Raw genomic sequence first — 137214 nt, 5'->3', positions numbered from 1 at the left:
AACTTTTAGACATGAAGCCCAACTTCAGTGGCCCAGCCCAGCCCCCCTTGTCTGGGGGTCCAGATGCTTATCTCCAAGGCAACATCAGGATGACCCTGGAGGACTCGGAGCTCTGGAAGTCTTTCAGTGAAATAGGAACTGAGATGATCATTACCAAACCTGGCAGGTAAGACAGTCACAAAAATATATCTTTACTGTTTACTGACAGTTCATCATGTATTGAATGGAAAACGTCCTGGTATTTTAACGTTTTGGACACTGATCTCACTCTTGCATTTTTCAGGAGAATGTTCCCTCACTGTAAGATCAGCCTGTCTGGTCTGATTCCTTGTGCCAAATACATCTTATTGGTGGACATGGTACCCGAAGATGGCTTTAGATATAAGGTAAGTCACATCTGTTCCCTCTGCTAAACCTCCAGTAGTAACCGTAGAAACCCCCCAGACTTCCATGTAAGTTCCTGACATTAGTCAGGATCAGGTGAGGTCCAGCCACACTAGCCTCTCTATCACCTCCCTGACGTTGGACATCAAAGGCTGTTATCTCTTCCTGTTTTTCTATCCCCTGTTGAGGACCTACTGTACTGGCCCTCCTCTCTCTGTGGGTGGTATAAGCCAAACCACTGCTCTTCACTCTGTCTGCCTTCTCTGGCTCTCTGGGAACTGAAGCCAAAGCTTCCCTGGTTCTCACCTCTGCATGATAGTCTCTATCCACCAAAATACTGTTACGAAACTGGAACTGTGCACATCTGATCGTTGATTTCCTTCTGGACTTTCTCTAGGCACTATTTGCACTTCCCTTTTGGATAAAAAAAAAAAAAAATCGCCTGCTCAATGGCGATACAGATTTATTCACCGGGAATGTATTGATGAATAACGTGTCAAGGATGATGTTGGTGTATTGACTGTCTCTCTGTCTGCAGTGGAACAAGGAGAAGTGGGAGGTAGCAGGGAAGGCTGAGCCTCAGCCCCCCTGCAGGACGTACCTGCACCCAGACTCCCCAGCCCCCGGGAGCCACTGGATGAAACAGCCCGTGTCCTTCCTCAAACTGAAGCTCACCAACAACACCCTGGACCAGCACGGCCATGTAAGTGCACGCGTATATTCATGCTCTGTAAAAATGCCCTGTCAAATTTGAATGCAAGAATATTCGTTTTGCTTAAGCTTAAAACAAGTGTATTTGGATGCCAGTGCAGGAAGATAATTTCACTTGAGATTTCTCATATTAAGTCATTGGATAAGCCATTTATATGAGAAGAAAGTCCAACTAAATGTAAAATCTAAAAACAAGATTATCACACTTAGTTAGATGTAGAGATTTTACAGTGGGGAATTTATGTTCCACTTTGTAATCATAAATAGTAGTTACCCTGCTAAGGAATAAATATGCTACGGTCAGGCTGAACAGACCCTCTCCTCCTGAGAGATCACGGAAGCATTTCGGTTCAGACTGTGATTGTTGATCCGACCGTTAAACGTGGTCAACCGTGCCTCTTCCAGATCATTTTGCATTCCATGCACTGCTATCACCCTCGGTTCCACATCGTCCAGGCCGACGACCTGTTCAGCGTTCGCTGGAGCGTTTTCCAGACCTTCATCTTTCCGGAGACTTCTTTCACCGCCGTCACTGCTTACCAGAACACCAAGGTCAGTCTCACCCACCGCCGACCACACTGTGGCAAGACAGCCATTCTGCCTCCCATGTCGTGGGTATAAATGGTGTTTTAAAAATAAATGTTTCCCGACAGATAACCAAGCTGAAGATTGACCACAACCCCTTCGCAAAGGGCTTTAGAGATGAAGGAACCAATTCGAAAAGGTATATCTGGCTTCCATACTTTTCACATGGATTGCAGTTCGATGTTGTTGATTCTGATCGTTTGGTCTAACAAACCCCGCTGTGCTTCCCTCCGCAGACGAGCGAGTAGAAACCCAGCTTGCTCGGAGAAAAAATCGAAGAAGCCAAACACACAGAGCAGAGACACTGACGAGGACAGTCCTCCAGGTACTGATTCCCTCCAAATTGCTAGCATCTCTTTCTCAATGATCATCACTCTCTATCTCACGAAGGGTTAGGGTTATCTCTTTTGTACTCGAGTCGGTCTGACGCCGTGTGTGTTTCCCTCTAGACTTCCGCCAGTCGTCCTACGACGGCTTCGAGGAAGAGCAGGCCGACCTGTCCAAGAGGAAGGAGGGAGAGGTGAAGGAGGAGCGTTACTCCCCCTGGGCCTCCGAGAGGGAACACGCTCACGGCGGGCGGACCGAGTCCCCCGCGGGCGCAGACACCAGGGACCTGTACAACACGGAGCAGCTCGTCCCAGCCCCGGCCTCCTACCAGCCCTACAGGTGAAGCACCACATCTCAGGAGCGATCTCTACGTGAAAAAAGCCAACTCCCAACATTGTTGTTTTTGTCGAACGCACAGACTGACCCCCCCCCCCCCCCCTCCCCTCTTTATTCCGGCAGGTTCCACGAGCACGGCAAATCTCCGTCTCCGCCCTCCAGCGTCGGCAGCAGCAACGGAGGATCCGTACGCTCCGGCTTCGAGTCCAGGATCCACGACGTGGCCAGGGTCCCCGAGCACGAGGCCTCCAAGCCCCCGGCCGAGCAGGGGCCCTCTCCCTGCCTCCCCCAGCCCCCCCCGGGCCACCAGGACTACGCTGGGGTCCTCAACATGGCCATGGCCCAGACAGCCAAACCCGGGGGGGTCCTGGGCCACCACATTTACACCCCCTACAGCGCCGAGCAGTCCCTGGGCCAGTGGGGTGGCCCCGGCCCCGCCCAGTACCCCCCCCCTCCTCCTCCTCCTCCTCCTCCTCACCACCTGCCGACCGACTACACCACGCCGGCTGTCCACCACGGCTATCACCATGGCAACGTGGCGGAGTGGAGCCAGTACCCTCTCTTCTCCTACTCCTGCTGGTGAGCGCTTCTCCTGGCCGAGGGAGAGTACCTACAGAGACTTGACGAATGCCCGACCCCTCTCTTCTAACCAGGCCTCGCAGACGACTGCTGGCTGTGCCGTGTTCACTGCTGCTGCGTGAGAATGATGCATGCCCAGGCCAGACTGGGGAGACAGACACTAGAGAGAGAGAGAGAGAGAGAGAGAGAGAGAGAGAGAGAGGAGAGAGAGAGAGGAGATCTTGGAGCAGGTCTCGTCTTCCTCAGAGATTCGTTCGTCCGTGCCGTACCGTTACTGCTCACAATCCAATGTGTGTTTGTTGAATTGTCTATTTATATTGTTTTGGGGTTTCATCTCCTGCTGGTCGTAAATATTATTTTTGTAAAAAAACAAAATAATAATTTGATGTGACAAATTGCTTTTATGAAATTGTGATGTGATCTGTATATAAAGAAATGACATAATAAAAGAAACAGATTTTGAAGGCTTTCTCGAAGACATCATTTTCTTGAAGTTAACATGAACAGACTTACCTGTCTGTATCCGTGGCTACAGGTCAATGGAGAGATTCCTACAACAACAACAACAAAAAAACAACTTCCTGCAGTGTTGTTTGTTTATATTTTGTCTTTGTTGATCTAACGAGGACCACACTCTAGCTTCCACAGACCCAGCATGCATTAAAGACCCGAGTCATTGTGCCCCTGGCCCAAAGAGACAGCTAGCCTGCTGGGTTTACACACCAAAGTTATAAACCCTGCCCTGGCAATCTTTCTCTCCCTCAACGAGCGGTAAACAGCAGGAAAATGGGGGGGGACGGACGACTCGGTTCCTTTTCACCATTAAAAAACACAGAGAGGTCTTCATTGCCCCCCTTGGTGGATGGGAACTACTAATGACTGTCGTAAAGGTCACGGGTGGAGGAGGGAGGGGACGGGGGGGATGGGGTGGTGTGGAGGGACAATGAGGATGTGGGCGGCTCAATTCATTAGTCAGTCTGAACATTAGCGAGCCGAATCTCATTCTTTCTTGCCCTTTCGGACCCTGTTGATGATGCCGATATGAACACTCATTGTTTACTCAGTCTAAAAGTGAGGGTGCTGGGGGGGGGGGGGGGGGGCGGCAGACCTGGACAGCCTCTATAGATGAAGCTCGGTGAGTCATGTCACAGGTGACTCATCCCAGTCATTACTCATTATTAGACGTCAGGGGACTGAGATGTCAATTGAGGCCGAGGTAATGAAGTTGCAATCCTGGCCAATCACACATCGCTCAGGACTCGGGTCCTCGAAAGAGAGCAAATGAAAGTGAGTTCCCTCAGGAGATGATTTGAAATGATTATTCTGTTTCTCGTTTCTCATTTCATCTCAAGCCACGGTCACGGCCTGGAATCAGAGCCACCCTCTTTGCTCGCGGCTGATGGCTTCCGGAAAGACGTTATGATGAGAGAAAACAACAAAGAAAGAAAAACTTGAGCTAAAAACAACAAATGGCTGATGGAAGAACGTTAAATCTCCATTAAATCTCATCTAACACCATTTAAATACATCTGGCAAGCAGATTGTTAATAAAACCTCTCCAAGGAATATGGAAATGAGGAAATCTAACAATGACCTGCTATTACAGTTTGGGTGCATCAGGCGGCATAAAATGCAAATGGACGGCACTCCAAAGTTCATCATAAGTGCCAACAGCCCAGAAGCCAGTGATCTGAGGAGCGTTGTGTGCTGGAGGTGTGACGGCCCAGCCCTCTTCCTCCCATGACAGACGCGTCTCGTCAAATGGTCAGCGGAACCCTTCTGGAAGTGCAGAGCTCTTCCTGACTCCTTGGAGGTCACCTCTCACGCGCCCTTGTATTTCACCCCCAACCCCTAACCCTCCCCCCCTCCTCCCTCCCCCCCTCCACCTCTGGTTCCCATCTGTGGCTGACTGGTGGGTTCTGTCGATGTAGAACTGAACCGAAACACTTCCAGAAAGCCCCAAGACCCTCGTACCATAGATTTGTGAATCAGCTTTCGAAGACTGCTCCATTGGGTAATACGTGTATTTTTTTGTTGTGTTTTTAATTGCTCCAATAACGTATAGCTAAGAGCGCTACATCGACCAGCACTTTAGAGCCTGAGAGGACTTGTTAGCGATGTTAAGTGCAGTACAAATGTCTTGACAGTCCCTCTGGGAATCTCTGGTGTTGAAATGAATAGGTTCTATTCACTGACACTATGAAAACATGGCAGGCTGTCCAACCTGCGTGTGGAGCAGAAGAGGGTGACCTCCTTGAACGACGCTCTGGGGACTGGCACGGCAGTGTGAAATAAAGAGGGGGGCACCGACGAGGGGCTGGAGAGGGTCTGAAGATGAAACAGACTGAGAGGGTGAAGCAGCCGTCAAGCTTCATAAAGTCAAGGGTCTAAAGCACCAAATGGAGAGGAACCTCTGGAGACGGGGCGGGACTAACACCGTGAGACAACAGCAGCCAATCACAGCCACCACAGTCCACTCGGGCATCGACCGATGTCATGTCACTCAAAGCCAATTGAGGAAGTAAATTAGCCATAGTAAAAAAAAAAAAGCAATCCATTTCAACAATCTATTTGTTATTGTAAGGTCTCTAAATACCCTTTTATCTGAAAGACAGTCAAAGGATAGCACAATTTACAAAATTCTAAATTTAGAGACACTTTTATTGTGTTGGGATTAAAGATGTCAGTTAGTAAAACCTACTTTGTAATTTATTGTAGAAATTAATTAATTAATGTTGTGTCTATTTCATATACTGTGTACGTATTTCCCTTCGGGTTAGAATATAGTAATTACAGAAACTGTCAACAATCTATTTGACAGTAATAGAACGTATGATTCACACAAAATGTAAATATTTGTGTGTTGAAAGTGACTTGAAGGCATTGTAGTAACAGGGAGTGAAACTGAATGATTGATTCAGTAGGTAAATCACGAAAAACTCAGAATCAAAAGTATTATAATGTTCTTTATTAGAGACATAGTACGTCTTATAGGTGTATTGTAAACAGTGGTCATGTTACTTGTGATTTGCAGAACAGAGTCTTATATTCTTTCCAGATATGTCTGGTGGGACACCAAATACAACCTGCTGCCGTGTTTCGAACCGCATCATACAAAATATCTCAAACTCCTGCAACACTCTTTTCTACATTACAAATGACCTTTTTTTTATAATAGAGGAGATAGAGGAGGCACACCACCAAGAACAAACAAAAGCAAATGTTTTTGCTTGTCGATGTGAATGATGAAACAAGGCAAGACGAATGAACCCTCCAAAGTGCATGAGATCATCTTCAAGCAGGGTTCTCCAACCCTGGTCCTCGAGGGCCGCTGTCCTGCATGTTTTAGGACCAGGATTGGAGAACCCTGTCTTAAAGCATGCGGATCCTGAAGTTGCCAGGCCCAATCAGTAAACAAACATTATTACTTTAAAGCTGGACAATCAAATTCTTGATTAAGGCTTGAATGCTAAGCATTTTTACCACAGTATTGCAACATGAAGTATAACATCACACCTAAACAATATTAATGAATTGTTAAAACAAATCAAAAAACAGGAAAATAATATCCTTTTTTTTGTTGTTGACCCAAACTTCTTATCACCAGTCCCAAACAAATAAATCACACACTAAAACAAAATAAAAGATATTAAAAGGATACCAACCCGTAAAAAAAAAAAGTGTTCTTGCATAGCCAATGCCAGCGCTGTATCTCATTAGAGCAAGATGACTTACGCCGACATGAGAGAGCACTGCATCGTTATCAGGATTTCTCTTCAAGAAACAAAACTGTTCCGATTCTCTATGTGCTTCCAAAACAGATCTTTCTGTTCTCAGCTCTGCGGCGGCAACAGTGCGCTGAGAAAGCCAGGAGAGTGCCAAGAATGGACCAGCATAAATAACATCCCTTACGTTTTTTTTTTCAAAAGGGACATACCCACAAACTTAAAACTCAGGACAGGCTTGATGGACAAAACGTTGGGGTGACACAAACACACACAGAGGAAAAGGGCAGAAGGCCTTGATAACCACCCTGGTTCAGAAGCACTCTGGTCTCAAACTGGCTCGCATGCAGGGGCAGAACCCATCCTCCCCTCACCAGTCCATGAAGAAGAAAAAACAAAACAAAAAACCAAGCATCGAAAGCCTACCGTCACCGTCACATGCCAACACACGGAACACCCTGACGCTCTGAGGACCCTCAACCTCCCGTGGAGAGACCAGCGTCACCGCCCGGCCAGCCTCACCCCGTCACCTCCGAGGGGGGAGGATCGTCAGTCCTCGTAGTCCGTGGACTCCTCCGAGTTGTCCAGGTCCACCTCTTCCCAGGACGCCTTGGTGCGCTGCTCCCAGTTCTTGGCCTGGTGGAGGACGTGGCGGGGGAGGAGGGCCACGCACGCCGCCAGGCCCGACACGCGGTCCTCGAACGCCGTGCCGCTCTCCCACAGGTCCTCGTCCACGTCGTACACGTGGACGTACTTCATGCGGTTGCCGCGGTTGTGCGAGCGCCCGCCCAGGACGTAGATGCGGTCGTCCAGAACGGCCACGCCAGGCTCTCCGTGGCCCGATTGGAGCGGGCTCACCACGGACCAGGAGTTAGCCCCGGGGCTGTAGCTCGCCACCTGGAAGGGGTTAGATTAACAGGCAGATGGCTGAGCGGTTATGGGAATCGGGCTGTTCATCAGAAGGTTGCGGGTTCGATTCCCGTGGCGTGCCAAATGACGTTGTGTCTTTGGGCAAGGGACTTCACCCTACTTGCCTCGGGGGAATGTCCCTGTACTTACTGTAAGTCGCTCTGGAAAAGAGCGTCTGCTAAATGACTGTAAATGTAAACATCTTTAGTCTTCCAGACCCCTAGGTCGGTTATTAAACCCCCCTCCTTTGCATCGCTTTGGATTTTAAAGTCAGCTGTGTGAATCATTTGACATATATGAACTGAGACTATGAACTGAGCCTGACAGGGTTGTGGATGGTGTGTTGATTCACACCCCTTATGTTCGATTGGATAAAAGCGTGTGCTGCAGTACAACAGTGCCGAGAAGCAGGGCTGGGCCACGATACCTTGAGGACGTCTCTCCTGTAGCCATGTTCATCGTTGCTCCCTCCGATGACGTAGGCCCGGCCCTTGGCCGATGCCATGCCGTGCCACGCCCGCTCCACAGGGCCCTCGGCGCACGCCGCCCACTGATTGGCCTGCGGGTCGTAGCAGTAGGTCTCCTTCAGGTAGGCCGAGCCCCTCCGCCCGCACGTTATATAGATCCTGTCGTCCACCACGGCACCCGCGTGGGCGTACACCTACGGACGGATCAAGCGGACCCGCTCAGACGCAGTCAGACTCGATCGCTCTCTCTTCCTCGGAGGCAGCCGAAAGTGAGGTAACGGCGTTCGTCATCAAAACACCGCAATAGACCTAACATATGGTGGTCTGGTTGTTTGTCTACATGAAACATTTCACACATCGCTGCTATGCCTCTCACATTTGTCCTAAAAAGGACTGGCGGTGCCTCGGCACTTAAGTGGTAATGTAGTACCCTCTAGTGGACGGTGGCAGTACTGCATGTGGATTATTTCCGAATATTTTGAAGGATCGCAGCGGTCGACATACCTCTCTCCGGAGGGCGGCCACGTACTCCCAGGTGTTGGTGTGGGGGTCGTAGCGCTCCACGCTCTCCAGCTCGCTGCTGTAGTCGCGTCCGCCGATGGCGTAGATGTGCCCGCCGGCCACACACACACAGTGGTCGGCGTGCTGCTGCAGCAGGGGTTTGATGGAGCACCAGTTGTTGTGGCGAGGGTCGTATCTGAAGGGGGAGAGGCGGTGGTCATCCAGAGAGAAATCACTTTCTTTGGTGGTCAAATTCAATCAGCGGTAAGCAGATTTCTGAGCGAATTAAAAGGTCAAATTGAATCAGGCGCAGGGCCGTCTGGATAAAGAAAACCACAGACCATCTCTTCAGATCAAAAGACTTGTTTGTGTATTAGATGGCTGTTGCATGACAGAAACGTAAATAACATCTGTTTCACAGTGTGTTTCGGCACTATCCCGGGTCTCTACCAGTTCAAACAGTCATGTGTGTATTATTCCAGAAGCCTATGACAACAGAGCGACTAAGTAACAGGTGGACCTCTCTCTGTCTATCTAGATCACATTAAAACGTGTCTGTACCGGCCCTGTGGTCCTACCTCCAGCATCGAGTCTCCGCCCGGAAACCACCAGTGTTTTTGTCGCCTCCGATGAGATAGACGAAGTTGTTGAGCACGGCGATGCCCTGGTTGGACATGTGAGGGGCCTGGGCCGCCGCCAGGGACCTCCACTCGCACCAGCTGGGGTGGTAAACCTGGAACAGGTCCTCGCTTTCGGTGAGGGAGCCGGAGGAGAACATGCCGCCGAAGGCCAGGAGGCAGTGGAAGCTGGAACGGGGCTGGGTGAGGGGGCCCTGGAGGACGGGCTGCCACACCTCCTGCTCGTGGTAGCGCAGGGCAGCCGTCACAGACTCCTTGAGGGGACAGTCGCTCAGACGGCCCGAGAGCCTCTGCAGAACCTGCTCCTCCATCAGGCAGAACCGCACCGCCTCCAGCATCTTCAGATCGTCCTGCGGGGGGTGGAGAGGGGCAGGGGTGGCCCAGGGAGGAGGGGGGATCAGGGTGGAGGTGTGTGTGGGAGGGGGGATCATATACTCCTGAATAGACAGTTTCATGCTTTCCTTCCAAGCTCCATCGGCGAACCGGTTAGAAACTTGTTCTTCCGTCCACATAACACATAGTGCAGCAAACACAGTGACGTAATGACGCGGCTCTCCATCGCCACGGGAACATATTCTATTGGGGGGGGGGGGGGGCTGGCGGCGGGGGGCTTAATGTTGCGGGGCGGTGCCGCGGTGGTGGATTTTCAAGTCATATCATTTTTAATTCTCGTTCTGTCCTCAGGGGGGGCTGCTGCAGAACCCTCAGCACCCCTAGTTCCCGCCACCATTCAGCTCTCAAGCCCGTGGAACACAGCCAACCTGCTCTCCCAATCTTCCCAAGTTGAACCAACCGCAAACCGGCACAAGGCCACAGGGAATGTAGTGTCTGAGAGGGGGGGCGGGGTGGGGGATGGGGGGGTAGGTAGACAGGACGGCCTTACCTGCAAGCACACCTGGTCCGTCTCCACCTGCTCCGGGCTGTAGTGGTAGTGCAGAGCTGCCTCGTACACCTCGTTCTCCGAGGCCACCTCCAGCTCGTTGCTGCACAGCACGCTGAACACCTTCTCTGGGGGCAGCTGGCGGTACACCTCGGTGCGAGAGAAGGTCTGGATGTTGTGGAGGATGTAGGAGTGCACCTTGGCCCCCAGCTGTCGCAAGCTGTAAATGTCCGCCAGCTTGTCCACCTCCAGGATGTTGCTGTCGTCCAACCAAGAGAAGAGGAAGTCACAGCAGAAGCCAATCACGTCTTCGATCTATTAAAGGAACCAGGAAGTGAGGTCTATTAAAGGAACATGTAGGAAGTGAGGTCAGTGGAAGGGTCACAGGTCACAGGCTACGAGCCATAACCTCCAGAGTTACCCAAACGCTTGGATTTCCTTTTGGGGGATAATAAAGTTAATTTAATGGATACCTACATTACATTTACATTTATTCATTTAGCATAGGATACCTATGACAGCTAGAAGGCTGAGAAGATACCTGCATGAGAGTGGCGGCACACAGGACCTCCTGCACGTTCTCCAAGTCCAGCTCCAGCTCAGACGTGTAGATGAAGTCCAGAAGCTTGGTCATGGCTACGAACGTCACCCCGTGTACTGGGATGTCGGTCTGTTGAGTTTCTCTGAGGCCTCCGGCAAACATGCCTCTGTAGAACATGAATGCATGGTCAGCAACACACCCAGAGTCCCTTTCAACTTGAACTAAGAAGGAAATGCCAGGTGGGTGGCAGCGAGCCTACCGGAAGTAGTCACATGACGCTGCCAGGAGAATGCGATGGGCTTTGATGGGCTTGCCCTCTACCAGTAGCACCACGTCAAATAGGATACCGTTCTCCCTCAAGGCAAGCAGGCCGTCCAAGAGACTGCGAGAGTGGACACTGCTACGGTACGTCTGACGGCCACAGTTGCTTGATGAGCCGGCAGGTCCACCCATCGTGCTCAGTTTGCCATCATCAGCCATTACTGGACAATCCTTCTACCTCACATTACTGGATAGTAACCCCTGGTCACATACACTGACGTCCGTATGGGGTTTACATCCTGCGGTTTGGAAAGCAAACATTAAGACGTTAATCTTAACAACTATATGCACATGCATTTAGCACTCACAAAGAACCGAACTGCAAGCTACTGAGTAAGAGCTAGGATAGGAAAATAAACATTATACTGAGATGTGCGACCTACCACGTAGGACAACTAGATCTTGATAGATACCTATAGAATGGCTAGACTAGTTGAGCTGGTTTCAAACAGGCTGATTTACTCTATCTAGATAGCTAGAGCTAACAAGTTAGCCAGCTAATAGACGAAAGCGAACTTTTGAAGTCACACACAAGTCGACTATGAACAAGCAAAGGTTATCGAAGAAGCCACCGACCGACATTGAAGTCGGATCGGTTTAGAAGTACGTTCAAGTTCAACTACAAACGCGTTCGATTTACAGCGAACTATTTGTCTTAATTGTGAGAAACGTTGTTGGTTTACTGTACTACACAATAATAAATAACCTGTGTTTACTTCTTATGTTTTCACCAGCTGGTACCACACACATACGCCCATTCAGTGTGAGATCACATCCGCCCAAAATATGTTATTTGCGCATTTTTCTCTCTCAAAGGGTAAATTACCTGGTCGTCTCGGACGTCCTCCAAGCACCAGAAAGTAAGGAATATTATGTATAACTGATGATTAATCTAGCTTAATGTGTTTGCCACCCTAAATTACAGGGTATTGTTATTGGAGCTATCTGTTTGTTTAAGTTTTCTGAAGTTGTCATTGGTTAGAAATAGCGTTTTCAAGCAGCGTACACCAAACTCATTGCAATAATATAGGGAGTCACTGGGCATTATATTTCGTTCTTTCCTCTTTTTTCCCTCCAAGGGCAGTAAATGTCGCACTGTTGCTCCCCTGTTGACCAGAAGAGGACACTCTTTCTACATTAAACATGAACAGTTTGATTAATCTGTTTATTTACCATCTGTTGGCCAAAGAAAAAAATATGACATTTTAGAGCTCAAGATACAATTATCCTAGAACTGTTACACATACATTTCATTAACAATGACATGCTTGGGCCTAGACTATCCATGTACATATTTGCTGGTTACCTACAGTGTTTATGACTTAGGCCAAGTCATAAATGACTTAACCATGTTCTACCATGTGATTTATACTATGACCTTTATTATATGTCACATATAATAATATAATAAAGGTCTTGTAGTGAAAGGCTTGCCATCCTTGTAGATTAGCAGAGTATCAGAGGTGTTTTTATCGTCATTCATTGTATATCTGAATTTGTTTTGGAGCAGCTGTCATTGTGTCACAGCGTGACAGATGTTGAACCATGCTTCGGTTTTACAGTTGCAAACGCTGTCTGTACTTATCTTCGCTGAGCTGTCAAACAAAAGCAAGACCTCTAATATTAGACATATCTAATCAGCTTGTTTAGACAAAGGGGTTTTTCCATAGCTTCATATTACGAGTGCTGCACAGGCTCATAAAGAGTTTTCTCCTGCCCTGCTTTTCCTGTTTCATCAAGGCCTTCGTTTATGACATCATTCATCTTCGCGAGAAGCACTTTTACATACTGCGTGTTGTGACACAGGGTGTACATTTTACACTATAAAAAAAACCCGGACCTGATGTGTTCAATCGCTTACTTCACTGGATGCTTGACACCATAAACCATGTTATTATTGATCATCGTTTTTCATATTGTGTCCTTGTCTTCTTCACTTTCAAATATGTTTGAAATCTAATCTCTAGGTCTTGTCAGTTTTATTATCACGATTTTGCCTTTTCCCAGGACCATGTCTACACCCAGAACAACTCCTTCCTCAAGTAAACTCGAAGGCTGACAAAATCTTTTGTTTGGTCTGAACAAAGTAATCAAAGCGACCACAAATGACTGAAGGGAACATAATTCAGTCAATATTAAACAGTGTTAATCTCTGAGTCAGTTGTCAGGTTCCTGCTGTGAAATTACAAACTGATATGGTGTTTTGCAAAGATAACAATGACCCAATTCATAGTCCTTATGAAATATTGTCTTATTATACACGCCGTCTATAGATAGTGATGAGAAAGGCACATGTTATAACTGGTATAGAGAAGCACAATGTCTGATTCCTGGAAATTATTTAATTAGATTTGTTTCCATGATTAGTTTTATGGTTGATCATGTCAGAAACATAAGCTAGCTCTATCAACATAAAGACAGACAGAGTATTTTCTAAATTGTAAGCATTTGACATGTCCAGCATAGCATTGTTAAACCTGTAAAATACAGTCTACTTTTGGCTTGAAATTCAAATATTTGACCATTTGACCAACTGCATCTGTCCCACCTTTGTCCACTCTCCAAGATCTCAGCAAAGACTTATGGGTAATTTTCCTCAGTTTCAGAAAGAGAGGCCAGAGGTCACGGGGAGAGTAGGAAAATATCCTGTCAACTCAAATCCATCTATTATGCCCTCAGGCAATACAATATGTTTTTCTTAGGTTAAACAGTTGCTGACGTCGGCAAGTTGATATCAATGACTAGGAATAATGGGGTTCTCATTGCATTGATGTGGACTGTATTGTGTCTGCAGGCAGAGCATATTCTGTCATGTGTGTTTGTAGAGTTTGTTATGATGAGTGTACAACACAATCTTATTCCTTTAAGGGCACAACCACATTAGTATTTTAATAACCCTGATGGATATCCACACTTTCTACGTAACTCTACATTTAGAGGATCTATCGAAGGATAATAAGAGAAGGAACATAACCAGTAAGGTCAGACTGGGGTCACTGAGTTTTGAGTTACAAGTGTCCTTCCATTACATTTTATTGTTGCTGTTCTTTGAGAAGACTTGTGCGAATATGCTTGAGTTGTTTGTTTATGTTGGGCCTCAGTCAAGGTCAAAGTACATCTGCTATTGTCATTAATATCTGCACTGGTCAGGAAAGGGACAGTTCAGCCCACTTAGCAATTGTCGTTGTTGAACATGAAGCAGACATGAAAGACAAACTAGTTTGGGTTCTTTAGAGGGACTTTCCTGGCCTTGACATCTTTAATGGAGGTTTTGTTTTTTTAATGCAGTAGCTGTTTTCTGGGATTTAAAAATCTGTCTTTTTTTTAAAATGTGGAATCTGCAATATAATCCTTAAAGAATTAGGGAGCTATCCATGAAGTTCCCTAAATCGCAATGGCCATCGCACGCAACCCAGAGCTTTTCCCCTTCAAATTCCTCTCAAGCTTAAAGTATAGCGATGGTTCTGGGAATAACTGAACAGAGTCTTCTCAAGCTACAATAAGAACTAATAACCCAGAGAGAGGCCCCAAGGTCATCGAGGAACAGGCAAACTAACCATGCCTCACAGCACGGTGGTGCTGCTGGAAACAGGCGCAGGAAGTTTCTATGAAGAGGAGGTGGAAGACTTATGGACAATACTGCTGATTAGCACAGGGCAGGTTGGCAGCTCCGTCGTTCACTGTCAGCCACGGAACACGGTTTCCATGCCAACCAGAAGGCATGGATGAGCTGACTGTAAGAGTGTGGTTTATTATTATTTCAATTTTTTACTATTTGGATGAAAAAGACCATATACCTCACACCTCATACTGCTTTCAATGCATGTACTCAAAACAGAAACACCCAAGGAACATTTCAAAGTATATGAAATGGGAATGGAGGGAGGAGTACAATCTGATTGACTGAACATTGTTTGATTTAAATGTTAAAATGAATAAACTTATTATCTCTGTTGGTGAATCAGAGGAAGAGTTGTGTGGAGATTTAAATATGACTCCGAAAGGTTCTCTGTACAGTTTGGTGATTGCGAACATGCAATCAGTTTTCCTCCACACTAACATACAAAATCCCAAAAGACTGTGTTTGATTATGGCTATTCTCAGTCTCAGTTGACATTCTCAGACTGATTCCCTCTTTTTAAATGTTTGTACAATGTCTTCTCTACCACCTTTTACAATGTAATCTCAGCCATGATTTGGACCAATGCGCCTGGTATATTTTCACGATCATAAATCACCTGGTTAAAGACTTACCAGCTATATTCCCTTTGTGTTTTCTTATCTATTCAATGTTCCATAGAGTTTGAAGGTTTAATTTTTTTTTTTACTGTAATGATTTTACATATGGATCATCCATCTAACGGTATTTTGGGTGTGTTTTTTTTGGATTGAAAACTCTGTATTGAATCAGTTGATAGTAGAAGATATGTAATATGAAAATACTATTCCATCATTGTCATTTGGAAATATTTTTCAAATATTTAGGGAGTAGACACTGTATGTCATGGTAAGAGGTTTCTCTTCCTTTCTGAAATCTGTGTTTGTCTTTGGCCAAGGGGGTCAATGCTATAAGCCTGTGTCATTCTTTGAAAGGCCAGGACATTTCCATGTCTCACAGGGGAGTTAAAGAAGGGGGAGCAGTTAAGATCAGTGTCACAGAATGAGTGGCCAAACATTTATCTTATCCTACAGCAACAATTCAAGGCTATTGAAGATTCGAGGAATATGTGCTTTAGTCCATTCATCTTGAGGCTAAATTATCATTACATAAACAAACTAGTCATGCTATTGTGAGAAAGCTATTGTTTCTTTAGAAATCCCTACGGTGTTACTGTGTTCCCTGTGTGTCTGAGGCTTCCTTGGCCCTTTCGCAAGCCTTCTCCACAACGCCTCGCCTGCCCTGATTGTAAATTGCTAGGCTGGTTAATGACTTCCCCGAGAGAGAGGCGCTGCATTGCAAGGTGGCTGATGAGTTCTCCTTTGGTAAATTTCCGCATAAAGGGACCATGTGTGGCAGGAAAAGGACATTTCCCTGTGGAAGTGTTAAATGAATTGCAGAAGGCGACAGGCAGATTGGTCCAGACTTCCACAGCATATGGGGAGACGGGTGAAGGTGAATACAGGAAAGGGCGAACAGAAGGGTGGGGTCTGAGAAACGAGGTAACCAATGTCACCCTTTCCTTGTTTTTCCCGTTTTTCCCATTAACACTTTTGCAAAGCTCTGTTCATTGAATCGTGAATCATTTAAATGAATCATGTATTCAATTTGCTTAAATGATATCTAATGTACGAATTCTCTTTGTGAAACATCCGTCAAGTTATTCTCTAATTTTATAAATCGTTTTGTCTTAACATGCACCAGAGAACCATTAACAACCACCAGGCCTGCAGACTCCGGCAAGGAAGCAAATTATAAGATTAGACTGATGACCCCTTAAGAGTTCTCAGGTGCTAAATTAAATAAGCTTTTAATTTTCGCTGTGCCAAGACACATCAGTCAGCAGCTGATAATATCTCCCATGTGTCAGCGGATCTGGCATCAAATCTAACTTCTTCCTGGGATCAATAATATCTTGTTCTCTCCACCTCCATCATAGCACGCTGCCAGACAATTCAATTCTCACCCCTCTCTGTTGGAAAAATGCTATTTTCAGATCTTTGAAATGTATCACCTTATTCACAATGGGGGTGACACAGTTTGGTTGGAACACAATCTATTCAACAGAATCAAGTTGTGAAACAGGAGATTTACAAAGATAAATACGGATCAGCAATACAAATGGAACATGTTTATTCAGAAATAAAATGTATTCCTTCTCTGGTTCCATGGAATGCTTCTGTAGGCTTTAGAGATCAGGCAGGCTGTGTAGAACATTGATATATATTACACAAGGGGAATCAGCAGGGCTAATACATGGTAGATTGATTATACTTTTCTATTTGATAATGTAATTATCTTTTAATAAACCTAGGATTGCTGTTTGACTGCTCTCTCTCTCTCTTTAAGTCTCTCTCTCTCCCTCCCTCTCCCTCTCTCTCCCTTTCTCCCTCTCTCTCTCCCTTTCTCTCTCTCTCTCTCTCTCTCTCTCCCTTTCTCTCTCTCTCTCCCTCCCTCTCTCTCTCTCTCTCTCTCCCTCTCTCTCCTGTAAGTCCTACTTTAATTCCACATAAAAAATGTTGCGGTGCTCCATCTCATCGCTTCATTGTGCCTTTTCATTTCAGAATATTGAAAATGATTTATTACACAAGTCTATAATGAGGCATGATTACAATAAAGTCATCTAAATTAATCTGTTCTATTACAGAGCACTATAACATGGCTTGAAATCTTTCCTTTAATGATTTGTCATACAGTAGTAGCTGATGTGTGTCTGTCGGTTGACTGAGGGTAGGTCAAGTACAATGTATCTGGAGTAAGAAATTCAGGAGGCAGATGTAATGTAAAGAGGGGAGAGGGCGGCTGTATTTGAACCTGCAACCTCTTAGTAAACTGCAGTTGAATGCTCCACCAAAAAAAAAGACAAAAAAGTCTGCTTGTTTCCCAAACGTTATTGCGAGAGAACTTATTTTATTTTGTTTTCTACACAGGAACAATCAGGTAAAGGCACAATGTGTTGTGTTTTCTGGAGGCCGCAGGGGAACAAACTGTGTCGGGGTAGGCTCAATGTCAGTCGGCATCCGCACGCCTGAAGGAGCTGTTTGTCATCCCAGGGCACAGGAGGCACCGTGGCCTCTGTTCTAGGCCAGGGTAATTTACAGCCTCGTGGGATTTATAGGACAGAGTGTCCGAGAGCTTGTGTCGAGGATAGTTTTCAGCTGGGGTCCATGGATGAGGTTCTGGGTCTTTAGTGTTGTGGTTCTCCTATCGGAAAGTAGCTGTTTGTGGATGCAGTTACCACGAATCGAGGGTGACTGGAAGGAAGTCAGGGTTTAAGAAAAACAATGTTCTCATCGTTTTTACAGTAAGTGTCGCACAGAGTTCATTTGGTATCGGCCAACCAGGCAACCATAATTAGAAGCCTATTGATTATGTGTTCCTGTCTTCAAAAGACTCATTAGAAAATGAGAAATTCAATTTATGAGATCACGCCTGTGTGAATTTACGTAATAGGCTAATGGACATTACACTAGTTACTCATGCACCTAATGTTGCAATAGAACACAATACGTAATGACACTCATGGGGCTTAAGGTGTAATTGTAGGGAGTAGTTTGAAAGTGTCGTCAAATAAATCAGGTTAACCGTAGCATCCTGTGGGATTACAGAATCGTGACCTGTCGGAAAGAAGTGAGAATAATCGGTATCTTGGGCTGCTTGGAGCATTTTAATGTCCGTGGGGGAGGATACATATTGATTTACACAGACGGTGACACAAAGAATATCTTATCCCACTCGAACTGCATGTTCCACCGCTTGCTTGTGTAACATGTGTCCTCTCCCAAATAAGGTCACATATTTAAGAACAATCTAAATGTGAAAAGGAATTTGCAAATGTTTGGTGGGCAGCCTTTGAAACAGCTGATGGAAATCTTTAAACAAGATTCTAAATGTTTCAAAATATTATAAAATATCAGAACATCTCCTTTCATTGTGACAGAAGGCAGCCAACGCTTGTTTCAAATGTCCTGTGTGTTTAGCTATAGGACTTGCTGATAAGTATGGCTGTAAGTGTAATATTTGGATAAAATTGCAAAGTTTACATAAGAAAGATATGTGTGCCTCTATATTTACTGAGTACTTAGTCCTCAACGCTGAATCATTCTAGAACCAGTTTAGTTTAGTGAAGGGTCCTCTCTTACCCTGATAACAAGGTATTCAGACAAGATAAACAGTTGAATTGTACTTCATTCCCAAGAATATGGATGAACTGTTCAATGATTCAATCATCAAGTCAATGATCTTCACCCACACCATCTCTTTTCAGATTTAACGAAACAAAACTTTTTTTTAAAATCCCCCTCAGTACTCCACGATGAGGCCAGTTAAAAGCAGTGTGTCAGGGCCGAGGGCTGCTTGAGTGACAGGTGTGGAGATTGTGCAGGGGAGAGGTTCAGCACTGCAAGCATCACCTCTGCAGTTCATTACTGGAGATATTGAAAGCTGGCTCATTGGGACAGCATTGTCTAGCGCTCCAATAACCCACCTGCAAAACAACACACAGTCACGCCCCAGTGTTCCAAAGAAAAGCTTCCTCATCTGAAGAAAATCTCAACCCGTCTTCCGTTCATAATCACATACTCAAAACTTCCAATGAATTGATTATATCGTACGTGTAGCCAGCATGTTTTGGTTCCCCGTTACAGGATCTGTGGAGGCTCAGTGTGTCTGTGTTTCAGACGTCTTCCCAGTGTGACTCACATTGCAGTGCCTCCTCATCACATCCCACTGCAGGAGAGAGAGCGTGGGGACGGTGTGAAACTGTCATCTTCTAGCTTACTGAGCCCCAAAAATCTGTTCACGTCGCTGCTTCGCATCGAAACCATGGGAGAAACGCTGTTCCACACCAGCACAGATGTGCGAATGAAAATGGAAAAAAGAGGATATAAGAATCTCCTAAATGAAATTGGCCAACATTGGTATGGCAATTTAGAATTTTTATTGGGAGAGGAGGCAGGTTGGGAAAATTGTCTTTTGAATGGGACGAGATGGTTTCTGATACATACTGCCAGGGCTGACAATATGTCAGAACTCTTGCTCATGCTTCATAAACTCAGACCGTATCCACCACAGCTGTTACCAGTTGATGGATGTTGAATGGGGTAGACTAATGTGTGTACACATTAGTGAAGAAGAGGAGATTCGAACCCTGAGTGTGAAATGGTGTACAGCAAAGTGTTTCAGAAATTACAATACAGATTGTTAAATACATTAGATGGAAAAGGACACTCAGTTCCAAACTATGTGCTTTTCAAACTGTGTAAGTCTCACTATAGAAACTCTCCTGAGGTAAAACATTAAACTGGAGTCAAAGACCTTTCAGAGGGCTTAGCCCAGTGGTTCTCAACGTGGGGTCCCCGGACCCACAGCGGTCCGCGAACCATAGCCAAGGGGTGTGCAAAATAATTTTCCATAAATTATAATGTCAAATTGTGCTGTATCATTAAAAAGTGAAAAATATATTATAATCTACAGATGGGGACCATTTGCACCAATAAAACAAGCATATTGTGTCCACTTAAGAGCACAAAGGGTATGCTGAATGGGTGTTATGATTTTGGGAGGGTCATTGGAAAATGTTCACCCCTGTAAGAGGTCCCTGGCCCCAAAAAGTTTGAGAACCCCTGGCTTAGCCTACCGCTAGACTTTTCACTTTTAATGTTCCTGATGTGCAGTTTTAAAACATCTGGGCTCTGGCTGTTCATGTGAACCGCTAAAAAACAGCAAGTTGATCTTCTGGCAACTTCTGAGTCTATATCGTTTTGAAACCCCCATTCTCTGCAAACGGACTGGTGGGTTATTAATTCCCGTGCTATAGAGTAGAATGACGTCATAGCCTACTAATCTGCAGTTTTGAAACGTTTGTTCTCTGATTGGTCATATATAGCAATTTTGTCAAAATACGGTCTAATAATAAGACTTTATTTATATAGCACGTCATACAAGAATTGCCACTCAAGGTGCTTTACATAAAATCAATAAAAACAATAATACAAGTAATAAAAGTAATAAAACCCTTCTTGCCAAAGGATTGTTTTGAAATGCATCGCACATAAAACGGGGAACGATGTGGGAATACAGTTTACCAGCCAACAGCATGGTAAACTGCAAACTGCACCAGACGCCTGCTACAATTGATTTCTTGCTGTATAGGCCTACCCCGCTGTGTCTAGCTCGTCCACAGAGGATCGTGTCTGAAGTTTGCATGAAGGGATGAGATGAAATAGTATACTAACATCACTGTACCTGATGCCGTTTCTAGATTGAGTAATGCAGTACTCCATGGGTTGTTTACTTGTGTTTGCATGGACCAAATGCAAGAGCTGCAGTTGTTGTAAACTGTTATCTTGATGAAACACGTCACGTTCTCCTCGTAGCCGTGACAGAGCTAATTAGGCTGGGTTACATTCAGGTTTCGCTTCATTCTCACTCTTTCCTGCCGGTCTTTGCATTTATAGGAACTTGTTGCTCTCCGGATATTGTTCACTAGTCCAACTGGGTTAGGCTAATTATTGACAGGTGTTGGGGAAAAAGGCCATATTTATGCCCCATGTGATGTCTTTGATTGGACCATTGCACTATAAACGATTCCCACTTCACCCTACTTGCCTTGGGGGAATGTCCCTGTACTTACTGTAAGTCGCTCTGGATAAGAGCGTCTACTAAATGAGTAAATGTAAATGTAAATAAACGGATGTGTACAGTCTGCATTGCCATAATAGAGGGGGGAGGAAGCGGGAGCGCGAGCACGAGGCGCCTCAGCGAGTCAAAAGCATTCCTTCTAGAGCGTCTGCTTCATTTGGTTAGAGAAGACAACCTCGGATGGAGGCAATGAAAGCGCATTCCTGAGAGAAGCAGTGAAGAGACTCGTCGAACGAGGGTATGAATGAGTCTTTTATGCACTTTTACTTTTACGATTGTGGCTGTAATTGTTATAATGTTGACTTCAATAGGGTATAGGTGATTATCGTTTATTTTGTCTTTGTATATTGTGTGAATGATGTTTTCTTCTCTTTTTGTATGTAATCTGAATCGCCATGGTTGTCATGTTTTATGACATATCTTCTCAGTCACAGAGCAGCTCGTTGTTTCTAAATTGTTCCTCTCAAAATCTGAACTCATCTTCAGTTAGCTTATCTTTCATTAAGTAGTGCCAGTAAGACAATGAAATGAGGATTGCATTCAAAAGTACGTTGAGTCTAATGTAACATTCAAATATTTAATACTAATTAGTAATTACCCACTTGTATAAACCTCTTGAAGGACCTTCTCATCAAGAAGGCGTCATTTAGGGTGTGTTTGAGCGTGCTCATAAATCTTCACCCTTGGGGTTTCTACGGGGTGTAATATGAACACATATCACTGAGAATGTAGAAAACATCAATTTGGGCGTCATAATTTGATCATAGCTCTGAGCAACAGCTCAGAACTGGTCCATGAATAAATAACTAGCAGTGGCAGCATAATAATAATGTGGCTGCAAAAACATCGTTCACTTCAGGGTAAGTAGCAGCGTTTGAATTAAACTTGTGATCCCTTCAAGGCATGGAAGCAAAACAACTATATCCAGAGAAGGATACAAATTAAAATAAGCAATAGACAGAATGTGTTTTTGTTGTTGCATTCAATAAATTCTAATTTGAACAGAATCAATCTGTTATATTAAAGCTTGCAGTACACAGAACACATAAAGGCACCATCTGGTAGAGACAGCTTTTTTTTGTAAATATGTTCCTTGTAACAATACTTACACATGTTGATTATAATCGTGGATACTCTGACTGGACATTGCTTGCAGGCCTAGAATGACATTATGGGCCTTTCCTGAATTGCTTGTTCATTAAAACCCTTGTGCTGCCTTCGGGTCACATGACCCAAAGGTTCACAACGAACCATCGTTGTGTTTACCCAATTTGACCCAATACAAAAACAAATAAAAATAATTTTCTTTTAACCATTGCAATGTGGGGGGTCTGAGACAGCCCGACAGTTAAAAGAAAATGCTTCACTTTGTTTTTGTATGAGGTAAATTTGTCGCAATACGACAGTGGGTCACAATGACTGATGGGTCAGAATGACCCGAAGATAACACAAGGGTTAAACCAATTGTTCTCAAAAGCAGTTGCAGAGCCTTGGTTTCAACATCCTGGTTATCAGTTTTACGTCCATCTGAACTCCTGCCTTCCTCCCTCTCATCCTGCATGTAGAGTCTGGTCAGCCAGTCGCTGTAACAATGTAGTGTTTCCCCCGAGCTCTGCCCTCCTCTGGGACCGCACTAACCCTGAGGGACCCATGATGACCAGGGTTTGATTTGTGTTACGAACGCGAGTTAGAGCGCGTTTTTAAAATAGAGCCTGCAGGGTTCAACACGGTCGACGTGTTGGGGTATGAAGGGGGGGAATTGGCTTGGAGCAGCCATGGTGTTGGTGGTGGTAGTAAATGAGATATATCATGTACGCATCCCCCGAGAAAGGGGGAAGAGAGTGAGGAAGAGAGGGAAGTCATTAGCATACTGTAATGAATGTTAGGATGTTTGACTGATGGGGCTCCTTGCCATGATTACAGTCACTGGCATCGTGGTTTGGCTGCCATTGGCATTGGCCACCATAGGACCTCTTTAATGACTTATATCTTGATCTACAGTCCAGTCTAAATTCCAGTCTAAAATATTTTTTCCACGTTTGATTTCAGACGGGTAACCGTATAACAATTTGATGGCACATACTTGTTCTAAGACAGCCTATGATATCATTAAGCATTTTACAACCTTGGAATGTGAAGTGTTTTTACTGTCAAACTCCAATGGGAACAGATTTACAGTGTTGTTCATAATTTTCCCACATCTAAAAATTGACTTTTGTTCTGTTTTCTCTTTCAGAAAGTAAACAAAGGCTAGAATCCATGTGGTTCCAATAAGTGTATGATGAAAAAGTAAAACACACAACACAGACTGAGAAAGTAGTTCCCTGGGGAGCTGAAACCACAGGCGACTCGTTTAGATTCCAGCCTATGAAATCACAGTTGATGCTTCTCTAGCATGGAGTTAACCAATCACAACCTGTCCTTGATTGAGGAGGCGCCATGGGAAGACAAATGTCCCACCTCAGTGGGCGGCACCACCTTCCTCATCATCACCTACAGCACTATGATGGCAGTGGGCATTATCGGCAACGCAAGCCTGGTGTTTGTTATCACACGGCAGAAGGAGATGCGAAACGTCACCAACATTTTCATCGCCAACCTCTCTTGCTCTGATATCCTGATGTGCATCGTGAATCTGCCCACCACCATCGTCTACACCCTGATGGATCGCTGGATCCTGGGCGAGGCTCTCTGTAAGATCACCAACTTCGTCCAGTGTTTATCCATCACCGTGTCCATTTCCTCTCTGGTCCTGATAGCCTTGGAGCGCCACCAGCTCATCATTCACCCCACTGGATGGAAGCCTGTGGTGGGACACTCCTACCTGGCTGTGGCCGTCACCTGGATCTTGGCCAGCCTTATCTCAGTCCCTTTCCTATCTTACACAATCCTCCATACGCCTTTCAATAACCTGAGCATTCCATTTAACCCCTTCACTGACTACCACATTTGTATGGAGGAATGGCCATCCCAGCACAACAGACTGGCCTACACCACCTCTCTCCTGCTCTTTCAGTACTGCCTTCCCGTCCTCCTCATCGTGGTGTGCTACCTGCGCATCTTCCTGCGTCTGCGGAGGAGGAGAGACATGGTGGAGAGGGCCAGGGACCCCAGTCAGAGGAAGATCAAGGGGTCCAAGAGGATCAACGCCGTGCTGGGCTCCATCGTGTTCGTGTTCACGCTGTGCTGGCTGCCACTCGTGGTCTTCAACGCCGTGTTCGACTGGAAGCATGAGGCTATCCCGGTCTGCCAGCACAACGTCTTGTTCTCCGCCTGCCACCTCACGGCCATGGCCTCCACCTGTGTCAACCCTGTCATCTACGGGTTCCTCAACAGCAATTTCCAGAAGGAGCTCAAGTCCACCCTGTATCACTGCCGTTGCTGGAGGTTGACGGAGCGCTACGAGACTTTCCCCCTCTCCATCGTCAGCACCGAGGTGACCAAAGGGTCCCTCCTCAGAAAAGGATCCATCAGCATCAACACTTAGACGCAATCGATACGACTCCTCCTGACCCGTGGAGCTGGTGTGTTTCCGCTAAGGCTGGAGGAAGGATTGATCTCCAGTTGTGCTGTTCAGTGATAACTAGCAGGGAGAACGTGTAGCTCTGAGACGTGTGTCACAGGCTTCTCTTCACGGGTTTTAGCGCTCGACCAAGAGGAAGCTGATAACAGAATTACGGTGCAAAGGTCTTAGTAATGTAAAGGATTCTAGAGAAAGGGCTTTGCAGAGGCATGCTATCGTTGTGTTATTATGTATATTACTAAATGTGTGGTGGTCAAACTTTTATTACACAATGGTATTTAAAGGATTATCTCAGAGATCCTCTGTATTGCTTTTTATCTTCTGTAGACTCGTTTTTAAGGGTCCGTAAAAATAATGATCTTGAGTAAAAGCTGGGGACAGTTCTATGAATATGAATCTATATTTCAAATGTTTTATTCTGTCATTTTCACTGTAGAACTCTTCTGGTGGGGTTCCTTGAGGGACACGTAGCACTGTAATGCTGTCTAAAATTCACATTATGCACATATTATCCTTGCAACATTGTTGTTTGTTCCTGTTCAGGACATTTTTGTGAACAACCAAGATTACTTTTTGTTGCTGTAAGTATTTGTGGTATCTATCCAATTCTAACCAATTGCGTCCAGAGGCATTTTTGGTCTGCGTCCGTTAATAACGCCCCTTGGAAATCGAACATGAACTGAGAGGTTTCAGACAAATACACAGTGGAAAATTGGTCTGGCGTTGCCAGTTTGTCTATTCATCCTTTAAAAGAAAAATCCAATATGACAATCCACTTCAGTGGATAAACTCGTGGGGATGAAGCACTAGTTCACTGATAGTATTCAGAGTGTATTATTTACTACCTTGTCTCTATCCAGTACCTGAAGTACCTATAACATAAATTACCTATTTTCCATTCAAAATATTCATGCATGATTTAGTGGTAGATAACATAAAGTCGATTTATGTTCAAAATAGGTTCATATTTTAATAACTTTTTACAGAGAAAACCTCGCCAAGGACAGACATTGAGAAATATTAGCACAGGCCACCATTGCTGCCGCAAACCATTACTGCCATTTTTCTTTCTATCCACAAAGGTTTACAGTCAAATATATCACTGTGTTGGGAAGGTTGCTGTAATAAAACCTATGTGCCACAACACAACTATACATCAGTGCCTGAGACAAAACAAGAAGCAATGAATGTATGTGTCCCCACTGTAAATAATCACCTTTTAGAAGCACCCACTGTAGATCTGGTGTCCAGTCAGACACAATGTGAACCGTATTTCATGTAACTTGTACAAAAAGGTCTCAGAATAATAATGAAACAGTTCTCTAAATGTTCCTCGATCCTGCTGCTTTACATGTGAGGTTCATCTCTTCCTCTGGTCATCCCACAGGAAGGGGGTCCATTTTGAATAGCTCACCCACACCCCTGAGGCTAAAGCATGGATGTCTTAACATGTTTGAATATGGTCCATTTATATGGTGTTAATGAATCACGTCAAATTGAAATTGGTGAAATACATTTAAAGTGTTATGCATTTTCTCTGCCTACACACTTGTCTACTGACATTGTGTAGACATGCATTACCTTATATCATCACCCATTCATTAGTCCCACTCAAACACATTTAACAGTGTTGTCAAGATACCACAATTGTTCGTTAAGATATTCAACCTCTTCAAACTTAAACCTCATTATTTTTAATGAGTAACTGGCTCATAAGTTATTCCTGGTTCTAAAATAAGACAGACCACTTTGTGCTATTTTAAGAAAGATTGTTGAGTACACCATTGATATTTTCTGAGTTTATCATGCAAAGAAGGTTTATCATTTGTTGTAATTACGTTGCCTGGTTGGGTATGTACATACAGCTCTTCAAAGATTGTTATAATGTACTTATGGTTTATGATGGCTTATGAAGGATATGTTTTATGAAAGTGATATTTAAAGCTTATTTTTGTTATGTTTAATGAACTGCCGTAAAATGTTTGGGCACTTGTGGTATATGCTATTGATAGTCATAGACATTATGTAACTTTTAAGTAAAGTAATACAACAAAACAAGACTGTGTGTTTATTCTTCAAGTTCAATTTAAGTTCAACAACTACATATAAGCATGTACCCTGTTGCCAATCACTTTTTTGGTGTCAAACAGCAGGGAACCTCCTGTACAGGATGAGTTCAAATGTTAATGAATTTTCTTTGCAGCCTCCTGTGGTCTCACAAACTCACAGCGACCTCAGTAACTTTGACTCCTTCATGGAAAAAAGATGGACAGGAACACGAGATTTGTTGTTCTGGCTCACCAGTAAAATAAATCACATAGAACAAGCTTAACTTCTTAAACTCTAATCTAAAGTACTGTATGTACAATAATGCAAAATCCACCTCAAAGGCTGGTGACGCCAGGGTCAAACTCACTTATGACCTTAGGTCAGACTCTAGTTCCTGTATTGTGTTTATAAAATTGCCCTAATTGGCTACAAAGTGTTGACCACTCTGATGCCCTTAAACATATTTTGTTTACTTTCGAGTTTGGATCCGTACCTCACAAGGACGTGCTTTTCTGAATTCTCTGCGTCCATTCATCATGCATCATCAAGATTTATTAAAGAGTCTGTGCCTGCTGAAACATCTCAAGAATATATTTCAGCTCAACCTTTTCAAGTAAAATTCTACGGTGTGTAGAGTATTATTTTGTGTTAATAGCATCTTAACCTTTTAAGGAGTGAGTTATTTTTCCAAAACGGAAGCTAGCTAGTTTTAGTTAGCTTCCGTTATAGTACCTAGCAACCTAGCATAATACTCGTAGCAATGCTACTACCTGCTAGTGTTACTTGTTAGCCTCCTAATTGTAAATTTTGAAGCCATACTATAGCGTTTGTCATATAGTTTTTGTCTATCGGAAAATAGTCGGTTGGAATGTTCAGAATCACATATGTGTGACGCTACTCCTTTTAAATGCGAATGAAAAGTCAATTGAGACAAGGGTATGAAACAGTCATGGCAGGAGGGTGCTTTGTCCCACTGTGATTGTGTATTGAAGTACAGCATGTCTTTGTCTCCAGTCACGTACCCCAGGGGATCTCCCAAGGCAAGAGAGAGGAATCCAAACAGAATCTCCTCATGGGAAAATGACACATATAAAGAGATTGGGCTACAGTTTACTCAGAAGGAGGTTGTCTCTATTTAGTACATTGGACTTTGATGATAAAATGTGACTGGCTTGTATATGCGTTGCATTAAAGAGAGCCCAGTACTACCATATATTTCAAATTGCTGAACTCAACTAGTCAAATAATAATATGTAACTTACATTATATATGATACAGTCCTATGTCATATGAAAAGAAGAAAATTGAATGAAAAGGATAATCGAGACAAAAATGTTTTTAATATCCTGGCATGGTTGAGGAAGTAGAAAAACCATGACCATGTGCTAAATGTCTTTTTTTATTTATTCTTGTTGTCCCACACAGAATAAATAATGTAATTATTTACCAACTATTTTTGCATACAGTCCTTGATCAAAGCCTTGCCACTCTATGCATTAATTTATGTATGTGACTATGTTCTGCATAGGTGATGCTTAATCACACTTGTTGGCTTGGTGGTACTAGTGCTGGGTACCACCTGTGCTTTCAACGCACACACATACACACATTTGTGTCTGCAAATATCTATTCCTGTCCTTGCGTGTGACAGAAAGTCAAGTTACAATATTAGTATCATTCTACTTCTAATTTTTTAATGAGATCTTATTCATTTTGTGTTTGGTCCATTGTATAATCTATGTCTACTTAAGCTGTGGTCATTACTTTGCTTTATCCTGAAGTATGGCTAGAGAGGTAATAGACCTTGGACTGGTTGCCTGGTTACAGCTTCCACAGGTCCACCAGTAGGTAACCTTGTAGCTACGGAGCAAAATCTATCAAGCAGTCTTATTGGACTCTGCATCAGAAGAACTAGCCCAAGCAGATGGCCTATCAAGAGAAGCACTCCATCTGATAACAACAATGTGTTTTCAGAGATAGGCGGGGGGGTTTCAGTCATCGCGACTGCACAGCCTTATGTGAAAAACAACCCTCTACCTAAACTGTACCCCTAAAAAACGAAATAGAAATTTCTCTGCCAGGTTCTTAGCAATTGAGACGCAATATTTAAGTGAGAGTCCTTAACTTCGATGGTTATCCGGTCTTTCCTCACCAGGTGTGTTGTTGTAGAGCTCAACAGGTCTCTTTCTCTCCAGATCTTCCTAGCTTATTTCCCCCATCTAATGTGACACCACTGTGGGAAACCAATTAGAGCAACCCTGAAAGACCTTGCAGCTTTCAGAAAGCTTACCAAGTGTCTGTCCCTGGAACATGTGATGTGTGTTTGAGGTAGACTGTCCTGGCAGATCCTGAGGATATCCATTGTCTTCTCATAATGAACAGTTAGTTATCATCTTGACTAAATAGAGTCATTACTAATGAGTTTATTTATTGACTCACTATCACAAATTGACTGTGTGACTTTGCACCTTATCGAATCGCTTTCAATAAAGGAGAATACTCCATATACATGGTTCACGGTCTTCGATGCTAGTGGGTCACATTTCATCAACAGGAACTGATAATCTGGCTTGTGTGTTTGCCCAGAATCAGCAGGGTGAGAGATAGACTGAAACACTTTGAACACCACCATTTATTTTGGTAGATAAGACTATATTCCCCCAACCTGTTCAATTGTCAACAGGATATTAAATGTAATTGTTTCATTGTCAAATGTATTTTATGCATAAAAGTGTAGTCCCATGTTTGAGTTCCATGTGCTATAAGATAATAACAGAACAACCTTTGCATAGTCTTTTCATGAGTCTTGATACACTGCCCAATGTCATTCCCAGACCACCCATTTAAAATCACTCCTAACAGTCCTGTATTTCTTCCGTTTGAGCAATAAACCTCCCTTGTATCGTGCTTTACTGTGTGCTGTGCCATACGGGGAGTTGTACGAGACGGGTAGGCCTACTGCTGAGTGAGGTCCAGGTTTGACGACACTGCATAAGCGGATGGTGTGCTCTGTGCTGTGCCTAATTATCAATGCCACTTGCTGAATTCTCACATCTCCATTCGCTGTAACGAGTCTCATCAGGTGTTTTGCAGTGTCCTCTAGTGGTTAAAAGCTGTAAGTACACCAGTCCCGTCCCTAAACATGCCATCAATGTCTTCTCCACCTTATGATGCAAATATTTCTTGCCTTGATTTTTTACATATTTATCCATTGTGTGGCAGTAGTGGACTGCTGGGTGTGGGAAAGTAGGCTGCTTATATGTGTCGGACACGGGCGTCAAGATCCCCACTAGAGATGGCGCAGATAGATATATAACAAATAGAACGCATTATGGCACCTTCCCGCAGTCAAATTCCATGTAGCTACAGCGTTTAGAATTGTATTTTTCTACATCCTGACCAGGCAGGTCTGGAGTGGAAGGGTGTATCGAGTCTAGTAGAGAGTGGAAGGGTGTTGCTAGCAAGTTCACAATGGAGTCCTACGATATAATAGCAAATCAGCCGGTCGTGATTGATAATGTAAGTTAATAACGTCAATTAAAAGGAACAGTTAACGCTATGCATGTTGCTAGGCTAGTTTAGCTAACGCCTGGCGATATCAATGCATATACTAGCTCTAGCTATTGTATGCTGCTGAAACGCCAGTCTTGAACAATCAAAACGTAGTGGTGTCTAGCTAGCTAGCCTAGTTTTGTTGACATACTAGCTAGCTCGGTGGCTAAAGTTGGGTAGCTAGATTACGCCGGTACTGTAGCTAGCTAGTTAACGTTCCTCACTGGTGGTGCTGGACTATTTAACTAGCACCACCATATTCTACGCCCCAACTAAGCTTATTCGTGAGGCTGGCTAGCTACATTAGCCCATTCTCATCAATTAACATTATTTGGGGATGGAGTAGCCTCGCTAGCTAGCCAGACAGCAACGTAACGTGAGTGTTTAGTTGCTGTTTAGTGGCGTTTCTAATAAACTGTATGTTGTATGACACTGTCGCCTATTTTGTGTCGTCTTATTTTTTTTCAGGGCTCTGGTGTTGTTAAAGCTGGATTTGCAGGGGACCAGATCCCAAAGTACTGCTTCCCCAACTAGTAAGCCATCTCCATCTCAAGCATCTGCAGGCCCCACCTTGAATGAACCAAACCCCAACAAGATCCAAGATCCTTGCACGATAAGATATTAAATGAATTATGTTTGATTTTGTTTTAGTGTGGGTCGACCCAAGCATGTTCGGGTGATGGCAGGTGCTCTGGAAGGAGATCTCTTCATTGGACCTAAAGCTGAGGTAACTCGACCCCATGACTCTACTGGTCTGTTATGTTCCTGACGGTGAGAAGTGACAAGTGCGGTTATTTTGGTTTTCATGTCTGACCATCCCTTTCTGTCTGTGGTTCTAGGAGCACCGGGGACTTTTGTCTGTGCGTTACCCCATGGAACATGGAATAGTGAAGGACTGGAATGACATGGAGAGGATCTGGCAGTACGTCTACTCCAAGGAGCAACTTCAGACCTTCTCTGAAGAGGTAGGCCGTCAGGTGGCTGAGCGGTTAGGGAATCGGGCTAGTAATCTGAAGGTTTCCAGTTCGATTCCCGGCCGTGCAAAATGAGGTTGTGTCCTCGGGCAAGGCACTTCACCCTACTTGCCTTGGGGGAGTGTCCCTGTACTTACTGTAAGTCACTCTGGATAAGAGCGTCTGCTAAATGACTAAATGTAAATGTAATATATGATGCATAAGCATCCTCGCACCTCAATGATTCACATACAGTAACCTTTGGATGTCCTGTCTTCCTAACATGTTTGGTATGTTCTACTTAATCCAGCATCCTGTGCTGCTGACAGAAGCCCCGTTGAACCCGATTAAAAACCGGGAGCGGGCTGCAGAGGTGTTCTTTGAGACCTTCAACGTACCGGCCCTCTTCATCTCCATGCAGGCAGTGTTGAGCCTGTATGTTTATATATACACAACATGCAAACTATGAGTCAGAGATGACACGTATCTGTGACCTACACCAATGCGCGGGGTTTCCGTTTTACAGCTATGCCACAGGGAGGACCACGGGAGTGGTGCTGGATTCTGGGGACGGGGTGACCCATGCCGTGCCCATCTACGAGGGCTTCGCCATTCCTCACTCCATCATGCGGGTGGACATCGCCGGGCGGGATGTCTCGCGTTACCTGCGCCTGCTTCTGCGTAAAGAGGGCTATGACTTCCATACATCCGCAGAGTTCGAGGTGGTCCGCACCATCAAAGAGGTACATACTTTGCAGTGACATGGGCAGTCAGATGGCTGAGCGGTTAGGGAATCGGGCTAGTAATCAGAAGGTTGCCAGTTTGAGTCCCGGCCGTGCCAAATGACGTTGTGTCCTTGGGCAAGGCACTTCACCCTACTTGCCTCGGGGGAATGTCCCTGTACTTACTGTAAGTCGCTCTGGATAAGAGCGCCTGCTAAATGACCATGTAATTACATTCTGTCGAACGATGCATGGCACATTTGAATTCCACACAGTCTTTCCTACAGTTCACATGGCACAATAAATGGTACATTTTGCTTATTTTGCTTTTTTTTGGGGGGGGATAAAAAGTATCACATACAGCAAAGGATTAAGAAGCTGAAGTGCCTAATTGTGACAGAATTTCAGTAGTGAAGTCCTCTTAAGCCCTGTCACATTTTCTTCTGTCCTTCTCCAGAGAGCATGCTACCTTTCGTTGAACCCACAGAAAGATGAGACCTTAGAGACCGAGAAGGCGCAGTACACCCTCCCTGATGGCAGCACCTTGGATGTGAGTCATGTCTGTTGTTGTTGCCACAGTTTCAGTATTGCGGGGGGTGCTATGTTTCCTTTCGGAATTCTGAATCACATGACTGTCGTGCCCCTGCGTAGATTGGTCCTGCCAGGTTCCGAGCACCTGAGCTTCTCTTCCGTCCAGACCTGATAGGAGACGAGAGCGAAGGAATCCATGAGGTTCTGGCTTTTGCCATCCAGAAATCGGACATGGATCTGAGACGAACTCTCTTCTCCAACATTGTCCTCTCCGGAGGCTCCACACTTCTCAAAGGTATTCGCTGAATTTCAGTGTTTCATTTCTTCCTGTGACAGCAGCCCACGTATCAAACATCGCAGGCCAAACTCCAAAGCATTGGGTCGGAGTTCCTAACTCTATTGTTTTCTTTCTATTCAATAGGTTTTGGAGATCGTTTGTTAAGTGAAGTAAAGAAATTGGCGCCAAAAGATGTAAAGATCAAGGTACATACTTAGAAAATTATCAGAGAACGTATTCATGTTTTATTACATTCCCCTTGGGAGTTTCAGCGGGACAGAAAATACGTTGAAATTCATCAAGTATAAAACAGAACCCCTAACAGCACTAAACAAATCAAATTGCTTTGATTTGTCCACTAGAAATCACAATGGGGAATTTAAGCTAAATAATAGATTTAGATTTATTTCCGTTCTGAGTTCTCTCTGATGTCATGTCTACTGTGTTTTCTCCATTGTAGATCTCTGCGCCTCAAGAGAGACTCTACTCCACTTGGATAGGGTAAGTAAGGTAGAGGGGGGTGCATTTCACAACAGGCTTAATGCACCCCCTGCTAAGCCTGACTAGGAAAGTGTTACATGCCGGAAACTTACTGTGGTTACTCATACTAGTGCCCTCAGTGTACACTAAGAATCATTTGATGCTGGGATATACAGAACAGACAATAGAGGGGGGTGCATTTCACGACAGGCTTGTTGTATTCCTTCTTGCCATGAAATGCACCCCCTGCTAACTCTGACTAGGAAAGTGTCACTTGCCTGAAACTTACTGTGGTTACTCATACTAGTGCCCTCAGTGTACAGTAAGAATCATTTGATTCTGGGATATACAGAACAGACAATAGAGGGGGGTGCATTTCACGACAGGCTTAATGCACCCCCTGCTAACCCTGACAAGGAAAGTGTTACATACCTGAAACTTACTGTGCTTACTCATACTAGTGCCCTCAGTGTACAGTAAGAATCATTTGATGCTGGGATATACTGAACAGACAATAGAGGGGGGTGCATTTCACGACAGGCTTGTTGTATTCCTTCTTGCCATGAAATGCACCCCCTGCTAACTCTGACCAGGAAAGTGTTACATGCCTGAAACTTACTGTGGTTACTCATACTAGTGCCTTCAGTGTACAGTAAGAATCATTTGATGCTGGGATATACAGAACAGACAATAGAGGAGGGTGCATTTCATGACAGGCTTGTTGTATTCCTTCTTGCCATGAAATGCACCCCCTGCTAACCCTGACAAGGAAAGTGTTACATACCTGAAACTTACTGTGCTTACTCATACTAGTGCCCTCAGTGTACAGTAAGAATCATTTGATGCTGGGACATACAGAACAGACAATAGAGTGGGGTGCATTTCACGACAGGCTTAATGCACCCCCTGCTAACCTTGACAAGGAAAGTGTTACATACCTGAAACTTACTGTGGTTACTCATACTAGTGCCCTCAGTGTACAGTAAGAATCTCTCCATCTAAGGTTTACAACACAAAAAAAAACACATTTTAATTCCACATCTGTTCTTTTCTTTTGTTCTTGTTGCATGTTCTAGGGGCTCCATCCTGGCTTCCCTTGACACCTTTAAGAAAATGTGGGTGTCAAAGAAAGAATATGAAGAAGACAGAGCTCGTGCCATCCATCGGAAAACCTTTTGAAGAAGAGAGAGGGAGGGAGAGAGAGAGAGAGAAGGAGAGAGCTCTGTCTACAAGCCTCTGAATGGAGTCCACCAACTACTCTACACTGTAATACCCCTTCCTCTTCATCTGCAAGGAGAGGGATGGCATGCCTTCTACAGAACCCCCTACACACATCCTAAACTGGGGAGACAGGACAGGACTGCCGATGTTGAGCAGAAAGATGGACATCTTGACACAAGCGGGCATCTCTTGATTTTATTTTATTTTTTTAACGTTTATTGTTTAATGCAATGCTCATCATCATTTGAATGCAAAAGTATAATTTATTGTGCTTCTGGTTTACTCCATTTCAAGTAGAAGATTCACCAGTTGACATTGCTAAGTAAACAAGCTGCTTTACTTTATGGATTCCGTTAAGAAAAAACGTGCCCTGTTTGGCTTTGTAACTATGGCACTGCGTATATACTGTAGATCCCTAAAGAGCATGTTATCACTTCTCCTTTCACACTAAGACTTGACACAGTTACAGTGAATTGAAATTATACAATTATCAGTCACTTTCTGTTCCCTTGTCATTGTATGTAGTACCCAATGAACGGAAGAAGAAAATAAATTACAGAGCAGAAGCCATGGCAGCTTGGATGATGGTGGTGGTATTATTAGATGTTTAGAAGTACAAGCCAAGTGTATGAAACCTGTCCTGTATTTAGGTGATCATCATATAACCGTGTTGATAACAGTAGTATGGTTACAAATTCCGGAGGGTACCATAAAAAAGGCACTTTATAGACAGCGAATCAAAATAAAATGTAAAGTTGCTCCACAGTCGTATACTGGATGACAAGATGCACCTCAATGATGGTATTTTACAGTGTAATTGGAAATAAGTGTTAAACCTTGGAATTAATAATTTGACCTTGAAACATTTTGAACATATTCTTGTTAGTTCTCTTTAGTTTAAGATTTAAGTTTAAAGTTGATGACTGCTCTAAGTGATGGTTATTCATGATTATGTTTTGTATCATGGCAAATAAAGGTAAATTCACGTTTTATTGTGTTGTGGTTATTTTAATGGTACGCATTTATGAATTGGACTATTATATATACGGTGTTCTGAACATTATCGAAAAAACAATAAACCGTTCTCTGTCTGGGTGTCACGGACCACTTAACAATGCCCAGGCAACAATGCCCAGGCGTATTAAACGAGTATACGTTCATTCACTCGGGCCAGTGATTGGTTCACATAGTTTCTGATTCAAGATTCTGTTGGTCCGTGATTGAGCATGAAAGTGTACTTCGTTTGCAATCACTGACCATTCCGTGGTGCAAATGTCTTGAAATAAATAGCCAAAGAAATGTTATGAGGTGCTTAAAGGACATGTTTACCTACCATGGGCATACATAATTGCTTTTGAAATTGTAAATTTCGGATAATTTTTTTTAGGTATTAACAATACCTTCCCGAAATATTTATATTCTTCTTTATGTGACCGGGTCGCACCGTATCATTACCCAGTTGCGCAAAACGAATAAACCTTAAAGAGGTGACTACTGTCATGTCTTGTCTGTGGCGTCTCTATTACTGACTGCGTACAAATAAAGACTCGATAGTTTTGAACTAGCTAGCTTGTAGAGCTACATTTGTTCACACGTTGCATTTGATAATCAGGACTTGGTATAAAGAATGAGAAGAGTTACCTTATTTGCTAACGGTACATCCAAAAATGGCAAGGTACGTAGCTTCTAGCAAGTATGTATCTAGCTTGCCCCACACACATAGCCTACTGCTGCTGTCAGCTAGCTAGATGGTTTGCTAACGCGGCCCATTAACGCATAGTCTATATCCATGTTTCGTGTACCCAGACTTTATATTTGAGCCCAAACTTAACAGTTTTATCACTTTGCCTTCTCCAACAGGTTGTAGCTGTATATGGGACCTTGTCCGACTTGCTATCTGTAGCCAGCAATAAGTTGGGAATCAGAGCTTCCAATTTTTACAATGGAAAAGGTGGTCATATAGATGATATAACTCTTATCAGGTAAGGCTAGGCATCTTTTCTTGCTCTGCCCAGGACTTAAAATATTAGCGAGTTAGCATAAATATAGTCAAAAGTGTCTGTAGTTTGTTCAATTTATCTTTAGCGCGTTGCCTTGGGAGCTGAACTGGCTTCCAAGAAAGTGATGATTACAGCGATATTGACCTGACACGTGAGCGTGTGTTTGCTTTTGGTGTGATCTGTCACTCTTAAACAGGGATGATGACGTGTTGTATGTCTCAGAGGGAGATCCCTTTGTCGGTGAGTTTAGGTGTCTCTAATCATGCTTATTCTCTCATCCTCGCAAACCACCTCATTGAAAAACTAATAACTCCTGTATACTCCTGTATACGTGTGTATCGTAGACCCACAGAGTGATATTAAGACGTCCAGCTCACAGCCTGGGGCACAGACTGATTGGTTGACTCTAAATATTGGTGGACGTATTTTTACTACCACACGGTAAGATGAAGACCTTGTTCCGTGATCTACCCACACAGTAGTGTTGGTTGGTTCACCCTGGTGTTCATGAGATCTCACCCCTTCACAGGAGCACCTTAGTCAGCAAGGAGCCAGAGAGCATGCTTGCACACATGTTCCGGGAGAAGGGTGAGTTAGAAGTCAAAGATGAACACGGTTAGTGTTTCTCCGGTTGTGTTATTCATATTACTAAGTTCAGCTGTATGTTTGTGTCCACTGTAGATGTTTGGGGGAACAAGCAGGATGAACATGGGGCCTACCTAATCGACCGCAGTCCTGAATACTTTGAACCTATTCTCAATTATCTGCGTCATGGCCAGCTCATTATAAATGAAGGAATTAATTTACTTGGTAAGTGTGGCATGCAAATTCGGGGGATATGCTTAATCACTGAAAGACTAGACCACTGGAATTTTACCATCAGCAATAAACTCGCTATATCTTCCAGGGGTATTAGAGGAGGCACGCTTTTTTGGAATTGAACAGCTTGCAGAGCAGTTAGAAGTAGCAATGAAGGTGAGTGAACTGCTAACATGCCATGTTTATGTGCTGTTATAATTTCCCTAACATATTCAAGGTACCTGACCTATTTCCGCTGTGTGTCACTTCTTAGAACATCCAGCCGGCTGATGACCACTCCCCCATTTCTCGCAAAGAGTTTGTTCGGTTCCTATTGGCCACGCCCACCAAATCCGAGCTTCGCTGTCAGGTATAGGACAGGACTATTGCTCTAAAACCACTCCACCATTTAATACATATTCTGTCCATAAGGTAATAACAAGTGCCTTTCTCCGATAAGGGTCTGAATTTCAGTGGGGCGGATTTTTCTCGGTTGGATCTGCGCTACATAAATTTTAAGATGGCCAACCTCAGTCGCTGCAACTTGGCACACGCCAACCTGTGCTGTTCTAACCTGGAGCGAGCGGACCTGTCAGGGGCCAACTTGGATGTAAGTTCCCCCTATCGTGGTCCAGCAGAAGACTGCCATCAACTAATACAACACAGATTCACTGTCCGCTGTACTCTCTGCTTGCTGTTATAGGGTGCTAACTTACAGGGGGTGAAGATGCTCTGTTCCAACGCTGAGGGGGCCTCGCTGAAAGGATGCAACTTTGAGGATCCGTCTGGATTGAAGGCCAATCTCGAGGGTAACCTATTGTATTTACATACCTACTGAGAGGCTATTTGGGATTGGTAGCAACACTGTTAAAACTGGAGGATAGGTACAGTATAGCCCAGTGGTAGAGAGATACACTGCAGATCAAGAGGTCGCAGGTACAAATCCCCCTGGGCTTTGAATGAAAGCATATGCTGAATGATTACATTACATAACAATGACATAACCATCACATAACCATGACATAACCATGACATAACCATGACATAACCATGACATAACCATGACATAACCACCGCTTGTGGATGTCTGACTCCTCAGGTGCTAATCTGAAAGGTGTCGACATGGAAGGAAGTCAGATGACGGGTATTAACCTTCGTGTGGCCACTCTGAAAAATGCTAAGCTGAAAAACTGTAACCTGCGGGGTGCCACGTTAGCAGGAACAGATTTAGAGGTAAGAAACATGAAAGGGCTGTTGGAGGGGTGAAGGATTAATGGATGGTCGGTCCTCACAACCCATATCTGCTTTTTAATCTTTCATTTAATATATTCGGCGGGCACCGTTTCAAGTTTCCAGTCTTACGGTGCCATCGTTGTGTTTGCTGACAAATTCCAGAACTGTGACCTGTCTGGTTGTGACCTACAAGAAGCCAACCTGAGAGGCTCCAATGTGAAAGGAGCCATCTTCGAAGAGATGCTGACTGCACTGCACATGTCTCAGAGCGTCAGATAAGTCTGCTCGTTAACCCCCGACACATTCCACCTGGGCCCAGCCCAAACCGCCAGCCCTCCCCCCGCCCAATCACACCTAGACGCCATGGAACTTCCTGTTCCTCTACTTGATGCACATCCATGGCATTCCACCCCGTTTCTTAATTTTTTAGCTTTAAATCTCTTGCACTGTAGCACTCTCCATGGTTCTTGACCCTTAGTTGTCCCCAAAACCAAAATATCTAATGTTGGAACGTGTGTTTAATCCTCTGTCTACCTTGCAATCCTAGCAGTGACATTTTTTCATAGTTTATGCTTTGCACATAAATATCTATTTTGTAACTTGACAGCATTTGTGTAAGCAAAAAATGATGTTGAGAATGGGATTCCACCCTCCAGGCTCGGCTTTATGGGACATAAATCTAGGCTGGAAAGGCCAAAGACTGATGTGATGAGTAACTGTCGCTGTGCAACTACATTTATATCAAAGAACCTATTGTTCAGGTAGCCTATGCTTTAAGATGACATTTTTTTTTATGAACAACAAGCCATAATAAAACATGGTCAACTTGGCCAAATATTTTATCAGAGTGCACCACACAAATACTATGCTATGGAATATTCTGGAAAGAGGCTCTAAACAAACTTATGCAATGTACTCTTTCCAGCGTTCACTTGTCGGCTTGTGATTCTCTTGAATAGTATAGTCTGTCTTTTGTTTTTGTGTTCTGTGAATCTACCTCCTGTTTACCCTGCCAGACTGATTTGTATTTGCATGCATTTCACTGTGGTTCTGCTTATCGTTGACGTGTTACATTGCATCTGCCATTCTCTATATTCAAATGTTATAGCAAATAATTCACCTGTAATGTAGTTTGATGGAAGGAAGAGTTTATGTTATTATATACTGTCTGTGTCATGTTCTAGCTCTGTTAGGAGAAGGATAGTTATGGAACCACAGTCGTCCAGTGTGGACCAACTAATGGACTGGGCATATCATTCAATCATGTTTTGAACTTAACGCTTTGCACAAATATGTACAAAATGGTCAAACTGTTATGTCACACTTAATCAAAAACACCAAAAATGTGTATGGTGCTTGTAGATGGTAACCTAATGCATTTCCAAACCAGGGCTTCCAAGCAATCAACGTCAGTAGGATAAATGTTATTACTGCTGGACTGTGTTAGTCACAGAAACAATCGTATCTTAGTTCTTTAAGGACAGTGTCTGCATTTTTTAAGACTGAGTGTAATCATCTTTGATGAGTGAAGTTTTCTCTTGCTGTAGCATAAAGCTCTTCAGATGCAACATTTGCTCTGTTCTAAAGTAGGTGCCCTGCCTATGCAGATAATGAAGGCAATCATGCAGAATATTGCACCTTGAGTGTGCAGATTACACCAGGAGAATGTTATTAAACGAGCCATGGAATTTGTTTTGACACATACTGTATTCAATATGGCGAAAAGACAGTGGATCTATGAAGACTGTGGGATCCTCCCTGTCTATAATTATTGCACTCAACACGGAAATGTATTTCCATAAATAAAATGACTGTTATGAGTAAACAATGTGTCAAGCTCCTTTTTTTTTATTACTAATTGGCGAGTCATTTTTCTTAAGGTTGCGGTTAATGTCTGTTAGTCTACTTTGATGATCAGACCTGTGAAGATTAAAATGGCCGCAATATACTGTTCACTGTGTAGCCTTCCATTTGTATTGTTTAATGAAAAAAAGGCATATATATATATTGAAGAGCACTATCATACGTAAGTATACTTTAATCCTCTTCTTTAATCTTTTATAATCTTTTGAAAGTCTCTTCGGGGTGCCAGTGTGGGGTTTAGGACCTTGTGGATAAACATGTCTGTAATCCCACTTTGTTTTCACCTGCACTGGTGAAAGGTGAAGCTAGTAGGATCCTATAAAACCTCAGAGGGAACCGGGGGCTGTATCACTCACCCAGGACAGGTTAGAGAAGAGCCAGTCAGGTACAGTATCATACTACCTTGTTGTTCTGCCTTTTTAGTCAATGTTTAGCCTGTCTAAAACAGGTGATGTTGTCTCTTGTAGGATGGGAGAGAGGAACTTGGTGTTGTGGCTGCTGCTGTTGGGAGCACTGATTCCCCAAGCCTGCTGTCAACACTGGTCTTTTGGACTGAGCCCAGGGGGGAAGAGAGCTGCTGATGGCTTGTCAGAAACACTGGAAAGTGTAAGTACCGAACCTTGATGTTAGAGCACAATGCATTAATGCTGATACGTGGTTTAGTTCCGCTGCCTCTAATTCTGATGATGCATTTCTGCAGATTGTCGAGGACCTTCCCAAGATGGATGGACCCTGCAGTCTTTATGACTGTACTAAAGTCTGGCCTAATGTCAGACTGTACAGACTGAGGACATTGCTTGTGAGTTACAAATGATCTGATATATATTTTAAATTAAAGTATTTGCCTTGGATTCCTACAGAACATCATGACCTGATCTGCAATTGATGCATTTTTGTTTAGGCTGGCCTCACGGAAAAAAACAGTGGACGCCAAAATATTTAGCAAATTGTATGCAACATTTCTCCAATAAACTTTCACCGAATCCTTAGTGTGTCTATTATTTTTGCACCCAGGAAGGACCTGTAGTTCTGAATATGGATAATTCTTATGCATGTAATTCATGTACTTTACGACTTACGCAGGACCTTTATTTTGAAAGTGTACTAGGCGAACACTAGGCAGGGAGGCAGACAGCTAGCTAGGTTCGCAAATGCATGCTCTCAGACTTTTAGTAGGCCTAACCTACGTGTGTGAGTAGTTTTTCTTAGTTCATAAAATGCCGTGGATGTTGCTACAGTTAAAATCCGTAATTAGTTTGTCTTGCTCAAGCCCAAGGGGTTTCCAAGAAAGTCATATGGCCGCGGTTTACATCTGTGGTGTTAATTCAAGCTGACACTGCAGAGCTAGCCTCTTCCTCACAAAGTCTACTCGTCTTACACGCCGGGTTTGCCCGAATACGCAGATGATATAGGAGTCTAGTCTATCTTCTATTCTCAGGATGGAGTCTAGTCCGCATTGTGCGCATTGTAGCCTCCAAGCTGCGTCCGCGAGTACACACCAAACACTAGATGAGATGGATTTTGAAAGAGGTTAGTTTTCAATCTAGGCTACTATTTTATTTTACACAAACTGAGGCCCTTAGTTCTAAAATGTCTGTAATTTAAAAAACATGCAGGTATATGGTCAGCTGCAATGAATGGTGACTTGGGTAGGACACAAGCACTTCTCCAAAAGGGAACAGAGCCAAACCAAAGAGACTCCTCCAATTACACCGCCTTGGTGAGGATAATTTAGTCAAGCCGTTAAATAATAACACAACTGTTGCGTTCGGGATGAAAAAGAAAAGCGTTCTAACTGCGAGTGGTTTTGGGATTTGTTTCAGCACTATGCCAGTCGTAGTGGCCATGAGGCGGTTTGCAGATTGCTCCTTGACAGTGGAGCATGTGTCAACGCCTTGACGTTAGGTCGAGCTACTCCGCTCCATCGCTCTGCCTACTGTGGGCATGATGCCGTGGTGAGGATGCTGCTTCGCCACGGCGCTGACCCTCAGCTGTGTGATGACGATGGATCTTCTGCCTTACACAAGGTACAGCAACAAATCCAATTGTTGAAAAAAGCCGTGTCATTGGCAGCAATTTATCCAACCTAAAACAATTGCGGTGTTGCACTTAGCACAATGTTTTTGTGATCTGTTTTAATGAGCAGGCTGCGGCGCAGGGTCATCAAGAGGTGTGTGACCTTTTGATCCAGCACTGTCCAAATCTACGGAATTTAAAAAACAAGAAAGGACATTTACCTTACCAACTTGCACCAGAAGGACACCTACTGCAGGAACTTATAAGACCGCCTCTTTAAGTACAAGAAATTTCTGATGACAGTCACAACATATAGCTATAACATTTTATATTAACTGCGACAGCCAATGATTTCAAGGGCACCTGTTTGGCCAATGTCATACATGTCAGTGATTTCTGTTTAGTGTAGCCAGCAGGGGGAGCTCGTATACCAGCTATCGTTTTTTACAGTCTCGCATACGGATGTTGGCATGTTCACAAAGTTCAATGTCATCAGAAGAAACTTGTGTCTGTGAATAAAGAAATGTAGCTATGAAAAAGGTGGACAAAGACAGTAAATGAAAAAGTGAATGAGCTATCTCGTGAGAGCATTCTGTCATGTAACACATGGTGTCAGACCAACCTACAAAATAAACAGTTCAATATATAGTTTTCTTATATTATTTATTATACTAATATGGTATGAGGAAATTGTTTAGTATTTGTGTTTGGTGTATTGAGTGTTACCTTGAACGGTCTGTGATGCTACAATAGTTTATGTCTCACAGGCCCTGGATGCAATATTTGTTTACCAGTTGACCGGATGTCTTTGGGTGCTTATGTTGCCTTGGCTTGGAAGGGCTGGAGGCACAACATTATACCCTGTCTGATGGCTTTTCAGACTAGTCTCTCCTCATTGCTTCACTCATGTAAAACTGAGAATCCTGTTCTCTCTCTTTCTACTTCTCTTTCTCGCTTGTTTTTTAACCTTATTTTCATTTATGGACTCTTCCATCCAGTCTGACTCCTCCATCCAGCATCCCACCTCACCCTCATCCCTTCCTTACCCTCATCCAGTCCTTACCTTCACTCTTCCCTCCTCCTCCTCAGCCACCGCGCCTCCCTCTGTGCTCCTAGCAGACGCCGTGAATGTGGACACATGACAGAAACCACACGCTGGATTCGGGGGAACTTTCATTGGGCCCGCTGGTGGGTGGTGTTTCCACTGTGGCCGGCTAACCACATCCAGCGCCGTGACTGGAGGGGTGCCAGGCCACATCTGGAGCTCATTGCAGCTGACGCCACGCTGCATAGGGGAGGGGGGAGGGAGGAGGGAGAGAGTGAGGGGGGGTTAGGGTTAGGGACTTAGCAAAGGGGTTCTTAAGCCTCAGTGGCAAGGAAGTCCTTCCATGTAGCTGTGGAATATAGGCAGAAGGCATGGGCTAAGCACTCATGTCAGTTCATTCTGTTGTCCCTTTACGGTTCATAGCGAGATATGGTATATGCACGCTTACTGCATGCAGTACAGGAATAATCTGCGTTTGTTCTTTGAGGTTTCCATAGAAAGCATCATGTGCCACATGAAATGGCTGACTTCAGATGGCACACAGATTATCATAGCCATTCATATTTGATTGTTCCTCTGCCAGATTCTGTGAGAGTTAAACAATCACACTCAAGAGCTTGTGCTGTCTGAGGTTGGCCAATAAGAGAACTAATGAAAACCCCATGTGGAATCGGGAAACCGGAGGAATGTTAAAAAGCTTTTCTTTCTGAAATTTGTTTTCATGGGCTGGTTTAAATGGTAGAATTTCTGTCTTTGATGTGTGAAACTGGTGGATGGAAACTGGCTTGAGTTTAGCCCAATCTACTCCCTGTTTTACATGGATATGGCAAACTGTGTATACTGTACATTTCAGCGAATGCTTTTCACTTGCTCTTGCAAAGCCATAATAAGCCTCGTCGCCACAAACTGTGCTCATGGTTTTCCTGAAACCATCAACCAATCGGAACATTAAATGGGGACTCCTCACCACAACGAATGGGAATATGTCTCTTAAAGACATTTATTTGGAAAGCTTTGAAACGTCCTGGCTGAAGATCACACTTACTTGACAATGAGCCAGAGTTAAACCAGAACTGGAGGTTAGTCCTCATAGAGGTAGGTCTGAGAGCTTTGGTTGAGACGTATTTAGTTAGACCTGGAGAACTTACAAACAGACCACTGGGTGATGAATAACAGTGTTTCTTGGACTTCTGAAATTAAAGTGGAGTTTAAAAACACTGTTGACACTTCTCAACACCAGAGTTTGCCACGAATATGTTGCACTTGTGGGTTGGTTCGCTTTCACCTTTCTGTCCAGTACATCCCAAATCAGCTCAATGGGGTTAAAGTCTGGAAATTGCTGTCTGACTGCGTCCCATAATTTGAAGCCAAACCTTTTGTTCTTTTCTTCTAAGGTAGCTCTGACATAGCCTGGAGGTGTGACTTGGGTCATTATCTTGCTGTCGGATGAACCTTTGACCAACTAGAAGTATACCAGAGGGTATTACATGGCACTGCAACATACTGCCACAGCCTTTTTTATTTCAAGGTGCCACTCACATGGTGCCACTTGTTTACCATTTCAGTTCATCCACTGAATCTGACCTGCTTAAATTTAAACAAAAACGGGGGTGTTCTTAAACCTTTGACCGGTAGTGTATATGTGTGAATAAAACCGGTCTCATGTGTATTGGATGAGCAGTTGTGAATGAAAAGGGCCATCTGGTTTAGATACAACTTACTCCATGGCCTGGTCTCTGTCATCTTGACTGTGGGAAGCGTTCTTCTTCCACCTGTTCAGTTCCGGAGCCTGATCCTGGTCATACAGCTGCGGAGCGGAGCAGAGTAGGGCGTGTGTGACAGGCTGAGGTAATCAGGTAAATAGCTGGCAGATGGACAAATGTTTAAAAAGAGAGTGGAGTTCCAGACAGTGGCACAGAGTATTTCCCTCATATTATCTGATGTACATTGTAGGGAGGCTGGGGTGGGCTGGAGGGGCATAATCAAATCTAAAGACAGCTGCTGCTCAGAGATCCAACTTAATCTAATTGTGCCCCCACTCTCCGCTTCAAAGCAGTATGTTTTCTGATGATTGAAGTGATGTGGGAGATCTTCCCTTCCTCCTGTCCAGGTTAGCTGAGGATGGAAGACACGGGTCCAGAGGCGGATGGGTAACCAGGGGAACCTGGTTGCCACCCGGGTGCCTCAGGGGTGTTCAGATAGTCATTTCAAATGCACCTCAGGTTGAAGACTAGTGTTGCCCTGCCTCATCACGACTGCTCATTAACACGATGAGAACATACAAAATTACCATGAAATTCATTAGCACTCATTTCGATTTTCCTAAATGGGTTAATAGCATTGACAATAAGGAGGGAGGGACACACATTCTACTCATTTGAATAATAATTACACCTAAAAAGAAAATGATGTGTAAACTATTACGACAGCAAGTTTTTGTCATACTAGTTCCCAGATGTAGGGAATAAGACTAGTTAACATGTTGAAATACAGACTACAGACCATAGCAAACTTACATTCCAAAGCTATCAGAAATGTTTCTGAAACTCATTTTGTTTGTTCACCCTATTTTCCTATTTTTACACTGTGAAACCTCTCGAGAAATGTTGTCAGTTGTTAAAAGTTTCATGGATAATAAATAATCGTAGTTTCCAGACACACAGGAGTAGTTTCACGGTATTGATTATGGAGATGCAATCTCCTCAAAAGCATGCCTATACAAGTAAACCCTATCCTCTTTACCATCACTCAGAGGACAGCTGTGGTGTTCCTGTTGCATCACATGGATCATATATCTCCTTTCTGGGTTCCATCATGCAAAAGTAATTGACAATCGATCATCCCCTTATATAAACATTGGGGATGCCATGTGAAAATGAGACCCAGCTTAGCAACTAACCCAGGTTGTTGTCATGTTTAAGACAGTGGAAGAACACTAGTGCATGACTGGACTGAGCATGCTTCAGTATCTTTATCTAAAAACACACTTATTTTGGGGGGTAATTGTTAAATTCTTTGTTGTTTGTTTGTTTATGTAAATAGGTCTGGGGACAGGGAAAAAAAAAACTTTTGTTTTCCCAGGTGTCTTTTTACAACTCACTGTCAAGCTGGCTCTACATATTGTATGAAAATTAGAAAGGCACAATGGTTGACTACATGTGTGGGCAAGATACTGTCAAAGAGAACTTCAGCAACACCCTACTGTTGTCCTCCTCCTCACCTCGGATTTACCAAGCAGCTGTCCTTTCACAGTCATGTACTGCCCAGAGCCTAGAGACAGATAAGGGATGGTAAAAGAAATCTGGGGGAAATAGGCTCATTGAAAAAGGACGATCTGTTGCGTCAAGTGACATTGACCCCAGTTAGGACAATGAATCATCCAGCTGCATTCAGCACGGTAAGATCGAAACAAAACAATATGCGTGTAAACAATGGGGCCGCCTTTCACCCTGCGTACATAACAATTCCATGCTACACATGTAATTGAAAAAGATAATTGTGCTGATGAACTGAGAAGCGAAGGCACACAGGCCCTCTGTCAGCAGGTGCTGAGCACACACTAGGCCATTCATATGCGCATTCCTGTCCCTCCACTCTCTCTGTCCCCGGCCCAGCAGGTTCCCCCTGGCCACTCAGGACAGGGGCTGACACACAAAAGGGTCTTCAATCTGTCTTAGACAACAGCCTGCATAAAAGCCCGGAAAAGCCACAACAGCGTGATGTCAAAGACCAGCGTGGGGGTGGGTGGTTGGTTGGAGTTGGGGAGCTGCATGCGGGATGGGGGTGCTACTGATGGATGGATGCCGGGCGCGTTTGGTCTGGGCGTCGTGGCAGGACTGACGGGGGGGCTTTTTGTTGTGCATAAAAAGGATATTTGTACATGCCTAGTGACAAGGGAATGCAAACAGGGAAGGGAAGGCATGGACGATTAAACACCCCTCCTGGATGTGAGGAGCTAGGTAAATCAGTATGCAAACCTACTCTGGGCAGATATTGTTCAATAAGTACTCCAGGGATCCCCTGCTTGTTCTCATGCTGATGAGTAGTTTTCCATCTCTTTAGGTTTCTTTAGTGGACAGCGTTCGTGTATCAAACTGTCTCCTGGGTATTTTCTTACACTGAACAGTGGAGAGGGGTTGAAAGTAATGGGGTGCTCCGCCTTGTCAAACAAACTGATCATCAGTCCCATTGTGGCATAATGAACGTTCAACTGACTTTTAGACTGACTCAGTCGAGGCCCACCTCGAATGGAGATTCGACTCGATCTCCACGTGTGAGTAAACGCACGCTCATAAACCAGTTGAGACTTTTATGTTTCTATGACCACGGGGACATGAAAGCATTAGAAGAGAGAGTGGTTAATAATTTGTTAAAGGTGCATTTCAATAAACCTCCGATAACACAGGGTTCGGATTTTAATGGCCCCCTTGCATCACTCTTGAGCTTCTTGTCTTTGTTCTGTCTCCCTGTGCTGTAGTAAACCAACATGCCGGTCAGATAAATCTATCACCATTCCACTCACACCACCATTCCAACCCCCGCCCCAGACTTCAGTTACCATCATAATTCCTCATTAACTCATACTGTGTGCTACCCTCCTTTAAATAATGCAGAGGGAGAAGTGGGAACAACAACAAAAACATCTAAATGAAAAGTTAGGCCTACTTCTCTGCTCTTACAACAAACTGGGTAGTTGGCTAGCTTTACAGGGTGCATATCTGTCTCTTTACGTAGCAGATGTGGTGGCTTTGAATCTGTCTCTCATGTGTCTGGTCGTAATATATTTATTTAGAAGTCAAGGAACTCGTGCAAGATTGAGGGGTCCTTCTTATGAATAAGAACAAACAGAAAGCATATCTGGTTTGAAACCATCCTGTTTCCAAAAGCTTTATGTGCTGAACCAAACGTTTGACACTGTGGAGGGTTGTGAAACAATCCGGGGATTTAAACTCCCCACTACTCTGCACACTTTAGTTTTTTTGAAACGCAAGCATCAGCTCAGCTTTCTGTTTATGATCTGCTCCCAGGTTTTCCTCCTCCTCCTGTTTGTGTGTGGACACTGAAAGAAAAGATATCAGGGTTTTGAGGAAATGGATCTGTCCAAAAGAAACCGTGTGCGCTTGCCTGGAGCTGTAACCAGTCCAGAATCCGAGAGAGATTTTGTTTGTTCACTCTCTCATTAAGCGTAAGGGGAGCACAATGCCATTGTCGTCTGTGAGATGGCTGGGGGCTGTTTCCACTCATGAAGCTCCACACCCACGTTTCTCAGTGTCAAATCATACTTAATCTTTAGCCATAGGGTCCCAACTCCCTAACACGCACATGAAAACAACATTATCCACCTAAGGATGTCTATAAGGTTTGTTGAATGGTGAAATTATGATTGGTAATATAATAAATGAACCCCCTCTCATTTGGTAAGCTGAACTGGGATCCAAGTCAGATGAAAATAATTAAATAATTGGAATGTTAAAGAATAGAACATCAAAAAGAGAGAACACATATGCCATCCCCCAGTATAAAGTATGTGTTTGATCAGCCAGCACTGGTTAGCGTTAGTGAGTAACAGGATCATAGGCCAATATTCTGATGGTATTTGAAATGGTGCCAATGTTCATATGATGTATTTTTGTACTACTTTAAAGATGCCATATGCTTATTACTGTCAATGCACATTGGTGATGAATGGATTTTTCTTCGTTTCATATCCAACATCTTGATCCCTCAGAGATCCATTAAGTACTGCTCTGCTCCACGTTAAAGAATGATATTCTGTTCTATTCTACTCTATATAGTCTAATGTGATTTCCTACAGACCATAATTCTTCATGCCGCATGCCCCCTCTCTCCTGACCTGTCTAACTGTGCTCCTCATTAGTCTCTGTTGGACTAGTTCACACCTCATTGCCACCTCCATTCACTGCTACATTTAGTGATAAGCGCTCTTTAGTAGGTCAATAGGGGTCTTTAAGATCCACATGTATGCTCTCAATAAGAGTAGGCCGGGATGGAGTGTGGGGGACAACTCCATAGATCTAATCTTTCTTTTACTTAGGAACTGTCCTGATTTACTCTTCTTCCAGAGAAGAGCAAGATCTGGAAGGTGATTCTCAAATTGTCTTCATTGCAAAAGTATTCCTTGTCTGGTGTGTTAATGTTGTGATAGGCCTTCATTATAACCACACTCAGCATGGAAACATTTAACACATAAAGGGATTTCTTATCTAACAGTCTGACTTCCACAGACATGCACTTTCCCTCCCAACTATTTTTTATTTCTGTTTCCTTTTCCTTTTTTAATTATTGTTTATTTTATGTTTCGAAATAATGTCTACCAAAATCAAGACAGTAAGATATGGGCTTCTCTATCTGTTCTACAGATTTGGGTATTTAAGATTTGTAAGCACAACTACAATCCCATAATGCAAAGAGGGTAAAATGTGATGTCTGCACGATTTGTATACCAGCTCTTGCCTAATGAAAAGTGGTTTCCAGCGGGCAGATTGACTGATAAAGCTGAAAGTGGCACGGACAGTGTTTATAGGGAATAACAGAAAAAGGAAAAAATTAGGTTAGATAAAAGAAAATGATTTCCTTCAGTAAAAACATGAATGATGATTCATCTATGATCCTAGATTTAAAAACTAAGGTACATACGATGCCTTCCCGGTGACAAGTTGGCTGTCTCCGGGATACAAAACGTGTACACCCTCTTCTACAGAGGTGTTACGGATGGCAGGGGTTCCTTCCATCTGCTGCGAAATTCAACCAGGCTGTGCGATATTAGTGGGGGAGGCATCCGCGAGTACGGAATCTTGTTGTTTGAAAACAGTAATTTGCCCCAACGACGAAAACAAACTATGATTGAAAAAGTTACAATTGAACATCAAAGAAAGAAATGACCCATTCTTGCATATATCGTTAACGGTCAGTTGATGCACTTTAACTTTTGGAGGACCGATTTACTTTTTGTCAGGACGCATGAAACGACCGACTGAAGTGCTCTGCCGTGGGTCATATACACTGTTAGCTGCTGCGGGATTCTCATCTTTGGAAAGACAGCCAGTAGGTCGATGCATTTATTAGTGGGCAATTCTGAAAAGTCTGTCTGTGCTTTCATGTCCCAAATATTTTTGCGGTCAAGTAGTATACTTTTCCCCTCCAAGCCAAGGGAATCAAGTATTCTTTTGATAGTAAGCTAGCTAGCAGTTCTTCTTGCGCTTCTTTTTGTCGTTCTTCCGAACTAGTAGGTTAAAGATGCATAGAGGTTTTGAGTTAGCTTAAATGTTTCATGTGTAGGTACAACGCCATTCACACTACTTTACGGTGGGAGATATACTGTTGGATATCTATTATCTTTTTGTGAAAAGTTTACCATCAAATCTCAGACTCGGAGTCCGACATTTTTCTACGCTGGCTGTTCCGTCGCCCTCAGACAAGGTAAATTCGTTTCAAGGTGCAGGCATGGCTATCTTTATAAAACATGTTTTTTCTTTTTTTTTTTTTCTTTTTACATATGTTGTTTACAGTTTTGGGAAGAATAAAAATATAGACATACTCAGGATGTAATGTAGTTTAAATGAATCTTGTTTAGTAAGGACTATAGATGGTAAAACAAGTTTTTTTTAACGCGGTTTTAATTATTCGAGACTCAGTGTTTGGCAAACCAAGATTTGTTGTATCAATTATTTACATTACAAACGTTGTTTTAATTTAAATGGTGTTTGTTGGCATTCATTCCCAAAACAATGTTTGGAGACCACTTCAACGCACATAACTTCCGATCAACGTTGCATTCCGTTTATTTGCTTGCTGGTCTTTATCAACCTCATCACATAACACTTAATGAATCTTTCTGCTCTGATAATTCAAGATAAAACAGGTTTTGTGAAATTAGACGAGCCTTTTGCCGTTATCGTTTACAATGATTAGGGAATCCCGGATCTTAATCAGTCGGCCAGTGAAGGAGAAGATGAAATGTGGAGTTTAGCGCCATCTCCACCGAGAGTTCATCAGGAAAAAGTCCTCTTAAATTAGTCTGCAGAAGAGGAAGTGAGGAATTTTCGTTCCCTCTAATTTACCAGACGTCTGGATTGGCAGACTTATTGTTGCTTAAATTAATGATAGTCTGTATTCTGTAGTGAAATATGACATTAGCTCAGTATGTCTCATCTTAGAAGACTTTTTGTGCAATTAGAAAGTTTTGTGACAGTTCTTAAAACATGATGTAGTCCTAGACCAGTTTATTTCATGACAATAGATTGCATGTAAACATTACCAGTTGGAACTTTCAAACTTTCCCTGAAACAGTGGTGACATATTTTAGGTGGAATAGAAAGACAGAGTAAGTATTGTAATAAGTATTCTAGTAAGTCGAAGCACTACAAGAGCAGAGCTTAGTACTGTAGGCACAGACAGACTGCTCTGGGAGTGGAGGAATGACTGGGGTTGTGCCACAGAATCAAACAGGGGAGCTGAGGAATTTTATGCATGGATGGCAGCAAACAGTAATTATGGGGCCATGCTTGAATCTCTTTGTACTCCCAAGGAGGGGAAAAAAGTGTCTTAATCCTTATCAACGAACAGGACCCTGCCCATCCCCGTTTTCTAGATTTGGACTAGGCTACAGCGACCTGCTGTATGACCCCTGCAGGTTGGGTCTCGTTACGGAAGGCTTGGTGCCTCCAGCTCAAACACAGTGCTGTTTAATCAGCCCTTATGCTGGACTGTTGTCTCAGCGGCCGTGTTGTTATGGGAGCCCAGGGAACGTGGTTGTGGCTGCATGCTTTTCGGCTCGTCTTCTGTCTGGCAGCAGAAGTGGATTCCTGGAGCCCGACCAGGCGCTGAGTCTCTGTGATGACCGCTCGTCTTCAGCCCCGAGGACCTCCTGATTCATCTCAGCTGCCGGAACAAGTCGTCGTTCTTGGAAAAAGTGAAATTCAATTGGTTTTTCATGAGGGCACACTCATCAAGGTTATCCGACGGTGTCTCTAGTTTGTGAATGAATATCATGAGACATTTCCTTTTGGTTTGTCACAGGTTTTTACCCTTTGGCTCTAGACCATAGCAGCTACAACTTTCAAGTAGATGACGATATAAGTGACTCAACCACCTCGAGTGTAGTGACTCATTGGGTAACCACCGTAGCTTATTCATCCCAAACTACTATAGGGTTAGGGTCTGGTGCATGACTGTTCAGCCATTTGTTTGTTTTTTGCCGTTTCTCAGATTGAGTGGTTTTAAAGTTGATTCTCTGCTTTTTTTTTCTTCTTCAGTAATGATGTGTTCTCTGAAACAAACCCCCTTACAAGAAGCATTTGTTCCACCCCAACTTGACAGGCATGAGAGCAAATGGGGGTTAGGGGTCGGGTCACGTTGGGGTTGGGTCCAAAACCAACTGTTAGGTGATAGATCTCAGAGTGTGGAAACGATGTCTCGCCGGCCTCCCTACAAGGGTGTCGCGTAACAGGCCTTCGTTTTGGGTCCTTCGAAAAATTCCTCAGGGGGGATTATGAGGGTTACTGGCAAAGTGTTAATCTCGGAGGCCAGATGCAACAGGAGTGATGGTGCAAGCAGATGTACACAGGAGGGTCGACCGCAGCGCCGTGCCCACTTAGAACACACAGCCCTGCCCTCAGTGGTCTGTGCCCCACAGGAGGAGGGTCCTACCCCAGTGGTCTGTGCCCCACAGGAGGAGGGTCCTACCCCAGTGGTCTGTGCCCCACAGGAGGAGGGTCCTACCCCAGTGGTCTGTGCCCCACAGGAGGAGGGTCCTACCCCAGTGGTCTGTGCCCCACAGGAGGAGGGTCCTACCCCAGTGGTCTGTGCCCCACAGGAGGAGGGTCCTACCCCAGTGGTCTGTGCCCCACAGGAGGAGGGTCCTACCCCAGTGGTCTGTGCCCCACAGGAGGAGGGTCCTACCTCAGTGGTCTGTGCCCCACAGGAGGAGGGTCCTACCCCAGTGGTCTGTGCCCCACAGGAGGAGGGTCCTACCTCAGTGGTCCAGACAGGAAATGTCATGAGAAACATCCATACTCATAGCCTAGCGCTTCCTCTAGGAATGTGTCACTGCATCAACCAAACGGCAAACAATCCGGTGTCGTTAATGTGACACATTCATCGATGGATCCGTGTTTGTTTTCAGACTCAACATGGCCTGCGTGATTCCTCTCTGTACACACTCTTACCTTGTAAGCTTGTTGCTGTCCGCCAGTTAAAGTGTTGCTCGCGCACTAGGGTTTACATCTAAGCTCCTTACGTCAAAGCAGCGTTCTGGCAGCAGCCAAGAAAAAGGAGGTTTTTACACGTTCCCATTGCATTACGGCTCATTTTGAGTTATCGGTGTCATCGGATTGTTCACTAAAACTGTTGGCTCCTTGTGTGTAGGATCGCATCATGATGAAACTTGCGATTTACACCCCCTAGCTCCCCCGCTCTCTAGATCCCTGGTGTGACCCTTTGCTGCCCTTCTGTCTCCCTCCGGGCCCTCTGGGAATTCCTCCTTGTCACTTTATCATTTTGAGATGGAGGTGTTCTGCTACAGCATAGATGACCTTCCGTGTAAACTGTTACGGCGTCTTAAGCCGTAAAGACAAACGATCTAAAAAGTTCTTTGTGGATTAACGAGAACGCAGACATGCCAGTTATAGCGGCCCAGTGTCTGTTAGATTCTTAATTAAAGTTGGACATCCCCAGGTTCTTTCATTCCGTGTCGTAAAAGAAGGTGCTCTTCCTACAGGTGTTCAAATGTATAGGAAATAAACCGCTATTTAATTTAATTTAAATTCGAATGACCCATTAAAGGTTGGTGTCTGTTTCCCCCCCCTCCAGGTTGTCATCGTGAGCGGCCCAGTGCTGAGGCCCCACAAGTCGTCATGGAGTTCCTGTCTCAGAGTGGTGAGCAGTTGTAGCACCGTCAGCAGCATGCTGGTGTGGGCCCCTCTGCTGGCCCTCGGACTGCTCGCCCAGGTCCAGCCAGCCCAGGCCCGCCCTGCCGTCATCAACGAGGGTAAGACCCCCGAGCCTTCACCCGGAGCTCTCCATCTTACATTTACATTTAGTCATTTAGCAGACGCTCTTATCCAGAGCGACTTTCAGTAAGTACAGGGACATTCCCCCCGAGGCAAGTAGGGTGAAGTGCCTTGCCCAAGGACACAACATCATTTTGCACGGCCAGGAATCGAACCAGCAACCTTCTGATTACTAGCCCGATTCCCTAACCGCTCAGCCACCTGACTCCTACGTCTTCCACGTAGACTCGCTCTTTTCCTGTACGTCAATCCCTCTTCTAGATATTTTGAAAATGAATCAGCTGTATGTTATTATTTTTTCCCCTCCAGTGCGTGAATTTAGAGATGAGACATGGTTAGGGACATAAACTATGGCCCACGTATATGACTTCACGTCTAGAGAGCTCCATCTCCGTACACTGCTGAAGTTCATTTTGCTTGTGGCGGTGTAGAGTAATGAGAGGCGGTGTCTCTGTGCGTCTGGTCTCTGTGTGTCTGTACTCTGCCTCTCCAGACCAGCATCCTACGTTGAATGTTGGATTAGCTGAGCTTGCCTAAAATCTGTTACACTAGGATAGTTCCTTGAGCAAAAAAACAGTGTTTTCACTGAGCTGTTCGTTGTTAAAAGTATGGTCGAGATTTTGGCTGGTGGATTTCTTTATGTTGGAAGCAGCTTGACTTTGGCCGTCTTGTGTTGGTTTACTGGTAGTACATCGGAAACTGAAGAACTATCATACTGTATGTATAGTTAGGTATGGGGGAAGCAAGAGGGGTATTTCAACCAAAACAGTAATTTACCTGTTTATTAACAACAACCCTTCCCCTCCCTAACTTAGACACAGTCTCTGTGTTCTTGAACAGGCTAGAAGGCTCAACTGGATTGCCTGCCAAAAGGCACCCGAATGGTTACACAAGTTCAGTTGGGGGGGGGGGAACCCAGAAAAGGCAGTGAAATTGAATCCGGAAAAATGTATCACTTGGCCGTGTTCCAGTAGTGTAGCCCGAAGGCTGCCTGGGCCTGTGGCTAGGAGCCTTGGGATGTTTACACCCAGCAGTCGGAAGTGGAACGCTACAAAAGGAATATGATAAAGCCCCGGTATTATAATGACTGTAATTATGAAAAAGGGGTCTCTCTTGGGCAGAAAGTCTTAAAATAAACTAGGCAGGCCTGTGTTTATCCCTGAACCGAGGCGAGCGGGGAGTAAATGGTGGCCATCTGTGGCTGAAGGGAAGTTCTACCTGGCAGACCCTGCCCCTCTCCTCTCCGCCCTTTTGTAATGAAGAGGGTTTTGTTGTCGTTGAGAGAAAAGGGAACTGACAGGGAAACTATAAATTAGAGAAGGAAAAAAAAAAAGAAGATCTTTAGTTGGAGCCCTCCCCACACCTCAGAGATAGGGTTTCGCAGAAGTGGATTGGTTTACGGACGAATCTCTTGGATATATTGCAGGGTGGGGAGAGTGATGCATTGTCTCTACAGCCCGGTTTTCAATCACCAAATGGCCAGGTACTATCTATGCGCTCCCCTGCTTATCCCCCGCCCCCCCGCCCCCCCCCACCCCCAACACTGCTTGGGTATGCATCACTTTTCCTCCGCACCCCCGTTGGGTGACTGATGGCTTCAGCTGTCGACAGACAACCACAGCAGAAGCATTTGGTCACATTCCTTTTGTCTTGGGGCGGGGAAACGAAACTGCTAAATGACGTGGAAACAGCCATGTTTTATGCATGTCTCTTTGGTGGGTTTCTCTGTTTGTCCCTATGTTCACTTGAGAAAATATTTAAACGCCTGTCCAGTTACCATCTGCTTCACATTTTTTAAAGCCTGATATCTATTCAAGGATCATATCATGAGCTTGCATATTTTTTTATTTTTTATTTGGCCATGCGAACAGTTTGACAAGCACTCTTAAGTCAATTAAATACCATTACATTTTTAATTGCAGGATATTCTGACTGCGACCTGTGTCGTTCCCCCCCCCACCCCCCTCAACATATTCATTTATTGTAAACCTTATGAAAGAGTGAACTCTCTAAAGGAGAGGAGTCGTTCAGAGGTCCCCATGGGAACCTTGCTCATCGAGAGTCCCTCTGGCTCCTAGCTCCACTTCCTGTCTGGAGCCCTGCAGCTCTGTCAGTCACAGGAGAAGTGACCCTGCCTCTTCACTGAAGGGCCCTGGGAGCCGGAGAGCCGGTTCTGGGCCTTGAGAAGGGGCTTGGGGGGGGGGGGGGGGGAGTGGATTGAAGGGCCGGGCTTGTGGCCGTCCTGTTCTATGGAACACCTGTAACCATGGCATTCTTACAAGGCTGAGGACTCTATGGTAGTCGTGAAGGACTGTTCTAAAGCACAGTGTGCTTTTTTTCCCCCTGTAGGACTTTGGCTCTGCCTTGCAGTAGTTTTCAACAGAGGGAGTCGCCTCATTGACAATGCTAATGCGAGATAGAAAAGGCCATGTGGCTATTGTGCCTCTAGAAGACCCTCTTCTTGCCCCTCCACCCACTCATCTTGAGAATGTTCTTTCTGCCAGGGATGTGCTAATGTGAGAACGTAGTTTTAGGGGTATTTAAAAAGTTCAATACTTTAAAGAATTCAGCCTTAAAAAAAGAGAACATGGATTTAAACAGCTTGAAAACGCCATGAAATATTATGTCTGGGTTTCCCTTTAAAAATAAAATACAAGGAAGTTGTACGTTTTATAGTAAATGTTATTTCAATATGGTCGCTGATTTAACGCGCATCCTTAGTACTTTCGCATGTGCCGTGTCTGTGCTCTGCCTGTCGCAGAGCGCAGCAGTCCACCATCATTCCAGCCAGACCAGGAAATCTCTACGGTCGTTCACACAGCGTATTACTTCCTATTCTGAAGCCTAAGCAGGTTCTAGAAACTGCCGCCAACACGCTCTGTTTTTGGAGTCTGTCTTGAACTCGCCACCCCCTGCCCCCCCCCCCCCCCTCACACACACGCACACACACACTAAGCCCCACTCCTCCAACCCCGCAAAACCTGGGGTTGCAAGTTTACTTCTCGAAACTAAATCTCTTTCATGGTTTGTGTGATTAGGATGATTTTCAGGGATGTCAATCACTATTTGTTTTCTCAATTGCTTGGAAAGGATGCATGAGAGCCAAACTATTCCAGCTGGGTTGCTCTCTGAAAAAACGGTCCCAAATCTGTCTTAATCCCATCATAGAATAAGAAGAATTTACAAGAACAAACTTCCTCATAGACAGACTGGAGTTTCACCTAATTGTTTCTTTTCTACACACCTTGTGATATTATAACAGGAAATGGTGGGGGAGCAATAGTTTAAGTCTTGTAATATCGTGCTCTTTGACTTGTATGATCACACACACCCAACTGGAAGTATAATATACTCATAAGTAGGAAGTGTTAGGTGTGGAGTGACTCCAGGAGCGGGTGTTGGACCTCATACACAAAAAAGACGGCCTTTGCCAAAGCATCAGGTCCATTTTTACAGCTCTTACTGGGTCTTTATGGGATGTCTGTGGGCTAGATAAATAGCTGGGATGTTGACATAGCCTTATCAGTGACATCAACATTTAGAGGGTGAGAAGGGGAAACAAACTGCATGGCCCGCACACACCGCAAGGAGAGCTTCAGTTTGAAGCCGCGTGTCTCTTCTGGATGGTTCCCTAAATGCACCCCCTGCTTTCCTGTCCCCCTTCTCTTTGGTTTTGTTTTTGAGGAGAAAGTTGATCCTACCCCCTGGCCTCCTTCCTGCTGGGATTAAGGGGCTGTCAGACATATGGGATCCAGGAAATACCTTTACTAGGCCCAACTGGGGTCACTATGGCAACTGGCACTGGAACCTGCCGCTGCAGGCTCTCTCGCGCTCGCTTGCTCTCTCTCTTTCTCTCTCTCTTTCTCTGTCTCTCTCTCTCTGTCTCTCTCTCTGTCTCTTTCTCTCACTTTCTGTCTTTTTCACTTTGGTTTTCATTCAAAGTCCATCTCTTTCTGTCTCTTGCCTGTCTATCTGTCCGTCTCTCTTTCTCCTTATACATCTCCAGTATAGAGATATCTGTAGTGGAGACACCATATCAGCTCCCACTATCCAGTTCTCTGTCTCTCCCGCTCTCCTGCGCACGCTCTCGCCCCCACCCCCCACGCCCCGCTCTCCCCTTCATTGTTTGGATCCCTTTGTTTTCGACGGGAGGGAGGGATTATTGTGATCAGGTTTGCTCATGTTGTCCTGAGGGGATGCCGCCAGGGCTGTGCTCTCTGTTTGGACGGACAGCCCGGTTTATGTTCCAGACACGCACACAAACCGTGCATACCCAGCCTTCGGGACATTAGATGCCGTCAGTAGATTTTTTCCAAACACTTGTCGGCGCCCGTAGCGACGTGCCTCTCCGCCCGCCTTCACAACCTATCATATCAAAGCCCCCCTCAGTGATTATAGGCTGTCAGCGTGGGCTACTGGGCGTGCGGACATCGATCCTGCGGCACGCCTAAGCAAGGAGGTTGAAGGCAGACGGCGTTCGTGGAAACGATGGCGGACGCACCACGCCCCCCCCCCCCCCCCCCCCGCACGCACGGAGGAAGAATCTCAGGACGCGCTCGGCCTCCGTAAACAGAAAGACGACACCTGATGGACATTGTGTCAGCGTAATCGGGTTACACCCCTTTCCCCCCCTCCACCCCTACCCCCCCCCCCCTCTCCCTGCCTTTCCCAGACTCAGTAGCTGAAGAGGGGACTCAGGTGTCTAGCTACGTGAAGCCGCCCCCGATCCATTCCTCTAATCTAATTCCACCTTCCTCTCACAAGGAGCTCCCTGCCAGCCTGGCGATTGGCCCCTGACTAATTCAGGAAGCGATTTAATTTGGGGAGAGATGGGTGAGGGGGGAACGGGGGTTGGGGGGAGGGGGTGTTGGGGAAGGGAAGGGGGAGCGGGCGCTGCTTGGTGTTCCGCTCAGCGCGAGGCCAACCAGGGGTGGGATTCAATAAGCCTGGTGTGAGGGGGGATGGAGAGAGAGAGAGAGAGACGGCCGTATGTCTGACCCCGTCTCTGGGATGGGAAGGCGACGTGCCTGTCTGTCTGACCCCGTCGCTGGGATGGGAAGGCGACGTGCCCGTCTGTCTGACCCCATCTCTGGGATGGGAAGGCGACATGCCCGTCTGTCTGACCCCATCTCTAGGATGGGAAGGCGACATGCCCGTCTGTCTGACCCCGTCTCTGGGATGGGAAGGCGACGTTCCCGTCTGTCTGACCCCGTCTCTGGGATGGGAAGGCGACGTGCCTGTCTGTGACCCCGTCTCTGGGATGGGAAGGCGACATGTGGTCTGACGTTGTGGACGGCTCCCTTTACTTTCGGCTCACTGGATCTTATGATGTGCGAAGGCCCGCCCTTACACTGTGTGAGTCTAGTTATGGCTTATTGACGTTGCGGTGCAACTCGACTAACTTCTGACTCCCGTCGCCCTGGGAAGCAGATTGTTTGACCTCCATGCTCCCCCTCCTCCCCCTCTTGGTGTCCTGCTGTGACGTTTGCCCCTTTGCCGTGCTGCCCCCCCCCCCCCCTCCAGTGCCCCCGGAGGCCCAGGCGGAACAGTACACCCTGTACCCCGGGGACCGCCTGGAGCTGAGCTGCACGGCCAAGGCAGAGTCGCCCCCCCAGGCGGCCAACTGGACCAAGGACCAAGCGGCCGTGCTGGACGGCGAGCACACGCACCTGCGCAACGGAGCGCTGGAGATCAAGGGGGTGGAGCCGGCCGACTCCGGCCTGTACGTCTGCACCACCTACGGGAACCACAGCCTCTACTTCTCCGTCAACGTTTCAGGTGACTGACCCGACCGACAAGGAGAACGTATTATATTCGCTTTTTGAGCTTTGAGTCTTTGTTCATAAGTTCCTGGTTTTGGGGATGTGAATCGTTTTTCGTGTCTCCTCTTTCCCCTTTCTCGTCGTCCCCCCCCCCCCCCTAGTTGACGTCCACGTCTCGTCCGAGGACGAAGACGAGGAGGAGGAGTCGTCCTCGGAGGAAGCCAAGCTGTCCAGCAGTCAGCTGTTACGTGAGTACCTCACCTGACCCCGCCCGGCCATAACATTAGCATAGCCGCTTAGCGTTTCCCCCCCCCCGGGCGTGCCGATGAAGGAGCCACATCTCCATCGACCCTGTTAATGTCGCTCCGACAGCGGGCAGGAATGTCCGGACGGCGGTGACTTACCGCTCGGCGCTGGAGTCTGCGGGGCGTTCTAAAGGCAGCCAGGCGTGCTCGCCTGACTGGCCGTCATGCCTGTGCCCGAGGGGGGGGTCACGGGAGCCCATTACCCCTGACCGTGACCTTCAACAAGGGACTCATTAGCTGCCTCTCGTGTACCCTCCCTCCTTTTCTAACTCCTTCCTTCCCTCCTTCCACATTTTTTCCCCTCTCTCTCTCGCTCTCTCTCTTTACCTTTCTCGCTCTCTCTCTCTACCTCCCTCTCTCTACCTCTCTCTCTCTACCTCTTTCTCTCTCTACCTCTCACCCTCTATCTCTCTCTCTTTCTCTCTCTCTCTCTCTCTCTCTCTCTCTCTCTCTCTCTCTCTCTCTCTCTCTCTCTACCTCTCTCTCTACCTCTCTCTACCTCTACCTCTCTCTCTACCTGTACCTCTCTCTCTCTCCTTCCCTCCCTCCTCCTCTCTCGGTACCCTCCCTGTCTCTGTCCCAGCGATGGCCCCTCAGTGGGCTCAGCCAGAGAAGATGGAGAAGAAGCTCCACGCCGTTCCTGCCAGTAAGACCGTCAAGTTCCGCTGTCAGGCCAGCGGGAACCCCACCCCCACCCTCAAGTGGTTCAAGAACGGCAAGGAGTTCAAGAGAGACCAGCGCATTGGAGGTTTCAAGGTAAATGACGACAGCTCAAGAGGTCACAGGTTCAAATTCCCAACATGCACCTTGCCTTGGATAAAAGCAACTGCCAAATCAGTATATTAAATACAGTATTGTATTGTAGTATGGTTTCGTAAGTGTGTCGCATTGGCAACAAACTATTGTGCCTCTGGAAGCTTCGTATCACAATACACCCGTTGAGTTTCTGTGAATATATTTTGATTATAACTTTTCACATTTATTTTGGAAGTCATATTTGACTGTCTGACATGAAAAAAAAATAGACAGACGACTCACTTCCCATCATATCACCACAGTCTCGCTTCATCGGAGGCTCCTTTCTTCCTCCCCTACCCAAGAGATACAAAGGGGTCGTAACAGCCCTCCTCTCTAAGGACCCCCAGACGGTCCCTTGAGTTCCCCGTGACCCCGAGTGAATCAGGCTCCTGACCGTGGACGGAGATATGCTGGAGATCTCATCCCCACACTAGCTCTCTCCCTATCCCCGCAAAGTTAGCCAGTGGAAACCAAGAGGCAAAACTCACACCTCGCTGGGGGAACAATGCTAGATGAAACCCTACTCCACGAAGGGAGGGGCCGGGCGAGCCAGCCTGTCCAGGTGGAACACCCCTGGATGTCCTCATTACCTGGGCTGGGTGTCTGTTGTTGCCAACCTGGATCAGTTCGCTGTACTGAAACAGAAGCCTGCAAACATGTCCGAAAGCAATGAGTCCTCTTACATATTATACCATGGCCTGGGTGGATACTCGATTCTGATTGGCTGGAAATGGTGTGCATTCTTTTGCTGCATGGTTGGAAACCTCTTCACGGTTCAAAATGAATGAGCTTGTTTCGCTGTCTCAGCTTGATAATGTACCGCTGTTTAATAATGTCAATGATGCCACGACTGACAGTGATATAGCCAACGCATATTTGACATGGAAAAGTTCTTGATTTTGGGACGTTTTTGTCAAACGTACTGTCAGATCATATTCACTGTTAAACATAGACAAAGTTATTGACAGGTTTGCTGTCATAAAGTTATTTTTGGGGGGGTCAGTGTCACTGGCATCAGTCAAGATTTCAACCGGTTGTCGGTTCTGAGCGTGGAGAAGAACCATTATCATCCTCTTGAGAAGGATGGAATCTGCATGCTGAGTCCTTGGCTTCCCCCTGCACCCCATCTGATACTGTCTGGCCGTATCAGGATGTTTTCAGGGGGCTTGTCTCCCCCAGCCCCCTCCTGCATCTGGTCTCCCCATCAAGGTGTTGGCCAGCCTCCCCCCCCCCCCCCCCCCCTCCAGCCGGGACACATTAAGGCGTTTCCTCCCTGCTCCCCTGCTCTCCCCGGCTCAGCCAGCACACGCCACCATCTGGCTGCTGTTTATTCAGTCAAGGTGCAAAGGTCCGAGTCGGCGGCCAGGGAACGTCTACCAACACCCCCCCCCCCCCCCCACACACACACACGCACACCTCACTTTTACAACCACGGTTCTATTGTTCATACGGTCAGAACTTACGGAGACGGGAGCGACGCAGAGGGGCAAGACCACGTGCTTGTTTTAGCCGAGCTCCACCACATCTGGCCTCGGCTCCTCCCACCTTCTCGGGTCTCTCCGATGCTGAGTGAGGGGCCGCTGTACGCCAGGGCCCGTGTGGCCGTTTGATGTTTCCTCTGGGCCCGAGCGGTCTCTGGGAGTTTAATCATTCACTGCCGGTCTTGGCAGATTTGTCGAAAAAAATCATAACATAAATACAAAGAGCCGAGCTTGCGGCACATTAGCGGAGGGGGTAACAAGGCAGGCCCCCGCAGGAAACTGCAGTGTCTGTCTGGAGTCGTACAACCCGCCTCCCGAGAACGACAGAACGAGCTGTAGGAGGGGTCAGACAGGCTGTAGGAGGGGTCAGACAGGCTGTAGGAGGGGTCAGACAGGCTACAGGGAAACCCTCACTCCAGAACCAAGACTGTGGATTCATCTCATGACACAGCACGAGACGTTTGTACACATCAGCCCCAAATTTACTACCAGGATAAATGTAATATGTTCTCAGGAAGTTAAAATGCTGTAGATTGTGATGAGATATAACTGGTCCAGATGGTTTTCTCTGGCCTGCTACTTGTACTACATCCTGGGTGGGGTAACCGTACCTTCACATATGAAGTGTCCTCACATGGACTTTTTGTGGTGCCACACCTCCTCATACCCCCTCTCGCTCTGACCTCTGACCTTCGCAGGTTCGAGAGCACATGTGGACCATCATCATGGACTCTGTGGTGCCCTCCGACAAGGGCAACTACACGTGTGTGGTGGAGAACCAGCATGGCAGCATCAACCACACCTACCAGCTGGATGTCGTGGGTAAGCTTGCTCCTCCTCCTCTCCCTCCTCCACTTCCTGCTCCTCCTCCTCCACTTCCTGCTACTGTCCTTACCAAACACCCCGACAAATAATACTAATATGGTTCTAGAATCGTGTTAGTTCTAGAACGGCGTCACAGCACTGGGTCATTGGTTCAGTGTGTCTTAGCGTAGTGGAGACCCAAACCGAACTAATTAGCTTCAAGATGTCCTTCAAACCAGAGGACCAGAAGAGAACTCCATTTGGGAGATTGTTTACTTGTGGCCTGATGGATGAAGGGATTTAGAGGAGTGATTATCCCCTCCGGGATGTTCCCTGTGAGGTTCTTGCGCACCAGCGGTTCTGTAAATCAAAGTTCCGCTTCCACAGACAGCAGAGTCCTCTGGGGCTGTTCCTGGCCTGGTGTTTCGGCCCCCCCTGCTTACCTATCACACTGCATATCTTATTTTACATCTTATTTTATATTGTATAGTATTGTTTAGAATTACTTAGAACTGTTGTACATTTTCTACATTTTATATTTAGTCTTTTATGTTTATCTTCTGCACCTTCCTGCCACAGTAAATTCCTTGTTTGTGTAAACTTACTTGGCGAATAAAGCTGATTCTGATTCTGATTGTGAGTCACAGAGCCGGTGAATGGGTGCTAGAATGTTCCAGGTGCCAATTTGAGCTGAAAAGTAAACAGGCTCACCGCATGTGTAGCTCTGCCAAATGCAGCGTTCTCAAACGTGGTTTTGTCGAGTTATCAGTCATCAGAACGGCGCCGGCACAACATTCTTTTCTCATGGCAGCAGTGTAATTCCTACATTTTAGGCCTAATGGCAGCAATTAGACTGAAAGACCCATTACCCTGGCTGTGACATCGCTGTCTGAAAGTTGTGATGTATTTTTTTCACAAAGGCAATTGTCTTTCTATGACTTTAGGCATCATCTTGTATCAAACTGATCTGTGTATGTGTTTATGTGTGGGTGTGTTTCTGTGTGTGGATATATCTGTGAATATGTGTGTGTGTGTGTGTGTGTATGTATCTGTGTGTGTGTGTGTGTGTGTATGTATCTGTGTGTGTGTGTGTATGTATCTGCGTGCGTGTGTTTCAGAGCGCTCCCCTCACAGGCCCATCCTCCAGGCCGGCCTTCCAGCCAACCGCACGGCAGTGGTGGGCAGTGACGTGGAGTTTGAGTGCAAGGTGTTCAGCGACCCCCAGCCTCACATCCAGTGGCTGAAACACATCGAGGTGAACGGCAGCCGCTTGGGAACCGACGGCCACCCCTACGTCCGTGTCCTTAAGGTACGAGCTAGCCCCGCCTCCGCCCCTCAGCCCTGACTCCGCCCCTCAGCCCCGACACGTAGCCTTTTAGCATGAAGTATGTAGTCAAAAAGATGTAGTCAGTAATGCAACTGAGTAGTGTTGGATGTCAACTAAACTGTTTAGTTCTTTAACTGTAAGTTCAGCTCTTTGTTGGGTTAGTCTGGATACTTTTCACTTCCTGTTATGCCATCCTCATTCATCTCCTGAGGACAGGCTGCCAGTCGAGGGTGAACACCATCACTCTGCAGAGACTTGATCCCTCGGTTTAACAAGGCCTTTCCTCCGCCCTGTCATTTCAACCCCTCGTGAAAGGAAAATGGAACCCCGTGCTGACAAACGAAACGTCTTATTCAATACCGTGCCCCCCACCCTCTCCCCCCCACCCTCTCCCCCCCACCCTCTCCCCCCCACCCTCTTCCCCCCCACCCTCTCCTCCTCCCCCCCCCCACTTCATTTAGTTAATGTAACTAACAGATTTTGGTGTGCTTGTGCGTGACCTGTTTTTGTTTCCAGCACTCTGGGGTCAATAGCTCGGACACTCAGGTGCTGACTCTCTACAATGTGACCGAGAAGGAGAGCGGGGAGTATATATGTAAAGTGTCTAATTATATAGGGGAGGCCAATCAGTCGGCCTGGCTGACCGTCACCAGATATGAGCCCCAAGGTAACTGCCCGGCAGCGGCCCAGCACCCTACACCCTTCCTCAGGCAGGTGGGGCCCCTAGGGGCCCCCTGGAGAGCTAGGGCCCCATGTAGGGACCATCTCAGCAGCTCCTCTTCTCCCTCTCTCTCTCTCTCTCTCTGTCCCTCCTCGGTGCTCCTGACTGTAAATGACGCGATGGAAAATTCTCAGCAGAGCGCTTGAAAGTGTTTGGGGGCTAAGGTTTATGTTGGACTCCTTCTGCATTCCTGCCCCTGTGCCTCTCCTCGCTCCCCTCCCTAACAAGGGCCTCTCCTGCCATCCGCTCCTCTTACTTTCACTCCTTTGCCCTTCACAGTCCTGTGCTCCCTCTTAACTGCACCACACACACACAGGCTTCTTTTCCAGCCGTCTTACTCTTGCCTCTCTGTTTCTCCCTCCTTCTGTGTTTTGTGGCCAGACTGTGTGTGTGTGTGTGTGTGTGTGTGAGCTCTGATGGGGACTTCTCCATGCATCCTGCATGTCGGGATGTGAGGAGGAGATGGGGAGGCGTGTCATGTCTGGTGTTGGTCCGCCACAGTCTAACCGGCGCGGCCTCTACCTAACCAGCACCTCCGCTAACCAGGCCTGAACGGCCCTTTCTTTCAGCGCCGCCTGTCCTCTGGGGTTTATATGGTGTTTGGACTGAAAGGTGGAGGGGGGCATGGACCCCCCCCCCCACCCCCCCCACCCACCTGCCTTCCGTCCCCTCCTATCTCCAGTCTGTCCCTGTCGGAACTCTCTTATACTCATGGCTGTCTCTCTCTCTCTCTCTCTCTTCCGGGGACATCTGTTGGTTCTCCTTCCATTGTTCTGTTCTAGACTGCGGGCCTTAACACCACGGACAAGGAAATGGAAGTTCTGCAGCTGAGAAATGTGTCTCTGGATGATGCTGGGGAGTATACGTGCTTGGCGGGCAATTCTATCGGGTTCTCTCATCATACTGCATGGTTGACCGTGTTCGAAGGTATTAGTGGTTCTCTCTCTATCTCTCTCCCCCCCCCTCGTCTATCTAATATATCTAACTGTCCTTCCTCCCCCCCCTGCTCTGTCTCCTTGCTGTTCATCGCCCACATTGGTCAGAATGGGGTTCTTCACCCCAGGCTCTAATGTGAGAGAAAGCTACTAACCCCCCCCCCCCCCCCCCTTTCCTTTCTTTCAACATGGCTTCTGACCCATCCAGTCTCTGTGGATTGGGTAGCACAATCCATGAATAAAACTACCTCTGTGTATATTGAAATCTCAGCACATGCCAAACAACCTCCCAGACTCCGGATCTCTCAGAACGTTGTTTATTGACAACCTTTAAATCCAAAAAGCCGAAAGCCAGACTGTGGCCTATTTGTCTGAGGTAGTGAGCAATAGAAGCCTGGAGCTGGTTGTTTGGCAACGCTGATTGCATTTCTCTCTTATCTGTGTCTCCCATTCTGGTTTCCAACTGGTGTTTACATTTGATTTCATACAAAGTTTTCTGACAAGCATGACGGATGACATGTATTCGTGATGTCATATCCTGCTGTGAAGACAGCGCCTCGCTTTGATAATTGGGCTGGTCTCAGCGGATGCCTCATTCACCACGGTGGGAATGGGCATCTGGCCAATTATCCTGCTGCTCGTCATTAAACCTCTGAACACAAGGCCAGTTTACTTGTGTTGGCGGTGTTGTGGCACTATTGATTGTTGGTGTTTTCACCCAAGGGAGGAAAAGCATCTGAATTGGATTGATGAAGGTTGTGTTAGGGTATATAAAAACAATTCCACCTTCCTTAATTTTATTACCAATAAGGAGACTCCATGTCAATTTACTATTTGTATATTATTAGGCAGTTGCTGAAAGGCCTAGGTCAATTTATTGCTGAATCATAGACAGCCTATTACCAACAACCAACACAGTGATGACTAATCCTTACAAAACACAGTTCAGACCTCATCAGAGCTCAGAATGGGAGAACTCCACTAAGAGGAGCAGTTATTACTGAAACAGATTTAACACGTACTATTGTATACCTTGTGGCATGCCATGTGAATGAGAAGATCTGTATTTGTGATGGAATTGATGTGCAGTAGTTGTGTTTCAAGCGTGGTTTGTGTGTGTGTGTGAGTGATGTTCCGTATAAAAACCAGAGCCTTTACACCCCACTACTGCCCCACACCGCATTTCCGCCACGCGATTTCCCCACCAAATTCCTCTGGAACTCTTCCAAATGATCTGGACCTCGGATCCACTTCTAGACCACCTCAAATCGTCAAAGCCTTTATGCAAGTCCTGTGGGTCCCAGCCTTTTAAGCCAGCAGGTCGTAGCATGTGTCCAGACGGCAGCTTAACGACACCAGGGTCTAGGAGTGCTGACAGTCGCACTGACAGAGAACGTGGAGTGAAACCCGCCGCTTGTAAGAAGCGACAGTGCTGCCGCCACCAGAGTCGGAGCCCCCCCCTCCGCGCCAGACATGTCCCAGGCTCTGCTTTTCATACCGCGACCGAGTGCTCTTTTGTGAACGCGTCTGAATGCCGTGTTTTGTAGCGCCCTTGAGAGAGTCCCTGCTGGGGAGTGGCGTGTCGTACAGTGTGTGTGTGTGTGTGTTGTGCTGCGTAGCGTGATTGCTGAATGTGTCGCTGTACCTGGGGGGTCTGGATTGCACAGACCTCCCAGCGTTTTTTTCATTTGACCCCGTGTGCCTGACCTCCCCCCCCCCCTCCCCCTATCGCCCCTGGTTACCCCTCACCCAGCCGTGCCTCGCTTCACCCAACCCAGCCACGTTTACCTGGAGGTGGTCATCTACTGCGTGGGCTTCTTCTTCATCGCCGTCATGGTGGCCGTGGCCATCCTCTTCAAGATGCGCAGCTCGTCCCGGAAGAGCGACTTCCACAGCCAGCTGGCCGTGCACAAGCTGGCCAAGCGTATCCCGCTGCGCAGACAGGTAACAGAAAGTAGATAGGGGGTTTGAAAATCTTTTTACACCTTTTTTTCCCCCCTTGCTGTCCTTCTATAACCCCCCTCGGCACCGGGGGAACGTTTCCGTCTAGTGAATTCAAACACGCACGCAGAAAATGTGTATTGCAATGAGGTGATGCCATTTTAACACGCTGAGCTTCTGACCCCTCCCCCCACCCCCCCTCCCCCCACCCCCCCTCCCGGCCCAGAGAGTCCATGAGGTGAGTCAGGTGGGTATGTTTAAACACCACATAGTCCTGTCCTGTCTTGAAACCAGGTTCACGGTTAATGAGCCATTTTCCTTTTACCACGCTCATGTTCGGACTTTTCCGTCCACTCTGGACACCCTTCTGACGCTCGTCCTCTTTCTGTGCCCGTGTTCCTCTACGAGAGAGTAATGTGAGGCTCCCCTCCTCCCCCCTCAGGTGTCCGTGGACTCCAGCTCCTCCCTCCACTCAGGGGTGATGCTGGTGCGCCCCTCCCGCCTCTCCTCCAGCGGCTCCCCCATGCTGTCGGGGGTGTCTGAGTACGAGCTGCCCCAGGACCCCCGCTGGGAGCTGAGCAGGGACAGGTACCGTACCCCCCCCTCCCCACTCCCCCCCCCTCCCCACTCCCCCCCCCTCCCCACTCCTCCTCCCCCTCCCCACTCCTCCACTCCCCCCCCCCCTCCCCACTCCTCCCCCCCCCCCTCCCCACTCCTCCCCCCCCTCCCCACTCCCTCCCCACTCCTCCCCACTCCCCTCCCCACTCCTCCCACTCCCCCCCCCCTCCCCACTCCCTCCCCACTCCTCCCCCCCTCCCCACTCCCCCCCCCCCCCTCCCCACTCCCCTCCCCACTCCTCCCACTCCCCCCCCCCTCCCCACTCCCTCCCCACTCCTCCCCCCCTCCCCACTCCTCCCCCCCCCCTCCCTCCTCTGCCACCTCCTCCTCTCTCAGCTCTGGAGGAGATGCAGAAAACACACCAGCACACCACCATGATTACACAGTCCCTGGTCACTTACTGTCACTTAACCGCCTGATTAGGATAGACTGCTAGGAAACAGTCGAGGAGGGAAGGACGAGAGAATTCCATGTACCTGTACTTGTCACAAATGGAAATGGAAAATAAACGATGATGCATAATATTTACACCACCGTTCAAATCATGGTCAAGGCTGGTTTCATACAGCAGTGACGTCAGTGGTGTTTTGGTCTCCAGGCTGGTTCAGGGCAAACACCTGGGAGAGGGCTGCTTCGGCCAGGTGGTGATGGCCGAGGCTCTGGGCCTGGACAAGGAGAAGCCCAACCGAGTGACCAAGGTGGCCGTCAAGATGCTGAAATGTACGTCCGCCCCTTTTCTTACCCGTTTGTCATAGTGATGCTGATCAGATTCTGTGTGTTAGTGGTGGTGGTTGGATTTGGACGTTTCTGGAAGGGCTTGGCTTTGACGGTTATGTTGAAAGGGGTTTGTTACTCGAGGCGTTATAGCCCTTATTTAGGGGAGGGTACAGTTCAGTAGTTAGAGCACTTGGCTGCAGATCAAGAGGGCACAGGTTCAAATTTCCCCCTGTACTGCATGTCGCTTTGGTCGAAAATGTAAACGGATACATTATTATGATTATTATATTTAGTAAGAGCCTCAGTCAGACTGGAGGTACCCTGAACTTCTTCGAAACACCCAGAGGAACTGATATGACCACACACGCACACAATCACACAAACGAGTCGAGGTGAACACACGCACTCCGAGCTAGTGACCGGAACTCTGGCCACTCTACAAATGAGAGACCAGAGCAAAACATTTATGAGAGCCGCTGACTTTGGCTATACGACAAGGTTCATAAAACGCTGGAGAGCGAGGGAGAGCCGTTTACTGCCTGGTGCTTTTCTAAGTGCCTCTCCCCAGAGATGTCTGCTTCCCCCCCCCCCCCTTTGTCTCTCCGATGCATTGAAGAGATTCTGAAAGTACACACTCTGCACTCCTAGATTATGGCACGAGAAAGCAAACTATTTGAGTTGTAAAATATCAAGGAAGCAAGGCAGTGCTAGCGGCTCGGATCCCTCCCAGAAGTTTTAGTCTTGTTCACACTTGTTCCTCCCAGCTACTCAGGATGTGTGTGTGTGTGTGTTACTCTCATCACTGACCCACTTAAGCCCAATGTTCCCCCTGGGGAAAGCGCACTATGGCCTAGCCACGTTTACTTTTACAAGGTTTCATTGGGACCCTTTCTTTTACTGTTGAACACCAGAGGGTTGATGAACGTGTGTCCTGACGCTGTGTTTCTCTACCTGCTCAGCTGACGCTACGGAGAAAGACCTGTCAGATCTGATCTCGGAGATGGAGATGATGAAGATGATTGGCAAGCACAAGAACATCATTAACCTGCTGGGAGCCTGCACGCAGGACGGTAGGTCCCCCTGACCCCCTGATCAGCTTCTTGAGCTGTTTCCTGGGCTCTCGTGTTGGTGAGCTGAATCAGAAAAGGCCGGGCCTGATTTTATCACAAATGGGGAGGCGTGCGTGTGTGTGCGCGAGCGTGTGTGTGTAATAGCATGAGTAAGCGATTCTGACATCGGCTTCCGAGCTCTCAGTTTGAGATGACCACAGCTGCTACCAGGGTTGCCAGATCTTTCAAATCCCCCCTGACAGGCGCTGGCACCAGGCTCTCGTTCCTGCAGAAGGAGAGCAACATTAGCGTCCACTCTGCTAAACACACTCTGGGAACCTGTTCTCTGTTCCGCCTGTTGTGTGTGTGTGTGTGTGTTATTGTCTTCCGTTCCTCTCATGTGCCAGACCCATATGGAAGTCCTCACAGTTTCTGCCCTTTGAAAAACGTTCACGTTTGCATTTAAAAGGAAGCCATTTTGAAATCGAGTTGTCCCCCGTTACAGCACGTTAAGTCCTAATGGCTGAATTTGTAATGCAGTTTTTACCCATGACAATTGGTCATGGGTAAAAACAGTCCCTGCTGTTACCCCCTCCCTCCTCCCCCTTAGCCCCCCTTCCCCAGTACCATTAGACGTAGGGCACCACTGGTCACACAGCTGTCAGAATATAACTCAAGTCTTCCACATGACTTCTCAACCTGGAATGAAACCCCTGTCCAGTGAGAACGAAGTCGAGCCCCCCTCGTTGTCCTCCGTCCAGCGCCGTGGTAACAGGTCGCGTCCGAGCGACCAAACCAATCAGAACGTGTTCCTTTTCGGCAGGCCCGCTGTACGTGATCGTGGAGTACGCCTCCAAGGGCAACCTGAGGGAATACCTGCGTGCCCGCCGGCCCCCTGGCATGGAGTACTGCTACAACCCTGACCAGGTGCCCGTGGAGAACATGTCCATCAAGGACCTGGTGTCCTGCGCCTACCAGGTGGCCCGGGGGATGGAGTACCTGTCTTCCAGGAAGGTGAGGACGGGCCGGTCCCACAGCTGCCTCCCTCCTGGAGACACGCTGGTCTACCTCACCCAGATCCAGGGATTCAACTGAACTAAGCTCATTCTCCTATCTTTTTTTCTTTCCATCTCTCTCTCCGCGTGTGCGCGCGCGCGCGTGTAGTGTATACACCGAGATCTGGCGGCCCGTAACGTCCTGGTGACCGAAGACAACGTGATGAAGATCGCCGACTTCGGCCTGGCCAGAGACATCCACCACATCGACTACTACAAGAAGACCACCAATGTGAGGACCTCAGTAGCGCTGGTTGTTGAGCGCTTGCGATTTTCACTAACACTGTAGGCACTGGTCATGGTGATCTAGCTTTTAACCCAGTGATCCTCTATCTCGCTCGCTCTCTCTCTATCTCGCTCGCTCTCTTTCTGTCTGTTTTTTTTAACCAACAGGGTCGTTTGCCAGTCAAGTGGATGGCCCCAGAAGCCCTATTTGACCGCATCTACACTCATCAGAGTGACGTGTGAGTATGGACAGGAAGCTGCGACCGGTTGCTGGAATACAGGGACGAGGGCTTTGGACTTGTGTGATTGGGTCTTAACCTGTGTGTGTGTGTGTGTGTTCAGGTGGTCCTTTGGGGTGCTGCTGTGGGAGATCTTCACCCTGGGGGGGTCTCCGTACCCGGGCGTTCCTGTGGAGGAGCTGTTCAAGCTGCTGAAGGAGGGTCACCGCATGGACAAGCCCTCCACCTGCACCCACGAGCTGTAAGCTGCCGCCATGACACCTAGCTATAGACCAGACCCAGTCATAGACCAGACCTAGCTATAGACCAGACCCATAGACCCTTCTCTGGTCCTTTTGACCCTTCTCACATTAGCGTTTTCTCCCTCCCTCCCCCCCTCCCGTGCAGGTACATGATGATGAGGGACTGTTGGCACGCAGTGCCCTCCCAGAGGCCCACCTTCAAGCAGCTGGTGGAGGATCTGGACCGCACCCTGGCCATGACGGCCAACCAGGTGAGGAAACACCCGCTCCTCCCAGCAGGACGACGAGAAAGCCTCCGAGTTCACATGTAGCCAGCGTATCTAACCACAGGCTTGTGTGTGTGTGTCTGTGTGTCTAGGAGTACCTAGAGCTGTCCGTGCCCCAGGACCAGTATTCCCCCAGCTACCCCGACACGCGCAGCTCCACCTGCTCCTCCGGAGAGGACTCGGTCTTCTCCCACGACGCTGCCGCAGAGGAGCCCTGCCTGCCCAAGTTCCCACCCAACTCCAACGGCGTGGCCCTGAAGAAGCGCTGATACCTCACCTCCCTCCCTCCCTTCTCCCATCCCCCTCTCCTCCAATAGCAGCTGGGCTGGACTCTTCCACACCATCCCCTCACCCGCCTCACCCCGGCCCCCAGAGATGAAGCTAAACACTGGTGCTCTGAGAGAGAGGGGGCTTGGAGGCCCCCACCACCCCCCCCCCCCACCTCCCCCCCTCTGAAACTCTCACAGCAGCCTGTTACAAGGACTCAGGAGTTTCCTGCCTCCTCATGGCTGAAGTGGATATTTGTGTGGTCTCTTTTTCAAAAAAAATTTCGGGGGCCCTTTCTATCGCTGAGATGGGTTTTCTCTGTCCTTGTACTGGAGCAGGACAGAGCCCTGCTGTCTGCTCCCGTCTTGAGAGTTCTACAGGACGAGAGTTCTACAGGACGAGAGTTCTACTGAGGAAACGTAGAACAGTGATCTAGGTGCCTGTTATTGTGTCTGATGTATTTTTCCAACTGTTGCTTGTCGGTGATGTATGAAAGCGTTTTGTTTTCCAAGACCAAATTTTCAGAATATATTATCAAGAGACATTCATATCTTGTATATGTTAGGGCGGTGATCCATTTGTTTCATTTAAATTACAATCTTCTTGTAAATACAGTTAGAAATTTATAAATATGAATATATATTTACACTTTACCCTTATTTTGTATTACCATATTTGATTTACTATTGTTTTTGTACAAGGATGCTAATGTTTTGTTCTTTTTTGCATATAGTCCATAGGGGCCATTGCTACATGAAATTGTATTGAAGATTACCTGGCCAGTTTTTTGCTATTTGACATTTCAGCTTTGCTTTTCTCTTTAGTACTGGTTAACGACCCTAGGAAATACGTATTAATTTTCCGTGTATTCAGGTCCGCACATTTCTTTCCCACGACAACAAAACTGCATTCTTTAGTGTGTGAGGCTTGTGTAAAAAACGTTAAAAAAGGCAGCCATTTTTCCTTATTAAAATCCATGCTGTAGTGTGCGTGTGTGTGTGTCAGTGAGAGATGTTGTGTGTGTGTGTGTGTGTGTGTGTGTGTGTGTGTGTGTGTGTGTGTGTGTGTGTGTGTGTGTGTGTGTGTGTGTGTGTGTGTGTGTGTGTGTGTGTGTGTGTGTGTGTGTGTGTGTGTGTGTGTGTGTGTGTGTGTGTGTGTGTGTGTGTGTGTGTGTGTGTGTGTGTGTGTGTGTGTGTGTGTGTGTGTGTGTGTGTGTGTGTGTGTGTGTGTGTGTGTGTGTGTGTGTGTGTGTGTGTGTGTGTGTGTGTGTGTGTGTGTGTGTGTGTGTGTGTGTGTGTGTGTGTGTGTGTGTGTGTGTGTGTGTGTGTGTGTGTGTGTGTGTGTGTGTGTGTGTGTGTGTGTGTGTGTGTGTGTGTGTGTGTGTGTGTGTGTGTGTGTGTGTGTGTGTGTGTGTGTGTGTGTGTGTGTGTGTGTGTGTGTGTGTGTGTGTGTGTGTGTGTGTGTGTGTGTGTGTGTGTGTGTGTGTGTGTGTGTGTGTGTGTGTGTGTGTGTGTGTGTGTGTGTGTGTGTTAATGTCATCATTTGTGGACTGCACCAGAATCTTGTCTATTCATGATTGGTCCTTTTGTTTTAAGTATGGTCACAACTGTATAATTTGTGGTTGTTAACCGTGCTTGTATAAGCTTCATAAAGCAGAATGCACTTTTACTGTGCATGCCATGTAATGAACAGATCCTTTAAAGGCTTTAAACAGGAGACTTGTCAGACAACTTCTGGTAATGGTTTGCAGAGCACATATGTCATTGTAAAAAGGATTACATAAAATAAAATGCTATCAAGAAAACAAATCGTTAAAGCTTTCAGAGTTTGAAAGAACTTAATAAACGGGTCCATAAATATCTTGACGTTGTCGTGTTTGTGACGTAAATCATTGTTCGTAGAGATTCGCCGACAGCCATTTCAATCTCATACCCATTTAACACAGGTTACCAGGGGCGATCAAATATGATAATGCGCTGCTGACATCAGAAGAATCATCCGCTATTTCGCGGATCCGCTAAGTCGTAAACATGTAATTTATTGCACGGGGAAGTGCCCGGCCAGTTCTGGCTGCAGCACCAGCTCTCAGGCTCCATCCATCAGAGGCTCCGGTGCCCACGCCCGACGCTGGCTGTCTGCCACGGATTGATGCATCACCTGGACTGCCGTCTCCACGCAACAGGCTAAAGCCGGCCACACAGTGTGAAAACCTCTTTGTTTGCCTTTTTTAAGAGCTGGATTTTTACTGCGGGGGCCAATGAAGCTAGTTTGTACATCAGTAGGGAAGAAGAAAAAGCATGGAGGGGTGCAAGATGGATTTCCAGGCAGGTTTATTTAAGGGAGTGTGGTGAAAATACGTTTTGGCCTCGTGAATTGAGGTACGCTGACCAAAACGCCCAAATGAAATAGCCTGGAGGGAATAGGATGCAGGAGATAGATTAGTTTGGTATCACCATCTTTGTTGTTCCATTACCTCCCACACTGCCCAGAGAACCTGCCAAGAACCCCACAGGCGGAGAACAGCCTCTCACCTTTCTGGTTCCTGAGAGCATCAACAATAAACCTTCTTCTGAATGTTGTTGTTGGGGAGGGATTGTATTGATCCCTGGAAACGTGTCCCTATAAAAGCTGCTTGTGTGCGCGGTGACTGCGGCGACCATGAAGGACTCTGTATGGAAATGGAGTGGACCTCGGAAACGGCTCTATGACAACATAATGGACCAGAGAGAAGGCAGGAAGTGGCTGTTAGGTAGAGAGGGTGTTATCACTTCTGACAGATGGTCCAGGAAGAGATTGCTGGGGGCAAAGGTCGTCGAGGACTGTTTGAAGTATGTTACCTTAATATCATCTGTGTTCTACTAATAACTCTCTACCTTACAGGTACAAGTTTTAAGAGAATACAAAATCACAACTTGTTCCAAATCTTTAACTTTGCCTTGGCAGTGTAACAATGGGGCTAGTTGGCCATTGGTAATTGAGGCATAGTTCAGAGGAGGTAAAAAGCAAACCGTATCTAATTATTGACGAATGGTCTATGAAAATGTACAAAGACAAACTACTGGCCAGAGGAAAATCTGATTATGGATGCTTACTGATTCTAGAGGTTTGGTATGCTTATTGATGTCTCAACACAAGTCCTGCCCACGGCCCTGACGAATGACCTTACTTCCTTGTTTACTTAAGTTGACTTGATTTATTCAGGTGGGCGCCCCACCTGTCTGCTCCATGTTTACAGATAAACCCCCTCCATTCTTTTCCACACTCTGTGGCGTGTCAGTGCTGACAGATGCCCTGCCCTTCACCTCGCAGGCACCCCTCTGAGGTGACGCTCTGTCAGTCAGGGGGCATTACTCTGCCTTCATGGAGAGTGGAAGCCTGAGAGGGTGTGGTGAGGGAGGGTGTGTGTGTGTGTGTGTGTAGAGGTGGGGGTGGGTGGTGGAGGTTGGTTGGTGTGTGTGAGTGGTGGCGGCAAGGAGGGGGGGTGGGGGCACTTGCTTATTAAAGCCTGTACTTGAGGGGACTGGTGACATCAGCCTGTTGTTGTGCGCCTCTGACACTGCCACCTTTGCAATCGAGCAGATTATTTATGGGAAGAAAGGAGAGAAGTGAAAGGGGGGGGTGGTACATGAGGAGTAGAGGGGGACAGGAGACAGCAGGGCAATACAGAGACTCATGAATACCAGTCTGGCCAGCTTCCATCTGCTGTGTGGAGGAGACTGACTGGTGCTCCTGGAGAAGGTCCTCCACAAGCTGGGCCGACCCCTGAGAGAGAGAGTCAGAGAGAGAGTGAGAGAGAGAAATAGAAAGAGAGACAGAGATCCGAGGAGCTCACTATGTCGACTCCTTCAATGTTTAACTCCACCCAGACAGTATCACGCTGGATGGGGGTGTTGGAACTAACCAGCACAAACATGTTTCTTTTCAGTTCTTAAAAAATTGTTGACATTTCTAAATGACAGTGTTATAAATGGAAATCATTGTTTGCTTGGGTTGTTTCTCCGCCCTCTTCAGTGAGGATTTGTCTGGTCCTTTCTCCACCATGACCACTGTGGTACTGGGTGGAGTTGACTTGCTGCAACACAACTTGCTGAATGGGACAGAATATCAAATCCTGTTTTATTGTAATAGCACACACACACACACACGCACACAAACACCGGAGGAAAAAACAGGAATCTCAGCAGCCAGGAGACTGTGTTGAATATGTAAGTGCGTTCTGTATCTGAACTGACAGGCTCCAAGGTAGTCCCTGCCCTTTGGTCGTTTTGGACGTGTGGCTCTGCGAGGAGGGCTGGGTCCCCTGTCTGTTGGATGGCTCTGGGCGTGACAGATCCCCGCTGCCCTGCAAGCTCACTGGGACCGAACTGACAGATGGGACAAGCCCAGAGCAGGGCCTGTCACTCAGCGAACGTCAAACTATTGTCTCCTTAGTTCCTGCCCTGTACCTCCCTCTTCCCACACACCACGCACAACGCTTTGGTGTTTTTGTGCTCGGACAAATATAATGTTGGTGTTGAAAGGACTGCCGGGAAGCACAATGCACACGATGCCGTGTGTCCACCATCTTTAATTCAGAGCGTGGTGAACCCAGAGTGGAGGGAGTTCAACGAGAGTCAGCTCTAATTGGAATAAACAAGCCGGTCTCTGTAGGCACGCACTGCATTCCAGCACTTTATGAAGGTGCTCTGAAGTTTGAAGTGTTGTTATTAAAGGTTGTAAAAAGAAAATGGAAAGTGAGTGTGTATTTCTGGGTGTTTTATAGGGTCTAGTTCTGCGGGTGTGATCAGGTTGAGAAGGGGACGTGAAACAACCAGAGGCCGACCGTGTCTGGTCGCTTTGGCGTCTTCACAAAAAGCGTCCGCCTGCGGGCATTGCCCCGCCCCTATCCCACCAGATCGACTTTCTTTAGCGGAGGAATGAGACACAGACAACTCCTCCAGGCAGAGACATATAATCTGGGCCTGTCAGGACCTTTATCAAACAGGATCAACTGGTATGCCGGGCCTTTCTCTTCCATCCCTACAGGCTCATGCATTCCTCCGGTTCCCAGGAGGTGGATCGTCTGTCGTTTGTGGCTCTTCCACTCCAAAGCTTCTGAATCTAAAACTAAGATGAAAAAGATGGGACTCGCCTTGAAGACTGCTCCCGTGATAATATCACCACAGCCCTAAGTATATATATATACTTAAAAAAAATGTGGATAATAATTCAAAAATTAAGAAACACCCTGTTCCTTGGTCCCGGTTCTGAAGAAACGCATCTAGTTGGAAGTGAGTTCATCTTGTCTAGCCTCAATGAAAGTCGTCCGTTATCAGTTACCGATCAGATGATGAAAACAGTGGGTTATTGATCTACGGTCAGATAGTTTGTGTATGTTCCTTTCCTTCATGGGGGTGGTCTCTGCTCCTCGATCCTTTCCCTGCCGTCTCTGAGTCCTCCCCCTATTCTCCAGGGCCGAGAGTCAAGGTAGCACAGGGGATGAATCAAGCCTGGGTCGTCGTGACCAGGGCTCTAATCACATCACTTGCTCCTGAGCCATATGTCTTTGTACTCTCTTTAATTGAATTGAGTCCCAGATGCTATTGGCTGGCATACCTTCTTGTGGGCTTTGGTGTGAGACTTCAAGGGACGAATAACAGCTCTTTGAAATGGTTTTGTTGTGGTCTGTTTTACTTTCTGGAAGGAACCGGTGCCTCAGAACAGGGGAGAACATATTGGATTTGTCTTGAACACTAGCTATCATTACAGCCCACCTGCACCTCACTGATGTGTCCTGCAGCAACCAGGTGTCAACTCTGTCTGGGGACCTCCATCGAATTATATGAAATAATCATGATTTTTATAGGTGTGTTTGTGACGTCTGGATTGCTTGTAAGTGACAGGCTCATCAAACCTGACAGATTTGTGTCGGGCAGTACCTGTTGTGACAAACACTTGCCTTATTGGATTTCTGGATCGTGTGTTTTTGTTACTGCATGCGTATTTCTTCCTAGCTCACCAGTGACGGTGCAAGCTCCGGGGGGTGTGATGTCACAGCGTGTTCTAGGACGTTCTAAGCCCCTGCAGGGCTCAACATTAACATTTTTTGGCACTGGCCCCACGGGGCCATTGGGTTTGAAACTTACTGGCCCCAAGACAATTTTTACTGGCCCCCCCTCCAAAAGTTGTAATTTATCATTGTTACAACAAAACAAAAGACTTCTAAGTTGTGTTATTCTGTTAACATGTTTAACCATTTATTAAACACATCCTGGATATAAAAAGAACAAAAATGAAATCACATTTCTAGTGATAAAAAATAAAAAGGTAATAGTCAGCAAAACAATTGACTTTTAACCTCAAACATGACGTGCTCTCTTCCCCGCTGGCAGCCATCTCTGCACAACTCTGTCAGGCTGAAACTGAAACCTCTGGTCTCTCAATGCTAATATATAAAAGCTTCCATAGCATTTCATCAGTATGATACTAAGTACCCAAGTCGACACCATTCTTCTGCTGCAGTTCAATAGCCTTGGGGAACGAGGTGAACGGCTGGCCCGTCTTAATTACGTGATATGCCGTTGTTATAAGTCGTGCAATAACACGATGGGCATCTACATTTAAATTCCTGACCAGCATGGTCAAAGGCCTGGAAGATGGATTGTCAACCATCCGCTTAGCTGTCACGCAAACCAGGTGCTGTCTGCTAGCATGGCTGGTCAGGGATTGTTTTCGAAAATTGCCTGTGTAAAAAGATCCATTTTTGTCTGCTTTAGACGGGAACATACGACAGACGACACAGTGCATCTTTGTTCCATAAATAAAAATGCTTCCGTTTGAGCTCGTAGCTCTACTTTGCTGCCATCGTCACTTTATTGTCTCGCGCCAGTTGTTAAAAATGTATCGAGATTAGAGAATTACAATTTGACAACCACTCGTCACTCACTACTCAACTCTTGATTTGCCAACTGTGCGCCCCACAAGCTGAAGTTATTTATGCATTTAGCAAAACATATGAAGGATGTTAACTTTTACAATGCGAATTTTTTTTTCAATCAATAATTTTCAGTGGCCCGATCGGGCCAGTGAGTTGCTAGTTTAACTGTCCCGACGTTACTTTTTACTGGCCCCGGGCCATCGGGCCATCGTTATTGTCGAGCCCTGCCCTGATTCTGATACATCTACGTGGATGTAAGATACAGAGAATAAACAGTTCAGTTCATGGCCTGGAGACATTAGGTTCTTGGCAACTCTTGTTTTCCACTGATCACATTCATGTTGGAGAGGGAAAGAAGAAAATCCTCTCGCTCAAGTGTCCTGTCTCCGTCCAGATATTAATTTGAGTTCTGTAATTGCTATGTGACTGGAATCTTAACGTTGACTGATGTCTCCTCTGCGTAGCCGAGGGGTGAGAAGCCTGTGGGAACCTGCCTGAGCACAACCTGCTGAGTGAGACCATCCTGTGTAAATACACTACCTGGGGCATGTGGGATTTTCCACAGTAAGTGCACAGGAACCGAGGTAAAACTGGAAGCATTCTCGCTTCCTATGTTCCCTCCTACACATAGCTCCGGAAAAACTAGGCAGCCCAAAGCAAACAGATGTGAGAGCGAGGACAGAGGGCTCCTTTAACAGGCTGCTTGCCTCGTGGTCGGGCAGGGTGGGATGTGGCTTTCCAGATGAATCCAGCAGTGTGGACTAACCCAGGTGGCGCAGAGCAGCAGTAATCCAAACATGGTAGATATCCAAAGTTAATGGTCAGGGGTCACTGAGGCTGGTCTGGTGTATAGATGAATACAATGATTTAGAATCAGCATGTACCTCACAGGGAGGGGGGGGGGGGCAGTAGGATACAGCTCTGTATGAGCGTCACATGACCAGAGCCAACACAGAATCTTTATACGCCAAAATGTAAATGTCTTTTTCTGAATGAATAGGGTTCCGTGACTTGAATCAGGTTTACAGAAAAAGCTGACATGTTGAAAAGGAAACAAGCCTTTTTTTTCCTTGAAAAGCACAGCTGGTGATGTCGTACCTGTGGGAGAGGCGCTGAGGCAGGGGAACTTGTAGGAACATGTCTAATCACTAAGTTTTCTACTCAACGCTGCAGCTAGGATCTACAACAGCACCTTGTTTAGTCTAGAGTGCAGGATTTTTCATTCTACACACACACACACACACACACACACACACACACACACACACACACACACACACACACACACACACACACACACACACACACACACACACACACACACACACACACACACACAAAAGCCTGACAGAAAGCACATTTATATTTTTCTGTTCGAACAGGTAAAACCTGGGATCAACACGAGTATAAAAAGCACAAAGGCAATTTGACTGGCAGTCTCTAATCAGGAAGTTGCTATAGTAAAATGATTCATTTAAAATACAATAGTTTCTCAAAGTTGTAACATTTCCCTATGAGCGTTCACACAGGATTCGGGTCTGAGTTTCCATTCGTAGCCTAAAACCACTGTTGCAGCTGGAACACAGTTTCATCCTCTTCTCTGTCCTGGACACATCAGTGTGCAAGGTCAAGGGTCATTGTTGTCAACCCCCTGAATGAGTCCTCTTCCCTGAGCTCAGTCCGAATGCACACGCCTGTTGGAAATGACTTGTTGCTAACGGCTGGAACAGAACAGTGTGTTCAGGCCTAGCATCGACATGCTGGACAGTCTGACGCTGGCTGAAAGGAGGCGGCCCTTTTCTCGTGACAACGATGTTGTTGTGAAGGAAAGCTGCCCGTGCCTGGCACTGAAGACCTCTGCCAGCCGCTTCTAGCCACCGTAGCCGGTGACCACACAACGGCTAGAGCTCCTGCTTTCTCTATTGTGTAGGCTGCAGCTCCCTCTAGTGGTGGAATGCAGTTGTTGCAGAGATGTTCACAATTTCAGCTGAGGTGTGTTGGATATTGGATGTATGGATGTATGGATACTAATAATAGAATATCATGATAATATAATAATATAATTGCACCACACTGACTTATTTCTAATTACATTATGGATAGACATGCAATTTATGTTTCTGCTATTAGTTCCAAACAGAAAGGTCCATGGGACATATTGTGTGTGGATATTGTAAACAGACAGGACAAGAACAATGTTCGTTGTAAACGTTGAATTCAAAACATGACATCCAAAAATCTTTACTGCATTATTCTGAACCTTTGCAGATATGCAGTACTTACTGCAGTATTTTCCCAAGACTTATTTGTAGATGTTGGCAGAAAGCCCAAGCACCTAAACATTTCATCTCTCCTTCAGGATCTAGCCTACTTTCCTCGCCCTAAACTTCTGCTCCACCTTATATTAAAAAAATCCCCCTGTCTCCCTATCCTCACTCCTAAAAAACAGACGGTAGAGATGAGTTTGTGGGAGTGAGAAGAGAAGATACCAGAATCTCCCCCAGCCTCCTCAGCCTCCCTCCCGGCTCTGACACCAGCCTCCCCATTTCTACCCTTTCTCCCTTCCCCTCCCCCCTCCTGCCGTCGTTTTAATGCTTCTGTGTACTATAGTAAATAATTCAGTGTCAGCGGCGCTGCGTACAGGTCCTGGTGCGGAGGATCGCAGCCCGAGCCTCGCTCCCGCAGTGTGCTCAGACAGCATCTCCACAGAGAGTGCTCGCACACACACACCCCGGGAAGCTGCAGCGCGCGCACACACGCGCACACGCGCACGCACACACTCTGAGTGAGCATACCACAGACTGCTTTTGCTCTCTCTGTCTCCCTCTTCATCCCTCCCTCCCTCTCTCTCTCTCTCTCTCTCTCTCTCTCTCTCTCTCTCTCTCTCTCTCTCTCTCTCTCTCTCTCTCTCTCTCTCTCTCTCTCTCTCTCTCTCTCTCTCTCTCTCTCTCTCTCTCTCTCTCTCTCTCTCTCTCTCTCTCTCTCTCTCTCTCTCTCTCTCTCTCTCTCTCTCTGTCTGTCTCTCTCTCCTTAACTCTTCCTCAGAGTCTTTCCACAGTGCAGCATCACAACAGCTGCCATCGATTTCACCGCCACCGGTACTGTTCTCAAACCACTGAGGGGCAGAACCTAACTTCCAGAAGCTGACAGCCCCGAGGCACCAGGTGTCCCGGTCTCTCTGTCCACCCCCTGAAGGAAGGATGCTGGACGCCGGAACAAGGAAAGTCCCAGGATGGCTGAGGCTTATCTTTCTAGTCAGCCTGAGCGTGCTTCTGTGTCTGGTGGAGGAATCGGAGGCCAGGAGAGCTCCCAAGATCCCTCGCTGCCCTGCCACCTGCTCCTGCACCAAGGACAGCGCCTTCTGTGTGGACACCAAGACTATCCCCAAGAGCTTCCCCCCTGGAATCATATCTCTGTGAGTACATCACCTCGTTATCAGTCTACCTATTCCTTGTCTCTCACTAGTTTTAGATGTGAATTTTAAATGGCCATTATCAAATACGAAGCATTCCATATTAAGAATTTCAGGATGAATCGTTTCCAGATGTTCTGCCTGATATCGTGGATGACATCCCCTCCTATTGACTTTTTTGTGTAATATCACACAAACCCACGCTTCTCCTCGCCTGGGTGATATTAATGTTTGACGAGAGACCCCAGAGGGACTGAAGACGTGCGCGCGACCATGGGGCTGTGTGATTAGACGGGGAGGGGGCAGGACAAGGTCAGCTTTGACAGGCTATGAAAAGCAAGCACTCTGCGTCCCTGTGCCCCCATCCCTCCTCAGAGCGAGGCAGCGCTGACTGAGATAAGGCGACGTAGATCGGAGAACAGCAGTGGGACGTGCGGCTGGTCCAACAGGGACAGGGACCTCACTTACAATAGATTCACCTCTGTGAACCCACGTGTGTTGGGTCCTTGGAGGGACGTCACCCTCGGTCAGGGTGGATGGGATGCTCTCTGAGTAAATGGAGAGCCCTTAAGGAAATATAAACAATTACCCTGAGTGCGGTTAGAAAAACAAGGGGAACACAATGTGTGATTTAGCATCCCTAAGTGGAAGAGCATTTAACGGCAAATAAAGAGATTGCAGATTAAATCTGCCCCTGTATGTCATTTTGTAGAAGAGCGTCTGCTAATTAAAAAAATATGAAATAATTGACTAATCAAGATGTGTCTTTGAACTGAAGGGCTCAAGTAGGTGAAGGTGGCCTCATTCTTTACAACTGCGAAGACAAGGATGTGGAATGAGGAAGCTATGTCCTATTTTTAAAACACCGAAAGTACAACAGATTTGCTCTGAGCTCAGGGACCTCTTGATAAGACTACGTTTTGTAGTCCCGACAGGTCAGGTCGATACATTGACTAAAGCCCTGGACCCATGCAGACCCTGCATATTAATTTGGTGTAATGCAACTACATAGTCCATCAACTGGACAGGTTGCTTCTTCCACTTGTCAAAATGTTTAGTAAAGGCTGGCAAGAGGAGGCCGTTACATTTTTGGAATAACGTATCTACTCGCAGCTTCTTAAAAGGGTTTCCAACAGACGAAAAGTCATCTGGATGGATACGGAGTATTGTTCCAGGATGAGTTGCACGGTTCTGACGAATGTTATCTGTTCCTGTTGTGAACAGGACGATGGTGAACGCAGCTTTCACGGAGATCCCAGAGGGAGCGTTTTCTCATCTTCACCTCCTGCAGTTCCTGTAAGTAGAAATGCCTGGTCCATCCCTTCCCCCCCCATCTCCTCTGCAGCAGATGAACCAAAACAAGCCTAACTTCTTCGTCTGAGTAGCATGACACATGGAATAAAAGCCAGAATGTAGTCATTATGCAGCTGTATATTTTACAGTCCAGACAAGCACCAGCCAGATCATCTGATCTGACTTTTGTTACACGTGGACAATAAAATCAACACAACCACTATGAAATAAATGGTTATTCAAGTCAGTGGTGGTGACAGAGCAGTGATGAGTGTCTCTGTATCAGTGTCATCGCCAAGGACTGACTCCCTTCAATTCTTCTCTGGTTCACAAAGGATCTTCTGTCCTTGCACATTCAATGGACTGTGTGTGTGTGTTTTGGTGTGTGTGTGTATGTGTGCGGTTGTGAGGGAGTGTGTCTGTGTGTGTACATGCGTGTTTGCGTGCGCGAGTGGGTGTTTGAGTGCGTGTATGTCAGTGTGCGTGCCTGCATGTACGTGCATTTGCGAGTACGTGCGTGTGTGTGTATGTGAAGCGTTTATCTGGGATGTGCAAGTTTACACCTGGCCGTGTCGAGTTTCAACCACAGCTAACCCCTCCTCTTTCTGTCCATGTCATCAGTCTGCTGAACTCCAACACGTTCACTGTGATCGCTGACAATGCCTTCGCAGGTCTGTCACACCTGCAGTACCTGTAAGTACACCCCACCAACCCCCCCCACCCCCCCTCCCAAAAAAAAAAAAACACCTATACAATCTAGAAAACATATTTCTGGTAAAATGAAATTAAGTCTGTAAACAACAGTGCTCCACCAGACAAAGATTGCTTGGGTAATATTGAATATTGATTCCGTTCAAGCCACGGGGAAGCCAATGCTGTCTTGGTACAGCCTGATAAAGCTGAGCAGGCCATTCGGTTAATTGATAGGTTCTGGGACGTGCGAGGCTGCGGCTGCTGATGGCTTGGTGTTTGCTGCATTAAGAGGTGGCGATGCATTAGGCTCCATAAATGATTTGAGGCTCTGGCTGTAGCGCAGGCCTCCTCCTCCTCCTCCCTCCTCCCTCCTCCTCCCTCCTCCCTCCTCCTCCCTCCTCCTCCCTCCTCCCTCCTCCTCCTCCCTCCTCCTCCTCCCTCCTCCTCCTCCTCCCTCCTCCTCCTCCTCTTCCCTCCTCTTCCCTCCTCCTCCTCCCTCCTCCTCCCTCCTCCTCCTCCCTCCTCCTCCTCCTCTTCCCTCCTCCTCCTCCTCTTCCCTCCTCCTCCTCCTCCTCCTCCTCCTCCTCCACTTCCTCCTCCTCCCTCCTCCTCCCTCCTCCTCCTCCTCCTCCTCCTCCTCAGCTTCAGCCTCGGGCCTCTGCATCACCAGCTACCACAGGAAGCTCCCCCCAGGGAATGCTAATGAACACGGATCTCCACATAGACGGCTCCCTCACGTTTGCAGACTGGCTGCACGCACGATGGCTGGCTCGTAGACGCCGCTTACTTACATGAGGAAACGTAAAGAAGAGAGCAGATGTCCAGATCTTGGAAACGGGCTGTTTATGCAGAAATACTTTGTTGTTAAATACTAAATGTTGCCTAGGCAGCAGTAAATCCAGTAGATCATATTTCCTACTTAAAAGCTTGACAGGCTAATGGAGTCTTTGCCATGTTTTATGTTTATCTGGTAGGACACCTGTTAAGTGAAGTCAGTCTTACAGTACAGTTATACCCTGCCTGGTCTTTTCCCATCAAAGCTGATTCATATTCAGGCTGTGTTCCCTGCTGCCTTCTGTACCTTCAAGCATATTTGACATATATGTGTCCCCCAGTAACTTGAAGGAAATAAATGAAAAGCTTAAATTGTGGAGAAAAGAGTCACCCATTACACAAACCGCTTTTAAGCGGTTCTTGTAATGGGTAGCTTGATTATAGATGTGTTTGCCGTAGTAACCCTCTCTCTCTCTCTCTGTCTCAGGTTTATAGAGAATAATGACATTCAAGCTTTGTCAAAGCACACCTTTAGAGGTCTGAAATCTCTGACCCACTTGTACGTATCTCCAATTCCTGTTGTGTACAAGAAACTAAAATGAGTTTCACCATGTTTGGAACAGTAATAAAAGAATTAACACAAAAAAACGTTTCTCTCCTACAGATCACTGTCTAATAACAACCTGAAGGTCCTCCCGCGAGAACTCTTCAACCACCTGGACATTCTGACGGACTTGTAAGTGTGCATCACATTACATTTCATCTCCATACCTTTAGAAGAGTTATGGAGTCAGGGAAACAGTTGTTTATTTCAAACTAGGGATTTTTCTTTCCATCACCCAGAGACTTGAGGGGGAACTCTTTCCGCTGTGACTGTAAAATCAAGTGGCTGGTAGACTGGATGGAGAAGACCAATACTTCCGTGCCCACCATTTACTGCGCCAGCCCATTTGAGTTTCAGGGTCGTAGGATCCACGAGCTAAACCCACGAGACTTCAACTGCATCAGTGCAGGTTCGCCCTCAGCCAATCGCATCTCTCGTTTATTCATTATCTCATTTCTTTGAACCAGAAGCATTGACATACATGCATCTCCCCCTACAGACTTTGCAGTCTATGAGACCTTCCCATTCCAGTCTGTTTCAGTGGAGTCCTATGAGTTCAATGGAGACCAGTTTGTAGCCTTCGCCCAACCTGATTCAGGCTTCTGCACTCTGTATGTATGGGACCATGTGGAGATGGTCTTCCGGAAGTACCATAACATCACATGTACGTTTATCAAAGCTTTTCTGAAGTCAATACATTACATCTTCGATCTTCCATGTTAATGTCTATTTTCAAAAAAATAAAAATAAATGCTAGACCATTAGGACAAAGCTTGTCGTACCATAATGATAAAAAAAACATACTAAACCCTTTGAGGAAAGACAACGCCATCTTTGTGTGTGTTTCCCAGCTCGCTCTGCTGTGTACTGCAAGCCTGTGGTGATAAACAACACTCTTTACATGGTTGTGGCTCAGCTATTTGGAGGTTCCCATATCTACAAGTGAGACGTGGTTTTCTTCAAACAATTTCCTCTAAAAGCCTTCAAAGTAACACAATCCTGATTTTTTTTACATTCATAACAAATCTTTATCTGCAGATGGGAAGAGGACCCGCTGCGGTTTGTGAAGATCCAAGACATCGACACAACGCGTGTGAGGAAGCCGAACTTTGTGGAGACCTTTCAGCTGGACGGGGATTGGTACTTTGCCGTGGCGGACAGCTCGAAGGCAGGCTCCACCAGCATCTACCGCTGGAACAGCAACGGCTTCTACTCCCACCAGTCCCTGCATCCATGGCACCGCGACACTCACGTGGAGTTCCTGGAGGTGGGAGGCAAGCAACACCTCATCTTATCCAGCGCCTCTCAACCCCCGGTGGTCTACCAGTGGAACCGCAGCCAACGCCAGTTCGTCTTCCAGTTGCAAATCGTAGAGCTGGCGGACGTGCAGATGGTCAAGCATTTCTGGGTGCGGAAGGTCCTCTACCTGTGCCTCACCCGCTTCATCGGCGACTCCAAGATCGTCCGCTGGGACGGGCAGCGCTTCGTGGAGATCCAGACCCTCCCGTCCCGTGGATCCATGGCTGTGTATCCGTTCACGGTGGGCGTCCGTCAGTACCTCCTCCTGGGCAGTGATTTCTCCTTCTCCAGGGTGTACCTGTGGGACGACCTCACCCAGCGTTTTCAGCCCTTCCAGGAGCTTAACATGAGAGCGCCCCGGGCCTTCAGCCTGGTGTCAGTGGACAACAAAGACATTCTCCTGGCCGCCAGCTTTAAAGGCAACACTTTGGCCTACCAGCACCTTCTGGTAGATCTGAGTGCCAAGTAGAAGACAGGACAAAGTGGATATTGTGAATTTGTTGAGAGTATTTATTAACACATGCTGTTCTTATGAAGAAAAAAAGAACTTGTCTAAGCCATGTGACTAAATGCCTGTTAGCTACCATGAATTTAACCTAAAGTAAAGACTAATGGACAATGCATTGTTAAATTCAAATGTGATGAAAAAATAGTTCACCATCTAGATATACGTATAATTATGCCATTGTAAATAAGTGTCATATCACTATGCAATTTCACTGCTTATTCTATCTACCAGCTACTTGGCAAATGACATGGGATGTGACAATGCTGATGTTTATGCACTGATCTTGGAGACAATACAAGTGAACAGTGACTGGTGTAAGAAGCATGTTCACCCTATATGTTTTCTATGGTACAAATGCATATTCATATAAAATTACTAACTGTTCACATGGGATTGGGTATGAAGGCCAGAGTGTTCTTTCACCTTCGTTAAAAGCAGTATTACTAGGACTAGATAATAATTAGCAGAAGTTTTCAGCAGTAATCAATTTTATAGGACAATTAAATTAAACAGCGTTTGTTATTTATTTACAGGGACATTGATATTTATCGACACACAGCTTTTTTCTCACAAATCTGAATGGACAACTGAGAGAAGAAAAGGAATTAAGTTCAGTAATGTTCCTGTAAACATATTTGGATGTGCATGATATTGTTCTGTGTGTCCTGCATCTTTTATGTGGAAGTAAATTCCAAGTGATTCTAAATCTGAAATCTATTGTGGATCAAATAAAGTGCAGTAATTGACATCTCAGTCAATATTATATCATGGCAGTATGTGTATTTGGTCTTATGTCTTACAGTTAAATTAAAATGTTAGATTATTATTTAATCAAATTATTAATTAGATTAAGATTAAGAGAATTTATGAAGACAAACCAAGAGAGATTGGCTAGTCTACACAAGTGAATCTGAGCGTGTATCTATATTTGATCTAACATATACACACTCATATATACACGTTCATAGAATGCTGAAAGATGCAAGGGTTAACCATTAAAACTAAAACTAAAATAAACCAGAACATAGATATTCTGTCAACATTTTCTTTGTCATATTTAGTACTTGCCACAATGTTGCGCAACCTAGAATTTTGTGATGGTCGTGAACACGCTTTTTTTGCGAAGACACAGCGCATGTCTGAGGTTAGGAGCTAACTCACTGACAACAACAACACAGAAGCACAGCACGCTGACTGAGAGGTGAGCTTTCGATTGTTTCAGTGGCTGTTTGACAGTAGTTGTACAGCTTGTATTCATTAAGCAGCGTAGTAATAATTAAGTAGGGTAAGTTGCTCGTTAACTAGTCGTGTAAATGTGGATATAGCGAAAGGAATGTCTTAAGAGTGCATGTCGGGCCGCATATTCCGAACAAGACCCGAGTCCAGAGAGTGTAGTAGCCTACTGAAACCGAATCCGATACAAACCGGACCGGCTTTCTGTTTCTGATGTCCTGTTGTAACTATAGGGAAACCTACTTGTTTGAAGATCTATGCTGTTGTGATTTAAGAACCTACAAGCAGTATTGCAGTAATCGCTTCTAGATTCGCTCCTAGAGGGCGCATAGTAATGATCTTTTGTGTCTCTCACTAGGCCTTTACTAAACCGATTCTGGGAGAAATGTCTTCAGAGTCAACTTTACCACCGGAATGGGAGGATGATGAACGGATGAATTTCCTATTTTCTGACTTCAAAGAAAACCGAGAAGTAAACACAACGGATTGGGACAGTAAAATGGACTTTTGGACATCTCTCATTGTACAGAACTGCAGGCGGCGTGGTACAGTGTGTGTTAATCTGCAAGATTTGAACGACACCTTCCGAAGAAAAGGAAATCTCCCTTTAGGTCTTGGCACTGTCATTCAAAGCATGGCCAGGTATAACCTTTTAATTTTCTTGTCATGCATTGCACTCCTTGTTGTTTTGAAAACATCATGACTGGCTCCCGTGTCAGGATAACTTAAATTAACTGTCTGTCTGTCCACTGGCAGATGTGGCAGGACACAGAGAGAATCGGAGTTTGCAGCAAATATAGACTCTGGTTGGCTGTCCTGGGGTGTAGGCCTGTTGCTGGTGAAGCCTTTAAAATGGACCTTCTCCACTCTACTGGGCAGGAGTCCCATTGCTTTGGAAGCATCTTTTGTTGTTATTGAACTGGTGAAGGTGTGTGGATTAGGTCAAATTTATTATAGAAACTAAATAACATGTGAATGTATTTAATTTGTTTCTGTTGTTTTTGTTTCCTGTAGGAGAAGGCAGCGGAATTGCTGGCTGTGTACCGGAGCTCGCCATTGGCCAGTCGCACTCTCCTGTCCTTTCAGGAACTATGTACTTTAGCCTCCCACGTTTGTGTTGATGAGAGCACCCTGTGCATGGCTCTGCTACAGCTGCAAAGAGAGAAGCAAGTGGTTGTGGCGTTACAGGATGGAGAGAAGGTGAGGCCTCGTCTGTGAACTAGATCACGGAGTCAAGGACTAGCTGTATCATAGGATACCGGTACATTTATTGCTAATCGAGCAAGCATATCTCCTTTAAGGTTTGTGCCTTTCCACAAAAATGGAGACCGTTTTTTTTCTTTCACTCGATCGATGTTTGTGTTTTGCGTTGTGTATCTGTACAGATTGTCAAGTTTTCGCAACCAGGACAGAACCGTATCTCTCCTGTCAGCGATGTGGACATGGGCATCTACCAGTTGCAGCGTAGCGAGAAGATGCTTGAAGGGAAGGTGGAGGCGCTGGGTCAAGAGTCCGAGAAGTATGAACTTGTAGCTTACTTGTGATTTGGATGGTGGGCAGTATTACTTTGGGGCAGGTGAGTGACATGTTGTGCCGTCTGTGTGCAGGTGTAGAGAAGAAGCTAAGGTGTGTTTGCGTCAGGGCAAGAAATCCCAGGTAGGTTTCCACCCATCTGACGATCGAGCTCTCTGAGTGTGCTTGAACCTTGTAAATGAACTTTGGCTCTTTCGTTCCCACAGGCTCTGAGGTGTTTGAGGAGCAGAAAGCGTGTGGAGAAGAGAGCAGACCGTCTGCATGCTCAGCTGGAGACGGTCAAGGGCATCCTGGACAGAATAGCACACTCACAGACTGACAAGCTGGTAAGGCACACAGCGCACATGGGCGTTAAATCATTGGTTGTTGACTGCAGTCAGTTAGCGGTCATCAATGCAGTGTGCACGTCTGTTTAATGGGCTTCTTGTTCTTCACGCGTCTGTAGGTTGTACAAGCTTACCAAGCTGGAGTGGCAGCCCTTCAAGTCTCTCTGAAGGATGTGACCGTGGAGCGAGCTGAGAGTCTAGTCGATCAAATCCAAGAGGTCTTGCTCTGTTTTGAGACAGTCTGGCGGTGCTTTCTAGTGAGCTGTTCGGTGTCCACGTTGTTTAATTAAAAGTCTTACCTGTTCGTGTTTCAGTTGTGTGACAACCAGGAGGAAGTGAGCCAAGCTCTGTGTGGTGGAGGGCTCAACCCGGGTAAGTCAATAATCTATTCATCTCTATACCGTGCTTCACATCCATTTTTTTTCAATCTTCCAAAACTTTTTTCACATCTTTTTTCAACCTATACAAACAAAATCCTAATTTTCATGTTAATATTCAAGCGAACGTTCCTCCTTGTTTAGCAGACGTAGACACGGACGAGTTGGAAGAAGAGCTGGAGTCTTTACTGAGAGACTCGGAGCTGGTTGGGCCTTCCATTTTACCTGACGTCCCAACTCACCCCTTCTCGCCTGCTACAGAGCCCTGTGTTCTTGGGGACAACCTGCTAAGCTCTTTGCCTTCGGTGCCTCAAAACCACTTCAATATCACAGACGAGGAGTTGGACACAGAGCTGAGCCGTCTTACCTTGACAGAATCAGGTTAGATTCTCGTTTTGTTTGGAAAGTTCACGTTTATTTAGTACAATTTGGATTTGGAGACTTATTCTTTCACTTCTGTCTTTATCAACAGGTATGATCTCGACAACAAAGATTCTTGAACCTGCACAGTAAAAACACTAGCACTAACAGAAGGACGTTTCTGCAATGGTAATTTCAGACCCTCTATGAGTGGCTGTAAAAGGCCACCAATAGTAACTGTCTGTGTTCTTGTAACATGTTTATTGATGCCTGTGAACGCCATCGGGGACTAACTTTTAAAATATATTTTAAGTGGCCTTTTGACATTTTAATTGTACCACTCTAATAAAGAAAATATCATGATGCCAAATGTTTTATTGCAATCGTCAGTTATACATATATATTATATGATTTAATAAAAACTTCAGCTGCAAGACTGGGGGATACATTAAATTATTCTCTGTGTTATTGTGGTGTTTGTTGAGGCGAAAATTACACTTTGGGCTATCTTTGCCGACCAGAATAAACAGGAAAGCACAAACGTTCAAATAAAGCACACCTAAAAGTCTTAACGTCGATTAGAAGATTGACGCTTGCGCGGTAACCGATGTAGCTCGTGGCAGCAGTAGCCGTAGGGGTTGCTTAGCTAGCTGTTAAACTAGTTAAACTAGCCATTCCCAGTCTTGCCATTAATGGTTACCTACCAAATGACCTATTGATTGGCTTTCAAAATCCGATGCAATGGTAAGTGATTTATGATAGCAATTAGCTACACTAGCTTGCTAAATGGTCGCCACCGTCAGCTGATAAGGTAGCTGGCTAGCTAGTCTAGTAGTGCTATGCTTACTAGCTAGGTGCAGCTGGCTATATTTCCCAACTTGGCTGTACAGCACCGTAACAAGTACGTGGCAGTTTGGGCTAGTAGATAGCGAGGTTAGCAGTTGATCTACATAGCTGGCTGCCTTCCGTACGCTTGGCTGGGACTACGTTAGGTAGCTTGTCAACTTGGTAGTACACCGTGTTCTAAGAAACGTCAGAAAACCATACAGCAGAAGCTAGTGAACAACACAGTAATACAGCCAATGTCAATCTAGCCAGTTAACGTCTTATTATCAACGTTAGTGAGCTAGCAGCTAATAACATTACGTTAACCTTTATGTATGCAAATATTATGAACAGAGGAAGAAACTTAGGCAATGGTGTCTCGAAGCCAACACCTCCAGTCTCCCCTATCCTGATTGTCGTCCATCTAACAACCGTCTGATCGAAGATTGAGAACAATCCACACCATGGGAAGGTATGCTTGACATTGGATTCTTCCAAGCTTTGGGTTGTCCTATTGCCTGTTGGTGCTTAATGTTGTGGTTGTCTAGAAGCATGTGGTAGGACCATCTATCTTGAAGCTTGGCAACCCAGTTACTGAACAGCCACAGTCCTGTAGGTTTTTACGCCAACCCAAATTTAGCACACCTGATTCTAATTTCAGATGTCTGGTAATCTGAACCAGGTTATGTAGTTAAAACAGTGGTCACAGTGAAAAGAACCAGACTGTCCAGGAACACTGTATATTCCTGAACTAGTTGAATATTTTATAAAACACCTATCCTTAATGAAGGTTTCAAATGACCTAAGCACCATTAACATTAAGAGGTACTCATGGAGCATTCCTTATTATTCTAATTCTCTCTCCTGGCAGGATCAGTTTCTCGTGCCTTTTCCCTGCGTCGTGGCACTTCAGCCTGTCCCCACAGGTTCTCCCTCGTTTCCTGTTGCCATCGTTCCGTCAGCTGATCTTCATCTGCCTCCTGGTGGGCCTACTGGGCCTGCTCTACGTCGTCCTGGTAACAGGAAAGGGCCAGGACAGCTGGATCAGAAAGGACAGTCACTTCCACAGGTATCTGCCTACAGCATATCTCTCTGGATCAGTAGGGTGTTGTTCGTGTTGTTTCTCATCTCACTGGGGGTGAAGAAGGTATCTGTCTTGATGAACCCAGTTTTTTTTGTTTTTGTTTACTCGCAAGGCATTTGGCGAGGGTCACTGACGTGGAGGCAACTGACACCAGCAATCCCAACCTGAACTATGGTCTGGTAGTGGACTGTGGCAGTAGTGGGTCCAGGGTGTTTGTGTACTGCTGGCCCCGGCACAACGGGAATCCACACGACCTGCTGGACATCCGACAGATGAGAGACCAGCACCGCAAGCCGGTGGTCATGAAGATCAAGCCAGGTTAGTCATAATGGAGACGGCTCCAGCTCACTGGTAGAACCTTGGACCGCAGATCAAAGTGTGTCACTTTGGATAAAAGCGTCTGCTAAATGAATGAATGACTGTGCATGAAAGGGTTTACGACAGAAATTGGGCATCCTTCCCACTGTCACACGAGACGGTCGTTTTCATAACTCGTTTGACATTCCCAAGATCAAGCTCGGATTCCATGTTCTCCTTTGGGCTTCCTGTTTCCAGGGATCTCTGAGCTGGCCTCGTCACCAGAGAAGGCCAGTGATTACATCTACCCCTTGTTGAGCTTTGCAGCTCTGCACATCCCCAAGAACAAGCACCAGGAGACTCCTCTCTACATCCTCTGCACAGCTGGCATGAGGGTGTTGCCTGATAGGTAGAGATGACTTCAGTATTCAAAAACGAATAAGGAAATGACATGGCATTTACATGACAGCTATCCAGTTTTGCACTTGTTTTCAACGTAGCGAGAAGGGATCTGTAAATATTGACGGTGTCACATTTATATTGTGTTCTGTGCTTCTCAGTCAGCAGGACGCTCTCCTGGAGGACCTGAGGACTGACATCCCCGTTCGCTTCAACTTCCTCTTCTCTGATTCCCACGTGGAGGTCATCTCTGGAAAACAGGAAGGTCCGATTAGCGTCATTCCACGTTCTCTGAGTCGATGCAGTCCTGTGTCATCGATGTGCGTCAGGGCAGCTGTGAAAGGCAAGCTGGGGAAGATGTTATCATTAATCCGCTCTTTGTGTTTGGTAGGCGTGTACGCCTGGATCGGCATTAACTTCGTCCTTGGACGGTTCAATCACGTTGGTAACGGTAAGTAGTCAAAGTGACACCTCGTAACTCGCGCACTCAATTCAATTCCGTGAGTTGGTTCTAATATCTCTCAATGCTTTTTTGGGGGATTCACGTTGAACCTGTTTCTCTCCTCCTCCCTGGGCCCTAGCCGACAGGGAAGCCACGGTGGAGGTGCAGATCCCTGGGGCCGACCACCAGGAGGCGCTGGTGAGGAAGAGGACAGCAGGGGTGCTGGACATGGGTGGCGTCTCCACGCAGATTGCATACGAAGTGCCCAAAACTGTAAGCTTTGCTTCTCCACAACAGGTTATTATCCACAATTTCCCTTTTTTTGTATTGTCTTTGGTTTTGTCACTCACCCTGTTTCTTGTGCCTCCTCCCCCCTCACCCCCTTCCACCTCTTTATCATTTCCTGGTTAACCCTGTATACGCCATGTTATAACTCCTGGAGAGGAAGTGCTCTTTTGGACTGTTGGAAGCCTTCGGTCAAGATAAGCCTGTTGCATGGCCCAAGAGCAGGAGTTTGGACTTGAGCGTTAAGATCATAAGTGTGGCAAAAGACCCATGACCTTATGACTCATACCATAAGACCTTCTATCCCTGCTCCATCTTTTTTATTCACCCTTTTCAATATCCATTCATACTTTTCCGATTTTAAGAGTCGATTTGATTATTCCCATCCTCTTTGTTGGTTTCACTTTAAATCAGACGCAGTTTAGTCGAAAATGAATCGAATAAGCTTACAATGTTACCTTGTGGTATCTTGTGTTCAGACGCTTCTTCTTCAACACAACATGCATGTTACTAATTAGACGTGAGTGTGTCGGTGACACCGTGCCAGATGTAAGTGGATCGGTGTTCTGGGAAGCTAGCCATTTTGTTGCTGACTTCCTATGCCTCGTATAGGAGGAAGTGGCCAAGAACTTGCTGGCGGAATTCAACCTGGGCTGTGACGCTCATCGCACAGAGCACGTGTACCGGGTGTACGTGTCCACTTTCCTGGGCTTCGGGGGCAACGCCGCTCGCCAACGATACGAAGAGAACCTGTTTCGGAACACGATCACTCGGAATAAGTAAGAACCCACCGCACAGTCCAGGTGTAGGGCATGGGTCCATTCCGATCAGCGTTAGCTGAGTCGGAGGTGAAGAATGTATGATGCGGGTCGAACTGTTTTGATGCACTGCTGTGACAGGGCAGTTTCCCGTAGGGAAGGAAGAAAGTCCTGGTCCATCCGTCCCAATGTGTCCATGATACTATGATGTTGTTTGGTTGTTTGGTTCCAGGCTCCTGGACCAGCACGTCGGTGACACAGCGGAGTCCCCTCTCTTGGACCCGTGTCTGCCCACAGACCTGAAGGACGAGGTGGGCCCGGGCGACCGCAGGCTCCACCTGCGAGGCACCGGGGACTTCGACCAGTGCAGGCGGCTACTCCAGCCCTTCCTCAACCACACCAACCAGACTCACTCCTCCCTCAACGGAGTCTACCAGCCGCCCATCGACTACTCCAACAGCCAGTTCTACGGCTTCTCCGAGTTCTACTACTGCACCGAGGACGTGCTGCGCATGGGCGGGGACTACAACTCCTCCAAGTACAGCAGCGCGGCCAAGGTTAGACCACCACCACCACCTCCTCTGTGGGAAAACAGGGAGTCAGGTGGCTGAGCGGTTAGGGAATCGGGCTGGTAATCAGAAGGTTTGCCGTTTCGATTCCCGGCCGTGCAACAAATTATGTTGTGTCCTTGGGCAAGGCACTTCACCCTACTTGCCTCGGGGGAATGTCCCTGTACTTTTACTGTAAGTCGCTCTGGATAAGAGCGTCTGCTAATTGACTAAATGTAAATGTAAAACGCATCTGACGAAGGAGTTGGCAGGACGTTTGCTGTTACGAGATCATCTTAGGAGGTTTTTTTCTTCCCCCCGTTGTGCTTGCTCTGCAGAGTTACTGCGCCACCCAGTGGAGGACTCTGAAGGAGAGATTTGACGCCGGCTTGTACGCTTCTCATGCTGATATGCACAGGCTCAAGTATGTCTAACCAGTAGAACACGCTACAACGTGTCTGGTCTCCCAGAAAGTAAAAAATGCCTACACCATACAATTTAATATACATTTAATTTAATATACAGTATAAGCACCCATTATTTTGTACATTAATATTGTCTTAAATATAACATTTGTTGTATCCTGTATTTGTGTGGCAGTTTAAAAGTGCAATGTTGAGAATTTTTGCTTGACTTTAAATGTTTGTTGGGCCCAAGACCTTTGCACAATACACCACTAGCTTTTGAGTAAATACGGAAGACTGATCATTTGATTGAGTCCATGTTTTGCTTGTGTGCAGGTACCAGTGTTTTAAATCGGCGTGGATGTATGAGGTGTTTCACTCTGGTTTCTCCTTCCCTGCGGATTATAAAAACCTCAAAACGGCTCTCCTGGTGTACGACAAAGAGGTGCAGTGGACTTTAGGAGCCATCCTTTACAGGACCCGCTTCCTGCCTCTGAGGTAAGCTGTGTACATATACAGAATGTATAGACTATACACCGTCAGATTTTTCACATTATTGTGATTTTAGATGTGTTTTTGTCAGTGGAAAAGAGCTATATTTCTATCATTTGTTTAGTAAATATTTCTATATTCTTATTTTAGCATTTTTTTTTGTGCTTATTGTTTTTACTTGTGCCTAAGATTTTTGCTGTATCGTATTTCTATTTTATAACATCCTCTGACGGGTCGTGATTAATTCATGTGAGGCTCCATCACTCACAGCTGTGCTGTTCTCGTCACCCAGGGACATTCAGCAGGAGAGTCTTAAAGGAGTGCACTCTCACTGGCGACACAGCTTCTCCTTCGTCAACAACCACTTCCTGTTCCTGGCCTGCTTCCTGGTGGTCCTGCTGTCCATCCTGCTCTACTTGCTCCGCCTACGTCGCATCCACCGGCGCACGGCCCAGCGCTGCAGCTCTTCCCCTGTCCAATGGCTGGAGGAGGGATTGGTCTCCCCCTCGCTCCCCATCACCCTATAGGCTCCTACACTTGTCACTCAAACAAACTGTTCTCCTTGCCTCACCCACCTCAGTCCATCTGTGTACACCTTCATCATAAGGCCTTGTTTATTTGTGTGTATATCCTGAAAATGGCTACCTTCTTGGTTGGGAGCCTAGGGAACTATGAGAAGCAATGTTGAGATTCAGGCAACGCTAATGTAAAACACGTTGCATGTTGAATTTGTAGCCTTGGATTGTCTTCGGTTATTTTTTCTTCTCAGTTTATTTATTTTTGTTGATATGAACAAATTCTGCCTTTTTCTATTACGAGAAATGTGAATGAGGTACAGAGAGACTGTTCTTGCCTAATGTTTTAGTGTTCCCTTGTGTCTGGATTATACATAGTTAAAATGGCAGCTGCCTCACCATTCCCACTTATAAGTAATGTCATAGACAGTTACTGGACAACATCTGGCCAGGTAACATAAATAATACTATAAATACTGTAGATTTCATGACACATTTTCATGTTATTTTATGTTTGCCTTTTTGGATGCGTGATTGGTGAATGTTTCTGTATTGGGATAAGTCAAGCTTTAGACCCGAATGATCTCATACTTGGTTTGCTTGGCACAACGTATTTTTATATATTTTGTGATTCTTTCTACTATTGTTTATGAACTCTTATGAAAAACGGACGCAGCTCCTGGGAAATTACGGAAAACATATTTCTTTAGTTAATGAGTTTAAAAGGAATGGACTGAAGAAACTGGGAAGTTTAACTACCATCTGTACCAGTCCAGTGCTGTTAAATGATTTACAGGTAATTTCCACGGGTTAAACGATGGGGTCCGAGTTCAGCGTAGGTCGTCTCTCCCTGATCTATGTCTTCATGCTTCTGTTTCTTGATTGGTTGCTGAACAGGTAGCTTGAGTCCATGCAAGCTACAGCAGTGCAATATTTATTCATGTCTTATCACTGTGGAGCGGTCGTGGGGCTCCAGGACACTGCAGCTGATTCTCCTGAGCTCAGGCTCTGGGGTGAAGCCCGGTCAGCTGGCTCGGGTAAGTGGGGTCCAGCGATGGCGTGTCGGTAACGATTCAGTTAGGAACTCCCTTCAGACGTATTCCCAAACGCACTGCGCTTCATTTTTCAGAAGCTGGGAAGTCACTGCTGATCTGTGGGGAAGTTACTGAAAGCACAGTCGCTATATTTATATTCAAGTAGGTGAATTACTGTTTGCACAGACCCTTTGTCAAATCATCCCATTGCTGTTGGAAAAATAAAAAGGATCCAAAAATGTTTTTGCCCTTGGTTGAGTTATTCAGTGTAATAACTATGTGCTTTCCCAAATTCATCCTTCAGCTTGAAGAATTTTCTCTTCAGAGGTGGGACTACTTTTTGCGTGGGGTATGCCCCTTGTAGAAACAGCCAATCAAGAACATATAGATTGGCTCTGATCATGATCTTGTACTTTAACTGATGTGTATAATGTCCCTTAGTCCTTCAGTTGAACCTGAGTGATTTGAGTCTTTGGAGGGCTTGTCATGATAACCTAAGGACTGCAGAAGCATACAAACATGCAGCACCAGAGTTCATAGCTCCCCAGCAGGACAGGAACAACAGCTGTAACCCCAAATGTCAGTTGAACTCACTAAGCTGCAGACAGCCACTAATGGCCAGGTCAGCCAACCACATGTCACATAGGAGGCTGCGTTGTTGGAGCCAGCCTGTCTCTGAGTGTCTGGGTGGCCAGGTTGGACACACACTGAAGGAGTTTGTTTTCTGTCCACTCTCGTTGGGTTATGTTTCAGGTCTGCTACTGACAGAAGAGGGATGACCTAACAGTGGAGGTAAACTGTGAAGATGTGTTTAGAAATAGACTGAACTGGTACTGAGAAACTGATATATAAAATATCCATATATATAAAAAAAGGATAATATAATGGATTTTCTGTGAATGTTTAACATGTTACATATTTTGTAGGAAAAGCGACTGTTGACTTTCTCAATGTGTGAGTGTAACATACTGGATCCAAATTATTAGTACTCATATGGTCATATTGGTTTTCTTTTTCAGTGTGATATCCAAGGTCAAGATACCAGTCAATGGAGGTGACAGAATATAATTTGGCGGATGTATCTGACATTATTTCACATTGCAAGATGCATACTGTGTCTTAGCAACCAGCTCACACAATAAATTATGTATCTCCTGCACAAGCAGCAGTTGTTAAGAAGCAACCATTTAGACTCTGCAGTTATTTATAGGTGATCCCTGTTTACATCATTTGACATGCACTGATCATATTGTATATAGTCACCTTTCGACATTTACTGTCTGACTATATATAATACAATTATTTCTGGACACACGTTATGTAAACAATAGGTTTGTGCTGAGTCACTCTCCCGATACATAGGTCAAGCCTTGTGCCCACTGAGAGAGATACAGCAGTCAGCTGAGTGTTCACATCCGTGAGTAGGATGTTTATTTTACTGGTGTTTCTACCAGGGGTGAAGCCAGATCCATTGGAAAAGTAATAAACTATGAGTCAGTTAAATTGTTTCTAGTTCTTTTCACAGAAAACATGTTTATTGATTGTGATGGGAAAATAACTGGCATTAGATTGGCACCCATGGAGAACACTTTAATCTTCAGGTGAAATTCAAACTTCTGGTCTGCAACAAGAGTAGGGGGAGACACAAACAGACAGCAGATAATACATTATTTAGAGATGTAAAGTAGGAAATGAAACAATGGCTTAGCAGAAAAAACATTCTGCAGCATGATTTGTTTCTTTTGGCCCACTGGAATGAACCTCTAAAAAAGAGGTTCTGGATGTGCGAAATGACGTTGTGTCCTTGGGCAAGGCACTTCACCCTACTTGCCTCGGGGGGAATGTCCCTGTATTTACTGTAAATCGCTCTGGATTAGAGCGTCTGCTAAATGACTAAATGTGAACGGGTAATATGTAAAACTAATGGATTGTATCCACCTTAGGCTAGTTCATAAGACTACTGTTCACATGACTAACGATGGGGGAGAGTATGTGCAAGTCAGGAGAACAAAGCAGGATTGATCAGTCTATCTGGGCATAAGAAACCAAGAAATTCAGTTCCCTTACTTGAGATATTATGAAACACAAAGTTGTGTTGCATATAACCGGTTGCTACGGTTGCTGCTTTTGAAGAAAACTATATTTTCACAACCATAAAAGGTTATTGGCAGACAGAATTTCCTTCACTGTCAGACTCTGTCTACATCATTCTCAAAGTGTGAGCGACACTTGATACGTTTAGAATTTACGGTGTAGTCCTAAATTAAAATGACATAAACCCAGAGTTAGATTTCATGATTGCTGTAGTAATTTAAATAGGCCTACTCTCGATCTACATTATGTAATGATAGTAAATTATGCAGATGTATTTTACATTATCAGATTTTGCTTTAGTGAAACAATATGAGCGACCAAAAGAGTCAAACTATTTCCAAGAAGGGTGGGGAATATTGCCTTCTTGTTTCAGTTTGCATAATCTAGCTCTATCCTTTTGAACAGATGTTGTTATACAAGCGTACCACACCCTACTAATCTTTATTCGTTCTCCCAATGACAGCTGGCCCGATGGATCCAATTAAAAGTTAATGTACTATGTAATTTTTCTGTTATCTACCAGTTTGTTCACAAATCACTGACAGTGGCATTTCACCAGTCTCACTACTATTTAATCGAAAAGCTATATAAGAAGACCACGTTAATAGAGGACCCTTCAGTTAAATAAGTTACTGACGGAACTGTCAACTAAATTGTCACTTTACAGCAGTGTATACCGGGGGGCACTTTTCATTGGCCAACCACGACAGTGAGTCCGCATTATTTTCAGTTTTCTTGATTTTCATTGGCTAAACTCGAAAGCAGACGTCGTTCATGTTGCTGACGTCATCAAGGCGCTGGAACTCAGTGATAGTGATGTTGTGGTTGTCCATGCCGCCGAGGTCCCCGGTAGTTTACGTGTGAAAATCTATTTTAGACTAGTGTCCCCCCGCATGGAGTTGAGTGCGGACCCAGTGGTGGCAACCTTGGAGATGTCGGAGATTAAAAGTAAAGATACCGAGTCGTCGGAAGGCGACGGTGACTACGAGAGTTTGCCACCTCATGTCTCAATAACGACCCACATGACAGCAGGAGCCGTGGCAGGAATACTGGAGCACACGGTGATGTATCCCGTGGACTCTGTCAAGGTAAGCTTGCTGCACTACTCTAGCCAGCTAGCGCATCGTTAGCCTGATTCCCAAAATGCACAGCAGTGTTTTTACAGCTTGCTCACCTCTTTCCGATTTAAGATTTTGTCCCATTCCACAGGCAGCAGAAATGAAAGCTTTATGCTAGCTAGCTATAGCTAGTAAGTGCCGCTAGCAAACTTGTATAGCCAGGGTCAGGGAAGAGCCGCCCTTGTTGGCTAGCAAGCTAACTGCATTGCCATGTACACGATCATGATAAGAGTAGCCCCAACGTTACGGACATTGGCAGCTTGAAATTGACATTCGGTGTTTGACAAATGCTTGACAATTCCAACTTGTTCCAAACCACCCTACTGATGGCGGAGTCCTTTCGCCAGCTAGCTACTAATCAAGCTACCGACATAAATCTTGCATCAAGTTAGCCAACGTTAGCTAATTACTTGGCTACTTGCTTAAATGGTCAGAATATTGAGATTTTCTGTCGTTTGGTCAGTTAGTTCTTGCAGAGACTCTGCTCTGACTTCTACTCAGATCACTATGTCCCAGTCCAGCAAGTGAAGGTCACATTCTGGACAGAGGAATGTTAGGTTTCAAAAGCTGCCAATATGATATTAAATCTGCAAGCATATACGCGTTTGTCATTGGACTCAAATAAGTCCATGAAATCCATTGGAGGTTCTGTGTGTCACTGTACACCCCCCCCCCCCCCCCCCACACACACAAGAAAAACAAAACTGTGCAGTATACTTTATGTAGTGGCTTCGTAAACTTTGCCCCCTGCCACGCCCTCTCGTGCTTACTTATTTTTTCCGGCTTATTCAGATAGTTCGAGGTCCTGACACCAGTGTATTCATACAGTTACACAACATACATACACAAGGTCTAAACTCTTAATCACTATCCATTTATCTATGACAACGAGATGGTTTTGACATCCCCTGAAATAAGTCATTGTTTCTATTGAATAGGCTTACACAAGCTATTGTGGCCACTTCCTCCAATCTAGCTGCCAGGATCTGCCTGTTGGACTGATAACTGTCCATCATGATACCAATGGCTCGACTGGTTAATTTTTTTCACATACAGTCAAACAATGCATAGATGGTGTTAATATATTACTTGGAGACTTATTACCAACTTTGGAGAAGCCTATAATAACTAAAGAAACATTCTTGATGAGGCCAGATGCTATTTTCTTGCTGAAGAGAAACATGTACCGCAGTTTAGCAAGAAGCCTTTCATCGAATTGTGGTATAGCTAATTAACAGAATACTTGTCACTGAGAATCATTTGATTTCTCTGTGGAAGTTAGACTTGTTTATTATTTGATAAACAATAAGCCATTCTGTGACTGCAACGCGCAAGCAGGCGAGAAGTGTAAAAAACGTTGGATAAAGGGGACGTAATCTTTCTGGAACATACGACTCCTATTTGTGACTTCTGGAATCGGAGGTATGCAGATGTAGGGTGTACCAGGGTGTGTAGAAGTAGGGCTGCTGCTCCTCCTACACAGCTGATTAACACACTGCCATGCAGCCTCTCCCAGTACTGCTATCATATCATGCACCTAGGAAAACCTTCATCTGTCAAACACAAACTACCCTTTTCTCACCCCAGACCAGCTGTATTCATCTCCAGTCCAAACTGGCAGGATGAACTGGAGTTACAAAAAAGGGGATTTCCAACCAAGATACCAACCACATTGTTGGTATTTCACAACCCAGACAGAGTTGTTAACACTCGGTTTTGCACCAACGTGTGGTCTGGGTTTTTAAGATCTTGGAGAGAGTTTGGGCGCTTGGCGTGAGCATATTACGCAACCATGCTTTTTTATTCGATCACTGGTATAGAATGTCACAAAAATGTTTTTCATTCAGGGATTGCATTTCGTGTTAGTTTTCACAGGAACATTGCAGTGAATTAATTTGTGTGATTCAACTATGCAATTATGCCAATACTTTTATTGTGACAGCGTGACAGTTCCCAGATACACAGAATAATGAAACTTTATTGAAACCAGTCGTATCAGGTTATCGTTACATTTCCTGTTTCTTTGACACTGCTGAGTAGCCATCTTGAAGACCTGAGGCAGTGTAACGTCACGGGAGACTTTCCAACGGGATATAACCAGTTGTACAATGCGTTAACCATATTGTCCAATGCGTTCAGATAGATAGAGACAAGATGAGCATAGCATTAAGCATTAAGTAATGAGTCATCCTCCCCCCCCCCCCCCCCCCCTCTCCTGGGGTTTCTACAGACTTGCCCCTCCTCCCACTGTTTCTGTAACTCTGTCTGCACACCTGACGATCTGGATCATGAATACTCAGGTGATAAACACCCTGATCTTCCCAGTAGTGCTCATTACGCAGAGATAATCCCATGTTGTCAAGTGCATGGGGTTATCTTTGGGCCAAATCTCTTAAGTACGGTGTGCTTGGATAGGGCGATTGATGATGAAAGGTGAAAAATAGTCTGTTGCTTAGAAAATTAGGTTCATGTTTTGTAACCGCACATGGATACTGGTCATATAATCCAATGACGCCAAACAGATTTTTAGGACAAACAAACGTCTCAGAGGTTAATGACATTGATATGTCATTGTTGAAAAGAAGGAAGGAAACACGAGGAAATATGTTGAGGAAGATAGAAGTGGTCGGCCTTCTTAGCTACCCTACGCTTTGGGGCAAAATACAAACATTCTTTGTGCTGTCCAGATATCTTGGCATAAAGGAGTAAAACAAAGATGTGTCATGACCCCCCCGACCACCCTGTGCTGGGAGAGACACGCATCACTTAGAGAGGACTGGCTGAGTGTTGTCTCACTGGTAGAGACCTACAACATGTCGGGGGGGGGGGGTCACAATGACTGAAGGGTCACAATGGCCCCGAAGATAACACAAGGGCTAAGTGATTGGTTCCCCGTTCCTCCAGACCAGAATGCAGAGCCTGCAGCCGGACCCCAAGGCCCAGTACAGCAGCGTGTACGAGGCCCTCAGGAGGATCGTCCGGACGGAGGGCCTCCTCCGGCCCTTCAGGGGCCTCAACATCACCATGATGGGGGCCGGCCCCGCCCACGCCCTGTACTTCGCCTGCTACGAGAGGGTGAAACGCAAGCTGAGCGACGTCATCCAGAACGGGGGCAACAGCCACATAGCTAACGGTACAGTCAACGTCCCCCCTCGGGGCTCACTTTGGAACACTAGGGAGTGTGGCTGAGCGGTTGGGGAATCGGGCTAGTAATCAGAAGGTTGCCGGTTCGATTCCCGGCTGTGCAAAATGATGTTGTGTCCTTGGGCAAGGCACTTCACCCTACTTGCCTCGGGGGAATGTCCCTGTACTTAGTGTAAGTCGTTCTGGATAAGAGCGTCAGCTAAATGCCTAAATGGTAAACATTTATGTCCCCCTTTTGTCGGCGCAAGCCTTGTGTCTTGAGGTTAGGGTGGTATTAGGTGTGAATATGTTCTGATGCTGATTCTTGTATCTGTCTGCACCAGGGCTGGCTGGTAGCGTGGCAACCGTCCTGCACGACGCCATCATGAACCCTGCGGAAGGTAAGGCAGGCAGGCGGGAGGGGGAGGGGGGGGGGGGGCTCTCACTGTTGAATACAACCAGCCGTTTTTGACCAGAACATTCTGACGCTTTGTGTGTTTGTGTCTGTCTGTTTCTCTGTGTGTGTGTGTGTCGTTGCTGTGTGCCCGCGACCCAGTGGTGAAGCAGAGGATGCAGATGTACAACTCTCCCTACCGGGGCTTTCTGGACTGCGTGCGGACGGTCCGTCAGACCGAGGGCCTGGCCGCCTTCTACCGCAGCTACACCACCCAGCTGACCATGAACATCCCCTTCCAGGCGGTCCACTTCATGACCTACGAACTGATGCAAGAGCGCCTCAACCCCCACAGACAGTACCACCCCGGTAGCCACATCATCTCCGGGGCGGCGGCCGGGGCCGTGTCCGCCGCCGTCACCAACCCCCTGGACGTGTGTAAGACGCTGCTCAACACGCAGGAGAACGTGGTCCTCAACTCCATGCACATTAGCGGTCACCTGACCGGCATGGCCAACGCCTTCAGGACGGTGTATCGCCTGGGGGGCATGTCTGCCTTCTTCAAAGGGGTGCAGGCGAGGGTCATCTACCAGATGCCCTCCACAGCCATCGCGTGGTCGGTCTACGAGTTCTTTAAGTACTTTCTGACCAAGCAGCAGTTGGAGCACGAGGCTGGGACTGGGCCGGCCTGAGGTGGGGTGAGTGGGGGTGGAGGACCCCCCTCCCCCCCCGCTCCCCCCCCTCCACCCCTGGACTGGAGACAAAAATCTGCCAGTAGAATCAAATCAATGCAAAATCCCTCTGAAGAAAAGGCAGTGTGTTTCTGTGTGCTGTTATAATGTCAGTGTATTCTCTCAAAAGGGAAGCCACTGGGGTTCGTGGAAGTTTTCGCGGCACCGACAGAGCGTGTCCCTCGCGAAACTTACCTACCCAACAGAACAGAAGCAGAGGCTGTTTTCATGAACAGGAAACACACAAAGATCTTTCTGGAAAAGCAAAGAAGAGTAAAGGGCATCTTCAAACAACGACACTCCTTTTTTTTTGGGCCAGAGCTCCTTACACGACATTCTCCTCGCTGTGTGTGTGTGTGATTGTGTTTGGCTTCATTTATATGTTTATACATCTGAAATGGAAGTATTTTATTTATTTCAGTTGATTTCCTGGACCTGACGTTTTATGGTTTTGGAAGAAACGCACAGCTGTTTGCTTGTTTTTCCTTGTATGTTTATGAAGGACAGTTTGATTGAATTCCTTAGTTTCACTGCACAGTAACCACAGTACAATTGGGCTTTTAAAGTGCCTCTTAATTGTTGAAGGCTGCCTCTTCAACTAAGTTTGTTCCCTGGTAGAAAGGACTGGTATAGATCCTTATCACCCTTATCTCTGCTTTCAGAAGGGCTTCTTATTATATTTGAGTGTCTTTCTCATTGGATTCAACAAAACACATAATTTCCCTAAACAAAAGAATAGTAACAAACTGTGCAAACAAGATGTACCAAATAGAATCCTGTTATTTGTCTTAATAGAGAAAGGTTGGCAACTGATTAATATATTTTCTATAACTGCTGTGTCCTTTCCCTTACCAAGGAACAGTTCCTGTGATACCTACTGTCTGCTTCACAGTTCACATCCTGAAATATATAGCATCTTCCCTGTGGACCAGTGTTTTTAGCCTGAATACAACTGAAGGTGTTTGATCTTTTGACCACAGGAAGTGATTTGTCTGTCCTGCTAGGACAGCGATTCCTTTGCATATCAGAGGAATATAAGCCGCAACGGGTCCAACGTTAACCTTGTTTTAGCATAGTATGATGCTCTTAAAACACGCACAATATTATTTAGTGTTAACGTAAAGGGTATAAATATCTTCGATGTTGCAGAGTAAAGGCAGCTTTTTATATATTTTTGCAAGTGATCGTTTCCTAGGGACTTCATTATGCAAGTGCACCAGACCTGTCCGAGGCTGCCTCGAAGCTTCACTCCGATACATCTGTGATGTTGTTAATGGAAAGATTTTAAAAATGAATTTAGTTTGTTATATAGATGATTTAAAGCTATGGAATATTTAACATGAAACCGGGAAAGTTTAGATTTATTCCTACTGGAGCAGGCTTGTGTTCTCAGTGTTCCTGAGAGAACTTTGTGGCGTGAGTTTAGCTGGGTCACTCAGTTAATCAGTGGAGTTGGCCAGTTTGTGACCATGGAAACCGTAATAACGGCAGACCGAATCAGCTGGTTGGCAGACTGCAGTTCTCCTCTGTCCCATTTCAGTCACAAACTTCCTGTTCTCTGCTTGCTCTCTCAGCCTCTCTCCTTTTCCCCCTTGGTAGTCAGACATTCCTCCATTGCTGTAATCCACAAAGCCCCAAGATTTGTTTGTTTGCCTTTCATTAAATGCTTAGTTTTCTTGTCTTATTTTCTTCCACCAGTGAAATACAGATGTTTCTGTGATATTCACTCACGCACATGTATTCCTGGATACTGACCCAAAGATAGGCTTCTTCCTCAGACACCTCTAGTTTTGATGTTGGAAGGAAATTGTGAAGATAACTTTGAACTGAACTACTTGCGTCTGTCCTTAACGTCAGTTTAATTATCAGGCTCTCATTCCATTTGTTCTCTGCTGCCTAAATCGCTTTACCATTTTAGTGTTTCCTTTCTGCTTTAACTAAACTTGCCATTTAACTGTTTCTAGGCTCTGATGTATGAAATATTATGGTGTTGCCTCAGCGCACTATGAAGGGTAGGACACCTTCCGGATGTCTCCGTGGAGATGATTGGTTGTGGGACGCTGTGTTTCAAGTGGGACTAGTAGGTTACGACGCATTGATGCTGCAGTATTTATTATGGAGAAACAAGATTACACAGCGCTCCACGTTTTATATTGCTTCCGTTTTTTGTTTTTCCCGCCTCATTTTATAGACCCTATATGCAATAGATCATACCTGTCCATGTCATGGCAGTGTAAATATGCAACATAATAATCACATTGGTTGCTCAAAGGTAGCCCTATTCTGTTCAGTCTTAAATCCTACACTGAAGGCCTTTTGGGATCGATTCAAACAGATATCGCTCAACGCCTCTTTATACAGACATGTATAAATCCCATAGTTCATTCAGGACTTTAAGGATCCCATCGCAATATTGTTTTGATGTTCGACCACTACTCATATTTCCAAGAAATATTGGCTTAGAATTGGGCTTTGATGGTTGAGCTGCAATTGGGGACATCTGGTTCGGTCATATTCATGAATCATTCAGAACAGATTGGCTACTGGACAGTGTCTGATCTGTTTGTACTGGCCCAGTAGTCTTCCCACCCCTCGACGCTGGCCTGGGGCAGACTGAGAGGAGCGTGTTAGTATGGGTAGTCAGTGTGCTTGTTTTGTTTTGTTAGTCAAGATTGAATAATTGTACATTCCTTCCAGGGATGTTTATCATGTGAATTTCCAGTTGCTTTGTACGCACAACGAAATGATGTTGAAACTGGGATGATTTATGACTTAATAGTGCCATCTACAGTACAAGAATGTTTAACATTTTGAATTAAGACCATGCAGATGTGAAATAATTGTGGTAAAGCTGCTACAGTATGTAACACTGGAGCCAAAATAAAATACAGATGATTAATGAAGCAGCTCCTGTTTTATTTGAATGTAAAGCCTCTAATGTCAGTTAATAATTGTTTTCACACAGATGAGAAGTTACACTCATAAGATGTGGGATTTGCGTGGTAATATTCTCCATTTTGCTTTTGTCATCTTTCCCGAGAGGATTGAAAGCAGGCTAACATGGTGCATCTCTTTACCAGCCTGGACTGACAGGGTGGACTGGTTTATACAGTGGTGACATTACACCTACCTACAAGTTTCATCACCTAAAATGAATCCACTCAGATAAATGGATGCTGTCATACAATTAGAGGACAATGCAAGTTCCGAAATAACTCCACCTTTGCTGTCAGACTGCCATAATTCGCACCAGTAGGGGGAAATAATACAAAACCAAATGCCTCAAAGCATTGAGGCCAATGGGAATATCAATCATGTCTCATTACCTAATGTAAGAGATGGCTGAGGACAAGTGTCATTATGTGATGTATATTAAAATATGTATCGCATTTTTATTTGACATTTATGCATGTGTATGTATGCATTAAAACATACCATTTGATTAAACAGTTATCAATCCCACCGCCGTTTTTTTCCACCAACCATCCTGACAATGAGGACCTGTATGTTGATGAACGGCTGAGATATCGTACATGTCCTGGGCCACGTACACGCTGAGAGGCTCCTGGAGCTTTTGTGTTTTGTTTTGCTCCCTGTGCTGGCTGTTTATCTGGATCGTACGATGAAAAGCCCCACTGCCCACACGCCACAGTCCTTGCCCTGCTGCTGCAGGATCGCTGCGTCGGTAATAAAATGGCCCATCACTGTGGGAGTCTCTGCCCGGGTGATAAGGCTGCTGGAGGGTCTCAAGGTATTCCGTCCTTTGGGGAAGATTTAGTCTGGCAGAGGGGCTAAAATATTTATTTCTCTCTCTCTCTCTCTCTCTCTCTCTCTCTCTCTCTCTCTCTCTCTCTCTCTATCTGTCTCTCTCTCTCTCTCTCTCTCTCTCTCTCTCTTTCTATCTGTCTCTCTCTGTCTCTGTCTCTCTCTCTCTCTCTCTCTCTCTCTCTATCTGTCTCTCTCTCTCTCTCTCTCTCTTTCTATCTGTCTCTGTCTCTGTCTCTCTCTCTCTCTCTCTCTCTCTCTGTCTCTCTCTCTCTCTCTCTTTGTGTGGTTGTTGGTCTCACCCATGCTGCTCACAGACGCCACCTACGTACCAGTGCCTATCAATGCCACCCATCAGATGTGAGGGAGTATCAGTTGATGAAGAATAGGAGTCTTGCTGCTGGTACCCTCAACATCAGGGATCCAGTTGCACACAGCTCTCCCTGGGAGTTTATGAAGTTTCCCTTGTACATGGATATGGGCTGTTTTAACCGGCCTTATCAGATCCAGCAAATTTGTTAGCCGGTCAGGGCGTATTGGAGCGCTGACAATGGATGTCTTTGTCTGGTTGTCTGGTTCGGGCCCCCCTCCATTTAAACGTGTTTATATTCCAAAGCATGAGTGGCCGCTGTGAGGATCAGCATTATGGCTGCAATGCCCACACTGCCCGCTGGATCCTAAGGGCCAATCAGATCCCAAAGACCAGATAAGGAACAGAAAATAAAGAACGGGTGAATTGGAGTAGAAACCGAGAGAGATTTGCACTGAGAAATTAACCTGGAGGTCTGTCAATGGCAATAACAAAGCAGATTTGTCAAGTGCAATGGTCTTTGTATGTTGATTTCATTGACATTTTATTAGGTTAGCTGATGCTTTTGTTCAAAGAAACACAAATACTATAAATAAAGTATAGATAATCAAGGATTACAAGTGCATAGTTCTTACTGTATTTTGTCAGTTAGGAAATACAAAGCCAATGAAATACTGGATAACTGTAAATTTAATAAAAAATTAAACCTTTCTTTGTGTGTGTTTTCCTTCATTTGGAGAACTGTAGAGTTTTGAAAAAGGCAACAATTTTTTTTAAATCCTAGCCCCGTATAATGTTTCACAATAGCATAACTATTGTAGCTAATGTACCGGTAATGTAAAATACTATTCATGGCTACCCCTATCTGAAAGTTTGGAAAAGCCAGTTTGACTGGGTGGTGGAGAGACACACTCAGAGACACTCCCTCCATCTGACACTCAGGGGAGATTATGAGGAGGAGGAAGTGGTTTCACTTGGCGGCGTTTGTGAATCAATGTACCGTGTCCCTCTTAGCTTGTGGAAGTGCAGACATCACAAAGCCAAGTGGGGTAATAATAGTTCTAACCTTCAGCTGTGCCCGTCATCAACCTCTTTTTTATCTGATGGGCATGTCTGTACACCTTGTTGCCTTAGACACACTGAGCGATACTGTCAGATGTTTTAATCCCGTCAAAACAGATGCTATCTCGACTGTCTTGTCTTATTAGTTGTTTTCACTGCGTCTGTTTTGAAAGCTCAGCTCAGTGCACCAGTGTACACTAGAGGTAAAGTGACTCTTTTGTTGCACCCAAGCAATGGATAACCTGTTAACATAACACAGGTGCAAGATCTTGACTCAACTATGCATGTGTCTTGTTGATCGACAAGGGAGTGTTCTAAGAACTGTGTACATGCATGTCCCCGAAAGAAGGACATCCTAAAGATCCAGTACCTGTATGTTAAGCAATGTGTAAAATGTATGTTAAGCAATGCTTACAATAACTATTTTTGGTGGTGGTGGGCGCAAACAAATGGACAACAACTCATAATCAAGAGTGCAGTACATGAAGTTTATCCAAACTATTTGTTTACTGTTTCACCCGTCCAAATAGACACTGTGTTAGTAATCATCTCCCTCATCTCCCTCCACTGGCTTCCCATCACGGCCCGTATCAGATTCAAGACTCTGGTACTGACCTTCCGAGCGGTGAACGGGACTGCACCTACGGTGCGGTCCCCGCCACCTACGGTCTTCTTCTGGCAACCGTCTGGTGGTCCCACCGAGCGCCCGGTCCCAACACAAGCTCTTCTCCTGTCTGGCCCCCCAATGGTGGCATCAGGGACACTGACTGTCTCCCCACCTTCAAGAAAAGGCTCAAGACGCACTTGTTCCGGGAGTACAACGGCACTTGTTGCTCTTGTTGGTTAGTTGTAGCTAACGGTTTCAAATTCTTGTACTCGCTGTGAAATATTTTACTGTAGATTGTTTTATCTACAGGTACACTCTTGCACTCTTGTGGGGAGTTTCATGTTGTTCAATTGTAACTTGTTTAACTGCATGCTCTTATGGTTCTTCCCTTTGGCACTTATTTGGTTTTCCACAATGTATGCTTCATGTTTTGGGTGCTCGCAATGTTTGGGGCTATCTCGTTGTTATGATCAGTGACCTATGCTCTTTTGTAAAGCTCTCTCTTGGAAGTCGCTTTGGATAAAAGCGTCTGCTAAATGCATAAATGTAATGTAAATGTAATTGAAATAGATTACTTGTTAATACTGAACAAATATAGCACACTCTATGACAAGGAAAGGATATCTCAGAGATATCCATCAAGTCCAGTTGATACGGGGAGTCAATAGCTGTATTGTGATACTATGTCAGCTTGAGAAACCTTCCAAGGTCATTGAGTCATCAGGCAGAGGCATGTTACTGTGGTAACAGCTCTGACCCCCAGGATGAAGATTAACTATCTGATCAGGATCAGGCCTCTGCTCGCAGGGATGTATAACTGTAAACATGCCCTTCCTAAAACTGCACAGCCACTAACTCAGCTAATCTGCACTGTGTGGATGAGACAGGCCTTCTTTCTCTTATTTGTGGCTTAAAAAGAAAGCCTTCAAAAAGACAAAAATAAATGTATTCCTTTCATTTTTGTCCACCAGCAGGGCCGTGGATTCCATCCATGTGTTTTCTTATTGGATGCGCTCTATATTGTCATGGTTCGTTATGGCGACATTGAACAGGAATAAACTATTCCCAAGGAACCATACATCTTGGAAAACAGGATCTTAGCGCTGCAACTGTTATGCAAACAACTCCTAAGCCCTTCAGTTGTGTACAAGCACCTGCCAGATTAAACACATGGATAATATCAATTGGCTCATATTCCTCTTTAGAAGCAGACAACTGGACCAAGTGCATTCCACATCTACCACTGAGGTCAACGGAATGGCAATACACTCATCTCATTAACCATATCCCTGCTGGCCCAATGCTTATCTCATCATGAAAACAGTGTCAACTGAGAGGTTGCAATTATTAAGCAGCATGACATTTGAGCAAAGAGATCACAATGCATTCTGGATGCTCCTCCACATGGCGGATGTGCTGACAAAAGTACCTTCTTATGAATCTCAGATAAGACAATCAGAAATCCTTCAGACAGAAAGATCCACCAGTCCATCTAGTGCCCTTCCTATCCAAAACGTTTACAATAACAAATCAAAAAGGAATGACTGAATTCCTTTGAATGGTATGTTTACGGCTCTGCATCCAATGTGACCTCAGCAGTTTTTTGGAGGAGATATTTAAGAATTTCTCTTCGCTGTGTAGTACACAGTTTCCCTCTCTGCTTCACCTAGCTTTTGTGGTGGGTCATATGGCTTTCAGTAGAGAGTACTGAAAGCCATGCTTGTGAGTATGATTCATGATGTCACCATAGAGAAACTGTGAACCACCTGCAGGGCAAACTAAAAACATCTTGATTTTGAATGGAGCCTCACTTTAAATAGATGATAGGGGCTCTTTTATCAGTTTGAGAAGTCATGCATCGTTGTTTAGAGTGGGCCCTCATGTTTTTTTTTTTAAAGATGCCAGTCTAGCTCTTATCTTCTTGTGTAATTTTATCAGTTTAACTTCGGTAAAGCCATGTTTTTGAATGGAGTTGCACTGAAGTTTCACTTCAGCATGCAATGGTTGCCGTACAGCAAAGCATAGCAGTAAAGACAATATGACAAATGGTTTTTTTTTAACCAAAACTTGTATTCAACAATTTTCACATTATTTATTTTATTATATTATGAGTCTACAATAAGCATTGAACGTGAAATAATATTTTCTTTAAATATTCTCAATATTTTTTATATGGAGACACGTGATAGAATTGATTAACAAGAAGCACATCTGATTCCAAAAAGCTCTTAACATCCTATTAAATTCGATAGCAGTCGAATTTGTTTTGGGCATGCAGCTGGAATGCGTCTCATTCAGTTTTGCTATTTATAATTAAAACTACTGTGTACACACAATAACAAAAATCGACAAAACACATTATGGAAAATGACATTTAGCCTTGTGGATACGTTATATGATGCTCTCAACAGTTGTAAAACGACGTTATTAGTAGCCCACATACAGGCCTATGCATTGTTTTCAGGGGTTCTCACCAAACCATGGGTCTCCAGACACCTCCAAAGTCACACAAATACGGTCGATATTGGTAGGATTTGTAGAACGTGTCAAAAAGTGATGCTCTGACACAATCGTCCTCTATACCAAGTCCTTCTGATTTCCTTGTGTCTTTATGTAACTCCGTGGCTTGTTTCCTTTTAGTCTTGTATCTTCTGTTCTGAAACCAGATTTTTACCTGGGTTTCAGTTAGTCTTAAAGTGTTGGCCAGGTGAGATCTTTCGGGAGCGGACAAGTACTTCTGGTGATTGAATTTCTTTTCCAATTCAAGAACTTGCAGATGCGTAAAAGCAGCGCGAGAGCGTTTTTGCTTCCCCAATGATGTAAAACCTCTCGCTGCTTCGGAGTCGTCGAAAGGTCTGTCACTAGATTCTGAAAAAGAAATATGCCGTTACCCTTAGGCTACATAAAAAAAGGAAATCAGCGCAGCAAACATATCAGATAAGTCTGAATAAACAGTAGGCAATGTGGGCTGTTAATTGAATAAAAGATGCTCACCTTTTCGTGCTACAAATTCGGTGTCCTGCAAGTTAAAGTGATCTGAAACCTGGCCAGACCGTGCGTCAATCCACAGCGCGCACCCATCCGTAGACTGATTTGAAGCCCACCTGGTGTTACATTGTGATTTTTCCTTGATTGACAGTATGTCCTCGATAAAAAACGAAGTCAGAGGCTTAGTAGACATTTTTGCCTAAAATAATCCACGGTTTGGATGACAGTTTACAAACTTGGCGCAAACCAAGAATGTCGCCTCTCAACAGAGTTTCTTCTTTGGGACAGTAGGCTTTTGATCAGTGACGACGGAATTTATACCCGCGAGTTCTGACTGCACTGTCAACCTCTGTGGCAGAAGCTCTGGGGCGGGCCTTGCACGTCACCGGCAGCCTACCTCCAGACATGCCATCCTCTGTTTTGATTTAGTCAGATGTCTGTTTGCCAGATGTTCTATTTATAATATATCAAGCAGATTGTATTATATATGGCCTCTTCAGAATTACTAATTGAGGGACATTCTTTCAGCAGTCTTATTCATACTTCAGGACAGGCGTATGATAAATACATGTTTTTATTTTGTTTTAGTGAACTGAAATTAACTGCTTACAAATCTCAAAATGGTTTCAAACTATGTTGATTGCTGAATCCAACATCTAATCAATATTCATTGGAGTATTGGAATTATGAGATTGTGCTGAGTGGGTGCAACAGGATATTCAGTTTGAGCCCTGGCCTGTATTTCAGTCCCCTAACCCCCAAGGGCAGGGGAGTGAACTCGGGGTCTACGCCTGCAGGGGGTGGCCAGGGAGGGGTCTGGGTGGGTGGCCAGGCCTGGTGGAGGCCCTAATGTGTTCAACACATTTACACCGGCTCCTAAACTGACACATACATTGTTCAGCGCCTGTTTGTTTGTTGTGCTCCATGCTTCTGCCTGACCTCCTCCCAGGAATGGGGTTTTCACAGGGACTCCAGCCCTCGCAGAACCCAGTCTCTGTTTGCAATAACATGAATCTGGGATGACAAACACATCTACTGTCTCCTGGATGCCCCCTGCTCATGTTTACTACCCCCAACCACTGCCCTCATTGCTTTCCTTTTTATAATCAGGGAGACCAGTGCCTGCCCCATATCCTCCATTACCACAAAGTAAACATGGCTTCTGTAGTTCTACTCTCGTCATGTGTGCTGGTTCTCAGAACACATGAACTCAGAACTTTAAGTATAGTCCATTTCATCTCGATCATTTGCTGCTTTCATGTAACACCTCATCTTAGTTTTGTAGCTTAATGTAGTTCCCCTTGATCCCCTTCTCCAGGTCTTACTGAGTGTAGCTCTGAATCAACAGTCCTCATACAAGAGACCACAGTACACCTTTGTAAAGCTTCTTTCCTGTTTAATGTTTTTCTGATGCCTATCTTAATTGTCAAAGCCCAAACTCTGTTTATCAAGCGTGCAGTATCATCCGCTTTGTCATCCCCAGCATCATCCAAACTGTGTGATTAGCATCGCTCATGTCATGTGGACACTATTCTGTCTCACTAGGAAACCCCTATGCCAAACCATAAATCACCAAAGGTAACAGATATTTTGGTTGCTTATGTAGCTTCTCTTCTTGACTGGGCCTAGACTAGATGTTGGCTTGTTAGAATCTGACCCTTCAACCCAGGAAGTCGTTTATCTTCCACCGTGGATAATCCAAGAAACTGTTGTTTTGTTTGTACCATGTCAAGATGCCTGACTGAACTATCAATCATTCTTTTGTTTTCCATTCAGGACTGCAGTCGTTTTCTTGATTGAAATGAAAGTGTAGAGTGAAGAAAACTTTGTGTGGGCGTATTGAACACCATTCTCGATGTAGATAATGAACTGAGAAAAATTAGGATGGGTAAGTCTTGTACCTTTTATTGTTGCTACAAGAGTGCTATGTGGTGAACGTGGTTAGGATGAAAGTTATGATTGCTGTTGCAGTGAAGCCCTTAAGAAAGCACTTTCTTAGATGCTGTTTATAGTGAATGCAGAATGAATAAGAATTATCTTCTGCCTGTCTATCAGCGGTTCTTTGAGTGTCTGAGGGCTTATGTGTTGGCCCAGGGGTTGACACATGACACCAACTCCTCTGGAGCCAGATGAAGAGCTATCCTTCTCTTGTCTTTCATCACCTCTCGTCTGCCGCATAGCATCCTGACTCGCCCCTGCTCAGGCATGTTATTATCTAATCTTCCAGCAGAGGGAGCTCTAAGGGTACCTATGCCTTGGAGAGCAAGGGACTTAATAATATGATATACTGTATATGTTTTGATATATTAAATATAAAACGTTTTTTATCATGTTTTATCACATCACCTCAAAAAACCTTCTTTTGATTCAGATCCAACAAAAGAGGCTATGTTAATTGCATTCAATTGACTAATTTAAAATATTTGTATATAGGCCTATACAGTATATTTGATAACAATAAAAATAAATGACTGATTATTCGAAAGATTTTAAATTATAGCAGTTGAATATATAAAATCTCTGTCTGGGTGAAAAAGAAAACGTGAATGAACTTTTTTTCTGACCAGATAGAGGAAGTGAAAACAGCTTAGTCTAAAAAAGGAATGAGGACCTCGGAGCAGAGAAAATGATTAAACTCCAAATATAATTCAAGGCCCAATCAGGGCTATCTGATTTTGTAATATTTGTCGGCACCTTTTCAGCATTGCTCATCGCGGGACGCAGCCTCTTGTTATCTGCTTCTTACTCTGATATCAGGTGTATGAGCTCAGTCCCTTGGAAAGACTGTTTAATTCATCCCGATTCGTGATGTCTCCTCTAACTCTTAACAGCGCGCTTTGTTGCAGTTCTTTCTTAAACACAGACACAGACACACACACCTTATCTGTTCATCTCGAGAGGCCCTGGTCTCCACTCTGTCTACTGCTCAAATCTACTCAGAGCCCCTTCTGGCCTTATCTCCGGTGTGATGGACTTCACTATCTCTAGCCCGGAGGCAAACAGGGAATCCACAGTCAAAGTCATGCAGCCCCGCTAACAGGGAGCTCATTAGTTGAGTTTGAGAAGGAAATACATAGCCTTACATCACTGTTAATTTGTAGATTTGTCTTTATTTTATAAAATCACATTAAAGGTAAAAACATTCATCTAAATGCCCGGTCCTGCATTAATAGGTACATATTCCAATCGTGGACTTTATCCTGATATTTAGTCAATACATTTTTGCAAGGGGAAAGTCAAATTAATAGCCTATATATAGGCCCTAATTGCGCCATCCAGTCAACGCAAGTGGTGGTAGGCTACACCTATCAATAGCAGACAGTTTAGATTGGAACGTTTCCCTATTTGATTGAAAGCTAAGAGGTAAAGAGTCGCTGTGTCTACGCATTTGTTTACCTACCCAAGGCCCATGACAGGACAAGCTCTCAGGCCTTATCGGGAGTGGCATTGTTCACCGGCTTTGTCAATGGAACAGGAATGACCTATTGGTTTGATAACATTAAGATTGTGGAACCTTGTTTAGCTGTGCCTATTTTCGTCATTATAGACATGTAGCCCAATGAACGGGTTGTATTGCATACAGTACAAGTCCTCACGTTCACATTTTGTGCGGAAATTAGTCCAACAGCTTTTGCCTAAACTAAACTGCAATCCTCACTTTGGATAATTCGTAAATAAATATATAGCCTAATCAAAGATCTAATAACCAAAATGTAGACAAATAATTTGCTCTAACATTGGTTATTTGAGTTCTTGATTTAACATTTCTACATGGAACCTAGCGTCTTGAAAATGGGTTAAAAAATGAATTGACTTTTTTTTAACGAAGGGTTTTCTTATTGTCTATGGGGCCCATATCTCAGGAATGTTTAAGAAATATGTATTCGTTGAACTAGGCCCAAAAGAGGTAGAAACATTTTTTGGCCACTCACCGAAATTAGGCCTGTGTCCTTTTTGACGCATAATATACAGCCTAATACTACTTCAATTTAAATGACTACAACTCATACCATTTCTAATAACAATAACATCAATCATAATACAAATAATAACGTTTTGGGGGATATCATACTGCCTTAATAATAACAAAATAATGCTAAATCATTAGCCTGCTGGTGTTGACATTTTAAGTAAATCACACCAAACATGTTTAGGTTTATTATGAAGTTATTTTTAACTGAAGCAGGTTAGTTGAAGCCTAAAGAGGTTATAGGGCTGTATCCAAAAATAGACCAACATGTAGTACAAATTCGTTGAGAAATGTAAAATAAATATTTGCCTAAATAGTGGACGAAAAAAATCACAAACGAAATAACTATAATTGTTTACATGTTACGGTTCATGTAGCCTTCACTGACATGTCTATGAACAGTGTTCTACAAAAAAAAAAAATGTAATAAAAAAATCAGTCTAAACGAATCTGACAATTCGGGGTTTTACTCTGAACCGCTGATCTATCAAAATAATTCACATTGCTGGACAGAAAGAATAACTTACAAGAGTCCATTTCGTTCCTCACCACGCTCTAACCCCTGACAAAGTCTGAAAGTGTGCCGGCTGACCGGATCCTCCATCGGCACGTACCACTGTATCAAAATCTGTTAAAGCGCTGTTCATTTGCGTTGCATTTATAGATGATACACAGGGAATAGATGGCATACAGTGATAGTTACAACTATACGAGTTTTTTCCATATACATGGTAAGGATTGTAGGAGCCAATTGTCATTTTGTATGGTGAAGAAGACCCACCCATGCAAGGCTTGCCATCTCGGACCAACACGGGAACCGCAACCCGCCTTGGTGGCGGCGGGTAACTTGCCATTTCCAAAGATTTGTCTTGTCTTTGTCTCTTGCACTTATACCTTCTGTTCTGAAACCATATTTTGACCTGAGTGGAAGTTAGCTTCAGAATGTTGGCAAGATGATCGCGCTCTGGCGCAGAGAGGTACCTCTGCTGTTTGAAGCGCCTCTCCAATTCAAACACCTGTGTCTGAGTGAACAGTACTCGGGGCTTTCTCCGCAATCTTGATTTTGCCGTTCCTATTTTCTCAATTTGTCCGTCACAGCCGAGCGATTCGTCATGGCTGCACATAGACCTACCTGTAAAGACAAAAAGTATCCTCTTCTTAATTGACAGTAAATCCTTGAACATAGGCCTATACCAGAGCCAAATTACAATATAAGCCTATCCCACCAAAATGAGTTATATCAAATAGGCCTTGCGTAGGCCTATTTAGGCAAAACAATTATTCTTAAATTTGATTATATTATTGATTTATTAATGCTTTATTTATTTAATTGTCGGCTGTTTGAGATGTGTTGAATTGCAAATGCCATTAAAACTAAACAATATTAACATTCAAAGTATATATTCTGGACTATTTGGTTTTCAATGTAGCCTACTAAAGATCGAAAATGTAGACTAACTGAAAATAAATTTTCCAAATAAAATAAATGTTCATTTATTGATAGATAGATATAGGCATATGTTCATTTCTTTAATATATATAAGTGCTCAAACCATCTCATTTCATGACTGCAGAATTTTCCGGCAGTCATGAAATGGGATGGTTTGAGCACTGAAATAAATGAAATATTTATTAAAAACGTGCCTACCTGGGTCCTCATTCATATCATCTTCTGTTGAAATGAAACTGCCCCTCAGGATGTCAACAGCGTCCGAATCACAGATGCCTTTCACCTGCTCCCCAGAGACGCACAGGCTCTCCTGGCTGTCGAAAAAGTCCAGCCTGCACAGCGCATTGTTGACGTGCTGCAGATACACTGAGTCCTGTTCTGGTATCATAAATCCTTGTTGGCTCAGAACATGGTAGGAGTTCTGATGATCCAGTTTCAAGATATCCTTAACAGAGAAAGGCGTTGAAGTCACTGGACTGGCAAACATCGCTCGATGATTTAATTTCAGAGCTGCAACTGCTATAAGGCCTGAATGTTATTTCAGAGCAGGTGTAGTCTCCGTAATAGGATGGTCCTCAAAACGATTTGTTATAAGAAGCAGGTTATTCTGAAGACAGCTCTCCACTGAAGTTTGCGACCAAGACACATTGCTGCTTTCATGTAAACTCTCCAATGAAATATAGCCAATGGCCGGGCGCGTGATGGAAAAACAGCTCAGTCACAAACCACTCCTTTTTACTCATCTTACATACGAGACGGCCCACACACACTTTTCTTAGATTATAAATAGGGAGGAATCCGTTTTATATTTTGTTCCAAATATGTTATTATTGTTTTACTTTGAATGTTGATAATTGGTTAATATAACATCTGGATCATAAGAGACACGCTTTTTTTGGTGAGAAGTCAAGATGGATACATATAAAAGCCTTTACTCGGCTTAAATATGTTTAAAAATCATTTAAACATATTAATGACCAGGTGTCTCATTGATGGCACATATGCCAAATCACTTCACCCATGCCCTCTGCTGGAACTGCTTGGTTGAAACAACATTGGTACCACCATTGCACCAAATTAGTGTGCAGGTCCTCGCGGTTGAGTGACCTTTAGCGTCTCGGTGGATGTCGAACGAGTTTACACCGATGCTGACTTCCAACGACCTATTAGTGTGCTTAGACCACAACAAACAGTAACATTACACCTTATGTTGTGGAAGTGGAGAGGCTACGGCGCCAGTCTGCGATGCTTGGCTGATGCCCAGACGCGCCGGAAGAGAGATAGGCCCTACCTTCAGCAGGAAATATGTTGAAACACACTAATGAGCTCGGAGCCAGACAAATACCAATGTTTATTAGATGCAAAATTATTTAGATGCAAAATTACCATTTACGATTTGTTTTCATAAACATTTTAGAGTGGTTTAAAAATAGGGCTATAGCCAACATTGAAAATAGTAGCCTATAGGTGTGCACGCCAAACGTTTTAGACGATGAAACGCAGTGCAAGTTTAATTTCTATTTCTTTCAGACTAGTTTGACTATTGAATGAAAATATCCCTTTTTTATTGTGGGTTAATGAACGTTTAAAATCACATAAACAACTTTTATAAATAACTGTTGTAAAACTATTTTGATATCTAATTTTATCAGTTTAGCCACCTTTTTCCACTCATGACAGAAATGTCGATCTGTTGTATTTATTGGATACGTTCTTCATAATCATTTATTAGAAATAGCGTACGGTTCGTGGGAGATATGTATTAACCACAATGCGGCATGACAATATTTCGGGGTGGAATTTCGTATGATGTAGGCCTATGAAATAATATTTTTTTTCACTCTCAAGTAGCGACATATAATGATGTCTCTCTTTGTAAGGACAAATATGTGACATTGCTCTGTATTGTAAAAAAAAAAACTGAAATAGGAATTAAAGAGAGGCACCTGACATGACACTATCAGGATAACAAGCTCAAACATCAAAAGCTTCTTTACAACATTTCACAGCAACAGGCAGGCATTAATTTCGGGAAATTGATAGGGAGGTTTTGAGGAGAGACAGAAGCTTACCTAGGGGATTTTAGGGTGTTCAGATTGATGGCTAAATTACACTACGTCAGTGTTCTCTGAACGCTCGGCGGTGCCTTAGAGGCCAGGACACTGCACGTTTCAGCAGGGCCTCCATAGACCAAAACAACCCCTCTAATTCAACCATTTGTCCCCCTGCTGTAACGTAAGAAGCCAGTTAAGTGCCGTTTACCACAAACTACCCTAATTCATCATACTGTAAAAAGGAGGATGATAGCAGCTGAAAGAAGAGCTGGACTCATCTTGCTTTGAATTAAGTTGAGACCCATCTCTTTTGACCAATTTGTCACCAAGGATCTTCATTAAAATGTTACGTGAGATTCCTCTTCATGAAAGTGGGACATTTGTGTGGAAGAGCCCCACTTCATGGCCTCTCTAATCCCATCCAGTAGAGCAAATACATGTTCACGGTTTCAAATGACTACATAAACATTACTAAAATGCTTAATATTATAAACCGTGAATAAAGTCTTGCTCCTTTGAGAAGACGACTAGATATTTTTGCGTCGCGCTGACTTTTGCTACAGAAGGATGTCTATGACAGACATACTCTAATTCAGCCTGCCTGCTGAGAGCAAAGTTTTCAGTTCAGTCTTTTAGGGGGCCGTGCACAATTATAGTTGAACCTGCTTGAATCCAGCTGCATCCCTGTTCAAGTTGATCAAAAAGTTGATTTTGGTGAGTTATCTGTGGAGGATTCACATTAGGCAGGGGGGAGGGCGACAGACGGATCCTTGTCAAGTAAACAGGCTGTCGTCTGTGTTGCTCCTGGGCAGAAGTCCCATGAAGAGAGGCCCACACGTCTTCAAGTGCTGTCAGTCAGCCGGAATCTCTCCATACAGTCAACACAGCTCTGGCTGTGCCTGCAGCTGGAGAGTTTAACCTAAAATAAGATGTCTATTTTCTGCATTTAACGGTTTAGTCACCGATGTATGCGTTCAGATGTAGAGAGATTCACATTTTCTGTCACCACTAGATGTCTCTCCTAGACTGGAAATATGTAATGTAAACAACAGTTTTTATAATCCAGGAGATAAAACGAATTTTAATAATTTAAATTCAAGAAAAAAAGGGTAAGACATCTTTGTTATCAATTATTTTAAAATTGAATACGGAAGTCTGGAACAATCGTTAGAGAAGTAGGCCTACAATCAATGACATGTGAATAACACACTATTTTGTGATCTCATAGGAATGCTCTTTCTGCAGGATGTCATCACAGCGCATTGTTGGTTACATGTTACATGGCAATGATGTTGCTGTGTGCTGGTGTTACTGGGGATGATGGCAACGTGCTTTGACGATTAAATATCACCCTCTGGTGGTGAAGATGGTCGGTTCACTTGTGGTTCCACCCCAGCTGGCAAGTCGGCAACATTGTGAAGAAGGCTTTGAGGGAGCTTTCAGTGCCTGCGAGTGTGACATGTTCTGTAGTATTGTAAAGTGCTAAAATCGATGTAATTCAACAGCTCAATCACGAGTCAGGATGCGAGAATAGCATTGTTTTGATGTTCGACATGGAACAATTGACTCCACAACTAACACACACTCTGTACAGCCCCTCTGCTCCCTATCTACTGTATCTTTGGTCAGATTTGGTTTCTCATCTTCTTTCTCACAGAAATGAAAGGATTGTGGGAAGACTGCTGGATGGGTTAGAGTGAACCTAATCCCCTCTGCGCTCAGTCACACTGTTTCACTGCACAAATGATTTGTCATGCTGCCGAACAGTGCACCACAAATGTATTGGGAAAAGAGGAAAACATATGAATATGTAAAACATATGAATATGTAACCAGTCTGAAATTCAGGACCCACTTAGCACACTTATGACAGCACATTTGACTATCCCATTGAATAGTTGGTGGAGGAAGGCAGCATATTTGATGGATGTGGACACTAGAGTTGAGAGTTCAAACATGAGCTGGATATGTGATTGTACTATGAAATTGGATTCACAGCCGACGTGTGTGTGTCAATGTCTCTTTAAAGCACAAGTACTAGAGTGTTTCTGTGCAGCACTGTGGCATCACCTATCCCCAAGACTAGAGAACAGGAGATGAGAAAACCCTCCAGGATTTTTTTTCTTAATTGGCATGAAATTATATCTCCCTCCGCCCGAGATATCAGCGCTTCCACCAGCATAACTCTCTCTCTCTTTCCCCCGGGCGCCCCGCTGAAGCAGGCGCTCTGCAGTTTCGGCTCATTTGTGCTCAGATTTCCAGAAAGTTCATTTTCACAGGGATGCCCTTCGTTCTCACTTCGTAGGTCCTGCTCGATTTGTCACACCCTGCATGGGCGTGGAGGAAACTAATTGGTTAATGTAATATGCTTTGGTACCTCCTCTCACAATCAGAGCAGAGATCCTGTCTGTTCTTGTAGGGTTGTTTTCTATTCAGTGGAGTCTGTAGCTTCAGACATTTTTGTGCCATAGTTGTATTTTTGACCACGACCATGCAATAAGAGAGGTTGCAGTACATGCACTTACCGATTTGACATGATGTGAGAGAGATGAGGCGGGCATGAGAAAATGAGAGCAGTCAACCAAGTTGATACCATATGCCAGATATGATATTTTATTTCTTGTCAGCAAAAGACACTGAGTTGATGCATTTGTATCTTTCATAGGTTTTCAGAACAGAGAAAAGCCCATACACATATACAGTACGGGTGTATAAGAAGATGGGTATGTTTAAAGTGCAAGTGATTCACAAGGATCGATCATGCGTATCAGAGCTACTGTGTCTGGAAAACATCATCCTCAGATTCCTAAGTTGCCTGTTTGCCTTTGAGTTTGAGAGCAAAGTAACCACACTGGGTTCATTAGCATCGAAATACTCCTCGTGTTTGGAGAAGCGTGTATTCTGGCAGAGTACTGAAACACACACACACACGTATATATTCATATTTCAAGTCTTAAGAGGAAAGAGTACCTTGGAGTTCCAGAGTTCAGGGAGCCTACTTGCCCCTCTGTTATATTAGTCTGGGGTGTGACAGGAAACCTTAGTTGCTGATGTCACAGATTTTGCCATGAGTACATTTAACCAATACTCCCCCATCTCCCTAGAGCACCACAATGCGGATATCTAACTAACATTCAACTGAGTAGAACTGAACGGCCTAAATTTAAAAACAGATTTATCTTTTCAATTGCTGTGTCTCAAGATTTCATACAACCCAACAGTACTGATACACACATTCCTGATCTACACTGCTGAACCTTCCGGGTGAGGGCATATCTGCAATACACCAGACATTCATAATAAGGTACATTCTTTGAAGTTACCCAGACCTTGGACTTGAAACTATAAAAAAAAAAAAAAAAAAAAATGCCCTTGGTAAATCAATCACTGAAAGCATTATTCAGAAACAAAAGCAAAAAAAATACAGGGACACTGGACGATACAGAGTAAAAAAATACAGTATTAGATTGTTTTGTGGAAACATAATGTATATCTCTGACATTGGTAGATACTGGAAATAGATTACATTGTAGAATGAGGTGGGGACATACAGTATGTTGGGTGGACAGTCTCATATAAGGAAATAAGCTTGTTTAGCAGCAACTATTTGGTTCTGGATTCACCCAGGGTCAACACAGACATAGGAACAGTACATATACGGGTAATAGCCCCAGCTCTTTAGAATGCAAAAATATTTCAACTAATAATATCTGGCTATTGGGTAAATAAAATAAATGTTTACGTTTAACAAGTGCTGAATGTTTCAATGCCCTTTTATAGAGGTCATAAGATGCAAAGTGCATATTTAACTTGATATACTACAGTGTGAATACAGTCCTTGGATATCTGAGTGATTCTTTTTAAGCTTGTCTCTTTTCCCCTCTGCACCACATTACTACAAAGAGCAAGGTTTTATCATATTCAAAGGAAAAAAGAAACTTAAAAATAAAACAACAACAAAATTAGACAACGGCAACAGAACCAGCGAAAGAACAGGAAATGCAGGTTGTATGTCCAGCAGACAACACTGTTGCTATGGGGATAAACAGGCTACTGCCCGATTCAAACGGCATCATCTGACACTAGATGCAACAAAGGGCAAGGTTCTATTTAACTGTGAATCTTCTTCGTGAAATATTATTGCATAGTTTATGAATTCTGAACGCTGTTTATCATTTGGTATCGAAAAACCAACGCATGTTTTTGCAGTAAATTCTCTGATCCTTTCCGTAATGTTTGCCTCTGAAAGCTCCTCTTCCGCCCAAACATAAACGACGTACAAATACACACTTCCAAAGTCTAGCTCATCCTCTTTTCAATGAAGCACTTACGAACTATTTCATAAGAATAAACCATCGAAGATTACTCGATTTTCGAACGTGTTGTATGTTACACTGAGGATGCGCTCACCTAATTTCCTAGTTTGATTTTCTTCTAATAAAAGACAAACTGTCCTAAACTGTGTGTTGCTGTGTTCTCATCTAACACTCTTAAAGATCACTTGGGGTTAATGACCAGGTCGTTCCTCTATGGCCAGCACAGGGTCTTGACACAGGTCCTATTCAGTCAGCAGAGAGAATCACTAGAGGAGTGACAATTCATCTATTTGATATTAAACCCCTATTCAAACATAGGAGCCATTATCAAAATGGACTTATTTTTAAATTGTATATCCGCAAACTAACTAAAACTATGACAACATCACAAAATAAAATTTTAAATAATATAGTAGGAAAATAAATATCAATATTATACCAGCAAGACTTATTAAATAGTCAATCTCAACACTGGAAGTCAGTGTGTATATTAATCCCCTCCATGTCAGTTTTGCCCAGGAGAATGTAGTTCAACAGTCCGAGAAGGTAACTTCTCTTGTCAGCCTGTACCCTGCTCATAAATGTAGACTACACCACTGTTTCAAATGAGAATAACCTAACTACCATACATCGTCCCAGGGACAGGCCTAGCTCAACTCGTTACTCATCTCTGAGGGGTACTGCTGTCCACTTACAGATTTGGCATAGTCCTAGAAATGTTTATCAACTGTTTGTATTTTTGTATTAGATGAGGCCAATTGGAACCCAGGACACCTGAGGTCCTGAGAACTCAACACATGCTCCAGACTTGGTGCTGTATATGTTGCCATCAACGCTAGTTTCAAGTTCCTCCTGAGGATCTCACTATGGCTGTCTCAGATAAATATGTACACATAAAATAATATGGTGTGTCCAGACCGTAAACTTAAGACACACATTTCAACACCTCATGCTCACTAATAGCTGGTCTCATCATACAGAATGTAATAAAATATCTGATCACATCTAAAAGTAATTATTCAATGATCACAATACATTTTCTATCGAGAAACTGAATTGATGAACTCGTATTCTATTTATGGATGGACGTCTGTATCCTGCAAGTTCTTTTCCTCAAACTGGGGACCACTTGTGCTCTAGAGATCCTGTCAGGCAGGTTTGTGCTGGGGACTATGGACGTGTTGGTCTCAAAGGATGCTTGTCAAGTTTAAGGTAGACAGGGTTAATATTGGACCATATTCAATAGAAGTCTACGGTTTAAGAGATAGTTTAGGTGAGGGGTGGGAGGCATTTAAACCTAAGATAATAGAACTATATATCCAACAACAATTAAAAAAAAATATGAACAAATATTCTTGTTGGACACTCTCTAGAAGTGCATAATATTCTGTCGTTTGATAATGGAATGGAACACCCTGGAGAATAGACCACGCTTTTCTGTTTTAAGGGTTTTTGAGGAGGGTGTTTGTGAGCGTCAGGTGGGAGTTAGGAGCTGTCGCCAGCAGGGCGCTTCTTGCCGAAGTGACTGGCAGAGTCCCTGTTCCGCAGATTAGGCTGGATCTTGTACATGGACCAGCGCCAGTTTCCGGCGGGTTCCGCCCCAGGCGAAGCGGCGGCGGCAGCAGCTGAGGGGGTTTCCGCCTCAGACGAGGGGCAGGGCTTGCTCTGTAGCAGCTGGAACAGCATGGTCATCTCCGGGCCAAGTCTGGACACCATGCTTTCTCGCACCAGGTCCACCGTCTCCTCGTCACAGTCCATCAGGCTCTGCAGGAGCTTCCCATAGAACCTGCAGGAGGGGTTGACATGTGTATCATGTGTGTAGGAGGTGTGATGTGTATCATGTGTGTAGGAGGTGTGATGTGTATCATGTGTGTAGGAGGTGTGATGTGTATCATGTGTGTAGGAGGTGTGATGTGTATCATGTGTGTAGGAGGTGTGATGTGTATCATGTGTGTAGGAGGTGTGATGTGTATCATGTGTGTAGGAGGTGTGATGTGTATCATGTGTGTAGGAGGTGTGATGTGTATCATGTGTGTAGGAGGTGTGATGTGTATCATGTGTGTAGGAGGTGTGATGTGTATCATGTGTGTAGGAGGTGTGATGTGTATCACGTGTCTAGGACAACATTAGGTAGCATTTCTGACAACAAGCTAACCAACAACCCAGACACAAATTCTCTTTAAGATTGTTCATATACAGACTGTACTTTTTATATTCATCGTATACATACTGTATACTCAAAGCCCATCCACTTCCACTGTACAGTTGGTACAGTATGTAGTGGCCAAGTCTTGGGGGCTTACCTGTTTGGGAAGTGACTGGGGATCTGTGCTACTTCTCCTATAGCATCAGGATTAGCCCTGGACACAGTGCAGATGTCCAGCTTGCTGTAGCACTCCTCCTGCACCTCGGAGATCATCCTCTGGAAGGTGGAGCATCGCCGTATCGAGGGGAACAATCTGGAGGTGATGCCATTGGCGATGCACTTAAGGCTCTCCTTCACAAAGGCTTTACCCTGCAAGACAAGCCCAGCATTGCATCAGGCTCACCGTATTCCAATCAGGTGGCTTTGAATTGGTTTCACATCTTGAAAATGGCTACCTCACGACATCGTACAGGGTTTTACGCAATACCACAGAGCTGAGAGTGTTTTGCATTTGTTCAACTTCTGAAATGATAATCCTCTGATTCAGCTTTAGGTTTCTGAGATGTTGTGGAGAAGGGTGAAATAGGTCAAACCTGAGTGTCGAACTTAGCAGCGCTGTAGAGGAAGGACTTGCAGATGTCGTGCATGCCATCTGTGTCGCATGTGGAGTTCTCCAGACAGGCGAAAGTCCCACAGCCTACCTGGAGGGCACTGTTCAAGCAGCGGGCCACGTCTGCTGTAGAAACACAGAATCCACCATCAAGAAGTGTGTGTGTGTGTATGGAAGTGACAGGGGTGTGTGTGTGTGTGTGTGTGTGTGTATGTAAGTGTCTGAGTGTTGCCATGTCTTGCTAATTTGATATTCCTTCACGTCATTTAAACTAGTGACAAAGTGACTGGTTCCTAGACACCTTAAACTTTTAAAGACCCCTGATACTATTTAGGATAATTTCTCTTTTTCTCCTGGCAATGAATTTTATATATATTCCAGTGTTTTGGTTCTGGAAAAAGGCTAACGATCAACAGCACCAAAAATACCCTATTCTCTCTGGGGAGTATTTTGAGGGTTCCCACACACACACACACGCACATACACACACAATGGTACTGTGTGAAGGGTGCCAATTTAGTATCAGGTTCTGCTGACTATGACTTTTGGCAGCAGATCTTTGTTTCTATTACATGACAAGACAACAGCATGACGCTCCATTGGCAGGCGTGCACGATCACTTCTGAAGCAGATCTACACACTTCACATACACACACACACACTTGTACTCCGAGTTGGCTCTACGCCCATTCCTATAAATAGACTTAATGTTTAACTACAGTATGTCGCAGAGACTTCATCTCAACAGCAAGTGGGTATTCGGCAGCTGTGGAAGACTCTTAACAGAAAAGCTTTTTAACCAAAAAGAAGTAACGCTTCCAAGTTAGTGAATATGTTATACTGTAGCATTAGACACTTGAAACTGCTGACTTATAATGCTACACAGAAAGGCAAAATGTGATACATTACATCATGTATAACAAGCTTTTTAAGAGTCGGTCTTGCTGGCAGAAATGCTTTAGATACAACGTGCAGTGTGCCCATAGTGCTGCTGGGATAATACCATACTTGGCCCAAGACCAGTAGTTTAATGTGTTCACCGGAGTAGCTTTCACTTTTGCAAGCCAAGTTCACCAAATTGTGTCTCACAGCCCAGTATGATGTTGAAAATTCGGATTGATTTACAGTATCCTGTTACATCCTGCAGTGCACTAAGTTGGCATGGTAAAATAACCTTATCTTCTAAAGAAACAGGTTGCAGAGTAACGTTTGCATTGCATTGTCTTCACACCTGTAATTCTATACATGTCTCAACCTAAAGAATATTGCATAGTAACATTTAGGCCAGGTAACACTCTTTGATACCTGATGGACGAATGTGTCCAATCATTGACGTTCTCCAAATATTCAAACAATGTGTGACAGCTTAAAATATTTAAACACAATTGCATTACCTCTCCAATATGACAATCCTCGCGAGCAGGTGTTGAAGAATAAGCTCGCGCTCATCTGTTGCCGGTGAAACGCCGTTAAACCTCGGCGAGGCTTTTATGTTTAGGCTATTCAATAATTCTCCCTATCAAGGCGTTTACTTGAAAAAAACGTTGCTTATATGGGCTTATGCCAAACATTAGTCCTTAGAGTGAGCTATGTACAAGATAAAGCGTGCAGAGATAGGAATGCAGCATGCACTCTGACAGATGTAGTGAAAGGGTTAGGGTTACTGTTACTTACAGGGGCTATTTGCAGAAAAGCGTGCTCTTCTTGGTGAATATGACTCGTTTTGATCCAGTTCATATGCAGATGCTGTTAGCACCATCACAAGAAGAAGTCCAGTCCTTAGATGCATCGCTTCTGTATCACAGCCGATCCAGAAAAATATTAAGAAGAGCGTTTCTTTAAACTAATAGTTAAAATATCTCTAATGACTTACGACACCGGGTTCTCTACATGTAATGATTCTACTTCAGGTAGGCAGAAGGCTTTTTAATGCGGCTAAACCTCAATATTGGACCGCACAGCTCACAGAGTTCTTTTGACGTGTGTGACAGATAGAGCTACGGTCGGCACGGGTTTATATGGGACTGCTGCATATTACGAGTCTCTCTTTCAGCCCAATCAAATTACAGCATTCCCTGCCATGCTCGGTGTCTCTGGTGCCCCAGGGTCCTGCCTTCATTTGCCTATTTCAATTAATTAAATGGCATGTGCCAATTGAAAAGTTTTTGTCTACTTAAGGCAAGCGGATCGATCAAGGCTATTTCAGTCATCATTAAACTATTTGATGTGATAGTTCGGTGTTTCTGGCTACAATTTGATTCTAAAAACAGAATGAAACTTCTATACCTGTATCTTTAAACTGTTTAAACTGCACAAGACGGGTCATTTGATTGTGTTTGCAATAGGCAAATAAAAAAAAACAGTTCCAATATTAGCAATCTCAACAACAACACAACAATCTGAAACATGACAGTGTGACAGTTGACTATGCATAATGCTGTACACTGACATATTTAGGCCATTTAGGTGGGCATAGCGCTAAAGAACAAACCTTTTTTGACTGGTTTTGTCCACCAAGCCCCTGACTGCTCGAAGCTCAGTTTATAGGTTTATAATGTTGATTAAGTAATCTGTGTATCTAACCAACCTCGTGCGTTTTAGTCATATGTAGTAGGCTCTTTGCGTACTTAAATGCCTTTAAAAAAACATAAACATAAAATATTCAAATCATTTGTCTTTTTATCGCATTGGCATTTTCCTGAACCATGGTCAATAAACTAGAATATGTTGCTTTAACTTACAGTACGACATGGAGATAAACTACGTTTCATTGACATTAAATACATTATATTTGGATAGCCATCTTTGCTGACGTGAACATCAGCCTCTCATGAAAGTAGTCAAACGAGTTATTGCACGTGGTAGCGTGCAGCCACCGTAAATGACATGTCAAGGGAGTCCAATAAGTACATGCCATTCATCTATACACGTGTCATCATGAGGTGAGTCATCCTACAGTGATCAATACGGGACATGTTGAACTACACGAACTAGGATTCCAGAGGTCTGTTAGATATCAGTTCACTCAATTTATGTTCAGCTCAGGGAAGCAAACTTATTATCCTGACAAGCTGTCTCTTAAATATGTGACATTGAGTATTTTATGTACTGGCTGCTATTAGCTCAGCATTTTGACAAACTGTTTGTTTTCTTTGTTGCAGTTTCAAAGAGAAACACGGCTTTAAAGGTTCCTTGTTTTCTGTGTTTCTTGGTTCAGATTCATAACATTGGTTGTACCCTGGGGTGCTGTTAGACAAACAGACATTTTGTCAAGTCCTCGTGGCCGTTTGTCGTCTTTGGATAATACAAAAAAATGGCAACCGTCTCATTTACACAAGATGGGCACCTTGATGGAAAAGCTGTAGGCTGGATAGTGTTGAGATCACACTATATAGCACTTTGTTTTGCTATGATGGCATTTCAATAAACTATTCTTACAGTCACAACTCCTAAACCTGTATATATCTGATGATTTCACTGTCTATCCATTTCTTCTTGAGCAATCTACAGTGATGTATGGTTTTTCATAGTTCACCATAACATGTAATTAGGTTGTTGTACATATTTATTTATCTATTTACTGACATTTGAGGAGTTTTCAGCATTTCCATGTGGCTGTCAAATGTCGGTCAGGCCTCGTGAGGAGTCAAGCACAGACTCTGCCTTTGGGAACGTGACAATACCGCAAAACATATTTGAGAGGAGTATATCTGTGTCTTCAGCTTCAGAAATAATGAATCCCTTTGTCATGGCTGGCACAAGTATTTCAGATCTTTTTCAGTGTAAACGGATAGCGTCCATGTGGTGTGAGAGGTGAGGGCATAGTTCAGATAGAGGGCATGTGCTACTCAGAGTGAACATGTCACCTGTTTCTGCATGGTGGTGTAGTTTTGCATCCGTTTGCATTGAGATAGTTAAGCTGACTCCCTGATTAGAGGGCACTTTGCATCTAGTCCATCACAGGATGTCCCTGTCACTTCCCCTACAGGGCTGAAAATTACAAACATTTTAGGAGGAGGAAATAAATTGTATTTAACAGCTGATTTGAAATGGTTTAGCCTTGGAACGTTGCTCTATTGCAAAACTTGAAATGTGTACATTTCTTTGACATTTTTTTATCCTTGTTTCCACAGCAATTGTGTTTTTTCTTTTCTTTTTGACGTGGAAATTAAATGTGTATGTGTCTGTGAGTTTGTATGTTTGTATTTCCCCCCCAAAAAATAGTAATGCTAGGTGTCAATAATTAACCCTAATGTAATGGGATATGAACTGTACTGCAGTAGCAACACCGCCTGAGGGTATTGTAATTATGCCTCTGTCCACTAGAGGGACTTTGAGTGGGCGGTGTTCTCACACAGGTAAGTTCTGGGGTTGGTCAAGTGATGCTGCATGAGGATATAGCTGCTAAAACAGGAAACTGACTGTAAATATAATAGATTGTATTGATGAACTTGCCAAAAGCTCATAGCGGTATGACATGTTTTGTAATATTGCTAAAGTGCTCCTTACTCTGCAGAATTTTAGTGCTTTTTTCCAGTAGTTCCAAAAGTCAAAATTTATTTTCTCCAGAAAAGTATTGCCAATATTTATCCTGAGCATAAAGCTGCCTTGGCACTAGAATCATAAACGACTGCATAATTTTATAGACAGCAAACTCCCATCTCCAGTCCAAGATGTTACAGTTATTATCCTAATAACTACTTAGAAAAAGTACACATGAAGGTTTTTATGAGTTCAGTTTGGCGCTGGCATTACTCAGGGTCCCTACACCCTCTCTCACGACAGTGGTGCTGTTCATCTTGACTCTATGAACTGATCACATTCAGGATGATACTTTGTCTTCCCCTGTAAACAAGCACCTCTCTAGCAGTAATTCAGTGTCCTACCCGTGCTCAACACCAGCAAGGGATGAGCGCGGCTGACTTTGGTTTAGAAAAAAAACTGAAGACTTTGATTTATAAGATGCAGAATGCTGTGAATCCCCACAGTGTGTGCAGTGAGAGTGGACCTCCTCCATCCCCTCTGATGAGCCGCTGCCAAGCTGACACGCCCATCTCTGGTGCAGCAGGGTACAGGTTTGTAAAACTGCGTTGGCAATTCTGAGAGGTGTAACCCTGCTGTGAGCTGGGGCGCCTCACAGACAAAGAGGCTAGCAGCTGGCAGTAGAGAGAGAGAGAGATGGAGAGAGAGGGAGAGAGGGAGGGAGAGAGAGGGAGAGAGGGAGGGAGAGAGAGGGAGAGGGAGATTTATGTACCCTTAGTATAGATAGTCCACATATTTAAATTTTAGGTATATGTTTATTGTATGCACCTTCCTGCCAAAGCAAATTCCTTGTCTGTGCAAACTTTCATGGCGAATAAATCCCATTCTGATTCTGATTCTGAGAGGGAGGGAGAAAGGGAAAAAGGGAAAAAGAGAGATAAGAATGAGGAGAGAGGGCCGATTGTAGAGATGAGAAAGGAGAAGAGATGATGGAGAAGAGAGAGGGAGAGCAGAGAGGAAGGGAGAGGAAGGGAGAGGAGAGAGGAAGGACGATAACAGTAATATTTCAAGGAGACACAGTTAGACACTCCTATCATACAGCCTGCCTGACAGAGCGAATGGTTTGTTTACTGTAACGCAGAGGAAAAGTGTTCTGATGTATCAAATGCCTCAGAACCCTTTGATGAAGCTTTAAAGTAAAATCATAATTGAAATGCAGCGCAAAGTGACATCGATGCGATACAGGGGATGGTTCCTTTACACCTGACCAAGGAACATTGGGGCAGTGTAAAAATGTATCAGAAGAACGGGTATCAACAGGTCAACTTCCTCTTGATAGAGTGGAGGAAGGATTTGGCCTCTTGTCCACTCTTGTCTGTACAGTACTACCTAGACTCTGCTCCTCTTTGAATACATCCTTGGACCTTGTCCCAGCCCTCCATCTGGTTCCAGTTCAGGACCATCTGGATTTGTATCCAGCCCAGGAATTTCAGGAATACGTTTTGGATCGGTGCCCACATCCGTTCACGCAGACAAGTGTTTTCAATTACTCTACTCTAAATGTCTCTAAACCCCAAAGTGATTCTTTTTTTCTTTTTTTTAAGGAGATAGTGCTGGTGGTAAATGAGTTGCTTCAAAGAGAAAAGGTGACATAGAGCTGCAGAGTGAATTGCACCTTGAGTGACAAGCTGTGACTTCAGAGACCAGAGAGAGGTTGTCTTGCCTGGGGCTGGTTCCCGGCTAGTCAGCTGGAGAATCAGGAAACAGATAGTTAACCAACGTAAGAGACTATATTAGTGACCACAAACATCCTGTCAACCAAACATGAATGCACTCCAGACTAACGGTCCTGACAATAATACGATCTGGGTGTATGTCATAACTGTCAACTTCTTTGAAAAACACTCTTCAACAGGATGGTTTTGCTAGGGTTCGACAATATTGAGGGAAAACAGTGAGCTATGACTGCTTCCAGTATGTGATGTCATACTATGAGGCGTACTGGATGCATAAATGTTCTTGACTGAATCCATACTGTACAGATGCATGAGTGGGTATTGAAGTGAAATAAAAATAATTTCTTTATGAAACGTTCAAACAAACAGCACCACAGTCCTTGCTTTGGAATTGTTCTAGGACAGTACTGTTTACAGTGTGTGTGTGCATGTGTGTGTGTATGTGAGTAAATATCCTGTATGTCTGTGTGTGTGCGTTAGTATGAATGTCTATTCATGTCTGTATCCATGTGTGTGCGGGGGTAGGTATACTGTATGTGTGTGTTTGTATTCATGTTTATGTGTGTGTGTGTGTGCAGAACACTGTGCCATGGGCAGTG

At 45.0% G+C, this 137214-nt stretch overlaps 15 protein-coding genes across 24 annotated transcripts in view; 11 read left to right on the top strand and 4 right to left on the bottom strand.

Annotated features, from left to right (window-relative positions):
- The window catches only part of tbx16 (T-box transcription factor 16), a 3777-nt gene extending 488 nt beyond the window's left edge, over nt 1-3289 (top strand). Inside the window, exons 2-9 of the mRNA XM_062451609.1 lie at nt 10-166; nt 284-386; nt 923-1087; nt 1501-1647; nt 1749-1819; nt 1917-2005; nt 2130-2346; nt 2467-3289. Of these exons, the coding sequence (XP_062307593.1) occupies nt 10-166; nt 284-386; nt 923-1087; nt 1501-1647; nt 1749-1819; nt 1917-2005; nt 2130-2346; nt 2467-2926 (1409 nt within the window). The 3' untranslated portion in view covers nt 2927-3289. The remainder of the gene's footprint in view (nt 1-9; nt 167-283; nt 387-922; nt 1088-1500; nt 1648-1748; nt 1820-1916; nt 2006-2129; nt 2347-2466) is intronic.
- Nucleotides 3290-5870: 2581 nt separating this feature from the next.
- Nucleotides 5871-11654, bottom strand: klhl22 (kelch-like family member 22). Of its 3 annotated transcripts, none has more exons than XM_062451773.1 (8): nt 11621-11654; nt 10843-11143; nt 10584-10749; nt 10046-10357; nt 9103-9512; nt 8528-8720; nt 7984-8217; nt 5871-7544 (listed from the first exon to the last, which is right to left on the bottom strand). In XM_062451773.1, exons 2-8 carry the CDS (start codon nt 11061-11063, stop codon nt 7197-7199), a joined length of 1884 nt encoding a protein of 627 aa, XP_062307757.1. In that variant the 5' UTR covers nt 11064-11143; nt 11621-11654; the 3' UTR covers nt 5871-7196. The 3 variants fall into 3 exon arrangements, with proteins under 3 accessions (XP_062307757.1, XP_062307755.1, XP_062307756.1); XM_062451771.1 differs by having other exon boundaries at nt 11288-11643; XM_062451772.1 differs by having other exon boundaries at nt 11611-11640.
- Nucleotides 11655-21298: 9644 nt separating this feature from the next.
- On the top strand, nt 21299-26934 carry npy8br (neuropeptide Y receptor Y8b). Its single transcript, XM_062452087.1, has 2 exons — nt 21299-21442; nt 23441-26934. The coding sequence occupies exon 2, from the start codon at nt 23600-23602 to the stop codon at nt 24689-24691; it is 1092 nt and encodes a 363-aa protein (XP_062308071.1). The 5' UTR covers nt 21299-21442; nt 23441-23599; the 3' UTR covers nt 24692-26934.
- Nucleotides 26935-30018: 3084 nt separating this feature from the next.
- Nucleotides 30019-35504, top strand: LOC134012296 (beta-centractin). Its single transcript, XM_062452086.1, has 11 exons — nt 30019-30295; nt 30797-30861; nt 30980-31055; nt 31168-31293; nt 31592-31716; nt 31808-32024; nt 32461-32553; nt 32655-32829; nt 32956-33017; nt 33272-33312; nt 34368-35504. The coding sequence occupies exons 1-11, from the start codon at nt 30248-30250 to the stop codon at nt 34468-34470; spliced, it is 1131 nt and encodes a 376-aa protein (XP_062308070.1). The 5' UTR covers nt 30019-30247; the 3' UTR covers nt 34471-35504.
- Nucleotides 35505-35983: 479 nt separating this feature from the next.
- Nucleotides 35984-40189, top strand: kctd9a (potassium channel tetramerization domain containing 9a). The gene is made up of 12 exons (XM_062451671.1): nt 35984-36187; nt 36373-36494; nt 36709-36752; nt 36857-36953; nt 37042-37100; nt 37194-37322; nt 37420-37487; nt 37585-37680; nt 37771-37920; nt 38014-38119; nt 38410-38543; nt 38706-40189. Exons 1-12 carry the CDS (start codon nt 36140-36142, stop codon nt 38820-38822), a joined length of 1170 nt encoding a protein of 389 aa, XP_062307655.1. The 5' UTR covers nt 35984-36139; the 3' UTR covers nt 38823-40189.
- A 348-nt stretch (nt 40190-40537) lies between these two features.
- LOC134012255 (progonadoliberin-1-like) lies at nt 40538-41416 on the top strand. The gene is made up of 4 exons (XM_062452006.1): nt 40538-40791; nt 40874-41012; nt 41107-41205; nt 41308-41416. The coding sequence occupies exons 2-4, from the start codon at nt 40875-40877 to the stop codon at nt 41347-41349; spliced, it is 279 nt and encodes a 92-aa protein (XP_062307990.1). The 5' UTR covers nt 40538-40791; nt 40874; the 3' UTR covers nt 41350-41416.
- A 100-nt stretch (nt 41417-41516) lies between these two features.
- On the top strand, nt 41517-43064 carry ankrd39 (ankyrin repeat domain 39). Its single transcript, XM_062452005.1, has 4 exons — nt 41517-41936; nt 42023-42126; nt 42230-42433; nt 42553-43064. Exons 1-4 carry the CDS (start codon nt 41846-41848, stop codon nt 42700-42702), a joined length of 549 nt encoding a protein of 182 aa, XP_062307989.1. The 5' UTR covers nt 41517-41845; the 3' UTR covers nt 42703-43064.
- Nucleotides 43065-50206: 7142 nt separating this feature from the next.
- fgfr1a (fibroblast growth factor receptor 1a) lies at nt 50207-74143 on the top strand. 6 transcript variants are annotated; one of them, XM_062451765.1, is made up of 19 exons: nt 50208-50532; nt 50767-50907; nt 54298-54475; nt 60021-60275; nt 60421-60507; nt 61148-61320; nt 63542-63665; nt 64766-64956; nt 65491-65641; nt 68384-68574; nt 69014-69159; nt 69788-69909; nt 70866-70976; nt 71779-71969; nt 72120-72242; nt 72404-72474; nt 72578-72715; nt 72862-72967; nt 73075-74143. In XM_062451765.1, the coding sequence occupies exons 1-19, from the start codon at nt 50449-50451 to the stop codon at nt 73249-73251; spliced, it is 2760 nt and encodes a 919-aa protein (XP_062307749.1). In that variant the 5' UTR covers nt 50208-50448; the 3' UTR covers nt 73252-74143. The 6 variants fall into 6 exon arrangements, with proteins under 6 accessions (XP_062307754.1, XP_062307753.1, XP_062307749.1 ...); XM_062451764.1 differs by having other exon boundaries at nt 68384-68581; nt 69015-69159; XM_062451768.1 differs by lacking the exon at nt 65491-65641 and adding an exon at nt 66478-66622 and having other exon boundaries at nt 50211-50532.
- An 8956-nt stretch (nt 74144-83099) lies between these two features.
- Nucleotides 83100-89507, top strand: lgi3 (leucine-rich repeat LGI family, member 3). Its single transcript, XM_062451756.1, has 9 exons — nt 83100-83580; nt 84802-84873; nt 85492-85563; nt 86825-86896; nt 87002-87073; nt 87181-87350; nt 87441-87605; nt 87793-87883; nt 87980-89507. Exons 1-9 carry the CDS (start codon nt 83366-83368, stop codon nt 88707-88709), a joined length of 1659 nt encoding a protein of 552 aa, XP_062307740.1. The 5' UTR covers nt 83100-83365; the 3' UTR covers nt 88710-89507.
- A 459-nt stretch (nt 89508-89966) lies between these two features.
- chmp7 (charged multivesicular body protein 7) lies at nt 89967-92941 on the top strand. Of its 2 annotated transcripts, none has more exons than XM_062451721.1 (11): nt 89967-90220; nt 90337-90623; nt 90738-90909; nt 90996-91181; nt 91367-91500; nt 91589-91637; nt 91721-91840; nt 91960-92058; nt 92155-92212; nt 92365-92598; nt 92690-92941. In XM_062451721.1, exons 2-11 carry the CDS (start codon nt 90367-90369, stop codon nt 92728-92730), a joined length of 1350 nt encoding a protein of 449 aa, XP_062307705.1. In that variant the 5' UTR covers nt 89967-90220; nt 90337-90366; the 3' UTR covers nt 92731-92941. The 2 variants fall into 2 exon arrangements, with proteins under 2 accessions (XP_062307705.1, XP_062307704.1); XM_062451720.1 differs by having other exon boundaries at nt 89968-90220; nt 92362-92598.
- Nucleotides 92942-93160: 219 nt separating this feature from the next.
- Nucleotides 93161-99901, top strand: entpd4 (ectonucleoside triphosphate diphosphohydrolase 4). 2 transcript variants are annotated; one of them, XM_062451453.1, is made up of 13 exons: nt 93161-93321; nt 93757-93874; nt 94274-94471; nt 94599-94804; nt 95042-95192; nt 95344-95447; nt 95574-95633; nt 95764-95897; nt 96522-96688; nt 96900-97224; nt 97554-97639; nt 97956-98117; nt 98404-99901. In XM_062451453.1, exons 2-13 carry the CDS (start codon nt 93867-93869, stop codon nt 98636-98638), a joined length of 1836 nt encoding a protein of 611 aa, XP_062307437.1. In that variant the 5' UTR covers nt 93161-93321; nt 93757-93866; the 3' UTR covers nt 98639-99901. The 2 variants fall into 2 exon arrangements, with proteins under 2 accessions (XP_062307437.1, XP_062307436.1); XM_062451452.1 differs by having other exon boundaries at nt 95764-95921.
- Nucleotides 99902-102549: 2648 nt separating this feature from the next.
- slc25a37 (solute carrier family 25 member 37) lies at nt 102550-110024 on the top strand. Its single transcript, XM_062451592.1, has 4 exons — nt 102550-102842; nt 105777-106005; nt 106340-106396; nt 106552-110024. The coding sequence occupies exons 1-4, from the start codon at nt 102648-102650 to the stop codon at nt 107079-107081; spliced, it is 1011 nt and encodes a 336-aa protein (XP_062307576.1). The 5' UTR covers nt 102550-102647; the 3' UTR covers nt 107082-110024.
- A 4921-nt stretch (nt 110025-114945) lies between these two features.
- Nucleotides 114946-116160, bottom strand: nkx3-1 (NK3 homeobox 1). Its single transcript, XM_062451494.1, has 2 exons — nt 115859-116160; nt 114946-115732 (listed from the first exon to the last, which is right to left on the bottom strand). The coding sequence occupies exons 1-2, from the start codon at nt 116043-116045 to the stop codon at nt 115335-115337; spliced, it is 585 nt and encodes a 194-aa protein (XP_062307478.1). The 5' UTR covers nt 116046-116160; the 3' UTR covers nt 114946-115334.
- A 2611-nt stretch (nt 116161-118771) lies between these two features.
- nkx2.7 (NK2 transcription factor related 7) lies at nt 118772-121759 on the bottom strand. The gene is made up of 3 exons (XM_062452147.1): nt 121471-121759; nt 120551-120954; nt 118772-118885 (listed from the first exon to the last, which is right to left on the bottom strand). The coding sequence occupies exons 1-3, from the start codon at nt 121757-121759 to the stop codon at nt 118772-118774; spliced, it is 807 nt and encodes a 268-aa protein (XP_062308131.1).
- A 4156-nt stretch (nt 121760-125915) lies between these two features.
- On the bottom strand, nt 125916-132397 carry stc1 (stanniocalcin 1). The gene is made up of 4 exons (XM_062452007.1): nt 132072-132397; nt 130381-130523; nt 129945-130156; nt 125916-129427 (listed from the first exon to the last, which is right to left on the bottom strand). The coding sequence occupies exons 1-4, from the start codon at nt 132184-132186 to the stop codon at nt 129127-129129; spliced, it is 771 nt and encodes a 256-aa protein (XP_062307991.1). The 5' UTR covers nt 132187-132397; the 3' UTR covers nt 125916-129126.
- Between the last annotated feature and the right edge of the window lie 4817 nt (nt 132398-137214).

Source organism: Osmerus eperlanus, chromosome 25 (assembly GCF_963692335.1).
Source record: "Osmerus eperlanus chromosome 25, fOsmEpe2.1, whole genome shotgun sequence".
Classification (NCBI taxonomy): Eukaryota; Metazoa; Chordata; class Actinopteri; order Osmeriformes; family Osmeridae; genus Osmerus; species Osmerus eperlanus.
The sequence above is the reverse complement of the archived record's forward strand: the minus strand, read 5'-3'. Positions and strand labels throughout refer to the sequence as shown.

Coding starts and splice junctions, on each gene's coding strand:
- klhl22 (XM_062451773.1), bottom strand. CDS start 11,063: ATGGCTGATGATGGCAAACTGAGCACGATGGGTGGACCTGCCGGCTCA. Junction 10,750..10,842: donor GCGTCATGTGACTACTTCCG/GTAGGCTCGCTG, acceptor CATGTTCTACAG/AGGCATGTTTGCCGGAGGCC. Junction 8,218..8,527: donor TGGCCGCCCTCCGGAGAGAG/GTATGTCGACCG, acceptor ATCCGTCCGTAG/GTGTACGCCCACGCGGGTGC.
- npy8br (XM_062452087.1), top strand. CDS start 23,600: ATGGAGTTAACCAATCACAACCTGTCCTTGATTGAGGAGGCGCCATGG.
- LOC134012296 (XM_062452086.1), top strand. CDS start 30,248: ATGGAGTCCTACGATATAATAGCAAATCAGCCGGTCGTGATTGATAAT. Junction 31,056..31,167: donor TCATTGGACCTAAAGCTGAG/GTAACTCGACCC, acceptor CTGTGGTTCTAG/GAGCACCGGGGACTTTTGTC. Junction 33,313..34,367: donor CTCTACTCCACTTGGATAGG/GTAAGTAAGGTA, acceptor TGCATGTTCTAG/GGGCTCCATCCTGGCTTCCC.
- kctd9a (XM_062451671.1), top strand. CDS start 36,140: ATGAGAAGAGTTACCTTATTTGCTAACGGTACATCCAAAAATGGCAAG. Junction 36,188..36,372: donor GTACATCCAAAAATGGCAAG/GTACGTAGCTTC, acceptor CTTCTCCAACAG/GTTGTAGCTGTATATGGGAC. Junction 36,753..36,856: donor AGAGGGAGATCCCTTTGTCG/GTGAGTTTAGGT, acceptor TGTGTATCGTAG/ACCCACAGAGTGATATTAAG.
- LOC134012255 (XM_062452006.1), top strand. CDS start 40,875: ATGGGAGAGAGGAACTTGGTGTTGTGGCTGCTGCTGTTGGGAGCACTG. Junction 41,013..41,106: donor TGTCAGAAACACTGGAAAGT/GTAAGTACCGAA, acceptor GCATTTCTGCAG/ATTGTCGAGGACCTTCCCAA. Junction 41,206..41,307: donor ACAGACTGAGGACATTGCTT/GTGAGTTACAAA, acceptor ATTTTTGTTTAG/GCTGGCCTCACGGAAAAAAA.
- ankrd39 (XM_062452005.1), top strand. CDS start 41,846: ATGGAGTCTAGTCCGCATTGTGCGCATTGTAGCCTCCAAGCTGCGTCC. Junction 41,937..42,022: donor TGAGATGGATTTTGAAAGAG/GTTAGTTTTCAA, acceptor AAAAACATGCAG/GTATATGGTCAGCTGCAATG. Junction 42,434..42,552: donor GATCTTCTGCCTTACACAAG/GTACAGCAACAA, acceptor TTTAATGAGCAG/GCTGCGGCGCAGGGTCATCA.
- fgfr1a (XM_062451764.1), top strand. CDS start 50,449: ATGAAACGACCGACTGAAGTGCTCTGCCGTGGGTCATATACACTGTTA. Junction 65,642..68,383: donor CACCAGATATGAGCCCCAAG/GTAACTGCCCGG, acceptor CCCCTCACCCAG/CCGTGCCTCGCTTCACCCAA. Junction 71,970..72,119: donor AGTACCTGTCTTCCAGGAAG/GTGAGGACGGGC, acceptor GCGCGCGTGTAG/TGTATACACCGAGATCTGGC.
- lgi3 (XM_062451756.1), top strand. CDS start 83,366: ATGCTGGACGCCGGAACAAGGAAAGTCCCAGGATGGCTGAGGCTTATC. Junction 86,897..87,001: donor CTGAAATCTCTGACCCACTT/GTACGTATCTCC, acceptor TCTCTCCTACAG/ATCACTGTCTAATAACAACC. Junction 87,074..87,180: donor CTGGACATTCTGACGGACTT/GTAAGTGTGCAT, acceptor TCCATCACCCAG/AGACTTGAGGGGGAACTCTT.
- chmp7 (XM_062451720.1), top strand. CDS start 90,367: ATGTCTTCAGAGTCAACTTTACCACCGGAATGGGAGGATGATGAACGG. Junction 90,624..90,737: donor GTCATTCAAAGCATGGCCAG/GTATAACCTTTT, acceptor GTCCACTGGCAG/ATGTGGCAGGACACAGAGAG. Junction 91,182..91,366: donor CGTTACAGGATGGAGAGAAG/GTGAGGCCTCGT, acceptor GTATCTGTACAG/ATTGTCAAGTTTTCGCAACC.
- entpd4 (XM_062451452.1), top strand. Junction 95,193..95,343: donor ATGAGGGTGTTGCCTGATAG/GTAGAGATGACT, acceptor TGTGCTTCTCAG/TCAGCAGGACGCTCTCCTGG. Junction 95,448..95,573: donor CATCTCTGGAAAACAGGAAG/GTCCGATTAGCG, acceptor TGTGTTTGGTAG/GCGTGTACGCCTGGATCGGC.
- slc25a37 (XM_062451592.1), top strand. CDS start 102,648: ATGGAGTTGAGTGCGGACCCAGTGGTGGCAACCTTGGAGATGTCGGAG. Junction 102,843..105,776: donor ATCCCGTGGACTCTGTCAAG/GTAAGCTTGCTG, acceptor CCGTTCCTCCAG/ACCAGAATGCAGAGCCTGCA. Junction 106,397..106,551: donor CATCATGAACCCTGCGGAAG/GTAAGGCAGGCA, acceptor CCCGCGACCCAG/TGGTGAAGCAGAGGATGCAG.
- nkx3-1 (XM_062451494.1), bottom strand. CDS start 116,045: ATGTCTACTAAGCCTCTGACTTCGTTTTTTATCGAGGACATACTGTCA. Junction 115,733..115,858: donor CGAATTTGTAGCACGAAAAG/GTGAGCATCTTT, acceptor TTTCTTTTTCAG/AATCTAGTGACAGACCTTTC.
- nkx2.7 (XM_062452147.1), bottom strand. CDS start 121,759: ATGTTTGCCAGTCCAGTGACTTCAACGCCTTTCTCTGTTAAGGATATC. Junction 120,955..121,470: donor TGATATGAATGAGGACCCAG/GTAGGCACGTTT, acceptor TTGTCTTTACAG/GTAGGTCTATGTGCAGCCAT. Junction 118,886..120,550: donor GCTCCTACAATCCTTACCAT/GTATATGGAAAA, acceptor GCTCCCTGTTAG/CGGGGCTGCATGACTTTGAC.
- stc1 (XM_062452007.1), bottom strand. CDS start 132,186: ATGCATCTAAGGACTGGACTTCTTCTTGTGATGGTGCTAACAGCATCT. Junction 130,157..130,380: donor CTGCTAAGTTCGACACTCAG/GTTTGACCTATT, acceptor CTTGTCTTGCAG/GGTAAAGCCTTTGTGAAGGA. Junction 129,428..129,944: donor CCCAGTCACTTCCCAAACAG/GTAAGCCCCCAA, acceptor CCCCTCCTGCAG/GTTCTATGGGAAGCTCCTGC.